This window comes from Leucoraja erinacea, chromosome 27 (genome assembly GCF_028641065.1).
Source record: "Leucoraja erinacea ecotype New England chromosome 27, Leri_hhj_1, whole genome shotgun sequence".
Classification (NCBI taxonomy): Eukaryota; Metazoa; Chordata; class Chondrichthyes; order Rajiformes; family Rajidae; genus Leucoraja; species Leucoraja erinaceus.
This window is the reverse complement of record NC_073403.1, coordinates 7,403,148-7,505,705: the sequence shown is the minus strand read 5'-3', so window position 1 is coordinate 7,505,705 and position 102,558 is coordinate 7,403,148. Positions and strand designations below refer to the sequence as shown.

The 102,558-nt window shown below is 46.9% G+C and overlaps 2 protein-coding genes across 3 annotated transcripts; both read left to right on the top strand.

The window, feature by feature from the left end:
- The first annotated feature begins 7,861 nt into the window (after nt 1-7,861).
- Nucleotides 7,862-18,827, top strand: mrpl10 (mitochondrial ribosomal protein L10). Its single transcript, XM_055656959.1, has 5 exons — nt 7,862-7,961; nt 10,389-10,558; nt 12,896-13,060; nt 14,388-14,532; nt 16,779-18,827. The coding sequence occupies exons 1-5, from the start codon at nt 7,907-7,909 to the stop codon at nt 17,039-17,041; spliced, it is 798 nt and encodes a 265-aa protein (XP_055512934.1). The 5' UTR covers nt 7,862-7,906; the 3' UTR covers nt 17,042-18,827.
- Nucleotides 18,828-28,773: 9,946 nt separating this feature from the next.
- On the top strand, nt 28,774-98,343 carry LOC129710169 (oxysterol-binding protein-related protein 7-like). Of its 2 annotated transcripts, none has more exons than XM_055656957.1 (23): nt 28,774-28,935; nt 53,407-53,631; nt 56,290-56,412; nt 58,616-58,669; nt 59,434-59,547; nt 62,178-62,339; nt 63,827-63,950; nt 64,509-64,612; nt 65,406-65,489; nt 66,382-66,529; nt 67,183-67,319; nt 70,417-70,518; nt 71,203-71,337; nt 74,361-74,457; nt 83,883-84,136; nt 85,687-85,824; nt 86,864-86,927; nt 89,724-89,802; nt 91,449-91,593; nt 92,721-92,865; nt 94,292-94,418; nt 95,494-95,616; nt 98,156-98,343. In XM_055656957.1, the coding sequence occupies exons 2-23, from the start codon at nt 53,533-53,535 to the stop codon at nt 98,262-98,264; spliced, it is 2,667 nt and encodes an 888-aa protein (XP_055512932.1). In that variant the 5' UTR covers nt 28,774-28,935; nt 53,407-53,532; the 3' UTR covers nt 98,265-98,343. The 2 variants fall into 2 exon arrangements, with proteins under 2 accessions (XP_055512932.1, XP_055512931.1); XM_055656956.1 differs by having other exon boundaries at nt 63,824-63,950.
- The last annotated feature ends 4,215 nt before the right edge of the window (nt 98,344-102,558 follow it).

Below are 102,558 nucleotides of genomic sequence, written 5' to 3'. Positions count from 1 at the left end.
TATACAAGGCCACGATGCCAGGACTTGGCAGGTGCCCACATATATAACTCACACGGATCAAAAATGAAAGTGAAGACTGGCAGCGGCAGGAAGGGGTGAGAGTCGCCAAAATCTAAAAAAAACGCTGCGTAGAGAAGGGTGTTATTCATGTGCGAACGTTCCGACTTGGAGGGAGGAAGGGATTAAGTAACTAAAAGCGGCTCTCGACTTAAATGATAACGAGGGACGTTTCCCATTGAAAAGAATGTGGTCGGAGGTGGTGGGTGTGATATGTGATTCCTGATTTCCTCTCAAAAAATTTGTGCATAAGATAATCAAACTAGACCTAGAACAGTACAGGGCAGGAACAGTGGTTGGGCCCTCTGTTTCGTGCCGAATTTGTGCAGGATAAACACCTACACAACACAATAGTCTCAGAGTCATACATCCCAGATTTACAGGCAAAATTCGGCGTTTACGCTATCCAAGCAACTCATCCAAGGTACTCCATCCAAGGCTTTTCCCCATTTTGAACCAACATCTCATTTACACTTTCCTATCCAGTCTCTCTTGCCAAAGTGTCTTTTAAATGCTGTTCTCATACCTGCCCTCAACGAACCCTCCTCTGGCTGCTAGTTCTATGTTCCAACACCGTCGAACAACCCCAAACTACAACTAGCATGTCTGGAGGTTAGTGGAGTGGGTAGTAGTGCGGGCTGCCAGACACGGTAGTGTTTTCGTTCTGCCCCCTCGGATCCCATTCAATGTTTAGAGCACGTTGTAGCAATGAACTGCAGATGCGGGTTCACAAAACCACCGAGATAGACAGACGGTGTAGACAAAGTTGCTGGAGAAACTCAGGGAGGGTTGCCGCGGCACTTACTGGAGCGAGGAAAGGAGATATAGGCACGTTTTGGCCCGGAAACGATTTGCCTCATTTCATTCTCTACATAGATGCTTGCCGCACCCGCTCTGGATGTTTCTCCAGCACTTTTGTCGACCTTCGATTTTACAGTGCAATCTGCATTCCTTCGTGAAGATATACACAAAATGCTGGTGTGACTCAGCGGGAAAGGGCAGCACTCTCTGTGCGGAGAAGGAAAATGGATGACGTGTCGGGTCCGAGAACCTTCTTCTTCAGACTCTGCATAAAAGATTATATCTGTGATGCAAATTATATCCTCAATTACACCTCATGGTTTTATTACAACCGCTGTAAGAATCGTCCCCTTGTCCTTACTGTGCTCCAAGGAAAAATAACGTTCATATTAAAGTTTGTGGCCTGCTCCGACACCTTTCCTGTAGCTTCCAGTCTAATATGATGACATTTCCAGGGGGCCAACATTTACCATATTCTGCTATGTTGCTCTGCCAAGTAAGAATTCCATGCCCTGCTTTTTTATTCGTAACATATGACACTAAACACTCCACTTGCCTCCAGACACTTGAGAACTGGAAGAACGGCATGTTATTTAGCACCTACAATCTAAAACCGTCAGACTGGGTGTATTTTATAACTGAACTGGGGTTTTAGACCCAACCTTTCCCGACTGTTTTCTGGGTCGATACTCTTCTTTCAGATATGATTGCAGGGTTAGAGCAGTAGAACGGGTAAAAAACCAAACTGGAAGTTGTAGAGCGGAGTGGAAAAAGCGGATATAAATCACAGTCAGCAACCAAGACCTCAGGCGATGGGGATTCCCTGATAGGCAGATTGTTGGACAAAGGCTAGAGATTAGAAGCAGGTGTGAAGAAGGGTTCTGATCCGAAACGTCATCCATCCTTTTTCTCCAGAGATGCTGCCTGACCCACTGAGTTACTCCAGCACTTTGTATCTATCTGAGGAATAGGGTGATTTCACCAAAGGTCAAATGAGCGCAGATCCCCCCTCACGTGACCGAAAATTTTAACGGGAAGACATATGTCAGTTCGGTACATGTTAGTGACTGGGGAAAACACGCACGTTCCCACCCGTTTAAAAAACATGGAAAACTGCCGATTTTTTTAGCTGCAATTTTCTGTGCGTATTCGGGGTGGACCGTGGAAGCACAGCGACCCCTAAATTTTCAGGCCAAAAAAAAAAGATAGAAATTAAGATAGAATTAGTACAAGGTAATTACAAGAGGCCCCGAACTGAATCGGAAATTATCCGCGTTTGGCCTCGCTGGGTTCACCAAAAATTAAGTCATTATTACTATTACTTTTGATTAAATTCACAGCAAACAAACGCGGAAATTTAGGTCCGTGGTCTTCAAGGGAACAAGCAGAAAAGTGCGCTCAAAAATCGGCCGTTTCCATTTGCGGCAAGTGGAGTGTTTTTTAAGATCCAAAATAGCGGGAAATTATTTTCGCGTGACTTGCTCGCTCATTTGAAATTTCATCAAAAGCCCTGAAGGCATTATTAACTTACTTTTGAATGAAACCCTCGGGTCCCTGCAGCAAGAGGCGCAAAACGCAGATGATAGGCAGCTGAGTTCTTGCAAAGCAAAAATTGTTAGGTCTATCGCTGACACCATTCCACAAGTCCCAGCGGGCGCTATAAGGAAGCTTGGAACTTTGGGAAATGGGGCGCCAAACGGTCGCCCATGAACTACTGCCCCACAGCAGCCACTACTGAATCCGTGGAGCAATGAAAAATGTGTCTCGGTACCACAGCTATTTGTCAAAATTCTACAGTTAGATTAACTAAAATGTCTCACCTACTTTTTTCCCCCTCTGTTCTCACTTTATCACACTGGCCCCCAACTAAAATGCCCTGAATTTGATATTGTCTTACTTGCCTTCAGATCTCTTTGGTCTTGCCCTTCCATTCCTCTCTAGACCCCACACCTATTCCTATCTGATGGTGTATTCAAGAGAGAGTTAGATATACAGTGCATTCAGAAAGTATTCACACCCCTTCACTTTTCCACATTTTGTTACGTTACAGCCTTATTCTAAAATGGATTAAAAATTTTTTTTTATCATCAATCTACACACAATACCCCATAATAAAAAGCAAAAAGTGGTTAGAATTTTTTGCAAAGTAATTACAAATAAATAACTGAAATATCACATTTACATAAGCATTCAGACCTTTTACTCAGGACTTTGTTGAGGCACCTTTGGTAGCGATTACAGCCTCAAGTCTTCTTTGGTATGACGCTACAAGCTTGGCACACCTGTATTTGGGTAATTTCTCCCATTCTTCTCTGCAGATCCTCTCAAGCTCTGTCAGGTTGGATGGGGAGTGTCGGTGCAAGCTATTTTCAGGTCTCTCCAGAGATGTTCGATCGGGTTCAAGTCCGGGCTCTGGCTGTGCCACTCATGGACATTCACAGACTTATCACGAACCCACTCCTGCGTTGTCTTGGCTGTCTGCTTAGGGTTGTTGTCCTGTTGGAAGGCGAACCTCCGCCTCAGTCTGAGGTCCTGAACGCTCTGGAGCAGGTTTTCATCAAGGATCTCTCTGTACTTTGCTCTGTTCATCTTTTCCTCAATCCTGTCTAGTCTCCCTGTTCCTGCCGCTAAAAAACATCCTCATAGCATGATGCTGCCACCACCATGCTTCACCGTAGGTATGGTATTGGCCAGGTGATGAACGGTGCCTGGTTTCCTCCAGACGTAACACTTGGCATTCAGGCCAAAGAGCTCAATCTGCATTTCATCAGACCAGAGAATCTTGTTTCTCATGCCTTTTGGCAAACACCAAGCGGGCTGTCATGTGCCTTTTACTGAGGAGTGGCTTCTGTCTGGCCACTCTACCATAAAGCCTGATTGGTGGAGTGCTGCAGATATAGTTGTTCTTCTGGAAGTTTCTCCCATCTCCACAGAGGAACTCTGGAACTCTGTCAGAGTGACCATCGGGTTCATGGTCACCTCCCTGACCAAGGCTCTGCTCCCCCGATTGCTCAGTTTGGCTGGGTGGCCAGCTCTATGAAGTGTCCTGGTGGTTCCAAAATTTTTACATTTAAAAATGAAGGAGGCCACTGTGCTCTTCGGGACCTGCAATGCTGCAGAAATTGTTTTACATCCTTCCCCAGATCTGTGTCTCGACACAATCCGGTCTCAGAGGTCTACGGACAATTCCTTCATCTTCATGGCTTGGTTTTTGCTCTGATATGCACTGTCAACTGTGGGACCTTATGTAGACAGGCGTGTGCCTTTACATAACATGTACAATCAATTTAATTCACCGCTGGTGGACTCCAATCAAGTTGTAGAAACATCTCATGGATAATTAATTGAAACAAGATGAACCTAAGCTCAATTTTGAGTGTCATAGCAAAGAGTCTGAATACTTATGTAAATGTGATATTTCAGATATTTCTTTTGAATTACTTTGCAAAAATTTCTAAACACCTGTTTTCGCTTTTTTATTAGGGAACATTAAGTGCGGATAGATGATTAAAAAAAAAGAATTTAATCCATTTTACAATAAGGCTGTAACATAACAAAATGTGGAAAAAGTGAAGGGGTCTGAATACTTTCTGAATGCACTATTGCTCTTTGGGCTAACGGAATCAAGTGATATGGGGAGAAAGCAGGAACGGGGTACTGATTTTGGATGATCAGCCATGATCATATTAAATGGTGGTGCTGGCTTGAAGGGCCAAATGGCCTACTCCTGCACCTATTTTCTATGTTTTCTTTGTTTCTAGGTCTGTAATCCCCTCCAGCCCTATAACACCTTCCTATCCCATCAATGGTACTTTGCCATCAATGGTGGCAAATCTCCCCAGTACCTACACTCCTCCCTCCCTCTGCAATTCCCTCCAATCCCTAAATCCGTGCCTACCTCAGCAATTCCCTGCAACCTCTATCTAAAATTTGGTTTATAAATCTCTCCTGGTCTCTTTTTTCCTTTAGGTGTCTCCTTGAAATTTGTTTCTTCCTCCAATATAGCTCTTCTTATCAAGTCCACACACAAGATTCAAGATTCCACAGCATGTAAAAATAATATGTCAACTTTTCAATTCATCGACATGAATGCCTCAACTTTCATTTTGATCTCTGTAAATTATTTAAAACTATAAAAATAAGGAAATGGTTACTTCCTGTTTGCTGCCTGTCAAATTCTGATCAGCCCCAGCATATCTGTTTCTGTTGAAATACAAAGCACTCACACCCTTACTTTATGTATGCAACAATTTAGGAAATTGAGTCTTATCGAGTCCACATCACAAGATTAGAAATTGTTCAGCCAGAGCTGAACACACTTCTCAGTATCTTTCCTTAACCCCAAGAAATTGAATAGGCATCGGGACAGAATTAAGCCATCAAGACCACTCCGCAATTCGATATCTGATTTTCCTCTCAACCCCATTCTCCTGCTTTCTCCCTCTAACCATTGACATGCTTACTAATATGGAACCTACTAATCTCCACTTTAAAAATACCCAATGACTTGGCCTCCACCATCGTCCGTGGCAATGAATTCCACAGGTTAACCACCATCTGGCTAAAGAAATTCCTCCTCAACCTATCTCCAAATTTTAAAATCTTGTTGCTTCTTGTGCTTCTTGTGCGTGCTAGTGGAAACAGGGCCGTGACGTGACCATTCTTTCCTTGACCCCACCAATACAGTTAAATCACTGAGATTAGATGGTTATCAGTCCAACAGTAGATCCGTTCAGCAAGTTCTCTGTTCTAAAATATCAATTTTCAGACAGTAAGCTTCCACAAACAACAGTATGATTGCACCCAAGATATTTGTTAATGGTGTTAAATGAATGTTTTTTCCCTACCCTTCTTTGGAAGAGTCAGAGATGTAGTCGTACACTATGGAAACAGGCCCTTCGGCCCAACTTGCCCGTGCACACCAAGATACCCCATCTTGTGTTGGAGATGTCCAGGTGTTGTGGACCATTTGATCTCTCTGATAGGGGAGACAAGACTTGAGTCATATGGCAGACAGCCTTTCTTCACTGCTACAATGAAGCATTATCCCGGGTTTTAGTCTTTTTGAAATTTGAAGACTACCACCAATTCAGACAACAAAACCAATTGAAAGTTGAATTCCATCCACAAAACTGTCAGAGAAAGTCCGAAGAAGGATCCCAATCTGAGGATGGGTGAGGCTGAACTTCAGTCTGAGGAAAGGTCTCGACCCGAAGGGTCACCTATTCCTTCGCTCCATAGATGCAGCCTCACCTGCTGAGTTTCTCCAGCATTTTTGTCTACCTTTGATTTTTCCAGCATCTGCAGTTCTTTCTTAAGCAATCTAAAACATTGTCTGTCTGTCCATTCCCTACACCAATGCTGTCTGACCCTCAGCACTTTGTTTCTTTGCTCAATATTCCAGCATCTGCAGTGCTGTGTGACTGGGGAGAACGTCATGATCTGGTTGTACAATCTTCCAACACAAAGAGCAATTAGGCAGGAGGTGGCAGAGTTGGGGCAGCAAGATAACTCAAGTGTTAGATATCTCAGAAAAGGTCTTTCACCTGAAATGTTAACACTATCTCTCACTATAGTTGCTGCCCGACCTGTTGTGCATTCCCAACATTTTCTGTTCTTTAGTTTAGTTTGGTTTTAGTTCAGTTTAGTTTTATTGTCACGTGTACCAAGGTAGAGCGAAAAGCTTTTGTTGCGTGCTAACCAGTAAGCAGGAAGACAATACATGATTACAATCGAGCCGTCTACAGTGTAGATACATGATTGATGGAATAACATTCAGTGCAGGATAACGTGCAGTAAAGCCCGATTAAAGATATAATATATTTTCAGCATCTTTTATTGTCATTTATAACAGAGGAGGCCATTCCACCCATTGTGCTTCCGCCAGGCTGTGTTTAGAGGGAAGATAAACACATAAAGCTGGAGTTACTCTGCAGGACAGGCAGCATCTCTGGAGAGAAGGAATCGGTGATGTTTCAGGTCAAGACCCTTCTTCAGACTTCTTCAGGTTAGAGGGACTGGCCACAGTCATTTAACCCCTGCCATCCGGAAGAACGTGCAGGAGTCTGAAAACTGTTACGTCCAGGTTCAGGAACAGCTTCTTCCATACAGCCATTAGGCTATTAAACGCTACAACCTCAAATAAGCTCTGAACTACAGAGACTATTATTGTTATCATTGCACAATCATGTTTTTTTTGTGTACATATGTGTGCGTGTGTGCGTGTGTACGCAGTGGGCAGGTGCTATAGACCTGCACGGGAAGGTAGACGCTCCCGCCCCCACGAGTCTCGGGCAGAAGGGGCCCTTCAACCTGGGATGGCAGTCCATCTAGGAGAGGGAAGGCTCTGATTTAAAACATCCACTGCCTTGTGGCCATATCCAGTCATGGAAAAGGCTCCAGGAGTAAACCTCAAGAAAATCCGGAGTCGGAGCCCCTACGGAGTTGGTCGTTGTCTACAACCTCGCTCTGGCAGCTCCTGCGGCGGCACTGGTGCTAAACTGTAACGGCCCTGCTGTTCCTTTGGATCGATTAGCGACGTGGAGAGGGGGGACGTGCTGCATGGGCAACAGCCTGTCCTCCATATGACAGCGATCGCCCAGGCTTGCATCCGACCACACATCACCTGCAAAATAGGATGCATCACCCATGGTCACTCATGACAGAGAGGGGCCTACTATATACATATACACACATATATTATATTGTATAAGTGTGTGTGTGTGTGTGTGTGTAGTTAGATTTAGAATCCTCTGTCCAGGGGATAAGCCTGCGTTTGTTTGTTTGTTTGTTTGTTTGTTTGTTTGTCCGGTGACTTTTACTTTGACTGCGATGCTCCTGCAGCCCACCAGGGGGCAGCACGGGCAATGGGGGAGGGGGGGGCAACAGCGGCTTCCCATTGGCTGGTGGCAGCCGCGTCATGGCCGGGCTCGCTACGGATTGGACAAGAGGAGGTCGCTGTGATTGGTCCGCGCTGTGGGCAGCGTCTGATTGGCCGCTATAATCTTTGGTCCGGACCAATCGCTGGCGGCTTGGCGGCGGCGGCAAGATGGCGGCGGTGAGCGGGAGGTTGGCGGCGGCGGCGGCGGCGGCGGCCCGCAGAGGTGACGGAGCGGCTCCCCGTGACCCCTCTAAGTCGCTCCCCCCTGTCTCTTCTCCCCCTCCCCCTCTCTCCTCCTCCCTCCTCTCTCTTCTCCCTTTGTCTCTCTCTCCCCCTCCCTCTCTCCTCTCCCCCCTCTCTCTTCTCCCCCTCCCTCTCCTCCTCCTCTCCTATCTCCTCCTCCCCCTATCTCCTCTCCTTCCCCCTCTCCCTATCTCCTCCCTCCCCCTCTCCCTCTCCTCCTCCCCTCTCTCTTCCTCCCCCCCCTCTCTCCTCTCCCCCTCTCCTCTCTCCTCCTCCCCCTATCTCCTCTCCCCTCCCTCTCTCCTCTCCCCTCCCTCCCTCTCTCCTCCCCCTCCCCCTCCCTCTCTCCCCCTTCTCCCCTCCTCTCTTCCTCTCCCCCTCCCTCTCTCCTCTCCTCCCTCTCCCTCTCCTCTCCTCCCTCCCTCTCTCCTCTCCTATCTCCCCCCTCTCTCCTATCCTCCCCTCTCTCTCCTCTCCCTCCTCCTCCCTCCCTCTCCCCTTCCCCCTCTCTCCTCCTCTCTCCCTCATCCCTCTCTCCTCTCCCTCCTCTCCTCTCTCCCTCCTCCCTCCTCTCTCTCCTCTCCTCTCCTATCCCCCCTCCTCCCCTCCCTCCCCTTCCTCCCTCCCTCTCTCCTCCCCCCTCCCTCTCTCCTCTCCCCTCCCCCCTCCTCCTCTCCTATCTCCTCCTCCCCCTATCTCCTCCCCTCCCTCCCTCCCTCTCTCTCCTCTCCCCTCCACTCTCCTCCCCCCCCCCTCCCCCTCCCTCCTACACCCTCTGTGCACCAACATCCCCCACCCCCAGTGTCCACAGGGGGGTCCAGCTTCCTGTCCCCCCACACTCCTTGTGACCCCTCATAGAAACATAGAAATACATCACAATTAGGTCAGTGAGTAGGCCATTCTGCCCCTTCGAGCCTGCACCGCCATGTCAATATGAATCATGGCTGATCCTAGACGACTCCTACCCTCTGTGCCCCTTCCGACCCCCTGGATGATCCCCGACATAGAATGCCTGCCCACACCTGGGCCTTGTGTGTACCGTGCAACTCCTGAGTGTAGAAGAGATCATGGCTTTAAAAGACGACAGCTACCCTCTGTGCCCCTTCCGCCCCCTGTGCCCAAACACAGATGCCTCCCACACCTGGGCCCAATGTGTACCGTCAACCCAGATGAAGTGTAGAAGAGCAATTTTAAAAGACAAGCAGCACAACGTTGCAGATGTTGAAATTGAAGCAAAAGCAGATGAACAGGCCCTTCGGCCCAATTTGCCCACGCCAACCAAGATGCCCTATCTGAAGAAGGGTTTCGGCCCGAAACGTTGCCTATTTCCTTCGCTCCATAGATGCTGCTGCACCCGCTGAGTTTCTCCAGCTTTTTTGTGTAACCTGCCCTATCTACACTGCTGCTTTTCCATGTCCCATGATTTGTGATGTGCCTCAGAAGTTGGCGCTGGGCACAACGCTGTTTGACATGTATCATTGTTAATGATTTGTATGAGAATATCAAAGACATAGTCTGCAGTCTCTGCCCTCTCCACCTAGCTTCCCCCTTTTCTTGGACCTTTACATCCCATTACCTTCTGGAAATAGGGTGATTTCACGAAAGGTCACTGGAGCGTAGATCCGCACCCACGTGACCGAAAATCTCAAGTGGAGGACATGCTATACATCCGGTACATGTTAGTGAATGGGAAAACACGCACTTTCCCACCCGTTAAAAACATCGAAAACGGCCAGTTTTTGAGCTGCAATTTACTGTGCCAGTCGGGGTGACCGTGAGGCACACTTACCTAGATTTACAGTCCAAAAAAAAGATAGAAACTAAGGTAAATTAAAGAGGGAGCTGAAGGTGCCAATCCAGCGGAAGTGAACAGCGGACATTTGCGTGGAGCTTTAAAGGTCCAAAATATCGGGAATTATCGCGTTTGCTTGCTGAATTTCATAAAAAATAAGGCATTATTGACTTTTTTATCTTTATTCATTTGGTATATTAGGTTTTAAAAGTGAAAAATCCCTCAGTAAAATTGCAAAATCGCCCATGGTTCTCAGGTGGGTTTTAACATGCAAAATGAAAACGCTTCTAGGTAGCTGTGCCTCACGGTCACCCCGACTGGCACAGTAAATTGCAGCTCAAAAACTGGCCGTTTTCGATGTTTTTAACGGGTGGGAAAGTGCGTGTTTTCCCATTCACTAACATATACCGGATGTATAGCATGTACTCCACTTGAGATTTTCGGTCACGTGGGTGCGGATCTACGCTCCAGTGACCTTTCGTGAAATCACCCTATAGCTATGTTTAGAGTCCCACTGAGCTTATGCTCACTGCTTGATAGTTTAAGAAACTTGATGTGCAAATATTTAGCTTCCCAAGCAGTTTGCTAAGTTGAAGGGTGCTCTTTGTTGTAAAGGGTGGCTTCCATTCCAAGTTGTCGTGCGTCATGGATCTAAAGCAGTGACCCGCCATCGCAAGCCCATACACATCCTGCGGCAGAAGTTGTTGGCTGTCACGGAATATATGCCTCCAAGGCCTGCCGTCCCAGAGAGATGCATCAAACCTTGGGAGCAAGATGTTCATGAGGTGAATACATTTAATGGGTCATGCATTTTTGCTTTATTTAACATTTCTTTCCTCTGCGATGTGTAAACTTTTTTAGACAACCTTGAATATAATCTTGAAATTCGTTAAAAAAATAATTTAGTTCTTAACCATGGCTGTGTATATCTATTCTTGATAAAGGGCAGGTTTTTCAGTTGATAGACATTGCTGGAGTAAATCAGCCGGACAGGCAGCTTCTCTGGAGAGAAGGGATGGGTGACGATTCAGGTTGACACTCTCCTACATCTGTAAAAGGGTCTCAACCTGAAACCACCCACCCCTGCTCTCCAGAGATGCAGCCGTCCAGTCCCGCTGAGTTACTCCAGCATTCTGTATTTAACTCCATTGTAAACTCGCATCTACAGTTCCTTCCTACAGATTTTAAAGTTTGTAGATATGTTGAGGAGGAATTTCTTTAGCCAGATGGGGGTTAACGTGTGGAATTTATTGCCACAGACGATGGTGGAGGCCAAGTCATTGGGTATTTTTAAGGTGGAGATTGGTAGGTTCTATATTAGTAACCATGTCAATGGTTATAGGGAGAAAGCAGGAGAATGGGGTTGAGAGGAAAATCAGGTATCGAATTGCGGAGCGGACTCGATGGGTGGAATGGCTTAATTCTGTTCCGATGTCTATTCAATTTCTTGGGGTCAAGGAAAGTGTGTTCATGTCGCGGCCCTGTTTCCACCAATATTTTGCCCGCTACGCACAAGAGGCGCAAGACACCATTGTATGCAGATACTGAGACGTGTGTTCAGCTCTGGCTGAACAATTTCTAATCTTGTGATGTGGACTCGATAAGACTCAATTTCCTAAACTGTTGCATACATAAAGTAAGGGTGTGAGTACTTTGTATTTCAACAGTAGCAAATATGCTGAGGCTGATCAGAATTTGACAGACAGCAAACAGGAAGTAAACATTTCCTTATTTTTATAATGTTTTAAATAATTTACAGAGATCAAAATGAAAGTTGAGGCATTCATGTAGATGAATTGAAAAGTTGTAATATTTTTTTTACATGCTGTGGAATTTTGAAATAAGTTTGAGAGAATTAGGGCTGCATGGTGGTGCAGCTGTAGAGTTGCTGCCTTACAATGCCAGAGACCTGGGTTCCATCCAGACTATGGGTGCTGTGTGGGTTTTCTCCGGGTGCTTCGGGTTCCACTCACAATCCAGAGCCGTGCAGGTTTGTAGGTTAATATGAATTGGTAAAATTGTAATTATGCGAGAAAAATGTTCCCGATGTTGGGGGGAGTCCAGAACCAGGGGTCACAGTTTAAGAATAAGGGGTAGACCATTTAGGACTGAGATGAGGAAAACATTCTCACCCAGAGAGTCGTTAATCTGTGGAATTCTCTGCCACCGAAGGAAGTGAAGGCCAATTCACTGGATGTATTCAAGAGAGAGTTGGATATAGCTCATAGGGCTAATGGAATCAAGGGATATGGGAAGAAAGCAGGAATGGGGTACTGATTCTGGATGATCAGCCATGATCATATTGAATGGCGGTGCTGGCTCAAAGGGCCGAACGGCCTACTCCTGCACTTATTTTCTATGTTCTTAGTGTGTAGGATAGCGTTCGCTTGTCAGCATGGACTCGGTGGGCCGAAAGGCATGTTTCCGCTCTGTATATAAACTAAAATCGGATGGTATACAAATACAACTAGCATTTCAATGCCAGTGTTGATGAATGCATTTCGTTGTCTCTGTACTGTACACTGACAATGACAATTAAATTGAATCTGAATCTGAATTATCACTAGCCAATTACACTTGCCTCATCTCACTCATTTTTAGTGAATGTTACAGGGAGAATAATAATATTATTTCAAACTTGTGGTTCTACTTTCAAACTGCTGAAATTGTACTAATTCCATTGAGAAAATGCTGCAGATGTTATGGAGGGTTTAAGAAGGAACTGTAGATGCTGGAAAATCAAAGGTACACAAAAATACTGGAGAAACTCAGCAGGTGCAGCAGCATCTATGGAGCGAAGGAAATAGGCAACATTTTGGGCCGAAACATTGCCTATTTCCTTCGCTCCATAAATGCTGCTGCACCAGATGTTATGGAGGAGCAGGTTAACACTGACAACAGCTTCCTTATCTCTGCATTTTACCCTGAATGGACTGCTGACAAAAAGTGCTATCAGTTACAGAGAACAATGATGGTGAAAGCCGACTTGTAATCAGCCTTTGTGATCAGCTGCTGATTACTTGCAATAGGATCTGTCCCTGCTGTGCGTATTGTAGCGTTTTTGCTGTTTCTTTAGTCGATGAGACAGTGTATAATAATGTTTGTATAAATTTCTCTTCCAGCCATCTATCTTGGAGAAACTGATACGGCGTGATGTGGAATTCACATTCCAAGAGAATAAAATGATAGCAGTTTTCCAGAACAGCTCCATCAATTCGGAGGACCTGCGGCTTCTTCGACATCGATTAATGAAACACGACATCCGCATGAAGTTTTTCCCAAATCGGGTCGGTGTTATGTATTTCATTCTGTTACTGAAGATATTTGCGCGGTACACTGACGCAGCCAGTAGAGCTTCTGCCTTACAGCGCCAGAGACCCGGGTACGATCCTGACCTCAACTGCTGTCTGTGTGGAGTTTGCGTGTTCTCCTTGTGACCTCGTAGGCTTTCTCCAGAAGCTCTGGTTTACTTTCAAATCCCAAAGACGTGCGGGTTTGCGGATACATTGGTCTATGTAAATTGCCTACAGTATGTAGGGAGTGGACGAGAATGTGGAATGACATAGAACTAGTGTGAATGGGTGATCAATGGACAGTGTGCACTTGGTGGGCCAAAGGGCATGTTTCCGTGCTGTATCTAAACTCTAAACATTCGTTTAGCTGCGCCTAAATAGTAATACTTGTTTCCCAGGACCCTAATTGAAAATTCCCAATGATTCCCCATTAATATATTTCCTCACTCTTCCAGAAAATATTAGCTCGTGGGGGATACATAACTCTCCTCTATTTTGCCAATGTGGAAGTTTTCCATTTGCAAACCTATTTTGTGGTCTGGGCTGAAAATCACTCCTGCAGAAGGGTGAATATGGTGCTAGTCCCATCTATGGTTATAGCGTCAGTTTCTGAAGAAATGTATTAAAGAGTTCATGGGACCTTGCTTCTGGTACTGTACCCATTGGAGAATAAGTTTAGTTTTACTTTTGTTTATTATCGTCATGTGTATCGAGGTAGAGTGAAAATATTTTTTTGTCGAGTGCTGTCCAGTCAGCGAAAAGGCTAGACATGATTACAATCAAGCTGTCCACAGTGTACAGATACAAGATGATGAGTATAACATTTAGTGCAAGATAAAGTCCACTAAAGTCTGATCAAGGTCATCAATGATCTAGGTGGGAGGTCAGGACTACTCTCTAGTCGATGAGAGGATGGTTCAGTTGCCTGATAACGTCTGGGAAGAAACTGTCCCTGAATCTGGCGGTATGCATTTTCAAACTTCTGTACCTCTTGCCTGATGGGAGAGGGGAGAAGAGGGAATGACCAGGGGTGTGACTCGTCCTTGATTATTCTGCTGGCCTTGCTGCGGTAGCGTGAAGTCTAGATGGAGTCAATGGTGATAGGTGATCACTGAGAGAATGTGCAAACTCCCCACAGACAGCATGTTGATCAGGATTTAACCTGGTCACTGGAACTATGATGCAGTAGTTCTACTTGTTACGCTACAGTGCTACAAACTATTAAAGTAAAAGCAAAATGTATGGTGCTTAAATATTACAAACCTATTACAGTATAGATCCAGTTTACATCTTATTTTACCTCCAACTATTTCTGTCACAGGTTATGCGATCATATCTAACAGACACCAAATACAAGAACCTGCTGCCTTTGTTTATTGGTCGCAATATCATTCTTGTCAGTAAGGAGCCCAAAACAAAAGAGATGCTTCAGATTGTGCGCAGTTCAACTCAGATCAGCTTACTGGGTAAGAACTGTTAAAGCAGTGGCAGAGATGGACACAATCCTGAACCTCTTGCTTTTATTATTTGTTATTTATAAATTGTGAATGATCCATAAAGTTAATTTCACATGTTTCATTATATTGCATGTTTAGTTTAGTTTAGAGATACAGGTCCAGCAATCCCCGCACATTAACACAATCCTACACACATTAGGGACAATGTACACTTATACCAAGCCTATTAACCTACAAACCTGTACGTCTTTGGAGTGTGGGAGGAAACCGAAGTTCTCGGCGAAAACACATCTGGTCACGGGGAAAACGAACAAAAGTCCGTACAGATAGCACCCATAGCTGGGATTGAACCCGGGTCTCTGGTGCTGTAAGGCAACAATTCTACCAACCCGCCATCCAGTTCTCTATTACAAGGCTCTGCTCTTCATAACAGAATATGATGTATTCAAGCTCCGCCTTTGTAAATTACATGCTTGTTAAAATGCGTATAATTGTAGAACCTAATTTGAGGAAGGACATTTTTGCTGTTGAGCGAGTGCAGCGCAGGTTCACAAGGTTAATTTCAGGGAGGGCAGGACTCTCATATGATGAAAGAAAGGAGCGGCTGGGCTTGTATCCACTGCAATTTAAAAGGATGAGAGGGAATCTGATAGAAACATATAAAATTATTAAGTGATTGGACACACTAGATGCTCCCGATATTCCCGATGTTGAGGCAGTCCAGAACCATGAGCCACAGTTTAAGAATAAGGGGTGGGCCATTTAGATCTGAGATGAGGAAAATCTTTTTCACACAGAGAGTTGTGAATTTGTGGAATTCTCTGCCATAGAAGACAGTGGAGGCCGATTCACTGGATGCATTCAAAAGAGGGTTAGATAGAGCTCTTAGGGCTAGCGGAATCAAGGGATATGGGGAGAAGGCAGGAACGGGGTACAGATTGTGGATGATCATCCATTGAATGGCGTTGCTGGCTCGAAGGGCCGAATGGCCTACACCTGCACCTATTGTCTATGTATCTAATGTAAATTATCTTAAGGACCAGTGACTTCCATGGAAAACATAAGCAATTGTGGAAGATTTCAGCTACTTTTGTTGTTGTTGTGTTTTATCACTGACTGCCCTTGCCTGTCATGTACTTAGCAAATTAGTGGTGTCAAGGTATAAAGTGCATGGGAAGGTTTACATTGATTTTGTGTTTGGCTTCCTGATCATCTTCTCTAATGCATCTAGTCTCTGGAATCGATATTTAATTGACTGGTGAAGTCTTGTCTTTGAAATGCACTCCTCAAGAGAACAAAGCAGTCGGTAGTAATTTATTCAAATATAGTTGAGACGTGGCACATCAAGAAATGTTGGGATACTGTGTGCAATTTTTTGTGACAAGACAGAGAAAAATGAAGCATTATTGAACAAAATGTAGTGACATTGTAATTTGGATCACGTCCATGCTCGATCCTGGAACATCTTGTTCTAGAAATTCTCATCATCTTCAAATACATTCTTGGCTTCACTCCTTCCCATTTCCGTAACTCTTTCCAATCTGATGAGATCTCTGTAATCTTCCAAAATCCAGTCACTTTGCCACCGCTAATTAGGAATGATTGACAACTTTGCCTTTGACTGCTGCAACTGTATTCTCGGCATTCCCCCTCTTGCACCTCATTATTTCCTGCCTTTATTAAGATCATAAAACTCAACTGTTTATGAAGTTTTTGATCACACTTTGCTATCTTCCACTGAGACCTTGTATCAAATGTTGTGGCAGAATACACTCCTTTTTAGCGTATAGTGTGATGTTTGATTTTGAGATACAGCGCGGGAACGGGTCCTTCTACCGTCGAGTCTGCGCTGACCAGATCCCCGTACACTAGCGCTATCCTACAGACAAGGGAATATTTACAATCTTTATCGTAGCCAATTACCCTACAAACCTAGTATGTCCTTGGTGTGTGGCAGGAAACTGGAGCACCCAGGGAAAACCCACATGGTCATGGGGAGAACATACACATTTTGTACAGACAGCACCCGTAGTCAGCATTGAACCCAGGTTTCTGGCGCTGTAAGGCAGAACTCTACTGCTGCTCCACCTCAATTATTATAATGATAAATACATGCTTCCTTGTTTGTCCTCGTGTTTTCTGTCCCTGTTGTAAACCTGCGGCAATCCATCGCTATGATAAAATCATTTCAATGTCAGGATCTGGAGGACATTAACGTTCATGTCTGGTGATTGCACCGTGTGCTTCCTCCGCAGGTGCTTGTATTGAAGATGCCCTCTTCAGTAGACAGGGAGTGGTGAAATATTCCAGGCTGCCAGGAATGCAGGTGATCCGCGGGGAGGTAGTAAGTGGCCTGACTCAGATTACCTCTCAGACATGCCAGCTGCTGAACAATGGACCTATGCTTCTCACTAACTTACTGGAGCAATACTTGAAACAGCAGAGTGAGGCTGTCACGGGACTGAAAGAGTCTGCAACGATGGAGCAGAAGGAAACGCAGGAAAGCCTAGGATCTTAATGCACCCAGAACATTAGGACAAAAAGCTAAGTTTGAATCTCAAAGTTCTAATACTGATTTTAAATATTAGTTGCGATCCTCCATCTGTGTATGTTCAATTTGTAGGGTTCAAACGTGGTTTGAAGCAGAAAAAAGGGACAAATATGTCTGTTTGCACTCAGATGTAAAGGACTATTGGCTGACGCAACAGTCTTGTGGCTCCAATCTTTTTAATAGCCTTCTGTATCACTGTAAAAGGCCTCATATTCTGCATGATGACAAATGAAAACAAATATATGAATATTCAGATAATCATACCATAACCATTTAAACCAAATGTGTATGTTCCCTTTGCAGGGATAATTTAATCAGTTGTGTATTCCAGTTCAGTAAGGACCAATTGTGAAATTTGGCCCAATGTTTGTTTGAACATAGAACGGTACAGCACAGGAAAAGGGCCTTCGGCTCAGTGGCTATGCGAATATGATGCAAAAACACACTCTTATCTGCCTGCACCTAATCCATATCCTGCCATTCCTCGCATATCAAAAGTCTCTTAAATCCCATTATCGTATGTGGTTCCACCATTATCCCAGGAAGTGCATTTTAGGCATTTATTGTGTAAAAATAAAACTTGCCCCACGCGTCTCCTTTGAACTTTCCCTCTTACCTCAAATCTATGCCTTCTGATATTTTATAGTTTCATCCTAGCAAAATGCTTCTGACTGCCTACCCTATCTATGCCCTCATAATTGTATATACTTCTTCCAGCTTTCCCCGCAACTTCTGGCATTCCAGAGAAAACAATCCAAATCTGTCCACCCTCTCCCTGAAGCTAATATCCCCTGATCCATGCATCATTCTGGTAAGTCTCCTCTGCGCCCTTTCCAAAGCCTCCACATCCCTCCGGTATTGGGATGACGAGAATTGCACACAATACTCTAAAAACCACCGAACCAACATCCCATATAACTACATCATGACTTCCTGATTCTAATACTCAGTGCCCTGACCAATAAAAACAAGCTTAGCATATACCTCTTTACCGAGCTATATACTTGTGTTGGCACTTTCAGGGAGTTAAGGGTCTGTCCCACTCACGCGATATTTTTCGGCGACTGCCGGCACCCATCATAGTCGCAGCAGGTGGCCAGAAATTTTCAACATGTTGAAAATGCAGCGGCGACCAGAAATAGGTACGACTCTTTGGGCGGCTACTCACGACCATAAAGGCGTAACATGTTGCCGAAAAAATCATGTATGTGGGACAGGCACTTTATGAACATGGATCCCAAGATCCCTTTATACATCAATGCTGTTAAGGGTCTTGCCCTTAATTGTATATTTTCCCCATACATTCAACCACGGAAAGTGCAAACCCTCACACTTGCTCGGATTAAATTCCACCTGCCCTTTCTCAACACACTTGTGTGGCTGATTTATATCCCGCAGTATACTTTGGCAGTCTTCCTCGCTGTACGCAAAGCCACCAACCTTGGTGTCACCTGCAGATTTAACAACCTGTCTACGATTGATTCATGACTCCGAGTGGAGGCTACAAATTTAAAAATAAGGCTGGATATTTGAAAGAGTTGGAAATGTACAACACATTTGAACTGGAAACCAGATTAATTTTTCTCAAGGAATATTCCATATTTTTGGAGTTTATGTTTGTGTTGCCATCCAGTGTTTTCTGTTATTATTTTATTTATGATTCGATGGACATTAGTGAACAGTGCCATAAACTGGGTATACAAATGTATTGTTCAACACTGTTGGAATAAAGTGTAAAACCTAGTGAACCATATTAAGTGTCTTGTAGGCTGTGATTGTGTTTCACGATCAGTATAAATTGACTGACTTAGGGTTTTGCTAATTGACTTTGGTAATGAACACGTTTAAAATACTTTGCAAAAGAACTAATAGTGCACTTCGGAGAGAAAGATTCCTTTATGTACAGATGTAGTGCACTGGTTTTGCCAATCAAAATATTGGGCGGATGTTTGACTTCCTTTTTGTGCTGTGTTTGATTATCATTCTCGGAGCAGAATTTGGCCATTCAGCCCATCAAGTCTACTCCGCCATTCAATCATGGCTGATCTATCTTTCCCTCGCAACCCCATTCTCATACCTTTGCCCCATAAACCACTGACACCTGTACTAATCAAGAATCTGGTGTTGAAGACAGGCACAAAATGTTGGTGTAACTCAGCGGGCCAGGCCCCTGGTCAGGACCCGAAACATCACCTATTACTTTTCTCCAGGGATGCAGTCTAACGATTGTCTCTGTACTGCGTTTCGTTGTCTCTGTACTGTACACTGACAATGACAATTAAAATTGAATCTGAATCTGAATCTAACCCATTGAGTTACTCCAGCATTTTTGTGTCTATGGTATAAACCAGCATCTGCAGTTCCTTCCTAAACACTGTGTTTGATGCTGTGCTGTAATTAGCTCAATTTCTACACTCACTCTCTTCCATCCCACATCTCCATTGGATAGAGAGAGGATAAGTGAGGCATGCTATAGTTTCTGTGGCTATTATTATCCAGGCTCTCCAGAGTATACAGGTGGACATTGAATAAAAGCTAGGATTTTCTGCGCTGCTTTTATAACAGTAATGGGAGAACAATGTGAATCTCCAGGGTCTGAGCAGCTGCATCACGGTGTGATTCAATGCCCTGGGGTAATGCAGGAGGAAATAAAAAGACAAATCATACCTTAAAATTAGACACAAGGCACTGGTTTACAAAAGAAAAAGGCACAAAGTGCTGGAGTAACTCGGAGGGACAAGGCAGCATCTCTGGACAGGTAATGTTGGGAACGTTCTATCAGCCCTGACCCGAAACGCCATCTATCCATGTTCTCCGGAGATGCTGCCTGACCTGCTGTGTTACTCCAGCACTTTGTGTAACTTCTTAAAGGCCTTGCTCCAGCTGTCACCATGCACTGTAGTGTGGCTTTCATGGAATAAGCGCACAAATTAAGGTGCAGTCTCATCAAGACCATGTACAGTAGCAAGCAGACATCCTTGTTTACTCTTGTTTTCAAATCCTTGTGCAATAGAGGCCATTTATCAAGTTCCTTCTTAATTCTGTGTTGCGCTAGCTGTAGGCTGGGAGTTCAAATGGACCCAGGTGTGTTTATAAATACCCAAGTCCCTTGGACCATCAGCACTAGCTAGTCTCTCACCATTTAATACATTCTCTGCTTTTCTGCTATTTACGGCAAAGCAGATGACCTTATTTCCCACATTTACATAATTATGAGAGGAATAGACAAAATCACGAGAAGAATAGATTAGGTAAACATGCAGAGTCTTTTTTTCCCCAGAGTACAGGAATCGAGAACCAGAGGGCATAGGTTTACGGTGAGGGGGGAAAGATTTAATGGGATTCTGAGAGGTGACTTTTTTTACACAGAGGGTGGTGGGTGTATGGAACAAGCTGCCCATAGGAGGTAGTTGAGGCAGGTACTATCGCAACGATTAAGAAACATTTAGACAGGTACATGGATAGGGTAGGCTTAGAGGGATATGGGTCGAAAGCAGGGAGGTGGGACTAGTTCAGTGGGCAATTTTGGTGGGCATGGGCTAGTTGGGCCGAATGGCCTGTTTCTGCACGGTATGACTCTCTAGCTATTGTGTACAATTTGCCATGTTCTCACCTGCTCACTCAATTTGTCCAGATCGTCTTTAAATCTTTTCAGTGCCTTCTTTGCACTCCCACCTAATTGAGTGCCACTGGCTAACTTTGATATATGACATTTTGTTCAATCGGCTAAAGCATTCTGGAAAAGTTGGGAGTCCAAGCTTTTAATTCTTGCAATGTTCACCCGAGCTTGCCAACCTGACAATGATTGTTTAATTACAACTCCTTTCTTTCTGTATGATAACCAATTCTGGATCTATGATGGGAAATTCCATGAGTTGTAACCCTGTTGATCATTCTCTTGTGAATCATATTACTGAAGGTTTTATAAAATTACAGAAACACCATGCCCAACTTCTCCCCTATTCTAAAAGTCATAAAGACATGTCAAATGTAAGTAAAACATTGTTTTTCTTTTTTAAATCCACGTTGGTTCTGATCATTCCTATTATTTTCCTGGTGATTTTTTTTTTTTAGATTTTAGTTTTAGAGATACAGCGCGGAAACGGGCCCTTCAGCCCACCGAGTCCGTACCGTCCAGCGATCGCGGCACCTTAACACTGCCCTACACGCACTAGGGACAATTTACATTTATACCAAGCCAATTAACTTACAAACCTCTCAGTCTTTGGAATGTGGGAGGAAACCGAAGGCTTTGGAAAAAAACCCACGCAGGACACGGGGAGAAGGGACAAACCCCGTACAGACAAGCACCCGTAGTCGGGATCGAACCCGGGTCTCTGGTGCTATAAGGCAGCCGCTGTGCCGCACTAATGCCCAAGTCCTTCAAATGCATTCATATCAGGAACAACCTGAAGATGTAATGAAATAATGTAAATTATCTGAACCCACTGAGATTCATACATCAGTTTAAATACCACTGTGTGTAAACTGCACAATAACGAGCTGCCTTTAAATATGCTTCAATTTCAGTTTTTTTGGTGGAACAATTCACTCTAAAGCATTTTAAATACAATATTTGCTTCCTGAAAGTATGCAACAAATGTCTTTCGCATACGATTTTGCTTGCTAACATATATGATTAAAGATTTTTTGTAATGTTTTGCATCTTTGTGTGAGCTGGACTATTGCAAGAGGATTACAGGTGGATCATGTGGTTGTGTTAATTGGTTTTGGCAATAATTGTAATTGTCCCTAGTGCTAGTGTACAGGTGATCGCTGGTTGGTGTGGTAGTGAGCTGAAGGACCTGTTTCCACACTGTATCTCTAAAGTCTAAAGTAAAGTCTGAACTAAGCTACAAACTGCCTGGGATTTTGGGCATCATTTTGTTTTGGTACTATATTGTTTTTCATAAATCAAACTTTTTTGTTGTTTGTTGTGTTATCTGTTGAGTACTGTGTTTACAAACCTGTTATGCCGCTGCTGCAAGTAAGAATTTCATAATTCTATTGTGGGACACATGATAATTAAATAGTCTTGACTGTCTTTATTTTAGTTTGCGTTCCAGCTTGCAGTCAGGGTTATAAGTGATTGGAGCAGAATTGGATCATTCGGCCCGTCAAGTCTACTCCGGCATTCAATCATGGCTGATCTATCTCTCCCTCCTAACCCCATTCTCCTTCCATCTCCCCATAACTCCTGGCACCCGTTCTAAAAACAAGTTCCACGACGAAGCAAGCTGCTATGGAATGCTGGAAATCTGAAATGAAACAGAAAATGCTAGGAATGCTTCGGAGATCAAGCAGAGTTAATAACTTAAGTCGTTGGTATTTCCAGCTGCTTTACAACTTGTATCTTGGAAAGAAAGATGTAATTAATAAATTATGTAAATAGATTCCTGAATGAAATCGTAATTTATTTGCTATTGTTCTTCATGGGAGGAATGGGAGTGAGTCACAGGAATTGTAATTTGCGAATTCCAAATTTAGTCAGTTATGACATGTATTGCACAAATTTAAATTAGGGATTCTTAATGAAACTCGCGAGGATGTGGTGTTTGAGACAAATTATGTTTACAAAATAGTTAACATTCTTGTTTGAGTTAGCTCAATATAAATTCCATCTGTGGCCAGTGGCGGCTCGCCTGCAGTCCGTCTGTTTTTCTTCTTTGTCTTAGCGTTAATGTTAGATGTATGTTATAGTCTGTTTTTAGTTTTATATTATGGAGGGGGGGGGGGGGGGGGGGGGGGGGGGGGGGGGGGGGGGGGGGGAATTTAAAAAAAATCTCTTTTTCTTCAGCGGAGATGCAACTTGTTTCCGTGTTGTATCTCCGTACGCTCTGCAGCCTAACATCGAGGAGCTTGCGGCCTCTAACTGGGATCACCTTTGAAGGCTCCGGTCGAAGAGCCTGTGGACTTACCATCGTGGAGCTGGCTGACTTATGGAGGCTGCGGTGGCGCTGCGATTGCGGCTGCGACTCGACTTCTGGAGGCTTCGGCCGCGGGCCTTGTGGACTGTAACATCGGGAGCTCGCAGGTCCCTGGTTGGCGATCGATTTTTTGGGAGCGCCAGCCGCAGCAGCTTCGTACGCCCCAAATCGCAAGGCTTAAATTGGCCCGATCGCAGGACTTTTCATCGCGCAGCACGGCTTAAAATCGCCACGGGATCTTCCATCACTCGACAGCTTCTTCAACGTCAGGAGCCTTGATCGCCTCGATGCAGCATTTTGACTGCTTGACCGTGGGAGAAGGAAGCAAAGACGAGATAAGACCTTTTTTACCTTCCATCACAGTGACTCTCCTCCAGTCACCTCCTCACTGTGATGGATGTTTGTGTTAAATTTATGTCATTGTGTGTTTTGGTGCTTTTTATTGTTATGACTATGGAAAATAAATTTCGTTCAAACTTGATTTTGAATGACAAATAAAGAAATTCAATTCAATTCAATCTTCACTTCAGGACAAAATCTAGGCTCTACACTTAAAGCGCCAAGGGAAATGGGACAAAGTGAAACAAAATGTAGAATCAAAGAACTGCAGATGCAGGTTTATAATGCTGGAGTAACTCAGCGGGTCAGGCAGCATCTCTGGAGAAAAAGGATGGGTGACGTTTCGGGTCAGGACCTTTCGTCCTACACATTTCAGCTATCTCTTCAGTCTTTGTCTTGCCCCCCTCTCTTTCCCTGCTTTCTTCCCCCTTCTACAATTAGCTTGAAGGAGGGTCTTGATCTGAAACGTCGCTTATCTAAGAGATATCTAAGTGCTGTCCAAGTTCTTCAGTCTGAAGAAGGGTCCTGACCCGAAAAGTCACCCATCCTTTCTTGCCGAAGATGCTGCCTGACCTGCCGAGATACTCCAACACTTTGTGTCTATCTTTGGGGGGAAAAATGGCTTCTTCAGCTCATTCACAAGGAATTTATAAAATGGAAGTTATGCTTGACAGAGGACTGAAAACAACCATCGCTGATGTTTTAGATAGACGCCAACTATTTTTCATCTCGTTGCCCGTTATTCAGCAACCACTCTCAACTACTTCCAGCTGCATTTTAAAAGATTAAAGCAGACAAAAGCTGAGGGAAGCCGAGCTCAGCAGACTTGGTTGAAACATCCCGAGAAACATTTTAGATGACTAAATATTTGTCATCGCAAAAAGATTGCAAGAAGAGGACTTTGCAAGAAGCACTCTGAGGGCCGTGACCTCCAGGTTCAAGAACAGCTTGTTCCCATCAATGAACAGGATCTTGAACCACTCTGCACAACCCTTCCTCAGTAATGATGAACTATAGATCTAATAAATAAAGGTCACACTACACACTTTGGTTTGCCCTCTCATGGTCGGGTTACCTAGCATTACTAATAATTTATTGTATCTGTTCTGGGCCCAGTAGCTCGATTCCAACAGCAACATTTCTTACTTTTAACTATGCAGACGTTTCTGGACTTTATCTTGCACTATCTGTTATCCCCTTTATCCTGTGTCTGTACACTGCAGCCAGCTCAATTGAAATCATGTGTAGTCTTTCTGCTGTCTGGATGGCATGCAACCAAAAGCTTTTCAAGAGCAAAGTGAAGAAATAGAGGAAACTAGCTGCCAGTTGCAGGAACTAATGTGCGTATGTACTTTGTTGCATACTTTCCGCGTTTTTATTATTTTTTTGTCTATGTTTATATGTAGTTTTTGTTATTTTATGTTGGGGTGTGTGTGTGGGGGGGTGGGGGTGGGAGGGAGGGGGAAACTTTAAATAAATCTCTCCCTGCACTGGAGACCCGACCTTTTCTCGTCGGGTCTCAGTTGTCGTTGGTGCCGCAACGAGGAGCGGGGCCTACATCACTGCCCCGCGCGGCTTGGAATGGCCGCGGGACTCTGCGAGCGCACGCCGGGGCCTCTAACACCAAGACCCGGTGTGCGACCTCGCACCACCCGGCGTGGCTTTAATGGCCGCGGGACAATCGCCATCGCCAGCCGGGGACTTTGACTTTGACTCTGACATCGGGGGGGGGAGAGTGCAGTGGAGAGATAAGTTTTTTTTTGGCCTTCCATCACAGCTATGTGATGGATGTTTATGTAAATTGTAAATTATGTTGTGTCTGGGTCTATTTGTGTGTAATGTATGGCTGCAGAAACGGCATTTCATTTGGACCTCCAGGGGTCCAAATGACAATTAAATTGACTCTCTTGACTTGACTCTTGACTTCGGACTTTGGAATTTAATAATATTATGGGAGCATGAGTATATGTGATGCTGTCCATAAGTCGGACCTCCTAAGCCCGAGTATCTGGTGCCATTACCTCCAATGCTAAAGGTATTTGGAGGTGCATGGTTGAATTTTGGTTGGAAGTCAAAATACAAAGCAAAATACAAAGTGCTGGAAGAACTCACCAGGTCTGGCAGCATGCAGTAGAGGGAATGGACGTATGACGTTTCAGTTCGGAATCCTTCTTCAGACGGATCCATTCCTTTACAGGATTGCCTGAGCCGCCTAGTTCCTCTTGCACACGTTGCCCTGGGAGTCCTGATATAAATACTGGTTCTCCTCTATCCACTCTGGTCGTAGCTGGCTCAAATGCGGCCACACAGTGAAGTAACTGGCAGAGCTGCTGGCTCGAAACTAACTTAGGAAGCTGTCTTTGTGGAGTTTGCATGTTCTCCCTGTGACTGAACGTTTCCTCTGGGTGCTCTAGTTTCCACCCACATCCCAAATATTGTCATTTAATTGGCCTCCATAAAATTCCCCCTAATGTACAGGAAGTTCAGTTTAGTTTATTGCAGTTTCGTGCAAGAGAAGGTGGGGCAACATAGAACTAATAATGTATATGAAGGAACTGCAGATGCTAGTTTCAACCGAAGCTGGACACCAAAAGCTGGAGTAACGCAGCGGGACAGGCAGCATCTCTGGAGAGATGGTAGGGGTGATGTTTCGGCTCGAGGCCCTTCTTCAAGAGGGTAATCAGTGGTCAGTGTGGATTTTGTGCTCCAATGGGTCTGATTCCATACCGTATCTCTAAACTAAATCATTCTCATAATTTCATCACAGTTCCCTTTCAATAATCTTGCTTGCCCTGCTTGATTAGATTATGGTTTTTTTAAATGCATTGCAATTAATTAATTGATAATTGTTTTTAATGGTATGGGATTTATCTCAGATGACCTTTCCGATGACCTTCATCAGAAAAGCATCAACATAGGATGTCAACTCTCTTCACAGATGCTGCTTGCTTGACCTGCTGAGTGCTTCCTGCATGTTTTGTTTTCATTTCAGCTGTCCACCCGGCTTTAGTTATTACGCTTTATGTTTAATTTAGCTGGTTATTCCTATTCATATCCTCCAGCTTTGACTGATTATATCAGTCTAATCCGTTTCATCTAATAGCTCTAACAACATGTGCTTATTTCCACTGACACACGCGGCTAATTGGTTACATTCAGACGTCGCTGCATTCTCATTGGTTCAGTCATGTATCCTTCAGCCGAAGTGTCCCCATTGGCTCCCACCCATTGCCTGCTACATGTAACCGACATTCCTATTGGCTGTGGCATGTATCCTTCCTTATTGCTTGCAGCAAGTAGCCCAGACTCCCATTGGCTTTGATATCTATTGCATTTTACGTTAGCCGATTGGACTTTGGAAAGAGGGGGTGGGGTTAGCCTGACTGGCCGGAGGCGGAGTAATCATCATTGTCAGGAAGTGTGCAGGAAGGAACTGCAGACGTTGGTTAGGAATGGGAATAGGCATACTTTATTGTCACATGTGACTTTGCACAGTGAGATTCTTTGTTTGCACACACAATGTATACAAATAGCAGCCACCAACGGAGATAACAAAGTTACAAAGCAGGTTCAGCAGCATCTACGGAGCGAAGGAAATAGGCCTATTTCCAAAGCTGCCGCACCCGCTGAGTTTCTCCAGCGCTTTTGTCTACCTTTGTGTCTATCTTCGGTGTGAACCAGCATCTGCAGTTCATTGCTACACGTACTAAACATTTAATAGGAATCCGAGGGGCAACGAAGAAGGGTTTCGGCCTGAAACGTTGCCTATTTCCGTCGCTCCATAGATGCTGCTGCACCCGCTGAGTTTCTCCAGCTTTTATGTGTACCTTCGATTTTCCAGCATCTGCAGTTCCTTCTTAAACAAAGTTACAAAGGCTGCCCCTTTTGCCCCCCCCAGCCCCCCCCCCCCCCCCCCAACAGTTTGCCCCACGCCGGGTCTTCCATTGTTCTTCTTCCCCTCCCCCCTCACAGGGATCCTCCACGTTCTCCTCGACCGTGGGTTGTCCCGTGAGGCATAGCCGCCGCCGTGAGGCTTTACCATCCCATTGTCACAAGGCCTCACTGCTGTTTAATCTGAAGATAGACACAAAAGGCTGGAGTAACTCAGCGGGTCAGACAACATCTCTGGAGAGAAGGAATAGGTGACATAAGAAAGGTCTTGACCCGAAACATTACTATTCCTTTTCTCCAGAGATGCTGACTGACCCGCTGAGTTACCCCAGCTTTTTGGGTCTATGATACCAAGGCTGTGGTTGGACCATGTTGATAGTTTGAGCCCTGATTGATGTTGGAGCAATAACAAAAAATATTGGAAAAGCTCAGCAGGTCCACCAGCTTGACTGAAGGAATAAACAAATGGGTAACTTTAATGGATGCCTGGTTTGACCAAGGAGTGTCTGAGCACTGATTGGCATGGAGGTTGAGTTTCTCATAGTCATAGAATCATACAGTGTGGAAACAGGCCCTTCAGCCCAACTTGACCACCCCGACCAACATGTTCCAGCTTCACAAGTCCCAGTTGATCCATATCCCTCCAAACCCGTCCTATCCATGTACCTGTCTAACTGTTTCTTAAATGTTGCTATAGTCACTGCCTCAACTATCTCATCCAGCAACACGTCCCATACACCCACCACCATCTGTGTGAAAAAGCTATCCCTCAGGTACCTACCACCACAGCTTGTATAAAATGCTGGAGTAACTCACTGTATCTGGAGAGAGTTTTCAAGAGAGAGTTAGATTTAGCTCTTAAGGCCTAAGGGAATCAAAGGAGGAATGGGGTACTGACTTTGGATGATCAGCCATGATCATATTGAATGGTGGTACTGGCTCGAAGGGCCCAATGGCCTACTCCTGCACCTAGTTTCTATGTTTCTAGAAGGAATGGGAGATCTCGTCCCGAAACGTCACCCATCCTTTCTCTCCAGAGATGCTGCCTGTCCCACTGAGTTATTCCAGCATTTTGTGTCTAAACCAGCATCTGCAGTTCCTTCCTGCACAAGGCAATATTCAAAGGTAGACAAAATTGCTGGAGAAACACAGCGGGTGTGGCAGCATCTATGGAGCGAAGGAAATAGGCAACGTTTCGGCACGAAACGTTGCCTATTTCCTTCGCTCCGTAGATGCTGCTGCACCCGCTGAGTTTCCCCAGCAATTTTGTCTACTTTCGATTTTCCAGCATCTGCAGTTCTTTCTTGAAGAATAAGCCAAAATTCATGTCTAAGGCTGAGCCCAGATTGGGGGCGGGGTCTCTCGGGTGGGCGTGTCTTGTTGGGGACGGGGGCGGGGTCTCTTTCGGATGGGCGTGTCTTGTGGGGCGGGTGATTGACGGGCGCGGCTGGAGCAGCGGACGCGGAAGAGGCGAGGGGGGCTGTTGCAGGGACTAAGCGCTGCCGGCGCGGCTGCTACTGTGGGACACGGGGAACACCTCCCCACCTTCACTTCGCACCTGAGGAAGGCGCCTGGACGGGGTGTGGAGGACAGGAGGACAACTTCCCTCCCTCCCCCCTCCCCTGGCTGGGAGCTGCAGCTTTGACCCACTTGTATCTGGAGCCGCTCTCCCGGGATATATTGTATTTCCAGCGCCTGGAGCCCGTGAGTTTACACCTTTATCTGGGTCCGGGGGAGGGCTAAGGGGGTGTTTAGCTTCTGTGGACAAGGTCACAGAGTTGACCGCAGCCTGCAAGGAAGGGGAAGGGATGGATCCACATTGACACACACACACACACACACACACACGATGTATTCGAGAGTTATTAGGTTTAGCTCTTAGGGCTAACGGAATTAAGGGATATGGGGAGAAAGCAGGAACGGGGTACTGATGATCAGCAATGTCACATTGAGGCAGGAGGATGACTCGAAGGGCCGAATGGTCTACTCCTGCACCTATTATCTATGTTACACACGCACACACATATACACATATACACACACACACACACACACACACACACACACACACACACACACACACACACATACACACACACACACACACATACACACACACACACACAAGAGGAGACTGCCTTTGCCACAAGTCGTGGCCATGGACCACGTGAATGCTGCACCCAAGGGAGCTGTGACAGGTTCCTGGCAGGCAGGTTCTTGTTGAGGCCGTGAAAGTGGGTCAAAGGCTCGGGTGTGTGTGTGTTTTTGTGTCCACAGTTCGGTCGTGTACAGTCTGTTTTCTTGTCCTAGCCCACTTGACCTTTCTAAGTTTCTGCCTCTGCCCCCCCCCCCCCCCCCCCCCCCCCCCCCCCCCCCCCCCCCCCCCCCCATCAAGGAGGGGGAAGAGTACCAGAAAGAGACCTATACCCTAGAATATAGTACAGCACAGGAACAGGCCCTTCTGCCCACACGTCAGGGCCAAACGTGCTGCCAAGCCCAACTCGTAACTGCCCGCATATAATCCATATCTCCTCCATTCCCCGCAAATCCATTCCATGCCAATCAAGAAGCATCTTGAAGAAGCAGTATAAACTTCCTAAACATACCCGTTGACGCCCTTACTGAGCCTAGCAATCGCTGCCTGGAAAACCCCTCACTGCTGTCTGTGACAATGAATTCCGCAGATTCACCACCTTCTGGAATTCCTATTCATTTCTCCATTTCAAAGGTACATAATTTTTTTATTCTGAGGCTGTGCCCTCGGGTCCTGGACTCTCCCATTACTGGAAACAGCCTCTCCACGTCCACTAGTGATCTAGTGAAAAGGATTTGAGTGTAAGAGCAGCGAGGTTCTACTGCAGTTGTACAGGGTCTTGGTGAGACCACACCTAGAGTATTGCGTACAGTTTTGGTCTCCTAATCTGAGGAAAGACATTCTTGCCATAGAGGGAGTACAGAGAAGGTTCACCAGACTGATTCCTGGGATGGCAGGACTTTCATATGAAGAAAGACTGGATAGACTCGGCTTGTACACGCTAGAATTTAGAAGATTGAGGGGGGATCTAATAGAAACTTACAAAATTCTTAAGGGTTTGGACAGGCTATATGCAGGAAGATTATTCCCGATGTTGGGGAAGTCCAGAACAAGGGGACACAGTTTAAGGCTAAGAGGGTCTTTTAGGACCGAGATGAGAAAATCATTTTTTACACAGAGAGTGGTGAATCTGTGGAATTCTCTGCCACAGAAGGTAGTTGAGGCCAGTTCATTGGCTAGATTTAAGAGGGAGTTAGATGTGGCCCTTGTGGCTAAAGGGATCAGGGGGTATGGAGAGAAGGCAGGTATGGGATATTGATTTGGATGATCAGCCACGATCATATTGAATGGCGGTGCAGGCTCGAAGGGCCGAATGGCCTACTCATGCACCTATTTTCTATGTTTCTATGTTTCTAGGTTACTGATCAGACCTTGACGTACGGTTTTCACCAGTTTTTGTTTTGGAGCCAGGGTTTGTTTGTACACCTTGCAGATTATGCCAGGGTTAACCCACACCCTGTGCACTTGCTCCTCATAGGCCCAGCCTGTGGTATTCCACTGAAGCATCCTGTGATTGTGTAATAAATTATGACCCGGTTCCCTTGGAGTCACACAGTGTGGAAACAGGCCCTTCGGTCCAACTTGCCCCCACCGACCAGCATGTCCCATCTACACTAGTACCACCTGCCAGCATTAGGCCCATGTCCCTCTAAACGTGTCTAATTGTTTCTTAAGCACTGCGGTAGACCCTGCCTCAACTACTTCATCTGGCAGCTCGTTCCATACACCCACCACCCTTTGTGTGGAAAAAGTTACCCCTCAGATTCCTATTAAATGGTTTCCCCTGCACCTTAAACCTATGTCCTCTGGTTCTCGATTCCCCTACTCTGGGCAAGAGACTCTGTGCGTCTACCCGATCTATTCCCCTCAGGAATTTGTACACCTCTATAAGATCTCCCCTCATCCTCCTGTGCTCCAAGGAATAGAGTCCACCGCTGCTCAACCTCTCCCTATGGCTCAGACCCTCGAGTCCTGGCAGCATCCTAGTATGGAACTGCTCCTAAGCTGTTGGGTAACCCAGCCGGAGAATGTGTTCTGTAGAATCGGGAGAGGACTGGATTAAGTCGGATCTGCAGGTGCTGGTTTACACCGAAGATGGACACCAAATGCTGGAGTAACTCGGTGGACCAGGCAGCACGCCGCTGAGTTACTCCGGCATTATTGGGTCTGTCTTCGAGGACTGGATTGAACTTGGTTGCCCTGTCTTTCAGCAGTTGCACAGTTTGCATCTAGACATTGAGTTATTCCCTGCGCCATCTATTCCCAGCCTGTCAGCACTGGCTTGTCCTAGCGTGGGTGTCAAGTTCACCAGAAAGAACGCAACTCAAGAATGTGATGTGGTGTCCAGTAGCCCTGCAGACTGCTGACCTTCAGCAGGGTTGGTTGGTGCAATAAATGGCTTAATTGTTCCCAGTCAAAGGCTTGGTGTCAATTTGCAGAAAGGATTTCAGGCATTTCATGCCGCTAATGATTGGGCTGAGCTTTCTGCCTCCTTTGCATGAGACTGTCAACATGTTATTTTTGTAGCGCTGACGAGTATGTAGTTTCCCCCAAGACCATCTGAAGATGGGACAGCAGCTCTAGATAAAGTGCTGGAGTAACTCAGCCAGCCAGACAGCATCTGTGAAGAAAAGGAATAGGTGACGTTTCGGGTCGAGACCCTTTTTCAGACTGAGAGTCGGGGGGAAAGGGGATTCGAGGGATATTGACGATGATACAAGCTTACATTCCAACAAGATGTTTCACAGATATTCAGGATATTCCAAAACACTTTAAACTCAGTCATGTACTTAGGGTCGTACAGTATGGAAACAGGCCCTTCGGCCCAACTTGCCCATGCTGATCACGGTGTCCCATCTACACCAGTCCCACCTGCCTATGTTTATCCATATCCCTCTAAACCTTTCCAATCCATGTACCTGTCCAAATATCTTTTAAATGTTGTTATAGTACATGCCTCGAATACCATATTGTTCAGCTTTATACCTATACCCACCACCCTATGTGTAGAAAAAGTTGCCCATCGGGTTCCTATTAAATATTTCTCCCCTCATCTTAAACCTATGTCCTCGAGTTCTTGATTCCCCCAACACTGGGTAAAATACTCTGTTTATTCAGGAACAGTTTCTTCCCAGCTGTTATCAGGCAACTAATCCATTCTATCAACAACTAGCGAGCAGTCCAGGGGCAACGAACCAAATCATTGGAGACATTCGGACTATCTTTGATCGGACTTTACTGAACTTTATCTTGCACTAAACATTATTCAATGTTACTCTGTTTATCGTGTCTTTGTACTCTGTGGGTGGTTTGATTGTATTGTCTTGACTAGTTAGCACGCAACAAAAGCTTTACGCTGTACCTCGGGCACACATGACAATAAGCTGAACGCAGACCCAAAGGGTCTCGACCTGAAACGTCACCCATTCCTTCTACCCAGAGAAGCTGCTTGTCCCGTTGAGTTTTGTGTCTACCTTCTCTCTCTGGACTTGTTGCTTTCGTTCCATTCCAGGTTCTGATGAAGCATCCGTGACCTGAAACATAACATAGGCTGTGTTTCTCTCTCCAAGGCTGCGGTTTGACCTGCTAAAGTTCTGAGAACATTTTCTATTTTTGTTTCACTTTTGATGTTGTTGGGCAGATGCCAATGTTGCATCTGTAAAGGAACAGCTTGGTTTGAGGTGAAGCTAATTCTTGCATGTAGGTCTTCAGACCCGTAGCTACAACGCTGTCTGGTCTCACGGGCTTAGTTCAATCCAGCAGCATCAGCCATTTAGTTTTAGTTTGTTAGTTTTGGGGATACTGCCCGGAAACAGGCACCGACCAGGGATCCCTGCACACGAAACACCATCCTACACACACTATGGATCATTTACACTTATACCAAGCCAACTAACCTGCAAACCTGTACATCTTCGGAGTGTGGGAGGAAACCGAAGATCTCGGAGAAAACCCACAGGGAGAACATACAAACTCCATACAGACAGCACCTGTAGACAGGATTGAACCCGGGTCTCCAGCGTTGCAAGCGCTGTTAGGCGGCAGCTCTGCCACTGTGCCGCCCATTTAATACTAGTATAGGTTCGTTATTGTCAGTGAAATGCTTTGTTTGTATGCAAATCATACTAGATATTAGGCAATAACAAATCATGCAAGATACAGTCAACTCGTACTAGATAGTCGATTTCTAGAATAAGGGTCCTACCTGAAATGTCATCTATCCGTTTTCTTTCCAGACAAACAACACCAAACTAATTTTTGGTTAATGAAGTTACAAGTGTCTGCCTCTGTGATTGCACTCCTGATGTTAGAATGGTGTCCGACAAATCCGTACAATTCGCAATACTGTTTTAGTTTGGTTTAGAGATGGAGCCCCAGCAGGACCAAAAACAAGACCTGTCAAAGGGCAGGTGTGCTCCTAGCGAGCCAACGGCCATCCACACTTCAGTAGAAGTTGCGATCGCTGTCGTACACAGCATTGTAAAAGCCCTGTCCCATGGTACGAGTTCATTCCAAGAGCTCTCCCGAGTTTGCCTTGATTCGAACTCGGAGATTTACGGTAATGGCCACTCGTCGGTACTCGGGGCTCTCGTGGACATTTTTCATCATGTTGAAAAATCTTCACGAGTCTTCCCGTGCTTACCTGCCGTTAGCAAGTCTTCCCGAGTACCTGCCGTTAGCGTTATGAGCCGCTAAGAGACGTCCCCGAGCTCCAATGTACCCGCTATGTTCATTCTCCGTGCTTGCCTCCAGTTTGATTTTTTTTTTTAAACTCGGGACAGCTCTTGGAATGAACTCGTACCGTGGGACAGGGCTTCCCAGCACCGTGCCTGTTGATGTTTTCAACGATGATGAGGATGATGATTAGAGATACAGCGTGGAGGCAGGGCCTTTGGCCGCTCAGCTCAGCGATCACCCGTACACTAGTTCTATCCTACACACTTCACAAGATAGAACTGGTGACAGGAGCCAATTATCCTACAAACCTGCACGTCTTTGGAACGTGGGAGGAAAGTGGAGCACCCGGAGAAAACCCACACAGGTCAGGGGGAGTACGTACAAACTCCGTACAGACAGCACCCCTGGTTGGGATCGAACCCGCGTCTCTGGAGCTACAAGGCAGCAACTCTACAGCCCCTGTGGGAATGCTGTGCAGTTGGATTCAAGTCCCACGTTAGGATTCAAGGTAGTGTCTGCCCACATGGTGGATGTATGAGATCCCATTGTTATCCACACAGGAGCAGCAGACTTGGACAATATAACACCCTCGTAAAAACATCATTAAAATAGTTAAACTGTTGCCGAAACTGAGCGAGTCAGGTAGCATCTGTGGAGTGAAATGGGCAGTTGATGTTTTGGGTGGAGACCCTTCTTCCCAACCTGCTGGGTTCGTCCAGCAATTTTTAAACCTGTGATTTCACCATCTGCAATCTCTTTTGTCCTCATTAAAAGAGTGCCTGTCCTGTTTAGTTTAGAGATACAGCGTGGAAAGAGGCTCTTCGGCCCACCGAGTCCGTGCTGACCAGCCATCCCTGTACAGTCCGCGAGCATTGCCACTTTTCATTTCACTGCACATCTCGTATGTGTACGTGACGAATAAACTTGACGACTTGACACTAGCACTATCCTACACACACTAGGGATAATTTACAATCAAAGCCAATTAACACAAATCTGCACGTCTTTGGAGTGTGGGAGGAAACCGGACCACCCAGTAAACTCCATGTGGTCACAGGGAGAACCGTACAGAGAGCACCCGTCGTCAGGATCGAATCCAGGTCTCTGGCGCAGCAAGGCAGCAACTCTTGCATTGTGCCACCCCTAAACACCATTAGCTTTCAGAATGACTGGTACATATTACACTAGTACAGATTGCATTTGTTCAATATTATCAGTGTGCATGGTCCTGGTTTATGCGACTCGTATGATCTTGGCGAAGTTACTGCCACTAAATGAACTTTAATCCCGATGAGTGTAGCCCCTCATTCTAGCAGCAGCCTCTGGGGAAAGTGGCACTTTGTGCGTTTGGAGAGTGGACAAGGGGTGGATTTATTGGGCTGTGCAACGCTTCTGAAGCAGTGCCTCAACTGCCGTCAATGGATCTGTGAGCTTGGTGCTCCAAGACTTGGTTTTAGAAGTGATTGCGTGTGTGTGTGTGTGTGTGTGTGCGTGCGCGCAGTAAATGTGCTTGGCCATTCAGTCAAAATAGTCTGGCGCTCCTGCTGATCTCTTCGCTGTTCCATTGAATTGAACCATAAACTCGTTTGTTTTCAAGGCATTTCCTGAACAGATTCCATGGGTTCACTTTCCTCTCGATGCGCCTTCCACTCTGTTTCAGAACATCGTCTTTGCCTTGCCTTTCTGAAAGAGGAGCCCCATGTTATTGTCCTAGATAAAGTCTATAGTTAATTACATTCTTCATGTAGGTTGACTGTCCTTGCTGGGATTTTCTATGCAGCCTACATTCTGTGCAGAGTTCATGGTTAATGGCTCCTTGCAGGTCTCAGGAGCAGGTAGAGGCCCTACGATAGGTAGAGGCCTTAGGCATAAACTCAGGGGCGACCGACCGCGGTTGCCTTTGCGGTTGCAGCTCCTAGACTGTGGACCAGCATCCCTCTTCCCATCAGAACTGCCCCCTCCATCGACTCCTTTAAGTCGAGACTTAAAACTCATCTTTACTCTCAAGCGTTTCTTGACGTCCTCTGAGGGAAGGCTATATGTGTGTATTTATGTATGTACTTAATCTATGAACCACTGTTGAAGATTGTTCCCGATGTTGGGGAAGTCCAGAACAAGGGGTCACAGTTTAAGGATAAGGGGGAAATCTTTTAGGACCGGGATGAGAAAAACATTTTCCACACAGAGAGTGGTGAATCAGTGGAATTCTCTGCCACAGAATGTAGTTGAGGCCAGTTCATTGGCTATATTTAAGAGGGAGTTAGATGCGGCCCTTGTGGCTAAAGGGATTAGGGGGTATGGAGGGAAGGCAGGTACAGGATACTGAGTTGGATGATCAGCCATGATCATATCGAATGGCGGTGCAGGCTCGAAGGACCGAGTGGCCTACTCCTGCACCTAACCTCTATGTTAGTACCTCCACCAATGTAAAGCACTTTGGCCAACAAGAGTTGTTTTTTAAATGTGCTATGGAAGTAAAAGTGACTTGACTTGACTATGATCCAGCGAGCCGGTGTTAGGGTGGTGGAGCTTAGAGCAGGATGAGGATGTTATCAGGACTGGTGGGCCTGAGCTTTCGGGAGAGGTTGAGCAGGCTAGGACTATCCCTTCGAGCGCAGGATGGTCTGGTATGGAAGTTTATTTGTCACGTGTACTGAGGTACAGTACAATTCATTTTAGTGCTACAAGTGCCACTCCACTGCCACACAAAGTGTTTACACTTAGATATACACTAGATAAGCATCTCAGATACAGTACGAGTATAGAGCAGTAGAACACTGAGACAGTATACAGGGTCGCTAGTTTGGTACCATTTTCAAGTCTCTCATAGAGGTGTATAAGATCATAAGGGGAATAGAGAGGGTAAATGCACAGTATTTTACCCAGAGTTGGGGAATCAAAAACCAGAGGTCGTAGGTTTAAGATGAGGGGGTGGGGGGAAGATTTAATAGGACCCCAAGGGGCAACTTTTTTTACACATAGGGTGGTAGATATATGGGACAAGCTGCCAGAGGAGGTGGTTGAGGTATTATCAAAATGTTTAAAACCCATTTGGATAAGTACATGGATAGGATAGGTTTAGAGGGATATGGGCCAAACCCAGGCGGGCAGGACTAGTGTAGATGGGACATGTTAGTGGCAGCCGGCAATATCTGTGCCGAATGTGACGGCATTAAACCCTCCTCTGTCTGCATGTGATCCAAATCTCTCCATTTCCTGCAAATCCACGTGCCTATCTAAAAAAAGCCCCACAGTGGCCACTATCGTATCTGCCTCCACTGGAGCCTTCCGGACCCAACACTCTCATGTGTGTTTTAAAATGAAACTTGCTCCGAGCATCTCCTTTAAACTTCGCCTCTGTCACCTTAAAGCCCTCTCCTCTTTGATTTGAGATCAGAGGCCGTGTTGTGCTGAGGGAGGTCGTCTCTCTGGAGGCAGGTGGTTAAAAACAAAACATTGATCTGGATGGCTCGTAAAGGGCGTTCTCAGTGGTATCCTGGCTAACGTTTTATCTCCAGAGCAACACCACAGAGACTCTTTGAAGCTGCCATGTGAGGGGTGGCTCCTGTGCATTGATAGGCTGCAACAGATGCATTTGAAGGCCCATATCAAGGTTGTGGGAGGCATGGTATGAATGCATGTCACTTAGGCTTAGACTTGTTAGTTTAGTTTAGAGATACAGCGTGGAAACAGGCCCACCGAGTCCGCGCAGACCAACGACCACCAGATTTTACGAAAACAAACCATTAGTGTTGCTGCCTTATAGCACCAGAGACCCGAGTTCGATCCTGACCTTGGCAGCTTGCCTGTACGGAGCTTGTGCGTTCTCCCTGTGACCTACTTGTGTTTTCTCTGAGATCTCCGGTTTCCTCCCACCCACTCCAAAGATGGTTTGTAGGTTAATTAGCTTGGTGTAATTGTCAATTATCCCCAGTGTGTGTAGGGTGGTGTAACTGTGCTGGGATCACTGGTAGGTGGCACTCGATGGGCTGAAGGGCCTGTTTACTCTAAAGGAAACTAAAACTAAACTCAGCCAATTAACCTACCAACCTGTAAGTCTTTGGAGCGTGGGAGGAAACCGGAGCACCCGACGTAAACCCACTCGGTTACGGGGAGAATGCGTAAACTCTGTACAGACAGCGCCCGTAGTCAGGATTGAACCCGGGTCTCTGCCGCTGTTGGGCAGCACCTCCACTGCTGCGGAAACGTGCCGCCCTTTTCCTTCCTGCCACAAATACCGAGGTACAATGAAAAGCTTTGTATTCCATGCCTTGTGTCAGATCAGATAATACTGTGCATAAATACACTGTCACGCTCGAGTACAATGGCTGGAGCAAAGTGCAAGATGCAGAATTCAGATTACTCTTCCCTGCTTTGTATATTGTCCCCATTCGCTCGTCTTTCACTGCATGCCTGCCATGTTTTGCATGCGGCTGCATTTTGTTTTGAATGACTATAGACAACAGGTGCAGGAGTAGGCCATTTGGCCCTTCAAGCCAGCACCGCCATTCAATGTGATCATGGCTGATCATCCCCAATCAGTACCCCGTTCCTGTCTTCTCCCCATATCCCCTGACTCTGCTATTTTTAAGGAATGCACCTGCCTTAAGCCTTCTGCAACAGACTGGTTCCACCAAGATGCAGCACAGAACGCCACAGGAAATCCTTCCTCCCTGTGGCTATCAAACTGTACAACTCTTCCCCCTTCTGTCGTGGGGTAGACTGAGACTGACTCCCCTCTCTCGATCTTTGCACACCCCTCCCTGATCCTTTCTACTCGTCACTCTAATTTCATGTTCTCGTGTATTTTGTGTTTTATGACCGTTGGCAGATCGATTTCCCTCCTGGGATAAATAAAACTCTATTGTATCATATCGTATATCTCTCTCTCTCCTCCTCCTGTTCTTCTGAACAAAAGGCCCACCAGAACTGGGCAGGGTCAACGTTGCTGTGGTTAGAGTGTGCATCTGTGAACAACCTGCACTCTTAATATTCCCTGCAAAAATAAAAAGGCAGAGAATGGAGGGAGTTATGATGAGCTTATGAGAACATATGATGAGTGTTTGACGGCACTGGGCCTGTAAGAGGGAGTAAGAGGTGGCCCTTGTGGCTAAGGGGATCAGAGGGTATGGAGAGAAGGCAGGTACGGGATACTGAGTTGGATGATCAGCCATGATCATATCGAATGGTGGTGCAGACTCGAAGGGCCGAATGGCCTACTCCTGCACCTAATTTCTATGTTTCTATGTACTCGCTGGATTCTAGAAGAATTAGGGGGGGGACCTCATTGAAACGTACAGAATAGTGAAAGGCTTTGATCGAGTGGATGTGGAGAGGATGTTTCCACTAGTGGAAGAGTCTGGGACTAGAGGTCATGGAGAATGAAAGGATGTTCCATTAGGAAGGGGGTGAGGAGGAATTTCTTTAGTCAGAGGGTGGTGAATCTGTGGGATTCTTTGCCGTAGAAGGCTGTGGCAAGTTAGTGGATATATTTAAGGCTGAAATAGAAAGATTCTTGATTAGTGCGGGTGTCAGAGGTGATGGGGAGCAGGCAGGAGAATGGGGTTAGGAGGGAGAGATAGATCAGCCGTGATTGAATGGCGGAGTAGACTTGATGGGCCAAACGGCCTAATTCTGTTCCTACCACTTATGATCTTATGAGTTGAAGGATTATAGTTGATGCAAATCAAAGGTGGCTGATGTAACAACGGAGCAGCCTCCAGCTCCTTCGAGCCTAGTTTGTTGATAGATATTTGTGCTTCGACAAGCAGCGAACATCTGTTGTGGCAGTTTCTTTATATCCGGCCAGCTGTGGAGGACCGGTAACAACTACTGCACCATCTGCTACAAAGCCGGAGACTGGGAGGAAACTATTAGCTGCAACATGCAGTGGGGGAGATCTACACTTGCTATCTTGGGGTCGAGTTTCTCTTTGGCACAAAACCACAAGAGGTGACGTTTCAGGCCCCGACCCTTCTTCAGACCGCCTGACCCCAAACGTTACCAAATTCCTTTTCCCCCCAGAGATGCTGCCTGACCCGCTGAGTTACTCCAGCACTTTGTGTCTATCTTCGGTGTAAACCAGCATTTGCAGTTCCTTCCTGCACCAAGAGAGATAAGCAGCACCCTGTGTGAGTTAGACAGAGCTCTAGCGGCTAGTGGAACCAAGGGATATGGGGAGAAGGCGGGCACGGGTTATTGATTGGGGACGATCAGCCATGATCGCAATGAATGGCGGCGCTGGCTCGAAGGGCCGAATGGCCTCCTCCACCTATTTTCTATGTTTCGATGTTTCAGCACTAAAGTGCGGCAAGATACTTCACACGGGCACTGACAGCAATGATTAGCACACCCTACCCTAAAATGTCAGGATTGTACTGTTTGCAAGTTGGAAGAAGATTTAATAAACTTAAATATGAAGTTGATATATACTTTCATTGCACAGTCAATGGGGAAGGATTGGGATCATTTGCATCATTCCTTCCAAAAACTGGGAATTGGAAGATCAAATCTGATAATGGAGAAATGAAAATGTGTGTGGGAAGGAGATTGTGGATTACACCAAAGATAGACACAAAATGCAGGAGTAACTCGGTGGGACAGGCAACACCTCTGGAGAGAAGGAGTGGTTGACGTTTTGGTTCCTTCTCTCCAGAGATGCTGCCTGTTCCGCTGAGTGGCTCCAGCATTTTGTCTCTATCTTCAATGAAAATGTGTTGCGTGTTACTAAGTACATGCACGAGGGATAATTTGCACTAATATGAAGCCAATTAAATTACAAACCTGTACATCTTTGGAGTGTGGGAGAAAACCGAAGATCTCGGAGAAAGCCCAGGCAGGTCACGGGGAGGACGTGCAAACTCCGTACAGACAGCGCCCTTAGTCGGGATCGATCCCGGGTCTCCGGCGCTGCAAGCACTGTAATGCCCCTGTCCCACTTAGGAAACCTGAACGGAAACCTCTGGAGACTTTGCGCCCCACCCAAGGTTTCCGTGCGGTTCCCGGAGGGTTTTGTCAGTCTCCCTACCTGCTTCCACTACCTGCGACCTCCGGGAACCGCACGGGAAACCTTGGGTGGGGCGCAAAGTCTCCAGAGGTTCCCGTTCAGGTTTCCTAAGTGGGACCAGGGGCATAAGGCAGCAACTGTACTGCTGCGCCACCGTGCCACCCTGATGAAGGCTCGGACACTGGGTCATCATAACATCATCTCAAAGTGGTTCTGAGATGGGCACAAACTATTTAATATATTCATGAGATATTGCAGTACCCACTGAATGCAATAGCTACTTCCCTCCTGATCTCCCCGCTGACCAATCCTGTTCACAAAGGTTTCAATGTCCTTGATGTACATCAAGCTTATTTTTATACCGTGTGCTGGATTGTGTTGCAAATGTCATTCAACATGGGGTCATTATCACTCCCGAATGATGAGCGTTTTATTCCACAGATTCCAGTTTCTGAGCTGTAATTTTACACCGCTGCTATTAACTGACGAGGTTCCCATCAGGTGTTGGGTTTTTCAACCTCCTCGCTGTTCCAAGTGTTGCTATCACGTGTCTGACATCCAGCACTGGGTGAACATCGGCGGCACAGTGGTGGTGTTGCTGCCTCGCAGCGCCAGAGACCCGGGCTTCGATCTTGACCACGGCTGCTGTCTGTACGGAGTCTGTAGGCCCCATGACCGTGTGAGTTTTCTCCGGGTGCTCCGATGTCCTCCCAACATCCAAAGACGTGCGGGTCTGTACGTTAATTGGCTTCAGTTACATCTTAGAGTAGGGGGTGATCGCTGGTCGGCACAGAGTCGGTGGACCAAAGGGCCTATTTCTGCCCTCTCCTCCATCTTCTCCCCATCTTCTCCCCCATCTCCCTGTGTGTGTGTGTGTGTGTCTCTATGTGTCTCTCTCTTGTCTCTCTCTCTCTCTCTCTCTCTCTCTGTCTCTCTCTGTCTCTCTCTGTCTCTCTCTGTCTCTCTCTGTCTCTCTCTGTCTCTCTCTGTCTCTCTCTGTCTCTCTGTCTCTCTCTCTCTCTGTCTCTCTCTCTCTGTGTCTCTCTCTCTCTCTCTCTCTCTCTCTCTCTCTCTCTCTCTCTCTCTCTCTCTCTCTCTCTCTCTCTCTCTCTCTCTCTCTCTCTCTCTCTGTCTCTCTCTCTCTCTCTCTCTCTCTCTGTCTCTCTCTCTCTCTCTCTCTCTCTCTCTCTCTCTCTCTCTCTCTCTCTCTCTCTCTCTCTCTCTGTGTCTCTCTCTCTCTGTGTCTCTCTCTCTGTGTCTCTCTCTCTCTGTGTCTCTCTCTCTGTGTCTCTCTCTCTCTCTGTGTCTCTCTCTCTCTCTCTCTCTCTCTCTCTCTCTCTCTCTCTCTCTCTCTCTCTCTCTCTCTCTCTCTCTCTCTCTCTCTCTCTCTGTGTCTCTCTCTCTCTCTCTCTCTCTCTCTCTCTCTCTCTCTCTCTCTCTCTCTCTCTGTCTCTCTCTCTCTCTCTCTCTCTCTCTCTCTCTCTCTCTCTCTCTCTCTCTCTCTCTCTCTCTCTCTCTCTCTCTCTCTCTCTCTCTCTCTCTGTCTCTCTCTCTGTCTCTCTCTCTCTCTCTCTCTCTCTCTCTCTCTCTCTCTCTCTCTCTCTCTCTCTCTCTGTCTCTCTCTCTCTCTGTCTCTCTGTCTCTCTGTCTCTCTCTGTCTCTCTCTCTCTCTCTCTCTCTCTCTCTCTCTCTCTCTCTCTCTCTCTCTCTCTCTCTCTCTCTCTCTCTCTCTCTCTCTCTCTCTCTCTCTCTCTCTCTCTCTCTCTCTCTCTCTCTGTCTCTCTCTCTGTCTCTCTCTCTCTCTCTCTCTCTGTCTCTCTCTCTGTCTCTCTCTCTGTCTGTCTCTCTGTCTGTCTCCCTGTCTCTCTCTCCCTGTCTCTCTCTCCCTGTCTCTCTCTCCCTGTCTCTGTCTATGTGAGTGTGTCTCTGTCTCTCTGTCTCTCTGTCTCTCTGTCTCTCTGTCTCTCTGTCTCTCTGTCTCTCTCTGTCCCTCTCTGTCCCTCTCTGTCCCTCTCTGTCCCTCTCTGTCCCTCTCTGTCCCTCTCTGTCCCTCTCTGTCCCTCTCTGTCCCTCTCTGTCCCTCTCTGTCCCTCTCTGCCTCTCTGCCTCTCTCTCTGTGTCTCTCTGCGTCTCTGTCTCTCCTCTTGGTTTTGGACTACTTCCTAGTGCTGGGGTTGTGAAACGGCCCGCCACGTTTAGTTTGTCCACAGTAGCATTTCTCCTTCATGTTGTGAATAGTTAAATCACTCCACCTTCAGAATTCCACGGGTTACAGCCCCTAGGTTGTGGCGAAGCAGCGCACACATAGATCTCCCATAAGGTAGCAGCAAGGCGCTGCTGTTGCTGTCTTTACTTCCTGTGGCGAGGTATTTTCCATTGCTTGTTGCTGAGGCTCAAGGTGAGTCAAATTCACTGAGGCAAGTAATTAAAGGTCGGCTGTGCAGCGTTATTGTTTTCAACACAGCAGTGTGGCTGGGTGGTAACGTTCTTGTTTTTGAGATGGAGTGGTAACGTTCTTGTGACTTGGGCTCAGATGCTCCCTTGCTGTTGCTGCTTTTTAATTTCCAGCCCGCAGTTGTAGAGTCATAATCTCACAGCGTGGAAACAGGCCCTTCGGCCCGACCTGCCCACACCTGCCAGCATGTCCCATCTACACTAGTCTCACCTACCTGCGTTTGGCCCATATCCCACTAAACCTGTCGAAATGCCGCTTAAACATTGCGATAGTAAGTAAGTAAGTTTATTGGCCAAGTATTCACATACAAGGAACTTGCCTTGGTGCTCCGCCCACAAGTAACAACATGACATACAGTGACAGTTACGAATGACTCCGAGAGCACTAAACATTAATAATAATAAAATATTAATGATAAAACACCATTGATCAAGCATGTGAACCAACAAAATACCAGATCAAAGGGAGGCTACAGATTTTTGGCTGTTGAGTAGAGCCCCGAGTTGCGGGGTCGAAGAGTTCCTGGAGCGGGGCCTGAAATCACCGCCCCGCGCGGCTTGGAATGGCCGCGGGACTCTGCGAGCGCACGCTGGGGGCTCTAACACCAAGACCCGGTGTGCGACCTTGCACCACCCGGCGTGGCTTTAATGGCCGCGGGACAATCGCCATCGCCAGCCGGGGGCTTTGACTTTGACTCTGACATCGGGGGAGGGGGGGGAGAGTGCAGTGGAGAGATAAGTTTTTTTGGCCTTCCATCACAGCGATGTGATGGATGGTTATGTAAATTATGTTGTGTCTTGGGTCTATTTGTTTGTAATGTATGGCTGCAGAAACGGCATTTCGTTTGGACCTCAAGGGGTCCAAATGACAATTAAATTGAATCTTGAATCTTGAGCAACTACTCGTGGATAAAAACTGTTTTTATGTCTGGCTGTGGCAGCTTTGACAGTCCGGAGTCACCTTCCAGAGCGAAGTGATTCAAAGAGTTTGTGGCCAGGGGTGCGAGGTGTCAGAGATGATCTTGCCCGCTCGCTTCATGGCCCTTGCAGTGTACAGTTTATCAGTACCTGCCTCAGCTACCTCCTCCGGCAGCCTGTTCCATACACCTACCACCCTCTGCTTGAAAAAGTTACAGCTAAAGAAACAGGTGTAGAAATGCTAAAGAAATGGCCTGTTTCCTTTATCATATTAATTTTTGCTTATCATTCATTCATTGTTCTTTATCTCGCGACATCATCGTCTATATCTCTCGTTTCCCATCTGCCTAACCAGTCTGAAGAAGGGTCTCGACCCAAAACGTCACCCATTCCTTCTCTCCAGAGATGCTGCCTGGCCCGCTGAGTTTCTCCAGCTCTTCGGTTTAATCCCGCATCTGCAGTTCCTTTATACACATGAAAAAATTACCCCTCTGATTCCTATTAAATCTTTTCCTTCCCTCATTTTAAACCTATGTCCTCTGGTTCTCGATTCCCCTACTCTGGGCAAGTGCGTCTACCTCATCTGTTCCTCTCATGATTTTGTACACCTCTATAAGATCACACCTCATCCTCCAGCAGATGTAATAGTATTTCACAATGCCACACCATGGTATTTAAATCTGGCCACAGGACTGATTTGTGGCAATATTCAATGGGTCAATAATTGAATTGATTGAATTGAATTGAATTTCCTTTATTGTCATTCAGACCTTACGGTCTGAACGAAATTTCGTTCTTTAAGGTAACACTTATTAAACTTAAAATGGACCCAAAATGTTGGAGTAGCTCGGCGGGTCAGGCAGCACCCCTGGAGAATGTGGATAGGTGGTGTTTGGGGTTAGGATCCACCTCCAAACCCCACCTGGAACGTCAGCTATCCACGTTTTCCTGGGATGCTGCCTGACCCACAGAGTTACTCCAGCACTTTGTACTTTTTTTTTTTTTTGGTCAACCAGCACCTGCAGTTCCTTATTTCTCTAAATTCAAAATGGAACTCTCTATTGGTTTATATACTGTAATAAGCCAAATTGGTTGCGATAATCTTGGCTTTGATCCCTGGTTCTTTAATTCAAAAGGAAACTAGTCCAGTTCAGTGCACAAGTGACAGGGATCTCAGAACACTGATGGATATATTGGCGTCGGGGGGTTATGGGGAGAAGGCAGGAGAATGGCGTTTTGAGGCAAAGATAGATCAGCCATGATTGAATGGCGGAGTAGACTCGATGGGCCGAATGGCCTAGTTCCGCTCCTATAACTTATGAACAATGTCAGACTCTTTGCGAAAACATTGAGACGAGGATTACAGTCGGTGGCGACATTCACGTGGCCGTAAAGGGCCTGTCCCACTTGGCGATTTTCTTTCGACCGACTGCTGGCGTAATTGACTGATGTATCAGGCTCACCGAAAGATTTTGAACATTTCAAAATCCAGGGGCGACAAAACAAACTGTTGCGACACTTCAGGAAAAACCGCGCGTCATTACATCATCACGGCGCGCCACGCCTCGACTTATTCGGCGACCTGATACGTCAGTCAATGATGCCGGCAGTTGCCGTAAAAATCGCGAAGTGGGACAGGCCCTTAAGACATTGCTGTTGACATTAACACTGTTAAAGCAGTGTTCATGCCTCCTGTCCAAATGAACCATTCAAACCGGTTTAAAAAAAAATGTTTGAGGGCACTTTAATGAGATTCCAGATAATTCATAAGTATATAGGTGGTGCCCACTAATATTGGCCAAATGTCAACTCGCCTTTAGCCGTTGATGCGAATGACTCATCGGTGGTTATTTGTGTTCTGTGAACTTGTGCTTGTGAAGTGAATGCCTTAATTAAATTACAAACACAACATCCTTTATGCCTGTATCAAGAAGTCTGAAGAAGGGTCCCGAACCGAAACGTCACCCATCCATTTCCCCCCCGAGATGCTGCCTGACCCGCTGAGTTACTCTGGCATCTTTGGTATAAACCAGCATCTTTTTTTTATTACATATGGCTCTTTAGATTCAGATTCAGATTCAGATTCAGATTCAATTTTAATTGTCATTGTCAGTGTACAGTACAGAGACAACGAAATGCATTTAGCATCTCCCTGGAAGCGCGACGTAGCAACGATTTGAATAAAAATAATAATAAGTGTCCGGGGTGGGGGGGTGGGGGGGTGATTGGCAGTCACCGAGGTACATTGTTGACTTTATGCTTGTTGATGCCAGCAGATTTACTTTAGTTTAGACTTTGACCTTGACTTTGACTTTGTCCCTTACCATCTGGACGCCCACAGCAACGGCTGCGGAGGGTGGAGGTCTCGACCACGGGGGAAAATGGAGGAGGACTGGCCAAGTTCTGTGCCTCCCACCACAGTGATGAATGCTGTGGTGGATGTTTGTGTCAAATTTTTATTGTGGTTGTGTGTTCTTTATTACTGTACCGCTGCTGGCAACCCAAATTCCACCGACCTTGGTTGTGTGGCAATTAAATGATATCAATTATATCAATCAATCAATACAGTATGGTCAACAGGCCCGTTGGTACACCACGACGACCATCGATCACCCTTTCACGCTGGTTATTTTTTTTGTTACCTCGCTTTCACAACTACTCCCTACACATGAGGGGCAATTTACAGAGGCCAAATGAAATCACAAAACCCGCACATTGTGGAGATGTGAAGGTCACAACCTGCAAACTCCACACAGACAGCCCCAAGGTCAGGATTGAACCTGGGTTTCTGGAACTGTGAGGCTGGATCACTACCATCTATGCCACACTGTGCTTCCCAATAACATGGTGTGGTAAATGTTTCTGTCCTTGACCCTCACTAGCCTCATTTCACCTCGTGTACAAGCAGGGGAAAGGGAAATTCCAGAGTCCTTTCGATGTCACGGCTTGACTCCATCCCAGATTCGAGATCAGGAGGGTTTAGATCCATGCTTTATTTTCCAGTTTAACCCCACCCCTCCTTATCTGCCTGGATTGTTCTTGTGAGAGTTATTATGTATTCGATGGTGCCATTATCTGCCAGATTGTATAATGGATTTGTGGAACAGGGGGGTGATTATGTCCCTTGGAATGGGCGAAAGAAAGTTGCTGGAGGAACTCGGCGGGCCAGGCAGTACTTGTGTAGGCGTAGGGATAGATGGCGTTCTGTGTCCAGGCCCTGCAGAACAAATGGCTTTTGTCCAGAATGCAAAGGAAGCCCTTGCGTTGAACGATACCATTACAATGCCTTGCATTCATCTGAAAGTCTCGCGATTGACACGTCTTCTGAAAGAGCCTAGTGTGTAAGAGTAGATGGTGCAGCAGTAGAGTTGCTGCCTTACAGCACCAGAGACCTGCGTTCGATCCTGACTATGGTTGCAGTCTGTACGGAGTTTGTACTTTCTCCCTGTGACCTGCGTGGATATTCCCCGGGTGCTCCTGTTTCCTCCCACACTCAAAATACGTACAGATTTGTAGGTTAATTGGCTTGGTAAAAATTGTAAATTGTCCCTAGTGTGTGTGTAGGATAGTGTACCTGTGCAGGGATCGCTGGTCAGTGCGGACTCGATGGGCCGAAGGGCCTGTTTCTACGCTGTACCTCTAAACTAAACTCCCTCGGACTGCACTGAAGTCTTGACGCGGATGATGTGCTGGAGTCTGGGGCCAGGGATAGCCTGGGATCGGGGTGGGGAGATATTGAAGATCCCATGACCTTGCCCTTGAGCCAAGCTGATCCTCTCATCTCCTGCTTCTTCTTGCACAGTGAAGGCCTGAGGCTTGTAACACGATGCTGCTGCTGCTGCTGCTGCCAACGCCACAGCTGTCCAGTCAATTAATGATTAATGCTGACTCGGGATTCCTGTCGAGAAGACGAACTCGCAAGTTCTTCTTTGTAACATGAGCTCCCCAGTGGCATGGGACGGAATGGCTCTTCCTTCTGCAGGGAGCTTTGTACATGCCGTGTGACCCTCTAAGAACTGTACTCAAGGTTCTCTGTCTTCCCCACCTCTCGGGAATGATACTGAAAGGCAGGCGTTGGGGGGAATTCATGGGTTAATATAATACGAGCGTTTGGCCGTACTGGGCCTCTGTTTGCTGGAGTTTAGAAGGATGACGGGGAACCTCATTGAAACTTGCCGAATGGTGAAGGGCCTTTATAGACCGGAGGTGCTTGCGATGGTCTTGTATTCGTGTATCAGACTAGTGCTTTAGAGATACCTGTATTGCTTTGCTACATTTACCAGAATGATCCCAGGAATGATTGGGTTAACATACGATGAGCGTTTGACGGCACTGGGCCTGTACTTGCTGGAGTTTGGAAGGATGAGGGGGCGGGGGGGGGGGCCTCACCGAACAGTGAAAGGCCTGGATAGAGTGGATGTGGAGAGAATGTTTCCACTTGTGGGAGAGTCTCGGACCAGAGAGCACAGCATCAGAATGAAAGGATGTAACTTTGGAAAGGAGATGAGGAGAAATTTATTTAACCAGAGGGTGGTGAATCTGTGGAATTCATTGCCACTGAAGGCTGTGGAGGCCACTTCAATGGATATTTTTAAGGCTGACATTGACAGATTGTTGATTAGTACGGGTGTCAGGGTTTATGGGGAGCCGGCGGGCAAGAGAGGGAAGGATAGATCAGCCGTGATTGAATGGCGGAGTAGGCTTGATGGGCCGAATGGCCTAATTCTGCTCCTATATCAACATACAAACCTATGTACCGTTATCTCTGGTTCTGGTAAATACATTTTAATACAGTGGCTAAATTACCGATAGAGGCGGAAATGACCTGCGATTAGCCCTGGAATAGCTCAACTGCCTCAGTGGGAATTGCAGAGCGATGCGGTGATTTCTGAGGATTAGTTTGGACTTTACATTGTGCATTTGGACTCCGTTGTAAAAGATAATTGTACCTCCCGAACATCGAAATGATTGAAGTGTACTTTTGTCAGATTACAGCAGCTCCTGGAAAAGGCGAAGAGAGCTGAACTATAGTTCAAAGCTGCTTTTCAGCGGAGGAGAGTTGTTAATGCATAACGTATTTATCTTCTGATTTTTATGAGCTTGGATTAGATTGGTTATATAATATCTAGTGCTTTTTAGTTGATTTGTGTAAGTGGAATGTGTCGTTGCAAGACCATTAAGCCTGGGAAAGCATGCGATGATTCTCCTAGCTCTGATGCATCTGTAATTTTAAAAGCATTGAATAAACTGCATAACATTCCATCTGTGCTGCCAGTTGTGAATTCAGGGCATTGGTCACAGTGTCGAGACCAGCCCAAATGAGAGAATTTTGCATTTAGTTTATCGTCACGTGTGCCGAGGTACGGTGAAAAGCTTTTGTTTCGTGCTGACCCGTTAGCGGAAAGGCAGTCCATGACCACAATCGAGCCATCGACAGTGTCCAGACACACGGTGAAGAGTCAAGAGTCAAGAGTCAATTTAATTGTTATTTGGACCCCTGGAGGTCCAAACGAAATGCCGTTTCTGCAGCCATACATTACACACAAATAGACCCCAGACACAACATAATTACATTTTACATAAACATCCATCACATAGCTGTGATGGAAGGCCAAATAAACTTATCTCTCCACTGCACTCTCTCCCCCCCGATGTCAGAGTCAAAGTCATAGCCCCCGGCTGGCGATGGCGATTGTCCCGCGGCCATTGAAGCCACGCCGGGTGGTGCGAGGTCGCACACCGGGTCTTGGTGTTGGAGCCCCCGGTGTGCGCTCGTAAAGTCCCGCGGCCATTCCAGCCGCGCGGGGCGGTGTAGTGAGGCCCTGCTCCAGGAGCTCTTCGACCCCGCAACTCGGGCGGGAGAATTCGCCGTTGCAGGAGCCCCGAAAAGCGGTCTCTCTCCAGGGAGCCGCGGGCTCCCCGGTGCCGTCGTCCGCAGACCCGCAGCAGCAGCCTTCGCATCAGCAGCAGCATCGGCAGCAGCAGCAGCGGCAGCAGCAGCAGCGCTCCTCCACCGCTCCACCTGCTCCGGACTCGGCCAGCCCCGCGACGGCGACGGTGAGTAGCACCAGAGTCCCCGGCTTCTTCCTGTTGGAGGCCGCTCCTCGTTGCGGCCCCAACGACAACGGAAACCCGACGAGAAAAGGTCGGGTCTCCCGTGCAGGGAGAGATTTAAAAAGTTTCCCCCCCCTCCCACCCCCACCCCCGCGCCCCCCTACACACACACCCCCCAACATAAAATAACAAAAAACTACATTAAAACACAGACAGAAAATAATAAAAACGCGGATGAAGAGAATAGCGTGAATAACACTATAGCTGTAATGGCGTTTACTACACGATATAGTCCGATCAAAGGTAGTCCAAGGGTCTCCAATGAGATAGATGGTAGCTCAGGACTGCTCTCTATTTGTTGCAAGTTCATCCATTAGGAGCAGAATTAGGCCATTCAGCCCATCAAGTCTCCTAATCTGAGGAAGGACATTCTTGCCGTAGAGGGAGTACAGAGAAGGTACACCAGACTGATTCCTGGGATGTCAGGACTTTCATATGAAGAAAGACTGGATAGACTCGGCTTGTCCTCGCTAGAATTTAGAAGATTGAGGGGGGGATCCGACTCCTGCACCTATTTTCTATGTTTCTATGTCTACTTTGCCATTCAGTCATGGCTGATCTATCTTTCCTTTTCAGCCCCTGCTCCCCATAACCCCTGACACCTGTACTAATCAAGAATCTATCAATCACTGCCTAAAAAAAAACATCCATTGACTTGGCCTCCACAGCCTTCACTTGGAGGTTTACTTGAGGTTTGCCAGAGTGCTGCCTGGATCAGAAGGTGTTCAAATTCAAGTTCAAGTGAGTTTATTGTCATGTGTCCCTGTATAGGACAATGAAATCCTTTCTTTGCTTCAGCACACAGAACACAGTAGGCATTTATTACAAAACAGATCAGTGTGTCCACATACCATAATATAAATATACACACACATGAATAAATAAACTGATAAAGTGCAAATAACAGAAAATGGGTTATTAATAATCAGAGTTTTGTCCGAGCCAAGTTTAATAGCCTGATGGCTGTGAGGAAGTAGCTATTCCTGAACCTGGTTGTTGCAGTCTTCAGGCTCCTGTACCTTCTACCTGAAGGTAGCAGGGAGATGAGTGTGTGGTCAGGATGGTGTGGATCTTTGATGATACTGCCAGCGTTTTTGAGGCAGCGACTGCGATAAATCCCCTCGATGGAAGGAAGGTCAGAGCCGATGATGGACTGGGCAGTGTTTACTACTTTTTGTAGTCTTTTCCTCTCCAGGGCGCTCAAATTGCCGAACCAAACCACGATGCAACCGGTCAGCATGCTCTCTACTGTGCACCTGTAGAAGTTAAGACAGAGTCTTCCTTGACAAACCGACTCTCCGTAATCTTCTCGGGTATTAACTTGTCGAGGTTCGACAAACTTGGATTGTTTCCTCTGGAACTTCTGATGTTGAAGGGAGACCTGATGGATGTGTATAAAATGATGAGAGGCATAGATAGGGGAGACAGTCAAAATCCTTGTCCCAGGGTGGAAATGCCAAAGACTAGAGGGCATTGCTTTATTGTGAGAGGGGCAAAATTTAAAGGAGCCAAGTTTTTGTTGTTACTGAGTTGTGGGTGTGTGGAACATGCTGCCTGGGGTAGCGGTGGATGCAGATATAATCAATCAATCAATCAATCACTCAATCAACCTTTATTACCATCTTGCAAAGCAACAAGTTGTACAGTGCAAAATGAGAAGACGTTTCCCAGGGAATGCTGGAGCATTGCACATGAAACTTAAAACATTTCACACATGTTACGCTGCTATGGTCAGGCAAACACCTCCGTTGCCATGCGGTGATAACAGAGAGGTTGAGAAGGAGTTTCTTCCCAGAGGCCATTCGGACTGCAAATGCCTATCTCACCAGGGACTAACTCTACTGAACGTTTTTCCTTCCATTATTTATTATGTAAAGGTATATGTGTGTCATGATTGTGTTTATAGTTTGTTTGGTTGTTTGTCTTTTTGCACAAAAGTCCGCGAGCATTGCCACTTTCATTTCACTGCACATCTCGTATGTGTATGTGACAAATAAACTTGACTTGACTTGACATAATAACAGTAAAACCATTACAGTCCCTGATGGAACAGTATAAATAGTTCCATAAATAGTTCACGGCATTTGAGATAGGCACGTGGATATGGAGGGACATGGATCGTGCATAGACAGGGTGATCAGTTTAACATGAATGAATGAGACTTTATTATCACATGTGACAAGTCGCAGTGATATTCTTTGTTTTGCATTGTTACCAGCGCGGCCTGTCAGCTTCGGAAGCTGCGGTCTCGGGTAAGGAAGCGGCCGTTCCACGTTTCCCATGCCGCTGTGAGACTTCTCCCGACGCCGGAGCACCACCATCCGGCGAGAAGGGCCTGGAACATCAAGCCTCCGTAAAGGCGACTGCAGAGGCCTAAATAGGCCTGACTAAATAGGCCCGAAATAGGCCCAGCGTGTTCGGCACGGACTAGAAGGGTCGAGATGGCCTGTTTCCGTGCTGTAATTGTTATATGGTTATATGGGTGGACATGGACATGGGGATGGGGGCTGGACTTTGTGCCTTCCCTCATAATGGGAAACATTGTGGGGGGGGATATTTTTATGTTTAAATGTCTTTATTATTTTTATGTTGTATCCTTTTTTAATGTGCTGCAATGGCAATCAGCATTCCACTCCACCAATTGGTGTATGTGACTAATAAAGAACCTTTGAACCTTTCTGAACCTTTTAGGTATGCAAACAGTCGCCACATAAAGGACGTCTACAAATTTACAAAGTATTCCATTTTACACAAACTATTTTTAACACACTCCATTTGTGGTTCCTCGTCAGTTACCCCCTATTGACATCGTGGTTGGCATGGTCGTTGTGGGCCCAAGGGTCTGTTCCTGTGCTGTACAGTCTATGTTCTAAAATAACTGATTTTTTTTTTTTTTACTTCCCTCCTTTAGGAATGTTTGAGTCTATCCAAATGTGGGTCATCCTGAGGAGAGAGGGTCTGATCAGCCTCTAGAAGCTGCTCCCGTCTGCAGGCTTCCCATTGCCTCGGGCTGGTGGTGTTCCGGCGTCGGACGGCCATGAACGGCGATGAGAAGGTCCTTCCCACCTCCCAGCAGACATCTCCTCTGACCAGAAGCAGCAGCAATGCCTCTTCCAAGCCCACCAGCGTGCGCCAGGTGAAACACAACGGGAGACGTGCATTTACACAGTGGCGATGGTGTCTTCACCAGAATTTGTAGTAGTGGTCTGGTGCACTCATAATTAGGCCATTCACCTCATTAAAGCCCGTGTCCCACGATGCGAGTTCACCCAAGAACTCTCGCGAGCTTTAAAAAATTTTTTTTTTTTAAATCAAACTCGTGGCACTTCATCACGAGTATTTTTTTTACTCTTGGACGTTTTTCACACTGTTGAAAAAACTTCACGAGTTACCGCGTTTCCCGAGTAATTGCCGTTAGCATTACGAGCCGCAACGAGACATCCACGAGCTCCGACGTACCCGCTACGTACATTCCACGTACTTACCACGAGTTTGATTTTTTTTTTTTTAAACTCGGGAGAGCTCTTGGGTAAATTCGAATCGTGGGACCGGGGCCTTTAGACTATTCTACCATTCATATTATGGCTGATCTATCTCTTCCCTCCTAATTCCATTCTTCCCCCCTTCTCGCCTTAACCCCTTCCACCTGCTCTTATCAAGAATCTATCTCTCTGCATTAAAAATATCCATTGATTTGGCCTCCACAGCCTTCTGAGGCAATGAATTCCACAGATTCACCACCCTCCAACTAAAGAAATTCCTCCTCATCTCCTTCCTAAAGGAACATCCTCTAATTCTGTGGCCTCTAGTCCTGGACTCTTCCAATAATGGAAACATCCTCACCATGTCCACTCTATTCAGGGCTTTCTGTAAGTTTCAATGAGTCACAATGTGTATATTCTTGTATTGTAAGAGATGTGGCCATTAAATTGTGCGCTGCTAGCTCCCAGGAGTAGAGTCATAGACTCATACATTGGGGAAACATGTCCTTCAGCCCGACTTGCCCACAACAACCAACATCTACACTAGTCCCAGTTGCATGCGTTTGGCCCATATCCCTCTCAACCTGTTACTATCCATGTACACCTGTCCAATTGCTTCTTAATTGTACTCGCTAGAATTTAGAAGGTTGAGGGGGGATCTTATAGAAGCTTACAAAATTCTTAAGGGGTTGGACAGGCTAGTTGCAGGAAGATTGTTCCCGATGTCGGGGAAGTCCAGAACAAGGGGTCACAGTTTAAGGATAAGGGAGAAATCTTTTAGGACCGAGATGAGAAAAAAATTTTTCACACAGAGAGTGGTGAATCTCTGGAATTCTCTGCCACAGAAGGTAGTTGAGGCCAGTTCATTGGCTATATTTAAGAGGGAGTTAGATGTGGCCCTCGTGGCTAAAGAAATCAGGGGGTATGGAGAGAAGGTATGGAGACAGGATACTGAGTTGGTTGATCAGCCATGATCATATCGAATGGCGGTGCAGGCTCGAAGGGCCGAATGACCTACTCCTGCACTTATTTTCTATGTCTATGTTTCTATGTTAAGCGTTTTTTTTTTACTGAAGCCAATTAACCTACAAACCTATGTGCCTTCGGAGTGTGGGAGGAAACCAGAGCACCCAGAGAAACCCCACGTGGGTCACGGGGAGAACATACAAACTCCGTACAGATGGCACCCGTAGTCGGGATCGAACCCGGGTCTCTGGCGCTGTTCTTCTTCTGTCGTGTGTCTTTTAGACCGGCAGCTCCGTTGAGGCGAGCCAGGCCAACGTGTCATCGTCCTGGTCAATCAGACCTCGTTCACCATTTGCTGGCCGGTGTTTGGGGCAACTGGTGACTATATGCTTCACTGTCTGTGATGGGTCCCCATGCTCGCAGGAGGCGCTGTCCACGAGGCCCCACCTCTTCATTGCTACTCCATAGCGTCCGATGCCTGTCCTCAAACGGTTGAGGGTTGTCCACTGCTGTCGGGGCAGGTTCTGGCCAGGAACGTCCATGGGGTCATCGATGTAATGGTGTGGCCTAGATGGTTCCGCTGACTTCTACTGGTCTCTCCATCTCGTCTTGACCCAGGCGGCCTTCGAAGCGTCAGCTGGCGTTGTGCAGAGCAGCTCTTGGGCTTGAGGCTGCAACTCTACCACTGCACCACTGTGCCAGGACTGTGGTCAATGCGACAGATATTTCTCATGCTTGGAGAAACAAGCATCTGCAGGTGCCGGTTTAATCCAAAGACAGACACAAATTGCTGGAGTAACAGCACGTCAGGCAGCAACCTCTGGAGGGAATGATCAATGATGTTTCGGGATCCCGACTCTTCTTCAGACTGTTAACTTTTGTAATATGTGTTTGACAAATTGCTCTTCAAACTGTTTAAGAAGGAACTGCAGATGCCGGAAAATCGAAGGTACACAAAAAAGCTGGAGAAACTCAGCGGGTTTCGTGGTAACAACGGCAACGTTTCGGGTTGAAGAAAGGTTTCGGCCCGAAACGTTGCCTTTTTCCTTCACTCCATAGATGCTGCTGCACCCACTGAGTTTCTCCAGCTTTTTTGTGTACCTGTTCTTCAAACTGGTTGTTTTTTTTAAATGCCTGCAATATGGGAACATTTTCTTTTGGGGGTTGTTAGTTGTTTTGAGCTGTCGTGCAGTGAAGGTGTGATATCTTGATCAGATAGAAGGAGGAATGAAGCAAGCCAGGACTGGTTTGTTCCAAAAGACAGACACCAGTTGGAGAGTCCATGGAATGCAGTTTAATCTGTGTGGGTGAATCGCTGTGTTTCACATGTTCTGTGTCTGCTCCAGAGCTCCGAGAACTGGGAGGTGATGGAGGAGCATGTGGGAGAGGACCATGAAAATCTGGATCTGGAGAGGCAAGAAGGGTACCTGCTGAAGAAGAGGAAATGGCCTTTGAAAGGCTGGCATAAGGTTAGTGTCTTACCAAGAGATGTTTAGTTTCGAGATACAGTGCGGAGAACAGGCCCTTCGGCCCACCGAGTCAGCATCGACCAGCGATCCCCGCACACTTACACTACCCCCACACACACACTAGAGACAATTTACCTTTATACATGACCAATTAACCTACACACCTGTACGTCTTTGTAGTGTGGGACGAAACCGATCTCGGAGAAAACCTACACGGTCACGGGGAGAACGTGCAAACTCCGTACAGACAGCACCCGTGGTCGGGATCGAACCCGGGTATCTGGCGCTGTAGGGCAGCAACTCTACCGCTGCGCCACCGTGCGGCCCTATATGTTGTCTGCACCATATCTGTCTGCACTATTATTTTAAGAGCATCTTGACCCATTTGAATCGAACCTTCATTTCTCTTGGATCTTTGCGCCCAAGTCATTTCTGATGGTGGGACATCCCAGGGCAGAGGCTACTCCTTGCGGCAAAGCTTCGCCGGTGTGGTCTAGATCCAGAGTCACTCCTTCTCCTGCCTCTCGCCACTCCTCGCTGATCCCACTCACCTGCTGCAAAGCTCCCTTGTACAGAGGAGGGCTTCTCAAGGCTCTCGGGTCAACAAGCCACAAATACAGGTGACTCCCAATGTCAAGGGGGCGGGGGGGGGTGAGGCGTGAGGGGGGGGGGGGGGTGGGGTGAGGAGGGAGTTGCCTTCCAACATGGCGTACTACACCATGATTTATTCTGGTACCTGAAGCAGCGTCATCTGTGCGTGCATCAGCAAAAGCAAGTTGGAAAAGAAAGAACCTTTCTTTTTATATAGCAACAAATTTTATTTAGTTGTTACTTTATAGATACAGCATGGAAACGGGCTCTTTGCCTCACCGATTCCCTGTCTACCATCGATCACCCACACACTAGTTCGGTCCTACACACCAGGGACAATTAACCGACAAACCTGTATGTCTTTAGAATGTGGAAGGTAACCAGAGCACCTGGAGAAAACCCAATGCGGTCCCCGGGAGAATGTTCAAACTCCACACAGATGCTCCCGAGGGTGGGATTGAATGCGGGTCTCTTGCGCTGTAAGGCAGCAACTCTACCGCTGCGCCACTGTGTTGTATGTCTCCATTTTTAGGTGGAGATTATTGAATTCTGTCGGGCTGAATTTGCACTATGCAAGGAACCATAAAGCAGGGGTCACCTGTAATGGGTTTGAACTGAGCCCAACATCTGTCCCCCCCCCCCCCCCCCCCCCCCAGTCCTGCTGGTATTGGTTTGCTCCCCGTCTGATTCACTTGCGATATCGAACCTAGCAAATTAGGGAACACCTCCTTTTTCAGTGGTACACAAAAATGCTGGAGAGACTCAGCGGGTGCAGCAGCATCGAAGGAAATAGGTAACGTTTCGGGTCGAAACCCTTCTTCAGACTGATGGGGGTGGCGGGGAGAAGGAAGGAAAAAAGGAGGAGGAGGAGGAGGAGGAGCCCAAGGGCTGGGGGATGGGAGGAGACAGCCCGAGGGCTGAGGAAGGGGAGGAGACAGCAAGGGCTAACAAAATTGGGAGAATTCAATGTTCATGCCCGCAGGATGCAGACTCCCCAGGCGGAATATGAGGTGCTGTTCCTCCAATTTCCGGTGTTGCTCACTCTGGCAATGGAGGAGACCCAGGACAGAGAGGTCAGATTGGGAATGGGAGGGGGAGTTGAAGTGCTGAGCTACATACTTTTCAGTGTATGTCGCATCACAACACAGTTAATAGGAGAATAATTACAGAGGAAATTAACTGGATAGGGTCAGTATGCACGGGTGTGAGTTCAAATCCAAGCATTAATTAATTAGTTTGATTAATTATTAATGTATTAAACTTGAAATGGAGGTGAGGGGCCCACCATTATTGGTAATGGGGAGCAAGACTAATTGGATTTAGTTTTAGTTTAGGGAGACAGCCCCAGACCCCGGTTTGACTTTGACTCTGGATGCTGTCTGTGTGGAGTTTGCACGTTCTCCCTGTGACTGCGTGGGTTTACTCTGGGGGCACCGGTTTCTTCCCACATCCCAAAGACGTGAGGGTTTGTTGGTTAATTGGCCTTGGTGTGCAGGGAGTGGAGATGCAGTATAACTAGAACTAGATGGTCAGCATGGACCTAGTGGGCCGAAGGGCCTGTGTCTTTCAATCAAAACAGTTATTACCGCGATTACCTTTTTGTGTTTTTCAGCGATACTTTATCCTGGAAAAGGGAATTCTGAAGTATGCCAAGACTCAGCAGGACGTAAGCAGCTCTTTTATTTGTCTGAGCAGGAAGGAACTGCAGACTAAGCGTAGGTTGGGCGATCGTTTCTCCGAACACCTCCGCTCAGTCCGCAATAACCAACCTGACCTCCCGGTGGCTCAGCACTTCAACTCCCCCTCCCATTCCCAATCCGACCTCTCTGTCCTCGGTCTCCTCCATTGCCAGAGTGAGCAACAGCGGAAATTGGAGGAACAGCACCTCATATTCCGCCTGGGGACCTTGCGTCCGGATGGCATTAACATTGAATTCTCCCAATTTTGCTAGCCCTTGCTGTCTCCTCCCCTTCCTTAACCCTCTAGCTGTCTCCTCCCACCCTCCCATCCGCCCGCCCTCGGGCTCCTCCTCCTCCCCTTTTCCTTCCTTCTCGCCCCCCCCCCCCCCACCCCCCATCAGTCTGAAGAAGGGTTTCGGCCCGAAACGTCGCCTATTTCCTTCGCTCCATAGATGCTGCTGCACCCGCTGAGTTTCTCCAGCAATTTTGTGTACCAAGGAACTGCAGATGGTGGTTTACACCAAAGGCAGACACAAAAAGCTGCTGGAGTAACTCAGCGGGACAGGCAGCATCTCTGGAGGGAAGGAATAGGTGATGTTGAACCCGAAATGCCACCCATTCCTTCTCTCCAGTGATGCTGCCTGTCCCGCTGAGTTACTGCAGCCTTCTGTTCCTATCTTCTTTCCTTGTCTCTCTTGTTCAATGGAATTTAGTACAAAAAGTAACTTGACCACTTCTGCCAAATTCACAGATTCTTCGAGGAAAACTTCATGGTTCCATCAACATTGGTCTCTCCGTAATGTCCATCAACAAGAAATCTAAGCGCATCGATTTAGATGCAGAAGAGAATCTTTATCACCTGAAGGTAACCTCAAGAGTGTTTTATTGTCTACCGCATGTCCCAGATAGAACAATGGAATTCTTACTTGCAGCAGCACAACAGAATATGTAAACATAGTACATTGTAAAAATATAATAAATGAGAAGAAAAAGTTCGGCGTGTGTATATACATACATGCACACGCACATACACACGCATGCGTACACACAAAAAAACAAACGGATTACGTAAGCTGGTCTTTAAACCTGTAATTTTATAAAACTACTGGGGGGGCTTGGTCAGTGCTACAGTGCTCCATGTAAAATTCTTAAGGGATTGGACAGGCTAGATGCAGGAAAAATGTTCCTGATGTTGGGGGAGTCCAGAACCAGGGCTCACAGTTTAAGAATAAGGGGTAGGTCATTTACGACTGAGATGAGGAAAAACGTTTTCATCCAGAGAGTTGTGAATCTGTGGAATTCTCTGCCATAGAACGCCAATTCATTGGATGTATTCAAGAGAGTGAGAGCTCTTAGGGCCAATGGAACAAAGGGATATGGGAAGAAAGCACGAAAGGGGTACTGATTCTGGATGATCAGCCATGATCAGACTGAATGGCGATGCTAGCTTGAAGGGCCGAATGGCCCACTCCTGCACCTCCTGTTTCTATGCTGCAATTTGCAATTATAGACTACAAACTAAGTGAATTCACCTTTTTTTACTAAGAGAAAGGAAGGCAAATTATGGACAAAGCTTCAGTAACTTCTCCCAATTGGCCTGGATAGAGTGGATGTGGAGAGGATGTTTCCAACTAGTGGGAGAGTCTAGGACCAGAGACCATAGCCTCAGAATAAAAGGACATACCTTTAGAAAGGAGGTGATGAAATTCATTAGTCAGAGGATGGTGAATCTGTGGAATTCATGTACCACAGATGAGTGTAGAGGCCAGGTCAATAGATAATTTTAAGATGGAGATTAATAGATTCTTGATTTGTAGGATTGATGGAGAGAAGGCAGGAGAATGGGGTTGAGAGGGGAAGACAGATCAGCCGTGATTGAATGGTGGACAGAGTAGACCTGATGGGCCGAATGGCCTATTTCTGCCCCTTGCGAACTTAAGAATAAAAGCAGGGTCATTTTACCAGAACAAATTCAGCATGGTGGATAGTTCTATACAAGTTCTGCCTCAGTCTGGGTCACTTACTGCAGTGTGGTCACCAAGCTTCATTGATGGTGGAATTACCCACTCTGACTCAATATTGCTTTGTCACTAAATACAACTACAACCAATATCAGCAATCCAGACTACATTTTGCTAAAGCACCCTTGCACCTCGCCATATAACCATATAACAATTACAGCACGGAAACAGGCCATCTCGACCCTTCTAGTCCGTGCCGAACACATAATCTCCCCTAGTCCCATATAACTGCGCTCAGACCATAACCCTCCATTCCCCTCCCATCCATATAACTATCCAATTTATTTTTAAATGATAAAAACGAACCTGCCTCCACCACCTTCACTGGAAGCTCATTCCACACAGCTACCACTCTCTGAGTAAAGAAGTTCCCCCTCATGTTACCCCTAAACTTCTGTCCCTTAATTCTCAAGTCCCCTTGTTTGAATCTTCCCTACTCTCAGTGGGAAAAGCTTTTCCACGTCAACTCTGTCTATCCCTCTCATCATTTTAAAAAACCTCTATCAAGTCCCCCCTTAACCTTCTGCGCTCCAAAGAATAAAGCCCTAACTTGTTCAACCTTTCTCTGTAACTTAGTTGCTGAAACCCAGGCACTCGCACTAAACATTATTCCTATTCTCCTGTATCTGTAAGCCATGGGCAGCTTGATTGGAATCATGTGTAGTCTTTTCGCTGACTGGATAGCACGCAACAAAAAGCTTTTCACTCGACCTCAGCCCACATGATTATAAACTAAACTACACATCCCTCCTGCAATGCAATGACTAGAACTGCAAACTTATTTTTCTGACCCTAAGTTTAGAGACTTTATGCTTTTAGGGACTTTGGAGATAGCGCCAGAATCGAGCTGTTCGATCCACTGAGTCCGCACCGACCAGCGACCGATCCCTGTACACCACCACTGTCCTACACACTAGAACAATTTTACCGAAGCCAATTAACCTTCAGACTTGTATGCCTTCCGAGTGTGGGTGATCCAAGAGAAAGCCCACGCGGTCACAGGGAGAACGTACAAACTCCGTACAGACAGCAGCGTTGCCAGGATCTAACCTGGGTCTCTGGCGCTGTCCCATTTTCCCGAGTACTCCTGAATTCTCCCGAGTTTTCCCCTTGATTCAAACTCGGAGAATTACGGTAATAGCCAGCCGTAGGTACTCGGGGCAAATTTTTTTTTTTACACGTGGACATTTTTCAACATGCTGAAAAAAACGTCCCGACCTAATGCCCCGAGTATCTACGGCTGGCATTACGAGCCGCTACAAAATATCTACGACCTCCTACGGACTCGCTGCGGACATTCTCCGAGTTTGAATCAAGGGGGAATACACGGGAGAATTTGTGAGTAACTCGGGAAAGTGGGACGGGGTTTAGGCAGCGCCTCTACCGCTGCGCCACCGTGCCGCTCACACTCTGTCCTCGACATCTGTGACCTCTAACCCAATGACACTGGATTCTTCGCCTTGTGTTACCGCAGGTGAAATCTCAAGACGTCTTCACCACCTGGGTGTCCAAGCTGTGCTATCACCGCTTGTTCCAGAAGGGTGACCACGTGAAGATCCCTTGCGGAGCAAATGGATACAGCTTCTCCTTCCCCTCTCCCACGGCGGGCTACCTGTCGGCACCTCTCGGCAGCAAGGTATGTCTTCTGTTGCTTGACAAATGGGTGTGCTCGTCCTCTGTCCTCATGGTTCAACGGTCTACGGCTCATGGGCGGGACATCTTGATGGGTTTAGTTTCTGAAGGGACAACAGCCAAGCATGGGTGGGACATCTTGGTTGACTTGGGCTGCATCGACAAGTTGGGCCGAAGGGCCTGTTTCCGTGCTATAAGTCTCTCTGAAGATAGACACAAAAAGCGGCTGGTTCTCTTCATTCTTAGCAGTGTCGACTCCTTGTAATAGGTACTGGAAGGTCCTGGAGTCTTAGGAAGCCCCCACTCACCTGTGGCCTCTCGCCATGAGACCCAGGCAGAATGGCAATGTCGTCCACTATTTCCCTCGAGGCCTCTCTTTATTAAGTATGTAAGTAAGTTTATTGGCCAAGTATTCACATACAAGGATTTTTCCTTGGTGCTCCGCCCACAAGTAACAACATGACATACAGTGACAGTTACGAATGGCTCCGAAAACACTAAACATTAATAATAATAAAACATTAATGATAAAACACCATTGATCAAGCATGTGAACCAACAAAATACCAGAGCAAAGGGAGGCTGCAGATTTTTGGCTGTTCAGTAGAGCAACTACTTGTGGATAAAAACTGTTTTTATGTCTGGCTGTGGCAGCTTTGACAGTCCGGAGTCGCCTTCCAGAGGGAAGTGATTCAAAGAGTTTGTGGCCAGGGTGAGAGGGGTCAGAGATGATCTTGCCCGCTCGCTTCCTGGCCCTTGCAGTGTACAGTTCTTCAATTAATCGTGCGATTCCTGTGGGATCGGAGCCAGTGACATGGGATATGCTTTTTGTTACATTTATACTGAGTGGAGAACTTTCTAAACAAACTGTGATCTCAATGTGCTCCCTCCCTGTGGAGAAAATAATCATCGAAAGACACAGCGCTAGAGTAAATCAGCGGGTCAGACAGCATCCATGGAGAAGATAGATAGTTCATAAGTTCTTGGAGCAGAATTAGGCCATTCAGCCCATCAAATCTACTCCACCATTCAATGATGACTGATCAGTCTCATTCCCTCAACCCCATTCTCCAGCTTCTCACCCCTCATAACCCCTGACACCCGTACTAAACAAGAATCTATCAATCATCACTGTAACAAAATATCCATTGACTTGGCCCCCACAGCCTTCTGTGGCAATGAATCCACAGATTCACCACCGCCTGATATTCCTCCTCATCTCATTTCCAAAGTATGCCCTTTTGAGGATCTGAGGCTATGGCCTCTAGTCCCTGATTCTCCCACTAGTGGAAACATCCCGCTGCACATTCGCTCTATCCACGCCTTTCACTATTCGATTCTGACGAAAGGTCCCGGCCTCCGAAACATCGCCTCTCCATGTTCTGCTGTATGAGCCGCAGTTACTCCAGCACTGTGCATCTTTCCTTGGTAAACCAGCACCTGCACCTCCTTGTTTCCACCCCTGATGGTCCTCTTGTTTGGGCGCAGAAGGGCGGCTCGCTCGGGGACGAGGTGTTTAAAGGAAATGGCCATTATCCTTCGGCGTCCGCAAGTGGGCAAACGGTGACGGCAGAGTGGCTGCAGCAGTCTGAGGAGTGGGACCAGTGCAGTGAAGGTAACTCCACAAGCCGTTCACATTTCATTTGCTGCAATCGGGAGGAGTGAGAAGAAAACTTTAACATGAACACCTATCCATGTTCTCCAGAGATGCTGCCAGCACTTTGGGTCTTCCTTGTAAACCAGCATCTGCAGTTCCTTGCCTCTACACTTAACATCTCCCAGATAGGTTTAGTTTCTGAAGGGACAATGAAAAAAAAATGCAATAGCTGTGACCCCATGTCCTGGACTTCCCTAACATGAGCAATCTTCCTCGTCTAATGGTTCCACCAGCAACCTGACATCCCAGGAATCCTGGTTGAACCGGTTCTGCACTCTCTCTTTCCAATGCGTGAGTAGTCGTCTAATGTTCCACACGAGGAACATTTGGGCTTCCTATAAAAAGCCTGGGGGGGGGGGGGGGGAAGGGAAAGGTTCACGTATGTCCTGGAAGACACGGTGTTGGAGTAACTCAGCAGCATCTCATGAGAACATGGATAGGTAACATTTTGGGTTTGGGCGCTTCATGTACAGCCTGTTGGTTTCTAAAGCTTGTGTGTTCTTGTGTGGTGTTTAGATCTCAGTCGGTGCCAGTTGAACCTGTCAGAACTGAACAAACTGCTGCAGAAGCTGGAGTTGGTGGACAGGGTTCAGTCCGCACCCGTCATCTGTGATGCCCAGGTACGGGTAAAGATTATTTACGGGCCTAGCCTTGTAGTAAGCTGCAAGAATGTCGTGCGCGCGCGTGGCCCTGTCCGTGCCTTTGCGTCTGCGCATGTGCCTCTGTGACCAATGCAGAAGTGTAAACTACCCAACATATTCTTTTTAAAATAAGTGGAATATATTTTGAACAATAGGCGCAGGAGTAGGTCATTCGGCCCTTTCAGCCAGCACCGTCATTCAATGTGATCATACTTTGTGTATTCTTTCAATGATGGGCTGCGTTTGAATGCTCCTGTGCTTTCAGATGTAAACCTGGCACTGTTGCTCTTATTCAGTTATAATGACTGAATTATGTCTCTTGATTTGCGATGCTTCTAAAACCCCTGTCCCACGGTACGAGTTCATTCCAAGACCTCTCCCGAGTTTGCCCCGATTGGAACTCGGAGATTTACGGTAATGGCCACTCGTCGGTACTCGGGGCTCTCGTGGACATTTTTCATCATGTTGAAAAATCTTCACGAGTCTTACCGTGCTTACCTGCCGTTAGCGAGTCTTCCCGAGTTCCTGCCGTTAGCGTTACGAGCCGCTAAGAGACTTCCCCGAGCTCCGACGTACCCGCTATGTTCATTCTCCGTGCTTACCACGAGTTTGATTTTTTTTTTAACTGGGGAGAGCTCTTGGAATGAACTCGTACAGTGGGACAGGGCTTTAATGTGTGGATCTGAAAATAGATTGAATTTAGACGAAAGGTTGGCCTTCCCCCCAACTTCCTGCATTCACCATATAGTTTTTTTCTTTCCAATGATTCCAGGGTTTCCTTGCTGACAAATCAAAGAAGGAAAAGCGCACCTCCAAAATATGGTGCGCGCAAAGTTTTGCCAAGGACGAGACGAAGGTGGGTCTCTGTGAAATGTGTCGTGGTTGGAAGAGCCTTAAAGGTTGTCCATTGTGTTGCATAATCCAATCAAAGCTGAAGAAGAGCAAAATTCATCGCCCACTCTCCCTTTCGTGTTGAAAATAAAGTGGGGGGGGGAGCGTTTTCCCATCAGTATTCCTGAAGTTTTCTCCTCCTCGATTCATTCAGCTGTAGAACACGGAATAATCCAGCACAGGAGCGAGCGGGCCCATCGGCCCACAATTGTTTGTGCCTGGTTAAACTGATCTCACCTGCCAAAGGCAGACACAAAGTTCTGACTCAGCGGGTCAGGCAACATCTGCAGTTCCTTGTCTCCACGCATCATAAGTGATGGTCTGACTTAGGTTTGTGTTCTGTGCAGGTTGGGAATGTATATTCGACTGTCGCCCAAGCTTGGTCTCATAAGATCATAAGTGATAGGAGCAGAATTAGGCCATTCAGCCCATCAAGTCTGCTCCATCATTCAATCATGGCTGATCTATTTCTCCCTCCTAGCCCCATTCTCCTGCTTTTTCCCCATAACCCCTGACACCTGTACTAATCAAGAATCTATCTATCTCTGCCTTAAATTTATCCACTGACTTGGCCTCCACAGATTCACCACCCTCTGACTACAGAAATTCCTCCTCATCTCCTTCCTAAAGGATCGTCCTTTAATTCTGTGGCTATGGCCTCTAGTCCTAGACTCTCCCGCTAGTGGAAAGATCCTCTCCACATCCATTGTATTCACTATTCTGTACATCTCAATGAGGTCCCCCCCCTCGTTCTTCTAAACTCCAGCGAGTACAGGCCCAGTGCCGTCAAATGCTCTTCATACGCCTCCATTTACTGCATGTTGACTGGAAATCATGTTCCTCTTTGCTGGCTGCAGGCCTCCGCTGATGCCTTGCGTCCTGCCAAGTTGCACGTCTCCGCGCCCAGCCTCCCCGACTGCCTGGACCTGAAGAGCTCTGCCCCTCTCTCCGTGAAAGAGGAGTATCTGCAGTTGCAGCAGGACTTCTGTTTGGCATCGAAGAAAGGTAATGACGGGAGGGGCAGTGTGCGGGTTTCTCAGAACGACCGCTAAGCTTGTACGGATAAGGGCAGGTTAGCGTGGATGGAAGATGGACACAAAGAGCTGGAGCAACTCAGCGGGTCAGGCAGCATCTCTGGAGAAAAGCAATCGGTGATGTTTCGGGTCGAGGCCATTCTTCAGTCTGAAGATGTGTCCAGTCGGTGCAGTTTGTGAATGTATGTAATTCTGAAGATCCTCAGCCTGAAGAAGGGTCTTGACCCAAAATGTCACCCATTCCTTCTCTCTAGAGGTGCTGCCTGACCCGCTGAGATACTCCAGCATTTTGTGTCTATCTTCGATTTAAACCAACATCTGCAGTTCTTTCTTAATCACTGGTGCTTGATGTCATCATTTCTGCTCAGACATTGTTTTGGTTCTTCTTTGTCCGGTGTCAACATTTTCTATTTCCTCGCATTATCCTGATGTCTTTGCGACCTCTGCAAACGCTGGACTGCAGGGTTGGCATCTGCACATCTTTTGCTTCCCCCCCCATTCCTTCCAAAGTTTATCCACCAACCGGTTGACCAGCTGGTGAGGGAAGGCGGGAATGTGGAATGAAGGTGGCTGTTTTGTTGATCGCGGTGACCTCCTTCATGCATTCCCTTCCTCTTGCCCTAGTGTTCTGGAATTTGAAGTCGCTCTTCAACACGCTGTCGATCGAGAAGGAGAGACTCAGACAGGTGTGGGCGGAGAAGGAGCGGGACCCCAGTGCATCCGCCGTCCAGATCGCAAACCTGAAGAACACCTTGTCGGAGGTGAGGAGGCCTCTTGGGTTATCCCGTCTTTCTAGAATAGAATAGAATAGTTTCTTTATTGTCATTGTAACATGGGCCATGTACAACAAAATTTAAAATGTCAGCCAGTCAGTGCAGCATTCAAACATTTCTAAAGCTAACGAAACATCCACGGTAAAATAATAAAGATAAGCAAATAAATAAAAATCACAGACAAAGCACGCATACACACCCAACCCTCCATCCTTCTGTCGATTTCACAGTGTACCACAGTCCCTTAGTCTGTATCGCCCCTGCGTTCCTTGGCGGCCACATTTAGTGCTTTTATAGCAGTGGGGTAAAAACTGTTTTTTAGTCTATTTGTCCTTGTCCTTGTAGATCTGTACCGTCTGCCTGACGGCAACAGTTCAAACAGGGAGTGTCCGGGGTGGGAGATGTCCTTTATTATATTTCTGGTTTTTTTTTATTGCAGCGGGAACTGTGTAGGTCCTCCAAGGTAAGGAGAGGGCAGCCGACAATCCTCTGGGCGTTGTCAATGGCCCTCTGGAGCGCTTTCCTCTGAGCCGCTGTGCAGCTGGTGTACCACACGCATACACAGTATGTTAGTATGCTCTCAATGGAGCACCGATAAAAGGACAGCAGCAGCCTCTGAGTGATGTTGTTCTTCCTGAGCACCCTCAGGAAGTGCAGTCTCTGCTGGACCTTTTTCAGCAGCGCAGTGGTGGTGTTCACGCTCCACGTCAGGTCCTCCTCAATGTGGATTCCCAGGAAGCGGGAAATCCGCCACCCTCTCTACACAGTCCCCTCTGATGGTCAGTGGTACCATGTCCGTTTTGTTTTTTCTGAAGTCTATTATTACCTCCTTCGTCTTTGAGGTGTTGAGGAGCAGGTTATTTTCTTCGCACCACACTGTCAGCTGCTCCACCTCATCCCGGTAGGCGTACTCGTCCCCCGCGGAGATGAGTCCCACCACTGTAGTGTCATCCGCAAATTTGACAATGGTGTTGCTGTGGTGGGCGGGGGTGCAGTCATGCGTGTAGATGGTGTAGAGCAGGGGGCTCAGTACGCAGCCCTGTGGAGAGCCGGTACTGAGGCTGAGGGCCGTGGATGTGTGATGGCCCACTCTGACTCTCTGGCTTCGACCCGACAGGAAGCTATTTATCCACGTACAGGTGGAGTGTGGAAGTCCCAAGTCCCCCAGTTTGTCCACCAGTTTGTGGGGAAGGATAGTATTAAAAGCAGAGCTGTAGTCCACAAAGAGCATCCGCACGTAGCTCCCCCGCTGCTCCAGGTGAGACAGTGCAGCATGGAGAGCTGTGGCTACAGCGTCCTCTGTGGATCTATTCGCTCTGTACGCAAACTGGTGGGGGTCAAAGCTTCGGGGCAGAAGTGATGTGATGTGACCCCGGACCAGTTTTTCAAAACACTTCATCACCACTGGTGTGAGTGCGACTGGCCGGTAGTCGTTGAGGCTGGAGATGTTGGTTTTTTTGGGCAAGGGGACTATGGTGGAGGACTTCAGACAGGGTGGGACAGTGGACTGGGCCAGAGACTGGTTAAAGATCCTCGTCCAGACTCCAGCCAGCTGGTCTGCGCAGTCCTTCAACACGCGTCCAGATACGCCGTCAGGACCAGTAGCCTTCCTTGGATTGATGGCCCGTAGAGTGCGCCTCACCTCATGCTCCTCTATCTTGAGGGGTAGACTGCTGTGGACCATGTGCTGTGATGTGGCTGTCTCGGGTGGCTCCACTGATGACCAATCGCACACTAACACCAAACCTGCAACACACCCAAAGTAGCAAGCCAAGTCTCAGTTTAGTTCAGCGGTGGGCAACCTGCCCTTCTGCATAGGAGCCGGGACGCATGCCTGTGAGCGGATGGCGGGCCACACCTATCACGTGTATAAATGGATCCCGCCCCGGATGGCAGGCAACAAATCACGTGTTCACAGAAGGTAGACAACAATGCTGGATAAACTCAGCGGGTCAGGCAGCCTCTTGCTGGTCTCACCTGCTGAGTTTCTCCAGCAGTTTTGTCTACCTTCGATCTTTCCAGCATCTGCAATTCCTTCTTAAACGTGTTCACAGAAGGCACGCAGGGCCGTGCCGGCGGCTTTGCGCAGGATGCGGTGCAGCCAGAGCTCGGCGCTGCAGGCCGGATGATCACGGATGAGTTTGGGTTTCGGGCTGCCTTCGTAGACCATTGTAGTTTGCTGTTGAGGCAAGGTAGGGATTGGGTTTATACTGTATGTCATGTTGTTACTTGTGGGCGGAGCACCAAGGCAAATTCCTTGTATGTGAATACTTGGCCAATAAACTTACTTATACATGTGGAGGAAGGAATTGCAGATGCTAGTTCAAACCAAAGATAGGTTAAAATCATTAGATTTTGTGGGTGTTGGTGGAAAAGCTCACTACCTTGTGAAGAGAAGGGTTGAGATGTTCGAAACCAGCTGCTCATTCCTGAGGTGCGATGCCTTCAGATAATAGAAACATAGAAATTAGGTGCAGGAGTAGACCATTCGGCCCTCCGAGCCTGCACCACCATTCAATATGATCATGGCTGATCATCCAACTCAGTATCCCGTACCTGCCTTCTCCCCATACCCCCTGATCCCCTTAGCCACAAGGGCCACATCTAACTCCCTCTTAAATATAGCCAATGAACTGGCCTCAACTACCCTCTGTGGCAGAGAGTTCCAGAGATTCACCACTCTCTGTGCGAAAAAAGTTCTTCTCATCTCGGTTTTAAAGGATTTCCCCCTTATCCTTAAGCTGTGACCCCTTGTCCTGGACTTCCCTAACATCGTGAACAATCTTCCTGCATCTAGCCTGTCCAACCCCTTAAGAATTTTGTAAGTTTCTATAAGATCCCCTCTCAATCTCCTAAATTCTAGAGAGTATAAACCAAGTCTATCCAGTCTTTCTTCATAAGACAGTCCTGACATCCCAGGAATCAGTCTGGGATCTGGGATAATCACACCGCAAGATCGGCAGATCCCTGATCACCCACGCCATACTTCTTGGTGTCGAGGGATGTTGAGTGCTTTGAACCCTGTCTTGATTCTAACCCCCTTCCCCCCTCCCCTGTGACTAATTAACCTGGTGCCTGTCTTCAGGTCATGTCTCAGAACGCTGATCTCCGGAACCGATTGCACGGAATCCAGTGTCTCTCCAGCTTTGTGGAGACCACCCCATCGACCCCCGTCAAAGTGGAGGAGGTAGGTCAGAATTCTTGTGCCGAAGGCAGGAGATCTGTAGTTGCTTCTGTATGTCCCTGTATTCATTTGCTTTGGCAGAGAACTGGTTGTAAACATAGAAACGTAGAAAATAGGTGCAGGAGTAGACCACTTCGAGCCAAATATGATTCAATATGGTCAATACCCCATTCCAGCTTTTTCCCCCCATGTTCCTTGATTCCGTTAGCCCTAAGAGCTAAATCTAACTCGCTTGAAAACTCCCAGTGAATTGGCCTCCACTGCCTTCTGTGGTCGAGAATTTCACAGATTCACAACTCTTGGTGAGAAAGTTTTTCCTCATCTCCACTTGTGAGTGTATAGGTGGGATATGGAATTGGAAGCATCTTCAATTTGGCAGAGGGGCTTATGATGACAGTCATACAACATGGAAACAGGCCCTTCGGCCCAACTCGTCCATGCTGACCATCTAAGCTAGTCCCATTTACCTGCGTTGGGTCTATATCCCTCTTAGCTTTTCTTGTCCATGTACCTGTTCGAATGTCATTTAAATATTGTTAAAGTACTTGTATCCGGTGAATCTATTCTGCTATTCATTTGTGACCAGTGACGCCTGACATCCATTAAAACCATTCAATGCAAGGTGGTTATGCTTAAGGCAAAGGGTTAACTCACTGCATTAATCTGCTGTTTGATTTCTCTGTGAAGCATCTACAGGCATCACGCAACACATCCCTAATCAACCAGTTGTCCTTGGACAGCAACATCTCACTGTCCGAGTCCCACGTTGAGTACTTCGATGCGGAGGAAGTCATGCTGTCGGCCTGTTCTTCCTACAACGAGGTAAATACTGGGATCCAACTCGGCTGCGAGTCGGGAATACAATGAATCGGAAAGATGTCTAGTTCTATGTCCCAACGATGAGCATACTCCCCTCCACTGTAGGTGAGCGGTGAGCCAAGAATGTCTTGGATTTGATCCATGACTCTAATGACATTAGCCAACCATTCAGGCCGGGAAATGCAAGGGCTGGCTGCGCTTCCAAGAAACAAGCAGGACGAACTTCGCAGGTCAACGATTTTTCGCCTGTTTTTGAATCGAAAGCCGAGGGAAACGGGGAGTGAAATGACAGTAGATCAACAAAGAAACTAAAGGGAAACTTTGGGTTCCTGCCTAATGAGCAGCCGGGCACTTCAAAGCTAAAGGGAGTGGAAATGACAACAAAATTAATTGGCTTTTTAACAAAAAGAAAACCAGTTTTATTAACCCTGCCAACTGGGGAAGAAAAATGACCTAGTGGTCAGGATTGCCACGTGGATTGTATGACCCTCGGGCGAGGCAATGGGTTAGTAAAGTCAAGGAATGGGATTTAAACCTTAGTCCTCCTTCGTTAGAATTAAACCAACTGGGAAGGAGTTGTTTAAAACCTATTTCATCCCCTGTATTTCCTGCTGGAACATAGAACAGTACAGTACTGGAACAGGCCCTTCGGCCCCCAATGTCCGTCCTGAACATGCTGCCAAATTAAACTAATCTCCTCAGCCCACCGGTCACGGTGGCACAGCGGTAAAGTTGCTGCCTTGCCGCGATTGCAGCGCCGGAGACTCGGGTTTCGATCCCGACTACGGGTGCTGTCTGTACGGAGTTTGCCCGTTCTCCCCGTTACCTGCGTGGGTTTTCTCCGAGATCTTCGGTTTCCTCCCACGCTCCAAAGACGTACAGGTTTGTAGATTATTTGGCTTGGTATAAATGTGAAAATTGTCCCTAGTGGGTGTAGGATAGTGTTAACATGTGGGGATCGCTGGTCGGCACGGACCCGGTGGACCGAAGGGCCTGTTTCCGCGCTGTGTCTCTAAATCTAAACTTTAAAAAAAATCTAAATCTAAATGAAGCCATTCAAATGTTCAAATGAGGTGCAAATGTTCGCAGCATGGACATAGCCAGCACTTGTTGCTTGAGAAGATGGGAACTGTTGTATCTAAAGTGTTTGAGACTGGCTGGCTCCGGTTATCTAATCAGTAAACGCATAGGTTTGCAAGTTATAGTAGCAGTGGTAGGCCATTCGTCCCATCGAGTCTACTCTGCTATTCGATCATGGCTGATCTAGCTTTCCCTCTCTTTACTTCACTTTAGATATACAGTGTGGAAATGGGCCCTTCGGCCCACCGAGTTCGTGTTGACCAGTGATCGCCCCTTCCGCTAGCATTATCCTTACACACGAGGGACAATTTTCAATTTGACCTCGGCCAATTAACCTGTATGGGAAGAAACCGGAGCACCCGGAGAAAACCCATATCATAGAAACATAGAAAATAGGTGCAGGAGTAGGCCATTCGGCCCTTCGAGCCAGCACCACCATTCAATATGAACATGGCTGATCATCCAGAATCAGTACCCCGTTCCTGTTTTTTCCCCCCATATCCCTTGATTCCGTTATCCCTAAGAGCGAAATCTAACTCTCTCTTGATGCAGATGTTGGTTGGTACTGAAGATAGACACAAAGTGCAGTCACAGAGAAAACGTACAAACTCCGTCCAGGCAGCGCCCGTAGTCAGGATCTCTGGCGCTGTAAGGCAGCAACTCTACCGTTGCGCCACTGTGCTCATTCTCCTGGCTACTCCCCATAACCGTTGACACCCTCACCCTCACCAATCAAGTACCTGTCGACCTGCGCCTTAAAATTGAAGTTACTTGGAACTTAGGGTGAGTGTGGGAGGAGAATGACGCTGGAAGTTCAGTCACGTTATTTGATTTACTTGTGCATGAGCTGACGAAGTTGGCAGCCAAGCTGGGAACTTATTGTTCAACCACAACTTGGGGAGGCCGTTAAAATTAATCAGTCAGTTTGAGGTCACATGTAGGTCACGCTGTGTAAGAATGGCAGAATATTTTCCCTGAGATTTATTAGTTAGCCGAAAACAATCCGTGACCAACGTTGAGGATTCGGATCTATTTAGCGACTTAAATCTGCTGAGATTTATGGGGTGGCACGGCGGTGGAGTTGCTGCTTTACAGCACCGGAGACCCGGGTTCGATCCTGACCACAGGTGCTGTCTGTACGGAGTTTGTATGTTCTCCCCGTGACCTTGTAGGTTTTCTCCGGGTGGTCCGGTTTCCCCCCCACTCCAAAGTTATGCAGGTCTGAAGAAGGGTCTCGACCTGAAATGTCGCCTATTTCCTTCGCTCCATAGATGCTGCCTCACCCGCTGAGTTTTTTCCAGCATTTTTATCTACCTTCGATTTTCTAGCATCTGCAGTTCCTTCTTGAACTGGTTTAATATTGGTTTATTAGCTTCTGTAAATTGTAACTTGCCCCTGGTGTGTAGGATAGAGCAAGTGTACGAGGTGATCGCTGGTCGGAGTGGTCTCGCTGGGCCGAAGGGCCCCGTTTCCATGCTGTATCTCTAAAGTCTAAAGTCCTCCCACCAGTGTGAACTCGGTAGCAACCATTACACTGCTGTACGCTTTGTTCCATTGTAGAATTTATCATTGTTGGCAATGCTGACTGGTGCAACATTGAAATACTTGACCTCTGCTGGAAAACCATCATTACTCAGAGGGGGGTGAATCTGTGGAATGCATTGCCACACACGGCTGTGGAGCCAAGTTATTCGGTATTTCTAAGGCGCAGATAGACAGATTCTTGATTAGTACGGGTGTCAGGGGTTCCGGGGAGAAGGCAGGAGAAAGGTGTTGAGAGGGAAAGGTAGATCAGCCCTGATTGAATGTCGGATTAGACTTGATGTGCCGAATGGTCTAATTCTGCTTCTATAACCTATGACATACGCGGGCAGTTATAACATGAGCACCTGGACGGGACCAGAATGATTGCCATTAAATAATTTGAGTTCCTTTCTCTATCGTAGATGTCAGAGGATGACGACTCGACCACCAGTGAGATCACCAACAGCAACTCTGAGGAGAACCTGGATCAGGTGGAGACTGACATCCGTGAACTAACAGGTAGAGTCGTTGAGTTATGTAGCACAGAAACGGGTGCTTTAGACCATAACGTCCATGACCGCCATCCAATGATCCAAGATGGTGGCCATCCAATGATCCAAGATGGTGGCCATCCAATGATCCAAGATGGTGGCCATCCAATGATCCAAGATGGTGGCCATCCAATGATCCAAGATGGTGGCCATCCAATGATCCAAGATGATCCAAGATGGTGGCCATCCAATGATCCAAGATGGTGGCCATCCAATGATCCAAGATGGTGGCCATCCAATGATCCAAGATGGTGGCCATCCAATGATCCAAGATGGTGGCCATCCAATGATCCAAGATGGTGGCCATCCAATGATCCAAGATGGTGGCCATCCAATGATCCAAGATGGTGGCCATCCAATGATCCAAGATGGTGGCCATCCAATGATCCAAGATGGTCGCCATCCAATGATCCAAGATGGTGGCCATCCAATGATCCAAGATGGTGGCCAACCCATGTGACTCTTTGTGTGCTAGCCACAGAGGTATCTCCGCAATCACATGTTACAATCGCTCCACTCTTTTAAATCCCTACTCTGACAGCAACACTTCTTACTTTGCCTATGCTCATGTCATTCCCTTTATCGTGCATCTGTACACTGTGGATGGCTCAATTGCAATCATGTACTGTCTTTCAGGCTGACTGGTTAGCATGCTTGTGTTGTGTTCAGTTCTGGGCATCATGTTATAGGAAAGATGTTGCCAAGCTGGAAAGGGTACTGAGAAGATTTACCAGGATGTTGCCAGGACTAGAGGGTCTGCGCTATATTGAGAGGTTGACTAGGCTGGGACTCTGTTCCCTGGAGTGCAGGAGGATGTGGGGTGATCTTATTGAGGTGTATAAAATCATGAGAGGAATGGATCGGGTAGATGCACATAGTCTCTTGCCCAGAGTAGGTGAATCAAGGACCTGAGGACATAGGTATAAGGTGAAGGGGAAAAGATTTCATAGGAATCTGAGGAGTAACTTTTTCACACAAAGGATGGTGGGTGTATGGAACAAGCTGCCAGAGGAGGTAGTTGAGGCTGGGACTATCCCAACATTGAAGAAATAGTTAGACCGGTACATGGATAGGGCAGGTTTGGAGGGATATGGACGAAATGCAGGCAGGTGGGACTAGTGTAGCTGGGACATGTTGGCCAAGTTGGGCCGAAAGGCCTGTTTCCACAGTTTCACTATCATTCTATGCAACAAAATGTATCTCGGAATACATTTTCAATGTATCTCGGAACACGTGACAATAAACTAAACTCAAACTCAAGTGCCCATCTGTATTAATCCCATTTTCTACCACTTGCTTGGTGGCCTTCTAATGCTGGGTGATTCAGTGCCCAGCCAGTTACTGGTAAAATATCTGTGCAACTCTCCATCCTCTCTGCCAATTCATTTCTGTCACTTCAGTAACTTGAAGACCCATCTCCAATTTTCCCTTCCTCACATGTGTGTCAATCAGCATGCCGATAATCATTTGAGATTTTCAAACACGGTGGTGCAGCGGTAGAGTTGCTGCCTAACAGCGCTAGAGACCCGCGTTCGATCCTGTCAACGGGTGCCGTCTGTATGGAGTTTGTACCTTCTCCCCGTGACCTGTGTGGGTTTTCTCCAATTTCTTTGGTTTCCTCCAACACACCAAAGACCTACAGCGTTTGTAAGTTAATTGGCTTGGTATAATCGTAAAATTGTCCCTAGAGTGTGTAGGATAGTATTAGTGTGCGGGGATCGCTGGTCAGCGCGGACTCCGGTGGGCTGAATGGCCTGTTTCTGTGCTGCGTCTCCAAGCTAAACTAAAATAAGTGCAGGCCATTTGGTCTCCATCATGGCCGATCCTCTTTCATATCCACACTCCCCCTATCACTCGACACTGTTTGCTTGCATTCAGAAGTCTTATCGTCCTGAGTACATGCAGCTATTTGGCCTCCACGACAATCGGTGGTCGAGAGTTCCACAGGTTCATCACCATCTGAGGGTAGAATCTTTCTTGAGTGTCCTGAAACTGAACCTTTGTTCTGGACATTCTCCCTGAATCAGCCCATCTCGCTCCGTCAGAATTGTGCACACTTCCTTTGAACTCTATTGAACACGGGTCTAGTTTTGTGTTTTGGCCTCAACTCCGCTTTCCTGCCTGTAGCCTCCCCTATCATTAACAACAAATCTTGGGGGGAAGGGGGTGTGAACTCAGGCATTTAGTTTAGTTTATTGTCACGTGTACCAGGACAAGGGGTCACAGTTTAAGGATAAGGGGGAAATCCTTTAAAACCGAGATGAGGAGAACTTTTTTCACACAGAGAGTGGTGAATCTCTGGAACTCTCTGCCACAGAGGGTAGTTGAGGCCAGTTCATTGGCTATATTTAAGAGGGAGTTAGATGTGGCCCTTGTGGCCAAGGGGATCAGAGGGTATGGAGAAAAGGCAGGTACGGGATACTGAGTTGGATGATCAGCCATGATCATATTGAATGGCGGTGCAGGCTCGAAGGGCCGAATGGCCTACTCATGCACCTAATTTCTATGTTTCTATGTACCGAGGTACAGTGTAAAGCTTTTGTTGCCTGCTAACCATTCATGGGAAAAACAGTACAATATTACAATCGAGTCATCCACAGTGTATAGATACATGATCAAGGGAATAACATGAATAATGTTTAGTGTGAGGTAAAGTCCAATCAAAGATAGTCCGAGGGTCTCCAATGAGGTACATAGCTATCCAGGACTGCTCTCTGGTTGCGGTGGGATGGTTCAGTTACCTGATAACAGCTGGGAAGACACCGTCCCTGAATCTGGAGGTGTGCGTTTTCACATTTCTTTACCTTTTGCCTGATGCGAGAGGGGAGAAGAGGGAGTGGCCAGGGTGTGACCCGTCCTTGCCAAGGCTGCGTGAGGTATAAATGGAGTCAATGGAAAAGAGTTCAAGACGGAACTGCAGATGCTGGAAAATCGAAGGTAGACAGAAATGCTGGAGAAACTCAGCGGGTGAGGCAGCATCTATGGAGTGAAGGAAATAGGCAACGTTTCGTGTTGAAACTCGGGTCTGAAGTAGGGTTTCAACCTGAAAGGTCACCTATTTCCTTTGCTCCATAGATGCTGCCTCACCCGCTGAGTTTCTCCAGCATTTTTGTCTACCTTCAATGGAAAAGAGAGTGGTTAGTGTGATGGTCTGGGCTGCGTCTGCATATTCCCTGCACGTCTGCAGGTTAATTGGTCTCTGTAAAATTTCACCGAGTGCATAGAACATCGACGAGGAAGTGCGATTAATATAGAACTGGTGTGAATGGGTGATCAGTGGGTTTGATGGGCCGAACGACCAGTTTCTATGCTGTATCTCTAAATTAAACATTACAAACACTGTCATTAATGGTAAAAAGCAACAAATGCTGGAGATGGTCAGAGTTTTCTGTTTTTATTTCAGATTTGCAGCATCTGCAGCATTTTGCTTTTGGATCCCAGCCGTTAGTAACTCAACAAAAAGTTTTTCCTCAGCCGGATGGCAACAGACAGTGACGGACTTGGGAGTTTGGTGTTGTGGCAACAAATTTTCACTCTTGGAAAATTCCTTTCTATATGGAGCATATTGGGGTCTGTGTTTAGTTTGTGAGGTACAACGCGGAAACTACCCCTTCGGCCCACCGAGTCCCCACCGACCAGCGATCCCCGCACATTACCGCTATCCCACACACACACCTTAGGGACAATTTACACTTATACCGAGCCAATTAACCTACAAACCTGCACGTCTTTGGAGTGTGGGAGGAAACCGAAGATCTTGGAGAAAACCCACGTGGTCACGGGGAGAACGCCCAAACTCAGTACAGACAGCACCCGTAGTCGGGATCGAACCCGGGTCTCTGGCGCCGTAAGGCAGCAACTCTACCGCTGCGCCACCGTGCGGATGCTGCTAGTGGCGTTGGCAGTGTGTGGGCCGTCACATAGCACTAAGTGGCAGGGGCTGGAAGTGGGAAATAAAACGATAATTTTGGAAGTACTCGGTGTCTGTGGAGAGTGGAAGAGTGTTGATGTTTCAGGCCAATACTCTTCCATCAGGTGAAAGATTTTGATGGTTCTGATAAATCTGAATCATTTTTGCTGTTGCTCTCATTGGCAATGCTGCCTGACCTGGTTTAGTTCAGAGATACAGCATGGAAACGGGCCCTTCAGCCCACCGAGTTCACGCCGACCATCGATCACCCGCCCACACTAGTGCTATGTTATCCCACTTTCTCATCCACTCCCGACACACCAGGGGCAATTTACAGAGGCCAATTAACCTACAAAGCCTTTGGGATGTAGGAGGAAACCGGAGCTCCTGGAGGAAACCCATGCGCTCACAGGGAGAACATGCAAACTCCACACAGACAGCACCCGAGGTCAGGATCAAACCCAAGTCTTTGGAGATGTGAGGCAGTAGACTTGACGTTTGAGAGCGTCTTCTTATCCTTTTGCTTCAGCTTTCTCATCTTCCTGTAGTATGGGGTGCAGGGGGGGCAATATATATTTAGAAATGGAAAATCCTTGTCAACGGTCTGATTGGGAGATGGTTCCTGAGCGGCACAGTGGCGCAGCGGTAGAGTTGCTGCCATACAGCGCCAGAGACCCGGGTTCGATCCTGACTATGGGTGCTGTCTGTTTGGAGTTTGCACGTTCTCCCCATGACCATGTGGGTTTTCTCCAGGATCTCCGGTTTCCTCCCACACTACAAGGACGTACAGGTTTGTAGATTAATTAGCTTGGTATGATTGTAATTTGTCCCTAGCGTGTGTAGGATGGTGCAAGTGTGCAGGGATCGCTGGTCGGCGCAGACTCGCTGGGCCGAAGGGCCTGTTTCCGTGCTGCATCTCTAAACTAAAACGAAAACTAAACTGGATGGGACATAAGCAAAATAATATAAAGTGGATAAACTCAGCAGGTCACGTTCTAATGGGAGTACCTGCTCCTCTGCTCCACCTAGTGGTGGGGGTTGAGGTTCGCAATTTACACCTCTGAGCATGAGTGGAATTTCTGGGTCAATCATATCCTATGCAAGTTATTTCTGGATTTCCGTGGAAATAAACTTTATTTCCTGTTAAAGCAAATAAAGCTTTAGGAGTTGATGTTGATTACTCCAGCTCCGCCACATCATAGCCAGTGTAAGGGTGGCACGGTGGCGCAGCGGTGGAGTTGCTACCTCATAGCGCCAGTGACCTGGGTTCAAACGGGCTGCTCTCTGTGCTGAGTTTGCACGTTCTCCCTGTGACCTGCGTGGGTTTTCTCCGGTTTCCTCCCACGCTCCAAACACATGCAGGTTTGTAGGTTAATTGGCTTGGTATTAAAGGTATAGGCTAGGATGGTGTTAGTGTGCTGGAACCGGTGGTCGGCTGGGACTCGACGAGCCGAAGGGCCTGTTTCCATGCTGTACATCTAAACCTAATTACCTCTGCCACCTTCCCGCCAGCTGTAATCGCCATTCCTTTCCTTAAGACTCTTGGCCATCTCCGCAACCAACGATTCAACGGCCGTTTATTGTCACATGTACCTAGGTACAGTGAAATGCTTTGTTTTGCATCCGACTCAGTAAAATCACACAGCAAACCTCACCTAGGCAGTGCTCGAGTGTCTCCATGTTCTTGCACTGACAAAGTTACAAAGGTTCACCCAACAGTCCTGTGTGCTGCCCTCCCCACCCCCGGCCAGGTCCTCCCTCCATTCTCGGTGATGCCCCCCCCCCCCCCCTCCCCAGGTCCGCCTTTCAATCTCGGTAGCCTTCCTCGCGCTCCCCAGTCTCCACGGCCCCCCTTGCCCTCCGGCCCTTCCACGAACTCTGTATTCACCGTGTTTGACATATTGAGGACAGGTGACCATCCCCCTTCCTGTCCTATGATTGAGAGCTTTGATTTAAGTAGCAAGCTCTCCATTTCTGTCCCCAACTGCTCCCACCACCATGATGTTCATTGATACCCTATATTGGTGAAGGGTCTCAACCCGAAACGTCGCCCATTCCTTCTCTCCAGAGATGCTGCCTCACCCGCTCAGTTACTCCTACATTTTGTGTTTACCTTCGATTTAAACCAGCATCTGCAGTTCTTTCTTACACATTGGTGACTTGAGTCTTTAGTCAAGTTTGGTTTAGTTTACTATCCGGTGTACTGAAAGTACGTACAGGGAAATACTTTTTTTTGCATGCTATCCAGTCATCGGAAAGGCTATGCATGATTACAATCAAGCCATCCACAGTGTTCAGATACAGGATATCTGGAATAATGTTTAGAGCATGATAGAGTCCAGTAAAGTCCAATTAAAGATAGTCCAAGAGTCTCCAATGGGACCCTCACAAACACACACACACACACACGCACACGCACACGCACACACAATGTTCACTTTTGACCAAATGCCTCCTGTAACGAGATTAAAGATGCTGTGTAAATATCATTTGTTATTTTTGTCACCAACGGATATGCTTACCCTAAACCTGTATAATGTCAATAAATTTTCTATTTAAAGTTCTGAGTTAACTGATTTGCCAAACCATCATCTGAATTCTGTGCCAGAGTCACTACTTTATAAAATCTGCCAATTTTTGAAATTAGGCTGAGAGAAATGTGCTTTTTTTGAAAATATTACGAGGTATTGTACAGACAGTACGCGAGTTGGGAGACCTGCAAGGTGCCTACAAGACTAGATATGATAGATATTGCTTCCACTGGCTAGTTTTCTCTGGAACTGAGAATCAGGGAGCACAGAAATGGGCCCTTTAGTCCCACCTGATCCATGCCACATAGGCCCAGGTCTTGAAATGTGGTCTAACATTCCGAAAATCTCCTCACCTATACGAAGGTCAATGGATACACTCTTTAAAAGAATAAGGGGCAGACAATTTAGGACTGAGATGAGGAAGAACTTTTTCACCCAGAGAGTTGTGAATCTGTGGAATTCTCTGCCACGGAAGGCAGTGGAGGCCAATTCACTGGATGTTTTCAAGAGAGAGTTAGATAGAGCTCTTAGGGCTTACGGAATCAAGAGATATGGGGAGAAAGCAGGGAGGGGATACTGATTTTGGATGATCAGCCATGATAGTATTGAATTGCGGTGCTGGCACGAGGGGCCGAATGGCCTACTTCTGCACCAAACATTCTCCTAGAAACGTTTTCTATGTTTCTATGACTCCTCTACCCAGGGCCTGGATAGGTTCAGCCCATATTCTGTACAGAAATGGATAGGTTTTTGGATATATGGGGAAATGAGCCCCTGATGGGGGGGATTAAGGTAACTAATAATCTTGAATGACAGAGCAGGTACAAGGGACCGAATGGCCTACTCCTGCTCCTATTTCTTATGCTATGATGGTTAGTTTTCCCACTGCTTGAAAGATTTAGAGTTTCAATAGTAAACCATAACACCTGGAATGTCAGGTGATGGCACCTCTGACCATTTCATTAGCTTTCCTGCTTGTCTAAGGAAGTGGTAGATACTGGGTCTCCAGAGAGGGCGATTGACAACCATGTGTCTATGCTGAGCCTCGGACCTTCCACGGTGCTTTACAGGAGAGGTTGTTGAACGCTGTTTAATACCGGGTGACAGCGAGAGTTTGCGGCAGGTGACCAAAAACTGGGCCAAAGGGGTGGTTGTGAAGAACGCCCTTAAAGGAAAGAAAACATATTGGGAGAGAATTCAACGGTAGACACTGGATGCTGGGGTAACTCGACGGGACAGGCAGCATCTCTGGAGAGAAGGAACAGGTGATGTTTCGGGTTGACACCCTTCTCTGCATGGTTCCATGAAGGTGGAGTCGCAGGTAGATAAGGTGGTCAAAAAGGCTTTTGGCACTTTGGCCTTCATCAGTCAGAGTATTGAGTATAGCAAGCTGGGAGGTCATGTTGCAGTTGTAGAAGACATTGGTGAGACCGCATTTAGAATATTGCGTTCAGTTCTAGGCACTATATTATCGGAAAGATGTTGTCAAGCTTGAAAGGGTTCAGAAAAGATTTACGAAGATGTTGCCAGGACTGGAGCGTGTGAGCTATGGGGAGAGGTTGAGTAGGCTGGGTCTCTATTCCATGGAGCATATGAGGATGAGGGGAGATCTTATAGAAGTATACAAAATCGTGAGAGGAATAGATCGGGTAGATGCACAGAGTCTCTTGCCCAGAGTAGGTGAATCGCGGACCAGAGGACATAGGTTCAAGGTGAAGGGGAAAAGATTTAATAGGAATCGGAGGGGTAGCTTTTTCGCACAGAGGGTGGTGGGTGTATGGAACAAGCTGCCAGAGGAGGTAGTTGAGGCTGGGACTAGCCCATCATTTAAGAAACAGTTGGACAGGTACATCGATAGGACAGGTTTGGAGGGTTGTGGACCAAGCGCAGGCAGGTGGGACTAGTGTAGCTGGGACATTGTTGGTCAGTGTGAGCGAGTTGGGCCGAAGGGCCTGTTTCCACACTATATCACTCTATGACTCTATGTAGACTGAAGAAGGGTCTCGACCCGAAACGTGACCCATTCCTTCTCTCCAGAGATGCTGCTTGTCCCGTTACACCAGCATTCTGTGTCTATCTTTGGTTTAAACGGGCATCTGCAGTTCATTCCAACACAATTTGGGAGAGAATTCCCCGGGGTGATGCGTTGGCAGCTGAAGAAATGGCTTGGGAATGAGAGGAGGAGAGAGCAGGTATCCTCCTAAAACGAGATGAGACAACTTTTTTCACACAGAGAGTGGTGAATCTCTGGAACTCTCTGCCACAGAGGGTAGTTGAGGCCAGTTCATTGGCTATATTTAAGAGGGAGTTAGATGTGGCCCTTGTGGCTAAGGGGATCAGGGGGTATGGAGAGAAGGCAGGTACGGGATACTGAGTTGGATGATCAGCCATGATCATATTGAATGGCGGTGCAGGCTCGAAGGGCCAAATGGCCCACTCCTGCACCTAATTTCAATGTTTTTATGTTTCTATGTATCGGAAACAGCCGCAACAACGTCCCGTGGAGAGGTTCAAATCCATGGAAGCGGCTTTTATTGCAGAATTCCACAAAGCTCGTGCCTTTTTTCTCATTCATTTGAGTTTGGGCGGCACGATGGCGCAGCGGTAAATTTCCTGCCTTGCAGAGGCCAGGGTTCGCTCCTGACTACGAGCGCTGTCTGTACAGAGTTTGTACGTCCTCCCTGTGACCTCTGTGAGCTCCTGTTTCCTCTTGCATCCCAAAGACAGAATACATTTATGGGATAATTGGGTTGTTCTCTAAACTCTCCCTAGTGTGTGTAGGATAGTGTTAGTGTGCAGGATGATCGTTGGTCGGCACGGGCTCGGTGGGCCGAAGGGCCTGTTTCTGTGCCGTATCTCTAAAATCTCAAATCTAAAGTTGTGCAAAAATAGGATGCAAACAATTCAAGAACCTTTTTATTTAAAAAAAATAAAAAAAATTTCTTTCTAAAGTTGATGAGGCTCCAAGCTACAGTCCGGTTGATGGAATTCCGAGAAGGATATCTCTCCCGGCTCCCGGGCCAAATCTGGGCAACGTCAGCCTTTGGAATATCCTGAAGAACAACATTGGGAAAGACCTGTCGAAGGTGTCCATGCCGGTGCAGCTGAACGAGCCGCTGAACACTCTGCAGAGACTCTGCGAGGAGCTGGAGTTCACCGAGCTCCTCGACACTGCCAACAGGACCTTGGATCCCTTCGAACGCATGGTGAGTCCATAGAAACATCAGGGACGGTGGTGGGGGGGGGGGGCGCAGCGGTAGAGTTGCTGCCTCACAGCGCCATGGACCCGGGTTCAATCCTGTTTCCGGGTGCCGTCTGTCGAGAATTGATACATTCTCACTGTGACCCCGTGGGTTTTCTCCAGGTGCTCTGGTTTCCTCCCTCACCCCAAAGACGTACAGGTTTGTAAGTTAATTGGCTCGGTATAAATGTGAATTGTCCCTAGTGTGTGTAGGATAGTGTTAGTGTGCGGGGATTACTGGTCATCACGGACTCGGTGAGCCGAAGGGCCTGTTTCCGCGCTGTATCACTAAACTAAACTGCAGAAGCTGGTTTACCAACAAAAAGACACACAAAGTGCTGGAGTAACACTTCTGGAGGACATGTATAGACAATGTTTTGGGTCGGGATATTTCTTCAGACAGATTGTAGTAGGGAGTAGATATAGAAACATAGAAATTAGGTGCAGGAGTAGGCCATTCGGCCCTTCGAGCCTGCACCGCCATTTAATATGATCATGGCTAATCATCCAACTCAGTATCCCGTACCTGCCTTTTCTCCATACCCTCTGATCCCCTTAGCCACAAGGGCCACATCTAACTCCCTCTTAAATATAGCCAATGAACTGGCCTCTATCTGGAACAAAGGTGGGGATGGGGCCAAAACCTGACTAGGGATAGGTGGACATCCATGAGGGCTTACTGGTTGGTAGATAGTTGGACAAAGGCCAGAGGTGAAAAGTGTAGGAAGGAACTGCAGATGCTGGTTTAACCCCAACATAGACACGAGATGCTGGAGTTCAGTCTGAAGAAGGGCCTCGACCTGAAACGTCACTCATTCCTTCTCTCCAGAGATGCTGCCTGTCCCGTTGAGTTACTCCAGCCGGATTTGAAAAGACACTAAGGATAGAAGAGGTGGCAAATGTGAAGCCAGAAGATGGCATGTAGATGGAAGAGTTTGGGAGAGAGGTGTGGAGGGCAAAGGGATAAATGGCACAGATCCAAGTGGGACACAGGGAAGCGAGGGGGGGGGGGAAAGGGGGGAGGCACTTGTAGATTAGTTGCCTGAAATTGGAAGATTTAAGGTACTTCTGTTGGTTTGTAAGCTACCCAAGTGGAATAAACCTCCAGTTTACGTGTGACTATGGAGGAGACCCAGGGCACAAACGTTTGATCGATTGATACTTTATTATCACATGTGACATCTCACAGTGAAATTGTTTGTATTGAATACCATTACACAAGGTATGCAAAGAGTGGCCACACAAAGGGCACCAACAAGGTTACTAAGAAGGCCGGTATAGGGGAGTTAAAATGGCGAGAAACCATTTAGAGTTCTGGTTCTGTTCCATCTACCAAGCTGGGTGGGTACTGCCTGCTCGTGAAATGAAAAGGGCTTCCTTTCTTTCGATCTATCAATTTATTTAAGATAAATGCTGGAGTAACTCAGCGGGCCAGGCAGCATCTGTGGAGAGAATGGCATTGGTTGACCATTCGGGTTTGGGGCTGTCCGTCACATCTTTCAATCATCCCGACAGGTATACGTCGCTGCCTTTGCGGTGTCCGCCTACGCCTCCGCTTTTTACAGAGCAAGATCCAAGCCGTTCAATCCCGTTCTTGGTGAAACGTACGAGTGCGCAAGGGAAGACAAGGGGTTCCGGTTTATCGGCGAGCAGGTAATACTGTCGATAACTTGCTAGTCGTTTGCTTATCTTCTCTCTTCCAGGTATTGGGGTTTGTTGCAAGCTGATTAATGCGAGCTCAAATTCCTCGTATGTTGCAAAACATTCTTGGCTAATAAAGTGTGATTATAATTATAACACAGGTTATTCAAGTCTAATAGGTGGCCGAAGGCACCTCAGCTAAGTAGCCATGTTCAACTTTCATATTATTGTTATTATTTATTATTATTATTAACATTTAATTACAGACTCGGGGTCCAGTAAAAGACGACATTACATAGGATGCGTCGCATATAAAAGCCCAATAAATTACATATAAAAGCTTAGTAAATTACTTATAAGTTCCTACTCATTTTCCTGCATCTAGCCTGTCCAATCCCTTAAGAATATTTAAGAAGGAACTGCAGATGCTGGAAAATTGAAGTAGACAAAAATGCTGGAGAAACTCAGCGGTTGTGGCAGCATCTATGGAGCGAAGGAAGTAGGCAACGTTTTGGGCCGAAACCTGGGCACGAAACGTCTCCTATTTCCTTCACTCCATAGATGCTGCCTCACCCGCTGAGTTTCTCCAGCATTTTTGTCTACCCTTAAGAATATCACTTGTTTCTATAAGATACCCTCTCATTCTTCAAAATGACAGTGAATATTAGCTCAAAACCCCCCAATCTGAGTTCAAGAGAATTTATTGTCATGTGTCCCTGATAGGACAATGAAATGGTTGCTTTGCTTCAGCACAACAGAACATAGTAGGCATTGAGTACAAAACAGATCAGTGTGTCCATATACCATAATATAAATATATACACACATGAATAAATAAACTGATCAAGTGCAAATAACAGATAATGGGTTATTAATGTTCAGAGTTTTGTGTGAGCCAGGTTTAATAGCCTGATGGCTGTGGGCAAGCAGCTGTTCCTGAACCTGAGCTAATAGAAGGGGGCTGTGTTGAGGGTGGGGGGAGGTGATGAATCCAGGCAGGGGTCGTGGCCAGTGTAACGCTTCTCACCGTGCCTCTTGTCTTCTGCTGCAGGTCAGCCATCACCCGCCGGTGTCCGTCTGCCATGCTGAATCGGAAAACTTCCTCTTCTGGCAAGGTCAGCATTGTCGGGGGAGCGGGAACTGCTAAGTCGGAGGTTGGGGAGAAATGCTTAGCGTTGAGTTCCTTATTACGGTTCACAAGCTTATGAAGCAGAATTAGGCCATTCAGCCCATCAAGTCTTCTCCGTCATTCGATCATGGCTGATCTATCTTTCCCTCTCAATCCCATTCTACTGCCTTCTCCCCGTAACCATTGACACCCGTACTAATCAAGAATTTGTCAATCTCCGCTTTAAAAATACCCAATGGCGAACTCCACAGCCGTCTGTGTTAATGAATTCCACAGATTTACCATCCTCTGATGAAAAAAATTCCTCCTGTCTAAAGGTACATTTTGAGGCTATGGCCTCTGGTCCTAGACTCTCCCACTAGTGGAAACATCCTCTCCACATCCACTCTCTCCAGTCCTTTCACCCTTTGGTAAGTTTCAATGAGGGGACCCCTCATCCTTCTAAACTTCAAATGGTTTTCTTTGACTTTGAGACTTGAGGATGACTTGTGTTCACTCTGGGTTCTGAGGTGGCTGATGAGGCCGTTAAGGGAACTATAGTTTCTTCTGTGGAATGGTGTGGAGGTGTCTGACGGGGTGGGTGCGGAGTTTGTAAGTCAGTGTGAACTGCACACTGCTGCTACCTTTACTTCCAGTGCAATAGGTGCAGGAGTAGGCCATTCGGCCTTTCGAGCCAGCACCACCATTCAATATAATCCTGACTGACCACCAAAATCAGTACTCCGTTCCTGCTTTTTCCCCCATATCCCTTGATTCCATTAGCTCTAAGAGCTAAATCTAACTCTCTCTTGAAAACATCCAGTGAATTGGCCTCCACTGCCTTCTGCGGCAGAGAATTCCACAGATTCACAATTCTCTGTGTTAAAATGTTTTTCCTCATCTCACTCGTAAATGGCCCACCCTATTCTTAAACTGTGACCTCTGGTTCTGGACTCCCCCAACATCGGGAACATTTTTCCTGAATCTAGCCTGTCCGATCCCTTAATAATTTGATGTTTTTCTATAAGATCCCCTCTCAATATTCTAAATTCCAATAAATACCACCCCAGTTGATCCATTTTTTCGTTCTAAGTTCCCACTACCATTTTAAATGGATCTCCTCCACTAAGTGGGCAAGAATCGAGGAGAAAGTGTCTTTTGTACCAGCTACATCTCTGCCCCATTACAGGAAGGATGTGGTGGCTTTAGAGAGAGAGTGAGTTTAGTTTAGAGATACAGCATGGAAACATGCCCTTCAGCCCACCGAGTCCACACTGACCATGGATCACCTGTTCATGCTAGTTTTGCACCCACTCAAACACACTGCGGGCAATTTACAGAGTCCAATTAAACCTACAAATCTGCACATCACTGTGTTTTGATCTAGTGAAGTTCAGTTTGATCTTTTGTAACAGGATGAAGATGGTGCACAAGTACAAACCCTGTTTGTCAGTGTGGTTTAGGCGGGAAGTGTGCTTGAGCTGCAGGGCCCAGCTGTTGTATGTTGACGGTCTTCAGCTCGGGCAAATCGCAAAACATATGGTGACCCATCTTGGTCTTCGTCTCACTGTGAGGTCCCACGATCTCCGAATGCCCCCTCACTGTGCAAGAGTCACAACTGCCTTACAACGATCTGCCACGGAATGCCTGCGTGGGTTTTTTTTCTCCGAGATCTTCGGTTTCCCTCCCACACTCCAAAGACTTACAAGGTTAATTGGTTTGGGTGTATGTGTAAAAATGCCCCTAGTGTGCGTAGAATACGTGGATTACCAGGCAGTAATGTCGCAATGAGATGGCACAGCGGTAGAGTTGCTGCCTTACAGCGCTTGTAAGACCCCGGTTCGATCCCGACTGCGGGTGCTGTCTGTACGGAGTTTGTACGTTCTCCCCGTGACCTGCGTGGGTTTTTATCCGAGATCTTCGGTTTCCTCCCACACTCCAAAGACGTACAAGGTTTAATTGGTTTGGTGTATGTGTAAAAATTGCCCCTAGTGTGCGTAGAATAGTGTTTGTGTGCGTGGATCGCGGACCAAAGGGCCTGTTTCCGCGCTGTATCTCTAAACTAAATCAGAGCAAACATGTTCTTCTTGAATAGTTGATCAGACTTGAAGGGCTCCTGCTCCTAACCCACGGGTAGAATGGTCAAGGAATTTGTAGTAATTCACGCGTTGTGAATAATACGTTCTTCATTGGCAAATACAACTGTTAGACACACGGGCGTTAAGTGAGAGCTCTAGCAAGGTCACTGCTGCTGCTCTGGGACATACCCGTGCACTAATGACTATCTTCACTCGTAAAACTCCTGCCGTTCCACATCTACTGACAAGTGTTCAATCTATAAATGGCTCAACCACCAGATGGCGCCACAAGTGTATGTTTGCCAGTTGTAGCAAACTACCTGTGTCCACCGTAGGTTACACAAAAAAGCTGGAGAAACTCAGCGGGTGCAGCAGCATCTATGGAACGAAGGAAATAGGCAATGTTTCGGGCCGAAACCCTTCTTCAGACGGTGTCTGAAGAAGGGTTTCGGCCCGAAACGTTGCCTATTTCCTTCGCTCCATAGATGCTGCTGCACCCGCTGAGTTTCTCCAGCTTTTTTGTGTAACCTTCGATTCTCCAGCATCTGCAGTTCCCTCTTAAATACCAGTGTCCACCAGTACCCCAGTTTGCTCGGATATTGGGGATCGATAGGTACAGAGAAAGACATGGGGAGGGGGGGGTAATGGAACTGAGGGGATTGCACACCACCAGTGGGCCGAATGTACTGTAATCTACCTGTGTCTCTTCCCCATTCTGGTTTCAGACGTGAGATGGAAGAACAAGTTCTGGGGCAAGTCCCTCGAGATTGTTCCAGTCGGGATAGTGAACGTCAGCTTGCCAAAGTAAGTAGCCAATGTTTCGAGTGGCTCCGCAGATAGACACAAAAAGTTGGAGTAACTCAGCGGGTCCAGACAGCATTTCTGGAGAAAAGGGATAGGTGACATTTCAGGTCGAGACCCTTCTTCAGACTGAGAGTCAAGGGAAAGGGAAATGAGAGATATAAACGCTGATGTAGGGAGATGTTGAACGAATTAATGAAAGATATGCAAAAAAAAGTAACAATGATAAAGGAAACAGGCCACTGTTATCTGTGTGTTAGTGTAGATTGAATACAGACAATGAGACTCAACAGGACGACTTTGAAGTTGGTACGACTTGGGTGGGGGAGGGAATGCAGGGGTTACGTGAAGTTACTTGATTTTAAGGATAAGGGGGAAATCTTGTTGGAGAAACTAGAAGTGGCTCCTGCAGCACAAACAAAGGCGAGCTATTCGGAGTTGCAGGACCGGAGGGCGCGGGTTTGACAGGATTAGGGGATGAGCAGGATGTACCGGTGAGGGCAGGAGGAAAGATGTCCTTTCTGCTCGTCAGGTGGGGATAGCTGAAGCAGACTTTGGGGCGGCATGGTGGTGAAGCGGTAAAATTGCTGCCTCACGGTGCCAGAGACCCGGGTACGATCATGACCACAGGTGCTGTCTGTACGGAGTTTGTATGTTCTGTTCCACTCTGTTTGTAGTTTGTTTGGGTGTTTGTTTGTTTGTCTTTTCGCACAAAGTCCGCGAGCATTGCCACTTTTCATTTCACTGCACATCTCGTATGTGCATGTGACGAATAGACTTGACTTGACTTGACTCCCTGTGACTTGTGTGGGTTTTCTCCAGGGGCTCCAGTTTCCTTCCACATTTCAAATACGTACAGGTTTGTAGGTTAATTGGCCTCTGTAAACTGCCCGACGTGTGTACGATGGAACTAATGAACAGGGTGATCGCTGGTCGGCGTGGGGTCGTAAGGTCATAAGGAATAGAAGTAGAATTAGGCCATTCAGCCCATCAATCTACTCTACTATTCAATCATGGCTGATTTATCTCTCCCTCCGAACCACATTTTCATGCCTTCTCCCCATAACCTCTGACACCTGTACTAATCAAGAATGTATCTATCACTGCCTTAAAAATATCCACTCATGGCCTCCACAGCCTTCTGCGGCAAAGAATTCCACAGATTCATCACCCTGGTGAATCGCTGGACCGAAGGGCCTGTTTCAATGCTGTATCTATAAACAAAACTAAACTTAACCTAGTATAGTAAGAAAGAACTGCAGATGCTGGTAAAATCGATGGTAGACACAAAATGTTGGAGTAACTCAGCGGGTCAGGCAGCATCTATGGAGAGAAGGAATGGATGACGTTTCGGGACCTAACCTGCCCTGTTACCAGGTTAATTCATGACTGAAGAAGGGTTTCGGCCCGAAACGGTGCCTATTTCCTTCGCTCCATGGATGCTGCTGCACCCGCTGAGTTTCTCCAGCTATTTTGTGTACCTTCGATTTTCCAGCATCTGCAGTTCCTTCTTAAACACATAATACGTGACTGATCTGTGCATGCATTGACGATTGGCATCAAGAAACTGCAAATGTGCTTCTTTGGCTTTGAGGCTATTTAAATGCAACCGTGACCTATCGCTGGGATTATCTTTGTGCATTGCCCAGGTTTGGTGATCACTATCAGTGGAACAAAGTCACTTCCTGCATCCACAACATCCTGAGTGGCCAGCGGTGGATCGAACACTACGGAGAGGTGGCCATCACCAACACCACGAACAGTGGCTGTCACTGCCGGCTGACCTTCTGTAAGGTGCGTTCACTCACCGGCGTCCCGGCTACCGAAACGTGAAAGGCCTAGGGAGAGCGGATGTGGAGAGGATGTTTCCAGAGTCTAGGTCCAGAGGGCACGGCCTCAGAATAAAAAGACGTCCCTTTAGATTGGGGATGAGGAGGGGTTTGGGAACAATCGTAACGTTTAAAACACGTGGAGCGGATTCCACCGCAGGCGTGGAACCCTCTCCAAGTCAGATGTAAAGCTCACCGTTTGACCTGCTGTTACAAAATGTTAAATGGCCAGCTCGACATAGATTACCAAATCTACACCAAACCCAAACCTATTAGGAGCAGACGAGGGCATTCGATCCAATTTGAGATACAAGCTACCAAGACAGATGTCTACAGCAATTCTTTCTTCCCCCGCACAATTAAAGCATGGAATAGCCTTCACCCTACCATAGTTACCCAACCAGATGCAACTAAATTTAAGGTAGCTCTTTTTTCACCAAGAACCATTTTTTGCTTCCTCCACCCTCTGCCACCTCCAGTTTAAATTCCATTTGGAATATTTTTGGTGGACCAGGAAACTGAGAACCCAAGACAGGTGCAGGGACAAGATGGGTTTAAAGGGATCTGGGTCAAACACAGGCAGGTGGGATTAGCGTAGTTGGGCATTTGGTTGGCATGGGCAAGTTGGGCCAAAGGACCTGTTTCCATGCTGTCTGACTCTAATTTCTTCAGCCAGAGGGTGGTGAATCTGTGGAATTCACTGCCACAGAGAGCAGTGGAGGCCAAGTCAATGGGCATTTTTAAAGCGGAGATTGCTCGGTTCTTAATTAATAAGGTTATGGGGAGAAGGCAGGAGAATGAGGTTGATGGGGCAAGATAGATCAGCCATGATTGAATGGCGGAGCAGACTCGATGGGCTGAATGGCCTAATTCTGTTCTTGGGTCTTGTGGCTACCAGTTGGAAAGGGTTGGGATGAGGTAGGGTTTTGGGGAAGGAATTGGGTTGAGTACAAGGCTGACACCACGAGATGCCCTTTACTGCTGTTACATGTCCATTTACTCTACCAGCTACTGGCAGGTTCCTGGGCTGAAGGCTGCATGGAGGTAGTGTCTCACCATGGGTGTATTTCTCTCTCTCTCTCTTATCTCCAGACCAAGTACTGGAGTTCAAACGTTAATGAAGTCCACGGCTCGGTGTTGGATGAGCATGGGAGGGTTGTCCACCAGCTGTTCGGCAAATGGCACGAGGGAATGTACTGCGGTGGGCCACAGTCCGCAAAATGCATCTGGAAACCAAGTAAGAGCCGCCATGTTTTCCTGCGTCTCTGGCAGTTAAATGGAGGCGCAAGGAACTGAAGATACTGGTTAACAAAAAAAAAAGATGTAAAGTGCTGGAGTATTGCAGCAACGAGTAAAGTGGTGGAGTAGAGTTGCTGCAGTAGCAACAAAATTTTGGATTTTAAAAATCGGTGGTATCCCATCAGCAGTAACAATAAGTTTAATTTGACACCTCACAGCGCCATTAGAACCATTGGTTCAATGGTGCTGATCTTCTATACGGAGGCCCATTTCTTATTAACATTTTTCTGCCACAGAAGGTAGTCACAAATAAGGCCACAATATAACAGATTTTTCATCTAATTTACATTAATTTATAGCCAAATGGAAGGATTTAGATGTTCCCTTGTGTAAATAAATGCCCATTTAAATCGGCTTTCTAGAGGGTTCCTGTGAACGCGCCGGTTTAGAACGTTGACATCGCGCTGGATTAGTGCCCTCAAATGCCGAGAAAAATACTGCGGGATATAAAAAGCCCAAAATGAACTACTCATATTGAATGATATATAGGGTTGCAGGCTCAAGTAAAAATAAGGGCCGAATGTTTGCCTGGGGCTGCGAGATGTTGCGGAATCAGAGAGTAATTTTAAACTATTATAACTATATTATCTGCACCTAATATTTTGCGACCTATTGCAGCGATTTTTTCGTTAATGATTTACTGGCTGACCTTGCGATTTTTACTCCGGGTAAAAAATCGTGTTTTACCCGCCCCCTCCAAACAGCACCAAAAGCTCTGCTTTTGCATTCTGGCGATTGTAAAAGTGTTACTCACAGCGCCAGAAAAACGTTCAAATTGCTGTCTAAGAGTTCTGATTCTGCCACAGAAGGTAGTTGAGGCCAGTTCATTGGCTATATTTCGCTGAGTTTTGTAGCCCTTTAGGGAAACAGTATGGAGAGAAGAAGGTACCCTTCGGATGATCGGCCCATCATATTGAATGGCGGTGCAGGTGGCCGACCTCCTGCACCGATTTTCACCCCGTATACTAGCACGGGTATCCTACACACTGATTGGGCCAATTAAACAATATTGGTAGTTGATTACACCAATTCGCTGATTCAGACTTTAGGGAAACAGTACGGACGAAGGCCCTTTGGAGTGTGTGGACCAGCGGACCCCGTAACTAGGAGCACACCCAGGGATTTAAAGCCCACGTCTTTGGAGGTGGGAGGACACCGGAGGAGAAACGTCACAAACTCCATACAGACAGCATCCATAGTCAGGATTGAACCTGGGTCTCTGGCGCTGTAATGCAGCAACTCCACCGTTGTGCCACCCATTGCTTAGAACACAGATGTTTTTTGTATAGGCATGTGACTTCAACAAGCCGTTTACTGTGGAAATCTTTGCTTAATTATGTAAGATGTTTGATCCTGTTTTTCAGAGCCGATACCTAAAGACCATGAAAGTTATTACGGTTTCACCTCATTTGCTCGGGAACTGAACGAGTTGACGCCTGATCTTAAATGGGTCCTGCCCTTGACTGACACACGACTAAGGCCTGACCAAAAGTAAGTTAGACCTCTGACCAAGGATGTTTAAAGCCCTGTCCCACTGTACGAGTTCATTCAAAGAGTTCCCCACGAGTTTGCCCTGATTCGAACTCGGAGATTTACGGCCATGGCCACTCGTCGGTACTCGGGGCTCTCGTGGACATTTTTCAACTTGTTCACAAGTCTCGTCCCGTGCTTACCTGCCGTTAGCGAGTCTTCCCGAGTACCTGCCGTTAGCGCTGGGAGACGTCCCCGAGCTCCGAAGTACCCGCTACGTTCATTCTCCATGTTTACCACGAGTTTGATTTTTTTTTTTTAACTCGGGAGAGCTCTTGGAATGAACTCGTACCGTGGGACAGAGCTATTACTAATTTTAGTTAATTTTGAGTTTTAGTAATACATGCCCTGCAGCTCACTGAGTCGGCGCCGGCCAGCGATCCCGCCCCCCTCCCCCACTCTCCCCCCCACACTAACACTGACACTATCCAATCTACAATTTGACCAAGCCAATTGGCCTACAAACCTAAAGTGTGGGAGGAAATCGTAGCACCCGGACGAAACCCACGCAGGTCACGTCACAAACTCCGTACAGACAGCACATGTAGTCAGGATTGATTCCCGGACTCTGGCGCTGTAGGGCAGCAACTCTACCGCTACCACACCGAAGATGACTATTAGCATCGAGGCTGGTGGTTCCGCCCAAAATCATCACTTCGCATGTTCAAGCCCTTAATTGTCCCGAAAATATTCATAAAATAGACACAAAAAGCTGCAGTAACTCAGCGGGACAGGCAGCATCTCTGGAGAGAAGGAATGGGTGACGCTTCGGGTCGAGACCCTTCTTCAGACTGGTATTCATACTGTGTAATGCTGATTCAGTGTACAGCGAAGAGCTTTCTGTTGCGTGCTATCCAGTCAACGGCAAGATAATACATGATCACAATTGAGCCATTGTCCACAGTGTATGTATACACGACACAGAACCGGACCCGGGAGGAAGTCCATGCACATGCAGGGAGGATGTGCAAACTCCACACAGACAGCATTTTCATTTTCCTCGCCTCAGTCATTGTTTCTCTATGAATCTCTCCAGATATCTAGAGGAAGGGAACACGGAGGGGGCAGAGGTTCACAAGCAAAGGATCGAGCAGCTACAGAGGGACAGGAGGAGAATCATGGAAGAAAACAACATGGTCTACCAGTCTCGCTTTTTTACGTAAGCAATGAATGGCTCGGTGGGACAGGCAGCGTCTCTGGAGAGAAGGAACAGGCGACGTTTCGGGCCGGGACCCTTCTTTAGACTGACTCTTCTGCAGTCTCGACCCGAAACGTCACCCATTCCTTCTCTCCAGAGATGCTGCCTGCCCTGCTGAGTTACTCCAGCATTTTGTGTGTGTGTGTGTGTGTGTGTGTGTGTGTCTACCTTCGATTTAAACCAGCTTCTGCAATTCTTTCCTACACATGAATGGCTTGGCGGTGGACAAAGTTTACTGTCCTGTTCAAGGCAGGGACTCTTTGCTGAAGTGTTACAATGCTGGTCAGAGACTAAAATGATTGATTAAAAAATATAGTATGCAAGCTGATCCTTCGGCCCATGCGGGTACCGATGACCTATTCCCACTAGTTGATGTTCATAAACTCTAGGTGCAGAATAAGGCCATTTGGCCCATCAAGTCTACTCGTCCATTCGATCATGGCTAATCTATCTTTCTCTCTCTCAACCCCATTCTATGTTACCCCACTTTCTCGTCCACTCCCTGCACTCCTGGACAAATTTTACAGAAGCCAGTTCACCTACAAACATTGCACGTCTTTGGGATGTTTGGGATTGATTGGTTCGAGGAAACCCACGCAGTGACAGAGAGAACGTGGGGTGCGGGCACGGTGACGCAGCGGTAGAGTTGCTGCCTTACAGCGCCAGAGACCCGGGTTCCATCCTGCCTACGGGGCTGTCTGTACCGAGTTTGTACATTCACCCACTGACTGCACTGGTTTCTGCCCACACTCCAAAGACGTACAGGTTTGTAGGGTAATTGGCTTTGTTAAGGGATTGGGCAGGCTAGATGCAGGAAAAATGTTCCCCATGTTGGGAGAGTCCAGAACCTGGGGTCACAGTTTAATAATAAGAGGTAGGCCATTTAGGACTGAGATGAGGAAAATCATTTTCACCCAGAAGAAACATAGAAACATAGGAAATTGGTGCAGGAGGAGGCCATTCGGCCCTTCGAGCCAGCACCGCCATGGCTGATCTTCCCCTATCAATAACCCGTGCCTGCCTTCTCCCCATATCCCTTGACTCCACTAGCCCCTAGAGCTCCATCTAACTCTCTCTTAAATCCATCCAGTGATTTGGCCTCCACTGCCCTCTGTGGCAGGGAATTCCACAAATTCCCAACTCTCTGGGTGAAAACGTTTTTTCTCACCTCAGTCTTAAATGGCCTCCCCTTTATTCTAAGACGGTGGCCCCTGGTTCTGGACTCGCCCAAACATTGGGAACATTTTTCCTGCATCTAGCTTGTCCAATCCTTTTATAATTTGTAAGAGTTGTGAATCTGTGGAATTCTCTGTCACAGAAGGCAGTGGAGGCCAATTCACTGGATGTATTCAAGGGAGAGTTAAATGTTGCTCTTAGGGCTAACAGAATCGAGGGAAAGCAGGAACGGAACGGGGTACCAATTTAGGATGATCAGCTATGATCATATTGAATGGTGCTGGCTCGAATGGCCTACTCCTGCACCTATTTTCTATGTTTCCAAGATGCCGACTCGAAACATTGCCCATCCATGCTGACACAAGGAACTACACATAATGACACAGAGTGCTGGTTTAGTGTAGGTCAGCTGATGCCTGACCTGCTGACTTAGTCCAGCATTTTGTGGTTCAGCATCTGCTGTTCCTTGTGTCTCTCTAAAATCAAAGCTGTGTTTCAAGGACATGTTTCTTGTTCTTGCATGGAACTCTGGAATTTAAACCGAAAAAAAAAAAATCCTGCTTTTACAGCACCACGAGGATGCGTTGAGTTATTTAAAAAAACAAACTATATTCACATCTTTGATTTTACCCTTGATGCCACTGAGGAGAACACAGGGTTCTAATGCAGGTTCCCCTCCAAGCTTTACAGCATACGGACTTGGAACTGTTTCACCAGCCCTTCATCACTGTTTTTTGTTGTTGTGTGCTAACCAGTACATGATTACAATCGATCCATTTACAGTGTATAAATACTTGATAAGGGAAGAACGTTCAGTGCAAGGTAAAGCCAGCAAAGTCCAATCAAGGATAGTCCGAGGGTCATCAATGAGGTAGATAGTAGTTCAGCACTTGCTCTCTGAGGTTGAGAAGGAGTTTCTTCCCAGAGGCAATTCGGACTGTAAACGTCTATCTCACCAGGGACTAACTCTACAGAACATTTTTCCTTCTATTATTTATTATGTAAAAGAATATGTGTGTTATGATTGTGTTTATAATTTGTTTGGTTGTTTTGTTGTTTGTCTTTTGCACAAAGGTCCGCGAGCATTGCCACTTTCGTTTCACTGCACATCTCGTATGTGTATGTGACAAATAAACTTGACTTGACTTGACTTGACTTGACTGGTTATAACAGGATGATTCAGTTGCCTGATAACAGCTGGGATGAAACTGTGCCCAGATCTCATCCCTGTATCTATCCAAACGTCTCTTAAATGTTTTGACAATACCTGCCTCAACTACCTCCTATTCTATTTGTGAAGAACCTTGCTTTGTCTTCCTTCCAGGAAAACCATCGATCCCAATGGGAAAGAATCATGGATGAGCAATGGAACTTATTGGGAGTTGAGGAAAGACCCTGGATTCTCAAAATTGGACAACCCGGTGCTGTGGTGAGGCCCCAGTTACACGTTGGGCCACGTGGAAAGTTTTTTTCCCCCCCTCCCCCTTCAATCCCCCTGAATCCCCCCCCCCCCCCCCCTCCTCATCCCTCCCCTGAATCTGCTTCTCAGGTATACCTCATGGTAGGTGCCTTAACTTTTATACAAGAGAGAGCACACTGTTTCAGCAAGCTTCCATCCGAAGCAAGGTGTACATGCTGCTAATGGATCATTCTAGCTCACTCCCGTACACGGGGTGTGGGTCTCTGATTAACTCAAAAGTGCATTATTTAGAACTACACTATTACTACACCTTTCCATATCACCCGAATTAAATATAACGCACGGCACATCTTTTCTCCACGGAAACCTTGACGTTTAAAAAAAAAAAATCACACATCATGGGAAAGAAAACATTATCACGCAGCTTGTTTCATGAAGTCTTTTAGTTTATAAAAAAAAAAATCTAAGCTTGTTTATTTTGAAAAAAAAGCAGATGAGTTATTTTCGGATGTGTATTTTGATTTACTTCACTGCAGTTGAAGGTCTGACTGCTGATGCAATAGTTTGTTGCAATATAATTTATAGTTGGTACCCACATGTCTTTGGGTACAACCTCCTTTGCTGCAGAGGGTGGTGCTGTCTGAGGCGCATATTTCACCATCTTGGGTCGTGGGAAGAAAATCCCTGAAGCGAATTTCCTGTGTCTGCGATTTCTTGCACTTGATCGCCCAGCTGAAGGTTTGGGATGCTGTAATTCAGCTAACCCCTTCTGCAGTAGAGGAATTATGCAGGCAGGATTGAAGCAAATAGCTAGCAAATGGTAAAAAAAAAAATAAGAAGCATTTGAATGAGACGTGTTTTGGCACTGGACCTGCAGGCGATCAGAAGAATTGTTCTTTTGCACAGATAGACACAAAAAGCTGGAGTAGCTCAGCGGGACGGGCAGCATCTCTGGAGAGATGGAACGGGAGACCCTTCTTCAGGCTGGTTAGGGTAAAAGCCCTGTCCCACGGTACGAGTTCATTCCAAGAGTTCTCCCGAGTTTGCCCTGAATCAAACTCGGAGATTTACGGTAATGGCCATTGGTCGGTACTCTGGGCTCTCGTGGACATTTTTCATCATGTTGAAAAATCTTCACGAGTCTTCCCGTGCTTACCTGCCGTTAGCGAGTCTTCCCGAGTACCTGCCCTTAGCGCTAAGAGACGTCCCCGAGCTCCGACGTACCCGCTACGTTCATTCTCCGTGCTTACCACGAGTTTGATTTTTTTTTAAACTCGGGAGAGCTCTTGGAATGAACTCGTACCGTGGGACAGGGCTTAGGGTGCACAGACTGGGATAGTGTGTTCGGTTGGACGGTTGTGACTGTGCGCAAACTGCGGTGGCTGCACGGACAGAGTGTTGCGTGTTGCATCTATCTTCAGGTCCCCAGCAAACAATGGCCACCACCTTGGTAACATATTTTGAGAGGGACCACTTGGTTTCCTGTTAAGAGATTTTTTTCAATCTCTTGGAAGTGCCAGCATAGAAAACCAGACTGGAAATTGTTCAAGAAAGTTAAAAATTAACTCTTTATAAAGATGGTTTTTTTTTTTAATTGCCATCTCGCCAGCAGTTTGCATTTGCTTCTCGTTCCTTGATCAGCATGAGGTCTTGGAACTGCAAGGGCAGTCACTGACAAATGTAGAGCTTGGAGCAAAAGTAGCATTGACACCCCCTAATTTAAGTTGGTGTGGATAATAACACGAGTGGTCCTCTGTGAATAATTCTGTTTTAGGGAGGGAGAAACAAAAGTTGATTTGTAGCCGGGGTAAATTGCCTGATGGTCTATACCGAAGGTCAGGCAGCATCTCTGGAGAAAATGGATAGGTGACATTTTGGATCGGACCCTTCTTCAGACTGATGGTCTGTTGCCTGGTGGATTAGTTGATGTCAGCATTCCTCTGCCTGGGTGAAGGTGGTGGACAAGGAGAGGGGGTCAATAGACAATAGGTGCAGGAGTAGGCCATTCGGCCCTTCGAGCCAGCACCGCCATTCAATGTGATCATGGCTCGTCATCCACAATCAATACCCTGTTCCTGCCTTCTTCCCCATTTCCCCTGACTCCGCTATCTTTAAGAGCCCCATCTAGCTCTCTCTTGAAGGTATCCAGAGAACCGGCCTCCACCACCCTCTGATGCAGAGAATTCCACAGACTCCCAACTCTCTGTGTGAAAAGGTGTTTCCTCATCTCTGTTCTAAATGGCTTACCCCTTATTCTTAAACTGTGGCCCTTGGATCTGGACTCCCCCAACATCGGGAACATGTTTCCTGCCTCTAGCGTGTCCGAACCCTTAATAATCTTATATGTCTGAATAAGATCGCCTCTCATCCTTCTAAATTCCAGGGTATACAAGCCCAGCCGCTCCATTCTCTCAGAATATGACAGTCCCGCCATCCCGGGAATTAACCTTGTAAACCTGCGCTGCACTCCCTCAATAGCAAGAATGTCCTTCCTCAAATTAGGGGACCAGAATTGCACAGGTCGCTCGAATTGTGGTCAGCATTTTATTAGAGCCAACATGCAGGGCAAATATCGTGCAATGACAGGCAGTAGATTCTCTTCTTGGTAAAACTACCCTCCTGATGGTGGGTGATGCAGCCTCCTGTGTAACAAACACAGTTCATTAACCCTTTCAATGCTCGGTGTCTTGAACCCTCTGGGCATAAGCACCAGAAAATCTACACGGAGCTCTCTGATGGTGATCCTGACAAACCTATTTCACCTTCAATTCACGGATTGCAGTGAATGAAGATCATTTTCTCCCAATTTGAAAAAAGGGCCCTGGAACGTGATCAGTAGGTGATTGTGGGTCAAATCAGCGTGTTGTAAAAATGAATCGAGAGACTAGATATAACTGCACATTTGCAGCACTTTTCAAGCGCAGCTGAACTGGGCTACTCCTAGGCTGAGGTACTGAGCTGGTGATTGTGTGTCTGAGCTGGTGATCGTGTGTGTCTCCAAGCTGATGATCCAAGATGGCATAAAGGTACAGAGGAAGAAAAATGAAGGGAAAATGAAATAAACATTGGGTGGGCTTGGGGCTTCCATCTGATTCTGGTGAAGACCCCCTTTCCCTTGCACTGATTCAGGTACTACCTTTAACACCTTGGCCATTTGGAACTGCTACTGTGGATGCCAATGTAATTTGGTGGCTCCAATGCTACCTGATCTGCGGCCATTCATATTCTCTTCGCCACCCCATCTCATAGAAACATAGAAAATAGGTGCAAGGAGTAGGCCATTTGGCCCTTCGAGCCAGCACCGCCATTCAATATGATCATGGCTGATTATTCAAAATCAGTTCCCCGTTCCTGCTTTCTCCCCATATCCCTTGATTCCGTTGCCCTGAAGAGCTAAATCTCAAGCCCCATGGATGTGTAAAGCTGGTATTTATACCCCCATGAAGTGTTCTCTGCAGGCAGACAACAGACAAGTGTCCGAATTCTGTGACCTTGAGCTCCTGTGTGCTATATCAAGGTACAGACCATTGGACTCTTCTATCGCTGTTTAAATGTTTGTTTCTGTGATATTTTGAGACACTGGCCATTTGACCTAGAGTAGGATTTATTTTGGGATCGTCAAAATCAAAACTGTGCTGAGTGGATCCTGAGAGATGACCAGATTGAAAAACGAGGTCTTCACGTTTGAGGTCGATTTAGAGAATTTTAGTGAAATACACAATGTTCTGTTTTTAATGCAGCCTCTGGTTTTAGGACAGCATCCTCTGTGCTTGTTCTAATCTGAGAATATATACGAAACCAGATCTTTCAGATATAGATTTATAGCAATGAAATCCACTTGATTTCATCCTCCTTGGAGTACCAAGTTATTCTTGTACGTGTAGGGGTGTTGCCTTACAGCGCCAGAGACCCGGGTTCGATCCCGTCTGTACGGAGTTTGTAAGTTCTCTCTGTGACTGTGTGGGTTTTCTCCGGGTGCCCCGGTTTCGTTCGACATTCCAAAGACGTACAGTGTTCAAGAAGGAACTGCAGATGCTGGAAAATCGAAGGTAGGCAAAACTGCTGGAGAAACTCAGCGGGTGCGGCAGCATCTATGGAACGAAGGAAATAGGCAACGTTTCGGCACGAAACGTTGCCTATTTCCTTCGCTCCATAGATGCTGCCGCACCCGCTGTGTTTCTCCATCAATTTTGCCCACCAAAGACGCACAGATTTGGAGATTAATTCGCTTTGGTAAAATTGTGAAATTGCCCGGAGCGTGTGCAGGATAGTGCTAGTATCCAGGAATCGCTGGTCGGTGCAGACTC

Bases quoted from the DNA above. Each gene is read 5' to 3' on its own strand.
- mrpl10 (XM_055656959.1), top strand. From the start codon at position 7,907: ATGGCGGCGGTGAGCGGGAGGTTGGCGGCGGCGGCGGCGGCGGCGGCC. The intron at 7,962-10,388 runs GTGACGGAGCGG...TTTGTTGTAAAG, and splicing joins GGCGGCGGCGGCCCGCAGAG to GGTGGCTTCCATTCCAAGTT. The intron at 14,533-16,778 runs GTAAGAACTGTT...CTTCCTCCGCAG, and splicing joins AACTCAGATCAGCTTACTGG to GTGCTTGTATTGAAGATGCC.
- LOC129710169 (XM_055656956.1), top strand. From the start codon at position 53,533: ATGAACGGCGATGAGAAGGTCCTTCCCACCTCCCAGCAGACATCTCCT. The intron at 63,951-64,508 runs GTAACTCCACAA...TGTGGTGTTTAG, and splicing joins GTGGGACCAGTGCAGTGAAG to ATCTCAGTCGGTGCCAGTTG. The intron at 70,519-71,202 runs GTAGGTCAGAAT...TTCTCTGTGAAG, and splicing joins CCCCCGTCAAAGTGGAGGAG to CATCTACAGGCATCACGCAA.